This window comes from Pectinophora gossypiella, chromosome 8 (genome assembly GCF_024362695.1).
Source record: "Pectinophora gossypiella chromosome 8, ilPecGoss1.1, whole genome shotgun sequence".
NCBI lineage: Eukaryota > Metazoa > Arthropoda > Insecta > Lepidoptera > Gelechiidae > Pectinophora > Pectinophora gossypiella.
The window spans coordinates 1,863,806-1,995,397 of NC_065411.1; the positions used below are offsets into that span (position 1 = coordinate 1,863,806).

General features: G+C 38.5%; 2 protein-coding genes and 1 non-coding gene across 5 annotated transcripts; 1 reads left to right on the forward strand and 2 right to left on the reverse strand.

Moving 5' to 3' along the window:
* Nucleotides 1–2,037: 2,037 nt before the first annotated feature.
* Nucleotides 2,038–4,107, forward strand: LOC126368963 (uncharacterized). The gene is made up of 2 exons (XM_050013230.1): nucleotides 2,038–3,101; nucleotides 3,458–4,107. The coding sequence occupies exons 1-2, from the start codon at nucleotides 2,166–2,168 to the stop codon at nucleotides 3,461–3,463; spliced, it is 942 nt and encodes a 313-aa protein (XP_049869187.1). The 5' UTR covers nucleotides 2,038–2,165; the 3' UTR covers nucleotides 3,464–4,107.
* Nucleotides 4,108–48,060: 43,953 nt separating this feature from the next.
* LOC126369013 (guanine nucleotide-binding protein subunit gamma-e) lies at nucleotides 48,061–115,032 on the reverse strand. Of its 3 annotated transcripts, none has more exons than XM_050013300.1 (4): nucleotides 114,959–115,032; nucleotides 113,406–113,464; nucleotides 90,066–90,190; nucleotides 48,061–50,328 (listed from the first exon to the last, which is right to left on the reverse strand). In XM_050013300.1, the coding sequence occupies exons 3-4, from the start codon at nucleotides 90,176–90,178 to the stop codon at nucleotides 50,223–50,225; spliced, it is 219 nt and encodes a 72-aa protein (XP_049869257.1). In that variant the 5' UTR covers nucleotides 90,179–90,190; nucleotides 113,406–113,464; nucleotides 114,959–115,032; the 3' UTR covers nucleotides 48,061–50,222. The 3 variants fall into 3 exon arrangements, with proteins under 3 accessions (XP_049869257.1, XP_049869258.1, XP_049869256.1); XM_050013301.1 differs by lacking the exon at nucleotides 114,959–115,032 and adding an exon at nucleotides 114,665–114,899; XM_050013299.1 differs by lacking the exon at nucleotides 114,959–115,032 and adding an exon at nucleotides 114,478–114,899.
* Nucleotides 115,033–121,530: 6,498 nt separating this feature from the next.
* Trnae-uuc (transfer RNA glutamic acid (anticodon UUC)) lies at nucleotides 121,531–121,602 on the reverse strand. The gene has a single exon. It is a non-coding gene; the product is annotated as a tRNA-Glu (tRNA).
* Between the last annotated feature and the right edge of the window lie 9,990 nt (nucleotides 121,603–131,592).

Below are 131,592 nucleotides of genomic sequence, written 5' to 3' on the forward strand. Positions count from 1 at the left end.
AGTATTGAAAATGGGAATCCACCGACAAGAGCGCAGCTCTTAAATAAAGAGAGAGATGGATGTATGAATGTTCAGGGTTCATCATCATCAGCCCATTAACGTCCCCACTGCTGGGGCACGGGCCTTCCCTATGGATAGATAGGGAGATCGGGCCTTAAACCATCACGCGGGCCCAGTGCGGATTGGTGGTTATTAACGACTGCTATTGCAGCCGAGACCAACGGCTTAACCTGCCTTCCGAAGCATGGAGAAGCTCGAGGTGAAAACTTTTTTTTTGTGGTCACCCATCCTATGACCGGCCTTTGCGAAAGTTGCTTAACTTCAACAATCGCAGACCGAGCGCGTTAACCGCTGCGCCACCGAGCTCCTCAGTTCAGGTTGACCCCAAATAACCTATATAACCTATCCCGATGATTGCTTATGACTTAGGCCAACCCCTAAAGGACGCACTGCGTTGTTTGTGATCTCTTCAGGTACATACCTAGCTTACCTATAAAGGCTGTATCTACGGGGCTCAGCTCACTGCCTGTTCCCTCGCCTTTTGAAGTATTATCCGCCAGCGCATGCTACCCAAGCAGGATTTGTCACAATACTATTATGCTCATTTATCTGCCTTTGAGATGATAAAGTTTTCGTTAATCTTTTGTTAACTAAAATATTAACATAAGCTCTAGACTATATCCCAATGGGGTAGTCAGACGTACATCTATCGCAAGATGAACTAAGTACCCACACCTCACCGAGCTGACAAACATATAACTTACTTGTAATGTATAAATGAAAAAATATCACCAGAAAATTAAAAAAAAATACACATATTAATTAGCATTTCGCCGCGGTTTCTTTCGCATTAAAATTAGGGTAACGCGGTTCCCTTTTCCTAATTTATCAATGTTTAGCCTCCTACCTTAAAAATGCGAAAAGTCCCATATAAAATTTTACCACCTCTGAAAAGGTGTTGCGGGCAGATTTCAAAAAAAAAATTGGTGCACGATTTTTTTTGTTAGTCAGACATTCCGCGTACCAATTTTTAGCTTTCTACCTTGTAAATTGAGGAATGCTCCACCCCCCATTTTAGGGAAGTGAGGGGAGGGGTTAGAAAGAGACAAAAGTAGTGTATGTCACTTACCATCCCTTCAACTATCTCCATTAAAAACGTCACGTCACATCGTCGCTTCGTTTTGCCGCGAAAAACTGACAAACAATCAGACACTCAGACACATACACACACACACACATACACACACACACATTTCCATTTATAATATTAGTATGGATAAGCGTCATGATGATGATTGCAGGCATATAAACATTGGTGCTAATTCCTCTACACACCATCTAATTTTATTTTAAGTTATACCTGTCATTTTCTTATCCACCGAAATAGAAAGGGACGGGTAATCGATAAGCATAAAAAAAAAAAAAAAAAAAAACGTACGTAATGTGTGGTAACGAGCCGATATTTATTCATATAATTATATTGAGGCGAATACACTACATCCGGCCAAGTAGTTAATTCCGAAAAAGTAGTAAATGCCATCTGCGGCAAATCTACAATAAGTCACGTCAAAAAAAAAAAAGAATACACTACAAAGCCTATTGTAAAAGACAGGTTGATCAAATACTTTTTCTTAAGTTTTCATAATATTTACCTCTAACGGCGCCATATAATGCCACTCACGTATATAAGGCGTGTAAGTAATGACAAATCCAGAGATGATGAATCGGTCCTCTCTATCGCCCTATCTATCAAGAGCTCAATCCCGCGATATATGTCGTGCATGGAAGAGGGGAGCATTTGTCATGCGATCGGGAATATTAAGGTCATAACTTAAGTTGACAGGGCAGCAGTAATTGTCAGTACTATTCAGAGGTGGAGGACAGGAGTCCAAGTACATACACAAAGAGCTTATACACGTCCCACGTCGGAGGGGGTATGGAGGACTCAACCGCGCTGCTCCACTGCGGGTTGGTGGAGGTGTTTGGGCTAGTAGCCCAGGACCAACGGCTTAGCGTGCCTTCCGAAGTACGTGTGATATATGTGTGCGTATAATGTCGGTAGATGTGTGCTTAATTAGTCTCGCAATAAACGTATTGAGAACCAGACGTGTCGTTTTACTGCATATACTACAACTGGCTGACGAGGATTCGTAACGCGTGCAATTATGTCGGTGGGAAAAATTGAAACTTTTTGTGTGTCGTCAGGGAACTGGACATCGTATATGGAACGTCTGGAGATGTATTTCAAAGTAAATAAAATCGCGGCGGATATGCAATTACCAACATTAATTGCGGTTATGGGTGAAGAGGCCTACGATTTGCTAAGTAATTTATCAAGCCCCAAGAAGCCGTCGGAGTTGACTTTGGACGTCGTAACGAAACTGATGAGCGAACACTTGGAGCCAAAACCCTCATTCATGGCTGAGAGGCATAAATTTCGGCATAGAAGACAAAGAGAAGGCGAAAGTATAGCACAGTACGTCACGGAACTTAAAAAATTGGCTAAGTTTTGTGAATTCGGTACAACATTGGAAGATAATTTACGAGATCAGTTTACGTGTTGTCTTAATAGTGAGTTAATAAAACAAAGGCTTTTTGCCGAGTCGCAGTTAACATATGCAAAAGCGGTCAGTTTGGCATTATCGTTGGAATCGGCGGAGAGAGATGCAGCGATGGTGGTACGTACGGGTGCGAGCGAGACGGACGCCGGTTTAGGCGGGGGGGTAGCCAACGCTGCAGCGGGATCGGTGCATTCCGTCAGAACGGTGCCATTTCGGCCGCGTGGCGGAAAAAGATTTCCGGGTGCAGGAACAAAAGAAAATTTTACCAGGATGACGTGTAAGACGTGCGGTAAAGATAACCATACCAATCAGGAATGCCGATACAAGAATTTTGCATGCAGTAAATGTGGGCGCATCGGGCATCTAAGGCGGGTGTGCCCAGAAAAGGGCGCGCGGCCGCCCACCTCCAGCTGGAGCGGCCAGCAACGAGGGGTGCACCATGTGGAAGCGGCCCTGGACTCACACGACACCACACACGACGAAAACGAGTTTGAGGTCGATGAAGAGCTAAATCATTTGAGTTTAAACGGTTACAAACCGGTAAGCATTGCAATGTACATAGATAATAATAGAATTCCTATGGAGATTGATACAGGGTCGGCAGTTTCTTGTATTGGTGTAGAAACCTATAATAAATATTTCAAACATAGGCAGATTGAACCTTTTAATCTGGTGCTAAAATTTTATGATGGTAGCAATATTGTACCCTTAGGGGTTATAAAACCAGAAGTTAAATATCATAATACCGTGAAGCATTTAGAATTGTTTGTAATTAAAGGAGCAACGACTACATTACTAGGAAGACAGTGGCTAACGGAACTTGGCATACAGATACCCCTGTTTCACAATAAATGTGTTGGACAGGATAATAATATATTGTTGGAATTGTTCGGCAGGTATAAGGATCTATTTAATGGCGGTTTGGGGCGGTTCACGGGCGGAAAAGCGACATTGCGAGTGCGGGACGGAGCGGAGCCTGTATTTTGTCGCGCGCGACCTTTGCCTTACGCCCTCAAGGAGAGGGTGGACGCGGAACTCGACCAGATGCTCCGGGACAAGGTCATCGAGCCGGTGGACACCTCGGAGTGGGCTACGCCCTTGGTACCGGTACGTAAAGCTGACGGGGGTTTGAGGTTATGCGCGGATTATAAAGTGACGTTGAACCCGGCCTTACTGGTTGATAGATTTCCCTTGCCGAAAATAGACGACCTTTTAGTGAATTTAAACGGAGCTCAAGTTTTCTCAAAGATTGATCTGTCGCAGGCATATAATCAGATAGAATTAGACGACTCGAAAAAGTTTACAGTTATTAATACACATCGGGGATTATTCCGCTATAACCGGTTAGTGTATGGCCTTTCCTCGAGCCCGGGAATTTTTCAACGTATTATGTCCACTTTATTAGGCGATATACCACAAGTCGAAGTATTTTTAGATGATATAATAATAGGGACGGTAGATGAAAAAACACACATATTGGTATTAGAAAAGGTTTTACAAAGGTTGCATAACCAAGGAATAAAATTAAAGAAAAACAAATGTTACTTCTTTGAAAATCTATACGTCTTAATGAGAACATTAATTTATCCATAGATACGTTCTTACTGCATTACCGAAACACGCCCCATTGTACTACAGGGGAGAGTCCAGCGTCGCTAATGTTAGGTCGGCAGTTAAGGACTAAATTGGATGTAATGCGACCGGACTGTGAAGATAGGGTGAGGAAGGTTCAACAGAAACAGTCAGGGAACCATGGCATTCAGCGAGAATTGCACCTGGGAGATGATGTTTGGCTACGCCAATACCAGGGCGAATCTCGTTGGCTGCCGGGGCGAGTTACACAGCGGACTAGCACAACTGATTATCGAGTGACAGATCAATTAGGTAGAGAGTCCCATAAACACATAGATCAGTTAAGGCGGCGTTCAAGTACGTTAGTTTACCCATCAAAACCCCCAGCTTTGCAATTACCAAGGGTGGATGATGTTCCGATGGTGGGAGCCACGTCTCCGAAGACACCGTTGCGTGAAGCTATATCACCTAACGGTAGGATTAATTCACCCGCTGCTGCAGAACACTATGGCACTCCGGTGCAGACACCTAATACTCCAACGAGTCCAAGTAGTCCCAGATCGCCCACTCCAATCGTCGAACCGTCCCAACCAAGGCCTATTAGAAATTGTAGACTGATTAAGCCACCTAGGTATAAGTTTTAGAATTTAGAAACAGCCTTGTGACACTACTTATTCCAAATAAAATGCAAATAAATAATAACAGTGATACAAATGTTTTATTGTACGTGTTAATATTGGTGTACTTACATTCAGATATGAGTTGCCTTGGTAATATTACTTAAAGATATTAGTATTGCTTACTTATTATGTATTTTTTTGCATTTATGTAGAGGAAGAGGTAGGGTAACTTGGTGATTAATCGAACTTGTCGCTGAAGATTGTTTACTTAGAAATAAGATGCTTACTGATGTACATACTTTTTATTTTAAGAAGAGAGTATTGTGATATATGTGTGCGTATAATGTCGGTAGATGTGTGCTTAATTAGTCTCGCAATAAACGTATTGAGAACCAGACGTGTCGTTTTACTGCATATACTACAGTACGGAATCATTTTATTTTTCGGACAATCAGGTGATTCAAGCCTGCAATGTCCTTCCTTACCAAACAAAGAACAGTCTCACAACGTGATTTCAACGATGTCCCCATCGGGAATCGAACCCGGACCTCCAGATCGTGAGCCCAACGCTCTGACCACTACACCACGGAGGCCTAGTACGGCTTTGAAATAGACAACTCTGGGCGCCATCCCAATCGCGTCAGACAGTGTACTGCGGGGCGGAAGGTAATAGGGAAACCACTGCCCTATTTTTCCCTTAAAAGTAGCATGGAGAATGCTCCACTGACAAGAGCGTGCCTCATAAATTAGTGATGTGATGAACTTAAGCTCACGAGTATATGGGCATTTCTACGGGAAGGGCCGATTGAGTGATTCCAGTGAAAAACGTACCTGTAGCATCTAATTACGTACTTGGAAAAAATACTCACGTATTTATAGGACTCTTGGCTTCGTGGAGAGTAATTTAGAAGACCGTAAAGTTTTATAAAAGCGTCAAAAAAAAATCCCGAAGTTTGAAAACGGGCAGAATTTGGCTTAAAATGACGTGAAGCCATTCCAGAATTGACTCGTTATTGCTTCATAACTTCTAAACTACTAGTTTCCAAAACATAATTCCAACGTTCACAGAACAAGGAATAGTTAATAAAGCTAAATACGTAATTGTGTTTATTGTGAACCTTTTAGTTTTAGTACAATAACATATTTTAATTTTGAAGCCAGCATGTGTCTCAATTCGGTGAAATTAAGTTTTGTCAACTTACATCACTAACTACGCGAAGTACTATCATCACTACCCGGTTCCCGTGGAGAGCCAGGTGCGCCCGAGTGCCCGAGATGTGTGGATGGGCGGACTGCTGCATAGAGGAGAGTTTTTCGAAGGGTCGAAGTCGTTCGTTTTTTTTGGGGTAGGGTCAATTCTAAAATCGGTGGAAGATATTAATTTTGTTTATGAAGTATTTAATAATATATGTGCTAAATTAATTAAGTATTTAGGTGATATTTGACTGTATGTTTTGTATTATTTGATTTAATTGATAACTTTACTAGATAATTGATGAAATGTGATATTTTCTCAATTCGATGGGTCTCAATTCCCTAGAAAATGGGGCACCGAATTGAGAATTACTTGCACCGAATTGAGATTTGATAATGTTTACATAACAAATGGCATCACGCCTGTTACCCCGAAGGAGTAGGTTAGGGAGAGGGTTAGTTTATTATTATTCTGAGAACATTATTAGTATTAGATGTAATAATTTAATCAAAATTTAAAGCGAATAAAGCAGTTGGCCAGAACGTATTTGCCGGAGGGATGGCTCCAGTGGAAAGTCATTCCTCACACGAGACAAGACTTCTTAGGCCCAAACTTGGACCCGCTTGTTCTGAACACAATTAGATTTGCTCTCTCGAGAGTCGAGCTTGCAAGAGCATATTGCCCAGAATGTACATCCCTCCCGGAGAAGACCTACCGGGATATGAAAATTAAAATACTGGGATGTCCCTTTTGTGTAGGTCTCATAATTGGCACACCTTAAATCAGTTCAAGGATCAGAGGATCAGATGTTCTAAATAAGCTGATAGTGGCTTCACTCGCTGAATTAAAACCACTGCTTTTAAGCCGTACGGATGCGTCTAAGGAGCTAGCAGATAGTGAAGATACAGACTATCTACAGTTCGGTCCTCATCATCGAAGTCAAAGAAATTGTCCAGGGTCGATAAATTAGAACAGAAATTTAGTGAGATGAAGGACATGCTTTCCAACATCTTAAAGAGGCTCGATAATACTTCAGACGATGAATGTCGTTCGCACGAAGGATGTCTTGAGGAGGATACAACGAAATCATTCACCTGAAAAGCTATTTATTACCTGAAGAAGATGTAGAAGATTTTGATTTCGCTTCCATGACTAAGGAACAAGATCCTTGAGGGAATCAAGTGCTTGAGGTTGGGTAAACTAGCATAAAAGCAGATGCGTTATTCGTCTTTCACGTCTTTTGAGTTAACCCTTGCTTAAAGAAGTTTAACTCGTCAAACGCCACAGCTGATTTTTTGATAAAGCAGGAAACCAGTTTCGGGACGACTTTACACGGCTTGTTATTGCAACTAGAAACGCTTGGCAATACTGTGAAGGAACTTTGAACCAAACATCCTACTCTGAAACAGGATCTTAAGGATACATTTTTGGGATCAAACTCAGGTTTCAAAAATAAATCGGATGATGTCCTACAATATGTATGCGGTCGCAAGGTAGAAGCTATTGAGTAGAGAAAAAATGCTATCTTGCCACAAGATGAATACCATGCTACATTAAAATAGATATAAAGTTATAAAGACAGGTCACAGAAAATTCTTGACAATAGTACATCAACACAGAAAACTTCAGTTTACTTGCTTACCTTTCGGCCTATCGACTGCACCGCTCACATTTGCAAGGGTATAAGGGTTCAAAATTCAAAAATATTTATTTTTCAAAATTGGCTTACAAAGTTAGCGCTTTTTGAACGTCAAACATAATTAAATTACATATTATGTAACTAGCTGTAAAACTACTACCACATCGGAATCTGTAACGCTGAGGGAAAGACGTGGCCAGAAAACCTCTTAGCACAGGGCCCTAGTCCTACTGTTTCATGTTTTCCTTTCTTTTCTTTTAATCCAGTTTGTATTACATAATTTATAGACTTAAATACAATGGTATTCCAATTACAGTCGGTGGAAGGAAAGTGAAACATAAAGAGTTTATGTGACTTTATCACAGAAACAGTGTTTTATGAGCTCCCTGACAGAAGCAGGCCTGTCCACATACGCAGCACCCGATCACGAGTTGACGCGAAAGCCAGCCATCGCTCCCTTCGCACATTTTTGAGGGAAAGGTGCGACCCGACTTCCGGACGCCACCGCGTACACGAACATTTCGAGGCGAGCATGCATGGTTTTCCCTTAGCTGTGCAGCGATCCAGTATAAGGGGATAAGAGTGATAGTTTACCTCGACAATTTCCTCTTAGCCAATCAACAGAAAGACCAGTTAGAGGAAGACACCTTATACGTGGTAAATTATCTGGAAAAGCTTGGATGGAAAATAAACAGAAATAAATCTCTGAACCCACCAACCCATTGTCTAGACTACTTGGGGATAATGTGGAACACAGAGAAAAACAGAACATTTATACCGGACAGCAGAATAGACAACTTAACAAGTATCCTTATGGAAGTATTGAAATCAGGAACTTGGAATTGGGTCACAGGAAAAAGTCTTGTAGGGAAATTGGGCTTTGCATCTTTCACGGTCCCTCTAGGAAGATTACATATCAGATGTCTTCAACGTGCAGCCATTTGTCTTCCTCAACACCAGAAAACACGGAAATTTCTAATACCGACAAAAGCTCTACAGGAATGTTCTTGGTGGTTGGAACACCTTAACAAAAGTCGAACAATTTTCACATATCAGGGCACAGTATTCATCACAACAGATGCTTCAGACAACAGATGGGGTGCTCATGTCAACGAGTCTCTAATCAGCGGAGTTTGGGAGAAGAGCCAAACCTTGTGGCATATAAATCGCAAAGAGCTGTATGCAGTATACCGAGCATTTCAGATGACGTTACCCCAACTACGAGAACGACGAGTTCAGTCCGACAACAAAACGGTTGTGTCCTATATAAGGAATCAGGGGGAAACAAGATCCAGTCTCTTAACAGACCTAGTAGCAAAACTTCTGGAACTTGCTCAAAGGAACAGAATATACATTTTTGCTTAATACATTCTAGGTGTTTTCAACGAGATTGCCGACAGCCTCTCGCGGCAGAAATCTCTAGCGGACTGGCATCTGTCGGATCGAGTGACGAACTTTCTATTCAAAAAGCGGGGAATTCTTCAGATAGACCTTTTCGCAACTTCTCATTCGAAAATAGTTCCGATTTGTGTGGCCTGAGATGTGAGGGACAAAGGTGCTATTTTCATAGATGCATTCAGCAAAACATGGGACTTCGACCTAGCTTGGGTATTTTCTCCACCAGCGTTGATACGCATGTCAAAGGGAAGTGAGGAAGGTGTAATCTCACATGGTCAAGCCTAGGCAAGACATGAAATATATCATTTTATTCCCTTCGTGGGGAAAAGTTTCCTATTTTTTACGATATTCATTTGTTTGTCTTTCGTCATCTTAATACATCTTTCATACACATATCCGTCCTCACGCAATCCAATCCACACCTTTTTCGGTCGTCTCCTACCCCCTATGTCCATGCACATTCATACTCACCACATACCATCTAATATGACTTCCATTCCTCTTCATCAGATGCCCATACCACATCATTATTGGTCATTCATTGCATTATTTCTATAATAACTGACAGCATTTCTAAATTCGCTGGCTTGTTTCTCAATTCCGTGATTCATTTTCTCAATTCGCTGAGCCGCTTCTCAATTCGATGTTTCATTTTCTCAAATCGATGGTTGCCCAATTCGGTGATTAACTTTTCTCATAAACCACTTCACCAAATCTGGTCCCAATTGCATCATTAGATTCAAGATGGAATAAAGTTCAATATTTGTTATTAAAATATTCATAAAAGCCTAATTTCAATTTCGGCACCGAATTGAGAAAAAATAGACCCTTCCGTAGAAATGCCCATATCCCAATTGGGGACGTCAGAGGTACCAACATTCATCGCAAGAACACTTATATGTGCACCAATAAAAAAAAAAATACGGGTAACTTGGACCCAGGTTGTTAGTAACAACGTTTTCTTACTCACTAATATTAGTATTACATAGTTGCACAATACACATATACAATAAAATTGAAATAAAAATATGACAATGAGTTATTAATTTATTTTCAGTGCAGTTTTCACTTACACGCGCGATAAGCTTAAAACTAAGCTAAGCTAGGTAAGCTTTAAGCGATAAGGCCGCCATTTATCATGTACTTCGTTAAGAGTCTTTTTGTAATTATTTCTTTTTATTTTGGTGCAATAAAGTGTATTTGTATTGTGTATTGTATTGTATTGTATTGTATTGTATTGTATTGTATTGTATTGTATTGTATTGTAGTGTATTGTATTGTATTGTATTGTATTGTATTGTATTGTAACACGGTTGGCTCGACCATTATAATAATGGTCACTAATACCGTCAATAATTGACGGCGATACGGCTCACCACTTATCACGTTGGACTAAAAGAAGGCTCAATGAGGAGTGGTTAGTTCATCTTGCGATGGATTTAGGTAATTCTGACTACCCCAATTGTGATATAGACGTGAGCTTATGTTTACATAACGTATGTTGGAGTGATAAACACCACGGAATCTTCTAGAACATAAGAAATCATAAAGCTCTATTTACACACGCGCGATTAAGTTTACTAGTCAATAAACCATTAACAGGCAAGGTAGCGTAAAGAAGCGTTATATTTTACGACAGAAGCGTAAAAATTACGCAGTCTCGTGTTAAGGTGATTACGCACGAGTCATTAGCCCAAGAAAATAGCTCAAGTGTGAATATGGCCTAATAAAATTCAACAAGAAAATGGTAGGATCGAAGTTTGAAAGGTGTAACTCACGCTCGTTGTCTTCTATTGGGGTGGGCAGAGCCACAGTCATATTAATTCGAAGACAACTTGTAGGCTCTTTTGTTGGATACTAAGTCCATCATCTATAATAATATATTTTGATTATTATTAATTTATATTAATTAATTAACGACCTCCAAGGTCCAAAGTTTGAGGGTTGGGCCGGAGGTCTTGAGTTCGATTCCCGGTGGGGACATATCACAAAAATTTCTTCGTGGTCCCTAGTTTGGTTAAACCGTTACTGATGTAATTAAGTAGTCGTTACATGACTCATGTCAGGGGCCTTTGGCGGCTCAATAGTACCCCTGACACGATAGAAGATCTATTTTGTTATGTAAATAATACTATCTCGTATCGTCGATCTGGAGGTCCGGGTTCGATTCCCGATGGGGACATTGTCGAAATCACTTTGTGAGACTTTCCTTTGTTTGGTAAGGACGTTTTAGGCTTGAATCACCTGATTGTCCGAATAAGTAAGATGATTCCGTGTTTCGGAGGGCACGTTAAGTCGTTGGTCTCGGCTGTTAGTCGTGAAAACAACTCCACCAACCCGCATTGGAGCAGCGTGGTGGAGTATGCTCCATACCCCCTCCCATTGATTGGGAGGGGGGGGGGGGGGCGTGTGCCCAGAAGTGGGACGTATATAGGCTGTTTATGTATGTATGTACTATCGTAAGATGAACCAAGTACCTGACGTGAGTAAATGACGATTCAAAGTGTAACTATGTTACCTACTGAATAAAGATATATATGGATTTGATTTTGAATTGGGTGTAGACAATGTATAAGTCTATTTTTACGACACTTCTAAGGTGATAAGCAGCTGAACGTATTTTATGCTATTTTTACTCCAAGTCCATCAGGCGACGCTCCAAGCCCTTAGATAATAAAACACAATTTTTATGACTTGTCTAACACGGAGCGTAATGTAAAAGTACGTGAACCGAGTATCTGATGTTACATAATTTATTGGGAATTGGTATAAAACTGCCGCTTGCGCGGGAATCTACCTATTTGTTACGAGGGAACATGATCATAATCGTCCTGTCCTTATCGCACTCGGTGGAGTCGGCACATCTTGTATTCCTCTTCCTTTCCTTTCTATCAGTAGTCATCTCAGTACTTACACCTTTCGCCCACAAATCCTTATTCACACAATAATACTTTAAAACATCATCATCAGCCGTACCATGCCCACTGCTGGGCATAGGCCTCCCCCAAGGATCTCCACGACGATCGGTCCTGCGCTGCCCGCATCCAGCGGCTTCCCGCGACCTTCACCAGATCGTTGGTCCACCTTGTAGCGGGCCTACCCACTGAGCGTCGTCCGACACGTGGTCGCCATTCTAGAACCTTTCCGCCCCAGCGGCCATCGGTTCTCCTCGCTATGTGTCCTGCCCACTGCCACTTCAGCTTGGCAATTCTCCGATCTATGTCGGTGACTTTAGTTCTCCTGCGGATCTCCTCATTTCTGATTCGATCGAGCAGGGAAATACCGAGCATAGCTCCTCCATTGCCCGCTAAACGTCTCACTGCCGTAGGTCATTACTGGCAACACTTTAAATACACTTTGTATATTAATACATTTCATTCTGATCTTTTTAACCCACTGCTCCAAAAGAGATGTTTTTAAACGAGAAAACCTTTTTTTTTCATACGTTTTAACACAAGCATTATCCCGTTTTTCACAGGGTCCGCTTACCTAACCTGACGATTTGACAGGTCCGGTTTTTTTACAAAAGCGGCTACCTGTCTGACCTTTCAACCCGCGAAGGGAAAACCAGCCCAATACAGGTTGAGTTACATACCTCCGGAAAAGCATTTTTCGGGAATGTGGATCTCCTCAGGATACTTCACCGCTCGTAATCATGTATGATCCAAACATGAATTCCGTTAATATCCGTCATATTTCATATTTTATCGTTACAACTGTCAATCCATAGAGGCAGCCAATCATCTCGCGACACCAAACACTTCAGGACCCCAATACCGACTCTGCCGGCGCTTCATCCGCTTTTGTACAGAATCAACTCGGGTATCATTTTCCTATATAGTAATAGGTAATAGAAGCTATATCCAGCAAAAAAAACCGCCACTTAAAATTTGAAATCCCCATGTCTATGAAAGTCATTTTTATACTTACTTGGGTATACTTAACCCCTGCCTACTCCATCAGGAATACAGGCGTGATGCCATTATGTCTTATAATGTCGTTAAATACCTGTGTTACTTGAAAGAAACCGTTTCTAAACAAAAAATAAATATTTTTTATTTTGACGATTTTTAAAAAAAAAACGGCATCTCAAACCGTTATATGAGTTATGTCAAAAAATCATAAATAATTAGTACGATAACCATCTGTCAGGATATTACGGTTTTTTTTGCCGTTTTCGAGATAATCGGATTTTTCATAGTAGCTCCATACAAATTTTTCATAAAAAAATTATAATTCATCCGCTTTTGCACAGAATCAACTCGGGTATCATTTTCCTATATAGTAATAGGTAATAGAAGCTATATCCAGCAAAAAAACCACCACTTAAAATTTTAAATCCCTATGTCTATGAAAGCCATTTTTCGATCCATAGTGCGGCGTGGTTGACGATTTCCCTCAATCAGCGCTTATCGCTATCGACCTGACATGGGGTCGAATAATTCTTTCAAATATTTTTCCTCTCAGACGACGCCCTGAGCCGAGGTTCGCGCCCAACTTCAGGCCTGTTGTGTCTTAAACGTTGTACCGGGTTAGAGCCTTCAGCGCTCCCCATTTGTCCGGCTAAGTAGTTAATGCCACCTGCGGTAAATCTACAATAAGTCACAAGTAGCCAATTCTCCGTGGTCACCTATAACTCACTCCAAAACTCCCTCATTACAAAGTGCGAACTAGTTAAATGTTGTTCTTAGTTAAAGCTGACTACATTTCTTGCTAATTACCAGCTTCTGTTAGTTTTTACATTTCGCGCACAAGACAAAGTTCAGATTGAATTTAACTTGTAATTAAGTTGGGACGAATACTTGTATACTACTTGTTTTGGGGGATGCATATATACTCAGGGAAGACCTCAACGGTTGCAGAGCCGGAGATGGGAGCCACGGCCACGGCAGGACAGACGAGGTGAGTCACAGGGACTTTGACCTGGAACCTGACAGAGGGCAGCAGTAACTGTCAGTACTATTTAAGAAATAGACTACTCTGGGCACCATCACACTCGCGTCAGACAGAATACTGCAGAGCGGAAGGCAAGACAGACCACTGCCCTATTTTTCCCTAAAAAAGTAGCATGGAAAATGCTGCACCGACAAGAGCGTGGCTCTTAAATTGATGATGATGATAACTTTGACACCAGGGTTAACGAGGTCCTTAACCCTGGTGTCAAAGTTGATACTGTTGAGTCAAGACCATGTTACGACTCCAAACTTACTAAGTTATTAGTATCATGTTACTTTCAGATAAACAGTTAATCAGCCTGCAATTTTCTAACTAAACTAGGGATTACTAAGTGATTTTTGTGATTATGTCCCCACCGGGATTCGAACTCGGAACCTTCTCTCACTGATAAATCTATCTCAATAGAAATTCGCTATTAAGCCAAGGCCCCAGGGCTCATTTAACTACTACAAATTAAAAAGTAAACAGGATCATATTACTTTCGGACAATCGTGTGAACAGTCTGTAATGTCTTCCAACGCAGAGATAACAAAGTGATTTTTGTAATTATGTCTCCACCGGGATTCGAATCCGGAACCTTCTCTCATTGATAAATATTTTGATAATCACTCGCTACTCGCTAGCACTAAGTAAAGCTTTCAATACGAAGTCACGATACAGATAAACAAAAACCGCTAACTCAGTCGACAAAAGCTAAGATTTATGGTTCTAACTTACTTAGTCCCTGTCAGTTGGCGGCTTAATATTGTTATATACTTAATAGTAATGTTAATCAGTTAAAGAAAGAGAAGATTAAATACACATGCTAATGACATCGTAATGAAAACTTTGAGGAATGAATCAGTCTGTCTTTCTTCTTCTTCTATCGTGTGGGTTGAGAGGTGGATTACCAACCCCATCAACCCTGCTGTCAGGGTTACTATTGAGCCGCCAAACGCCCCTGACATGGCTCATGTAACGACTACTTACTTAAGTACATCAGTAAGTAAGTAGTCACCGGGACCAACAGCTTGACGTGCCGGCCGAAGCACGGATCATCTTACTTTCGGATAATCAGGTGATCAGCCTTAACGTCCTTACCAAACTAGGGATCACAAAGTGATTTTTGAATGTCCCCATTGGGATTTGAACCTGGGACCTCCGGATCGTGAGCCCAACGCTCAAACCACTGGACTGCAGAGGCCGTTTGTGCTGTAACGAACAGGGACTGCGGACATTTTGTTTCCCGGAAACAATGAATTGAGTAAAATATCCGTTGTGGCCTCTATTTACGTAGAAGCATTGCTGATATTGCCACAAAGGCACGAGCCACAGTATGATTTATTGTGGGAACACCCAGCAGTGCAATATGAAGACAGTTGGCGGCAAGCCATCTGATCTGCTCTCGCGAGATTAGAATGTTAATGTGTGTTGTTTGTCGGGCACAGGACCGGATTATGGCGCTTGGATTTTTTTTTAAACAGACAGAGAAGAAACTTGAGGCAAGAGGGAACCACTTCATTTTCCCTAAAAAAGTAGCATGGAGAATGTTACTCTGACAAGAGCGTGACTCTTAAATTAGTGATGTGAAATAAATTTTGATCGGTAAGTCTTCTCCCCACAACAATTCGTATTGGGCGGATTTACTCCCTTTGGGTCTTACTTTAGTTTTAATGGCCGTTAGCCGCTAAGGAGTAAAGGAAAACAAAAATCGACGTTACGTATTTTTTCTGTAGTCAAAATCAAATAAAATAAAAAATGTTTTTATTATCAGAAATAATAATTATATAAAAAGATATAATATAAAAAAGAAGGCATATGGTTGAGATAGGGTACAATAGTTATTAAGTTTTACAAAATGAACAGAGGTTCCCAAACTAGGCAGAGCCTATACCTTGGGAAACCGTGGACAATGGGATGCAAGTCTTGTAAGATTGACGCAAAATTTGCCAACAATAATAATAACCAGAAAAGACCCAGACCCAGAGAAGGTCGAGAAGTACTTACGATGATCAAATTGGAGATGTCCTTAGAAAAGGTTCAATACGATCTTTTCTGAACCGGCGTGCGTGTATGAAGCGATTGATGAATGTGGAGGAAGCAAGAGAAGTGTGTCAGGATCGAAGCAAATGGAATTCTATAGTCTCTGCTTACCCCGGTGGGAAATAGGCGTGAGTTTATGTATGTATGTAATAAAAACCATACATAACATACATACATAAACTCACGCCCGTAATCCCTAATGGGGTGGGCAGAGCCACAAGTAATCAAAGACAACTTGCAGCCACTGTTGATACGAAGTCCAAAGATGGATATGATGAACCTTATGGTGATAAGGGATCAGCCTATCGCCCATAACATTAGTCCATCATGTTAGAGGACATAATCCCTCTGTCGGTTTTTACGACATGCCCGGGAAGAGAAGCAGCTGAACGTGTTCTATGTTTTTTATATGCTCCCAGAACAGCATAGAAGCAAAACAGCATAGAAAAAAAAAAAGAATAATAAAAACCACAGGAAACTTAAAATATAAATATAAAATTAAATAAGAATGGGTTACATCTAAGTATTGGAGTGTGGCTATGTACTCGTAAGTTGTGTGTATGTGAGGGTGCTAATGAATATATGTGAGAGTGAGTGTGTGTATCAGCCTCCATGGTCTAGTGGTTAGAGCGTCAAGCTCACGATCTGGAGGTTCGGGTTCGATTCCCGATGGGGACATGGTCGAAATCACTTTGTGAGACTGTCCTTTGTTTGGTAAGGACTTTTCAGGCTTGAATCACCTGATTGTCCGAAAAAAATAATAATTCCGTGCTTCGGAGGGCACGTTAAGCCATTGGTCCCGGCTATTAGCCGTAAAATACCCCCACCAACCCGCAGTGGAGCAGCGTGGTGGAGTATGCTCGATATCCCCTCCGGTTGATTGAGGTGAGGCCTGTGCCCAGCAGTGGGACGTATATAGGCTGTTTATGACGAGTGTGTGTATCGTATCGACCACGGCTAAAACTTTAATAATCTTAATCCAAAGTCTCCTAATTACCTCTCTGTACTTGAAGCAAGTTATGCAACATTTTGGGAGTATCATATTTTAGATATTAAGTTTTGTATTGTCCCAGGATTGGTAGATAAAAGACAAGTTTGCATGAACTTGGCACACATTTGTAATGCCATCCACATTTCATCATTGTCTTGCAAGAAAGCAGCTTTGACTTTGGCTTCCAAATGATCCATACTAATATTATAAATGGTAAGTTGTATGAGTGTATGCAATAATTTTAACAACTACATATGAAAATCCGCGATCAAAATATTCGACGGAAAACGAATATTTTTACCATCATCCTCCTAGCATTATCCCGTTTTTTTACAGAGTCCGCTTACCTAACCTGAAGATTCGACAGGTCTGATTATTTTTACACTAGCGACTGCATACTTAACCTTTCAATCCGCGAAGGGAAAACCAGCCCAATACAGTTTAATGTCACATACTTACCTCCGAAAATGCATTTCTCGGGAATGTGGGTTTTCTCACGATGGATTTTTTCACTGCTGCAAACATGAATTCGAAAACAAATTCGACAATCATTGGTTTAGGCGTGTGCTGTATTCGAACCTACGACCTCAAAGTGAGAGGCAAGCGTTCTACCAACTGGGCTATCCTGGGTTTATGACGAATACTTTTACCATGTCAGCAAAACAAACAAGAGTACAATCTGTCTTTAAATATTCCTTCCCATTCCTCAATTTTCTACTCCAAGTCTTTTACGGTGCATGCTGTCCGTTTGTGGAATTCTCTGCCTGAAAGCATTAGGAGAGCTTCGTCATTGGAAGTCAAGGCGCATTTCCTTACTTCTATTTCCTCTTCATCTTCTTTTCTTCCATAGTATATGTAGTAGTTTAAGTATTAACATAAACTGCCTATATACGTCCCACTGCTGGGCACAGGCCTCCCTTCAATTAACCGGAGGGGGTATGCATGTCGTGCATGGAAGAGGGGAGCATTTGTCGTGCGATCGGGAATATTCAGAGGTGGAGGACAGGATTCCTAGTACATACATACACAAAGAGCCTATACACGTCCCACATCGGAGGGGGTATGGAGGATTCCACCACGCTGCTCCACTGCGGGTTGGTGGAGGTAAGTATTGATTGATTATTTGTTATAACAATTATAATTATGTGTATTATTGTTATGTAGTCGAAAGTGTATTTATATTTTATTTATTTTTATACGTACAAGTATTCCCATGCTGCACTATCCCGCTATATTACATAATATTAAATATCTCCTGTACTTAAAGGTTGCCTGGACGAGATTGCTACTTAGAAATAAGGCCGCCTATTGTACGGTCACGAGCATTAATATGTATATACTTTGGTACCATGTCACATTAACTTTGTTGACAAATTGAACTCTAAGTCTCACTAAATGTCAAATATGTTAGTGCGACAGAGTCCTAAAGTGGGTACATTATATTGCTCATGACTGTACTCATTCTATTTATCTTTTGTTTTGTATTTTGTTTTTTCCTGTTTGTGCAATAAAGTATTTGTTATGTTATGTTATGTTAAGAGTATAACATAGCATAACGCCTGTAATCTCGAAAGGGTAGTCAGAGGTATATGGTAAACTCACTTATCGCCAGTTAAGTTTATGTCCCACATAATAAACCGGGCACAAATCCTTGAAAGGACTTTGTGATAACAGTTTTATCTATGACCCAAACATGAATTTAAACTCAAAGTCCAATTCAGTTCACCTGCTAGGAACTGTTATGGAGAGAGGACTAGAAAATATATAATACCAAGGTTATGTAATAATATTCCATTTCTCTTAGAACAAAATAAAATTATATTTACTGGTAGTCTTAAGAAAAAACTGAAGTAATATATGTTGGAATAAATAATGACTGTAGTTAAGTTTAGTAGGTAAAGTGTGTAGTATAAGTCAATTTATAGGATTTTAGTGGGTGGAGGGTAGTTGTTGTAAATGCTGTACTTAAACAAAAATAGGGAATGAGCGCGACGCCAACAAACTACGGTTGTAGTTTGGCGATAGTATTAAAATGTTATGATTACCTAAATGATAAAAATGTCTGGTATTGAATGTGTTCCTCTAGTTATTAAATAACTTGTAATGTACCCTCATTGATTTAAAAGATGTGTTGCTGTTGCAGTTTCTTGTCATTTCTTCTCCTCAGCCGTAACACCTTGCGAAATGACGTAAATTCAAAAATGTTACATTGACCTTCAACAAGTTTATCCATGATAATTACGTTGAATAAATGATTCTGATTCTGATTCTGATGTATATGTATGTAATTTTGTTTATAAATAAATTAAAAAAAAGTGGTTTAGAGCCCGGGATTCGAACCAGGAACATTGCTACGTAAGTCACACGTTTTCCGAACAGCGCTGTGACGGATGCTTCTTTTTTAATGCGGAGGGTTGGTTCCTCATATACATATCCGTTGTAGGTAGATAAAAGTTTGCGTACCCTAAACTTTACACTCGCTTAAAAATTCACGAAGCGTGCGCAAATTTTTGAACCGTTAACACTTTTTTGATCTTTTGTCGTTAATAAAAGGGCCCTTAATACATTTATCTAAAATTCTACCCTTGAGCAAGTGATTTTCGGCAACCCTTTATTGTCCGGGCCGATAATCTTGGATTAAAAAAACATCTAAGTAATTTAGAATATCTGCTCCATAAACTTCATAATTTGACCAGTGAACTTTATCATTGCGTTTTCGCTTCGTTACCTTTTAGTACATTGTAATGTAATGGCAGCTGTGGTCCAGTGGTTGAGCGTTGGACTCAAGATCCGGAGGCCCCGGGTTCGAATCCCGGTGGGGGCATACCAGAAAAATCACTTTGTAATCCCTAATTTGGTTAGGACATTACAGGCTGATCACCTGATTGTCCGAAAGTAAGATGATCCGTGCTTCGGAAGGCACGTTATGCTACTATTTGCTGATGTAATTAAGTGAGTAATCGTTACATGAGCCATGTCAGGGGCCTTTAGCGACTCAATTATAACCCTGACACCAGGGTTGATGAGGTTGGTATTCCACCTCACAACCCACACGATAAGAAGAAATACATGGTCATGAGAGAAAAGAATATTACAACATGAGCTCACAACATACATACATAAACTCACGCCCGTAATCCCTAATGGGGTGGGCAGAGCCACAAGCAATCAAAGACAACTTGCAGCCACTGTTGATACGATGTCGTAAGCTGGATATGATGAACCTTATGGTGATAAGGGATCAGCCTATCGCCCATAACATTAGCCCATCATGTTAGAGGACGCAATCCCTCTGTCGGTTTTTACGACATGCCCGGGAAGACAAGCAGCTGAACGTTTTCTATGTTTTTTATTTGTTCCCAGAACAGCATAGAAGCGATTATTCTACAAGATGAACTAAATACCCACGCCTCATTAAGCTTTCAGACCAACGTGATAGGTGAGCCGTATCTCCGTCTATAATCGGCAAGCCAACTGTGTTAGTAAAAACTGCACATAACATACATAACATAAACAGCCTATATACGTCCCACTGCTGGGCACAGGCCTCCCCTTAATCAACCGGAGGGGGTAGGGGGTATGGAGCATATTCCACCACGCTGCTCCAATGCGGGTTGGTGGAGGTGTTTTTACGGCTAATAGCCGGGACCAACGGCTTAACGTGCCCTCCGAAGCACGGAATCATCTTACTTTTTCGGACAATCAGGTGATTCAAGCCTGAAAAGTCCTTACCAAACAAAGGACAGTCTCACAAAGTGATTTCGACAATGTCCCCATCGGGAATCGAACCCGGACCTCCAGATCGTGAGCCTAACGCTCTAACCACTAGACCACGGAGGCTGAAAAAATGAAATTATCTACGACATCACATTAAAAACCTCAAAAATGACAGTATTTCTCCACTATTTAATGGATGTTATTATACTAAAATATGTTTTTCGTGATGAAAATTCATAATAAAAATTTGTTAAATTAGAAAGTTCACTTTGATTTACAAGTTACCTTAGACTTACAATACTACCCAATTTGGGCGCGTAATACCAGATAGATGCCACCCGAATTTTTCAAAGGATTACAACCAACGGTCGTTTGTGTCTGGATATTTCTGTCACTATGAAACTAATAAAGACAGTTTAAAGTAGAGTTTGTAAAAGGGAGTTAAAACCCGATATTAGTTGTGGGTGTAATAAAACTTTCAACCGGAAGAGCGGGGGTTTTCCAAGTCGGAACTCATTTTCTTCTATCGCTTTATTGCGTCGCGGTTTTTTATTTTTAGGGTTCAGTAGTTAAGATTTGGAAGTAGAAAATTAAGTGAGGACATATGTAATACTGGTAAGAAAAAAAAATCGTCACTGCCGTCTGGGAACCAACATTAGTCAGCCAATGAGGGACTCCCTAGAATTATCCCGTTTTTCACAGGGCCCGCTTACAGGCTACGTTCCCCAAAAAAAAAATGGCGTTGTACAGATTTAACGTGACAATAACCCATTTTCTCATTGCTCGGTTACGTAATTATTAAATAATTGTTGCTTGATATTTAGATCAGATCATAAACATCATAAACTGCCTATATGCGTCCCACTGCTGGGCACAGGCCTCCCCTCAATCAACCGGAGGGGGTAGATCAGATATAATTATGTTGCTATCTATATTGCTTTTCTTTATTTTGATCACAATAACAATGGGTTGAGGAGCTCGGTGACGCAGCGGTAAACGCGCTCGGTCTGCGATTGTTGAAGTTAAGCAACTTTCGCAAAGGCCGGTTATAGGATGGGTGACCACAAAAAAAAGTTTTCATCTCGAGCTCCTCCGTGCTTCGGATGGCACGTTAAGCCGTTGGTCCCGGCTGCATTAGCAGTCGTTAATAACCACCAATCCGCACTGGGCCAGCGTGGTGGTTTAAGGTCCGATCTCCCTGTCCATCCATAGGGAAGGCCCGTGCCCCAGCAGTGGGGACGCTAATGGGCTGGTGATGATGATGATGATGAATAATGGGTGGAAGATTTTTTGTACCTAGGTGTAAGAACAAGCGTCATTATTTATACCTAAAACAAATATATAAGATCAATATGTTTGTTATTTAAGGTGAAACGAATTAAGTATTTTAATATTTTTTTAGGAAACGTAGTTTATTGAAAACATTTTTTTAGAACACCTGTTCCGAAGATTTTCATGCAGTTATTTTTCCTTAATTATACACAAGAAGCTGCGAGTCACGGTCGAGAAACCTCAAGAAAACAAACTTTACTAACCTTGGTATAATGTTTCATAGCTTCGTTGTGGGTTACGTTCGGAGTCGTATTTTTACCGACAGAACAGAGACCTGCGTACAAATACTTTAGTGAACACAACGGTAAGCATACAAAACACGTAAATACATTAAATCACGTAAAGATCCTTAACATGGTAATTAAAACACATAATAACGGGTTCTTACCGCGTTTAAATGGGGATATGAGACTCCCGATATTTCGACACTGTTGCAAGTGCCATGATCACGGGATGACAATGATCATGATCATGGCACTTGCAACAGTATCGAAATATCGGGAGTCTCATATCCCCATTTAAACGCGGTAAGAACCCGTTATATGTGTTTTAATTATGATAATAACCGCGTAAACTTAAAACAACATGGTAATTGCTAGAATTGATTTTTTTCTACACTACTTTTGGGTACAAGAAATATTTTTAACGTGCCTTTACAACGTTGTTTTGTTTAGGCAGAAATAGATTAAATATCCCGAACCCATTTCTCTCAACAGCGACACACTTGCCCAAATTTTTATTTTCCGTAAAGTCTAGAGTTCAGACAGGCGAGATTAGGAAAGTTTCCACTCGCTGATTTAAACTTGTTGCAACTTGTACCAGTCAGTTTGTACACCAGTGATACTCGCAAGCTGAACAGATTTTACAAACATGAAAAGAAACATCATCCCCGTCGAACCGTGGTCAAAGAATAACAAATAATACTACGCATAGAACGGCCACTCTCCGCTCTCCACCAGCGGCTAAGCTAGGTTTACCTCGGTCTTACTTTAGTCTTCAATCGTATGGCGTCAGACGTCACACACACACACACACACACACACAACCAACACACACACACACACACACACACACACACACAGATGCGCTTGTACTATAACGTCAATGTGTGTCGTCTGTGTAAAACGAGGTATTTTTATGAAGTGTCCGGGGTGTGCCGTGGTAGCCCGATTGGAAGAACACTCTACTCTCATTATCAGATTACGATTGAAGACTAAAGTATGTCCGAGGAGGGGTGAGGTAAACCTAGCCAGCCGCTGGTGGGGAGCGGAAAGTTGCCGTTCTATACGTAGTATTATTCTATGACGATAGTATCGATAGTTTCAATACTATTAGCTATATTATTGCTTCTGATTGTTGCAAGGAATAATCTTTCTAGATTAGCATTTTAAAACCGCGATAAGCGATAAGGCCGCCTTTGCCCACCTTAGAATAAGTTTACCCTGTAAATGTTTTGTGAATTTGTGTGCAATAAAGAGTTTTATTATTATTATTATTAAAACATGTCCAAAAAAAATGTTTTTTTTTTCTTTTTTTTTGTTTTATTTGCCAGTCGTTGAGACTCTTGGTAACATCACTACACCACGCGAAAGATATAAATAGGATACAAAAGGGTACTCAGCTTAGTGATGTGACAAAGCGGCTTTTGTGCAGGTAAGTAGGTTATATGAGTCGCCGATTCAGACTTGATTTATCATTGTTCCTGCTTCTTCAGCATGACTAATGTTTGAAATTGTCAAGCGTACATAAGCTTCCGTACTAAAATTTACGCCGAAGTTAAAACACTTGGTAATACCGGCCTCCAAACGCATTGAACGGCCACCGTGGACTGGTGGTTGAGCGTTAGGCTCACGATCCGGAGGTCCCGGGTTCGAATCCCAGTAGAAAAATATCTCAAAAATTACTTCGTGATCCCTAGTTGGTTAGGACATTACAGGCTGATCACCTGATTGTCCGAAAGTAAGATGATCCGTGCTTCGGAAGGCACGTTAGGCCGGTGGCCCCGGTTACTACTTACTAATGTAAGTAAGTAGTCGTTACATGAGTCATATCAGGGGCCTTTGGCGGCTCAATAGTAACCCTGACACCAAGTTTGATGAGGTTGGTAATCCACCTCACAACCCACACGAGAGAAGACCCCATTGAAGCAACATGGTGAAGTACGCTCCATACCTTCGCATTATTTTGATGATAGGCTTTTTCCCTGTAATTATTCAAAACGTTGAGGAACAAACGTATTACGTTTAATTCATATGATTAATATTCACGGCAGTAAAACGAATTAGGCAGTAGAGACGGAACGCATGAGGTGTGGCAAATTATCGGTGAAATGAGTGTGGGTCTTTAGTGACTCTCACGGTCCTCTGGCTATCAGTTGGTTGGCTCCGGTTGACCGAGGAATCGACCCTTGTGCTCAGCAGTGGCTATAAGCTATTTATGTTTTGTATATTTTGACACCGTAGGATAGGTTTGTCATTGACAGAACGTCAAGAGTCCAGGCTCAAGGTCTGCCAAAGAGCGATTGAGTGTAGTGTGTTAGGTGTCAAACGAATTGATTGAGTCCGAAACACAACACTGCGTTCAAAAACGGGAATCGCTGATGTGGAACGAAAAGCCACACAAACTCAAATGGGATTGGGCTGGACATGTTTGTCGCATGCACCCTGAGCGGTGGGCACGGATTATCACGCATTGGGTGCCTCATGAGGAGTACAGGCGTCGTGGCAGACCTCGAAAGAGATGGCGTGACGACTTGGACGCTTGCCGGAGGGACTGGCCGGAATTCGCACAGGACTGCGAAAAATGGAAGGAGGGGGAGGCCTTTGCCCAGCAGTGGGATCTTGTAGGCTAGATTAAATGAGATTAGATTAGATATTTTGACATCTCGTTTTCATGATTTTTTATTGCACTCGTGCTTAGAGAAACTCACAAAGAGAAGATTAAATCGAAACACAATATGACTTGGACGGGACTTGAACCCGAAGCTCTTGTCAAGCCGGGACTAGCGTGTTAACTAACACACCACCAATGACCCGTTAAGCTGTTGGTCCCGGCTGTTAGTGACCGACCTACTGTGGAACAGCGTGGTGGAGTATGCTCCATAACCTCTCATATTGATTGAGGGGAGGCCTGTGCCCAGCAGTGGGACGTATATAGGCTGTACATATAAGTTAAGATGAATTACTTTGATGCGGCCTTTTTAGATACCCTGTTCGCATTAAGAACCCTTTATATAGCGTACGGCAAGCTTCACTACCTAACTATTCTCTAGAAACATACCTTTTCATTTTATCTACATAATACCTACAGTTTCACTATAACCATACGTTATCCTGAAAGCGGAAATATTTCGAATCAACCTGAATGGTACGTGCTTTCATTATCCGACTAAAATGAGTTAACACCGGCAAAGCCGTAGTGCTCAAACCTGGCCAAAATCCAACGATTTACCTTCGCAATGAGGTAGGGACACAGTTACAGCGTTTAATTTAAATAAATGTTTACACCTCCTAATTTTATTTTAAGTTATACTTGTCATTTACTTATCCGCCGAAAAGGAAAGGGTCCGATGATTGACAAGTGTTAATTTTAAAATTAATGAATAACTCGGGCGAATATTATTTAAAAATGGATTAACAGCCACATATTAATTTATTTTTGCACATTAAGTAAAATATAAGATGCAACACTAGACGTGTTGTTAGAAGTAGTTGTTCTAGAACACGAGATTAGGTACTAATATTCACTAATGTGTCTGGAAATCTCGGCCTCAGCAGGTTAAAATTCCATACAAAACTGATAAGGCTGATAAGAATCTATCTCTGCTTTCTACTTCACCATACCCAACCGCCATCGCCCACACTCCAAACTCACATTTATCTTCCTAGACAATTTTAAAATCACCTGAGAATGGCTGGATTGAGTGTTACGACGTGAATCGTAGTTTCCAGTTCTCGGGCCAAGATAAATCTACTACTCTAGACCCTGTCTGGGACCACTTGAAATTAAGACGCAATATATCTTCACAAGATTCCGCGATACTTTTGGTTTTGTAGAATTGGAGAAGAGCGGATGAAGGATAATAGAATTGCGAAAGCGGTATATAAAGCGAAAGTTGATGGCAGGGCTGACAGAGGAAGACCTAGAAGGACTTACTTAGGAAGCAAGAAAACAACAACTACAAACTACTTATATAGGGGACTTCTTCTCATAAGGAAGGCCTTTGATAGACTGTAATGGAAAATACTATACCGACAAGAGCGTGGCTCTTAAATTGATGATGACTCTGAAATGGCGTGCGTGTATGAAGCTATTGATGAATGTGGAGGAAGCAAGAGAAGTGTGTCAGGATCGAAACCAATGGAATTCTATAGTATCTGCTTACCCCAGTGGGAAATAGGCGTATGTTTATGTATGTATGTTGTAGAATTAGGATAAAAAATTCTTAAACGTTGTACCGGGTGAGAGCCTTCAGCGTTCCCCATTTGTCCGGCCAAGTAGTTAATGCCATCTGCGGCAAATCTATAATAAGTCACGAAAAAAAAAAGATGAAGGGATCAAACAACAGATTTGCACTCTTCGCGATCTTTTGTAGTTTCGGTAGCTTGCTCATATGCAGAGAGTGTTTAGTTTTCGGTCAACCGAGGGTCACCGAGGTCACCGAGGATCGCCAGGTCTCTTTGGGCCGTTATCCATGCGTACACCAAATCAGAACTCTTCGGGACGGGTGCTCTAAAGGTCTTCTAAGGACATGACCGATTCGCCGCTATGACCGTGTGCGGATGTCAGCTTTCACAGTATTCTGTCCAGTCAATCTCCAGCGCTCTGTGTTTTATAAGTTTAGGCTAGAAGATCTTTATTATTATCATGTCATAAGCAAGTCTTAAATAACTAGCTGATTATATAACCGAATATCCTTAATCTAATACAGCTACGGCTTCTGTATTATGTTCCTTATCAAATTACTATACTATAGTTGCCCTAATTTGGTTATTAATGCTATTATACACCACGTTGTTCTACTTAGGATGTTTCTTGGTAACCATAGCAACGTGGTTGATATTTCTCACATCGTTGGATTTGCTCATTTAGTAATACCTATCTAAACTTAACACACACTTCCGAGAAATAGGCTACTTTCTAACTAGTCAAAACCGTTACTTTTTACTAAACGTCTAAACACGAAGCTACTATGGAATTTGTATGAAAAAGCACATTGTGGCGTCATAGAAAAACGTGATATAATGTCGGACTTATTATTATGTTTTTCTTAATTTAATAAATTTAATAAATTTCATAAATAAGTTAAATAGAAAATAGAAAATGTTTTTCGTTAGTTTTAGATCTGTCTTTATTTAGTAAATCAGAATTTCATAATTTATCTAGAACCTAGTACACGACCCCATTGCGTTTCTTAGGTATTTGACCTAACCTGTATTGAGCTGGTTTTCCCTTCGTTTGGAAGGTCAGAAAGGCAAACGCTTCTCCAAAATCCGGACCTGTCAAATCTTCAGGGTATGTAAGGGGACCCCGTGAAAACAGGATAACGGCTAGGAAGATGACCTGTTATTTTGTGATCAATATAGTAAAATGAAAGGGTGATTTTCTCTCCTGTCCCTTATGTGGTGTCTTTTACGCTTGACTAAAATACGGACCGAATGTCCACCTAAAACAAACTTTAAACCCATATTACAAGCAAAACCCGACCAGAATCCGTCGGGCAACTTAAATCCGGGAACAATATTCATCCAACGAAGTGGTTGAGCAGAATAAATGAAATAAATGCCGGTATCCCGTATCGCGGTCCTGGACATTATTCAAACCAATCCCGGGATTTTGCGGGATCCGACGAATCTTCTTACATTGCTGCTGAATTGTTTTTTTATGGAAGAAAAAGTGCACGTTTTGGGGTGAAAAATTTGGATCACGTGCTAAACTGTGGCCTTGGGTTTCATGAAATGTTTTATGGTGGTTTAAATGTAATATTTTAACGTTTTTTTTTTGGGCAAGAGAACTCTAAACCGGCGAGAATGAAGTTTTTGATGAAAGTGGAAGAAGCGAAAGTGTTTCAGGATCATAGTAAGTGGAATTCCGTGATCGCTGTCTACCTCAGCGGAAAACAGGCGTGATATTATGTATGTATATATGGTCATCATCATCAGCCCATAAACGTCCCCACTGCTGGGGCACGGGCCTTCCCTATGGATGAATAGGGAGATCGGGCCTTAAACCACCACGCGGATTGATGGTTATTAACGACTGCTAATGCAGCCGAGACCAACGGCTTAACGTGCCTTCCGAAGCACGGAGGAGCTCGAGATGATTTTTTTTTTGTGGTCACCCATCCTATGACCGGCCTTTGCGACAGTAGCTTAACTTCAACAATCGCAGACCGAGCACGTTTACCGCTGCGCCACCGAGCTCCTCAGTATATATTATGGTATTCTTTATCAATAATATATTTTTGGTATTTAGATATAATGATCTAATTGATTTACTTTTTATTGCACTCATGATTAATGATAAATACCAAAATTGGACTTATCTCTAAAAGAGATCTCATCCAGTTAACCACGCAAGAGCATTTAAGTCTTTTACTAACCCTTGTAAGAGTAATTGTTTGAATAAAATGTATTTTTATCGTCATGTATATTATATAATATCAATAGTAGGTACATATTATAATGGAGAGACTCTTTCAATAACATTATTAAATTATTATTTTTTAAAACCCCGACCAAAAAAAGAACTCAATTATTACAAAAGGTTAAAAATGTTTAATCCTATAAAAACCAAAAAATAACTTATCCCACATAATGCTTGCAAGCAAACTGAGCGTGGCACATTCCTATCACACTTAAGAAACGACCTGATAACCTTGAAGACCTGAACCGATTTCTACCAAATATAGCTAAGAACACTCTCGACTGATATACCTTTCAAACAAAAAAAGTCGCATTAAAATCGGATCATCCGTTTGGGAGATACGATGCCACAGACAGACACATACACATTTACACAGACACGTCAAACTTATAACACTCCGTCGTTTTTCGTCGGGGGTTAAAAAATGCTTTGTAAAAAAAAGTATATCACAATTTACCATCTAAGTAAATAGTTTTTTTCATAATGTACCTATAGCTTTTGATATTTATCCCAAATTTTGTTGACTTATAAGAGCATCACCAATTCAATTATCTAGTTATCAATCGAGGGCTTTCATTACTCAAAGTTTCTTAGTAGTGAATTGATTATTCCGCTTCCACGAATTTTGTCCGGATGAATTATGAATTGCTCGTACAATATTCGGACGATATCTTAATTTCGTTAACAATAACCTTGGGTTGTTTGGTCAGATTGCCAGTCGAATCTGAAATAGACCTTTTATTTGACTTATTGTAGATTTGCCGCAGACGGCATTAACTACTTACATCAGCAAGTAGTAACCAGGACCAACGGCTTAACGTGCCTTCCGAAGCACGGATCATCTTACTTTTTAGCCAATCAGGTGATCAGCCTGTAATGTCCTAACCAAACTAGGGATCACAAAGTGATTTTTGTGAAACGTCCCCACCGGGATTCGAACCCGGGACCTCCGGATCGTGAGCCCAACGCTGCCACCACGACCACGACCACCACAGACCACGAAGGCCGTTGCTACCTATATTGCTTGTTTGTTTTGATCAGAATAATAATGGGTGGAAGATCCTGGGTGTAATAACAAGGGTCATCATTTATACCCAAAAACAAAGACAAAAGTTGCTTATGTATGTATGTATTAACTCTAAATCATGGCCTGAATCATTCCCCTCAGTATTAGTTACAGTGTCACATCAGGGTATGAACATCAATGGATTGAACAGTATGGTGCGGTGGTAGGTGATCAGCTCATCGCCACAGATTACTAAATAGCTGGTGATGTAATGTAGAAAGGACACTAACCACAAGTCATGTAGAAAGGACACTATCTCTCTTTGCTTTGTGACATCATCATCATCATCATCATTAGCCCATGAACGTTACGTAACCCCACTGCTGGGGCACGGGCCTTTCCTATGGGATGGGTAGGGAGATCGGGCCTTAAACCATCACGCGGCCCAGTGCGGATTGATGGTTATTAACTACTGCTAATGCAGCTAGGACCAACGGCTTAACGTGCCTTCCGAAGCACGGAGGAGCTCGAGATGAAAAATTTGTGACATACCAGTTCTATATTTTATGTTCGTTCCAAGGCAGTATTACGAAAGTATAAAATATTCATTCGTAATGCTTATAGGCTTGAATGATTCATTTTCGATCGGATGTGACATAAGGGTAAGAATAGGATCACTGAAAAGTCGCAACTAGTAGGATCTAGACGGGTCCATAAATTGGAACTCGCGAAAACAAAAAACGTATTACTTTCTTTTTGGCCCGTTTTCTCAGAAAATGGACTAGATTTTATTCATTTTATTCTTTTATTTAGTACGTATCTTATTCAGCTTAAGTTGTCAGCATCAATTGGAATGAAAATGGCCCTAGCAAGTAAATAAATAGCTTGAATTCGATCAGCATTCGTCTTACTAAACGGATTTGAGCAAAGCCCAATAGCAAGGGCTTTGATTAGCGGATTACATTAAGATTTTGTATAACTTCGTCGAATGGTTATAAGGTATTAACCAATGTAACTGAGGGATAGAATATTCATCAGGGAATTATATTCTGACTTGAAATTGTTCGTACATATTACTGTTTTATAGGGCTTTATTCTTCATTTCTTACGTTATCGCGTTTTACGAGGTCCGTTTATCTAAAGATTTGACAGTCCCGGTCACAGAAACGACTGCTTTCTGAGCTTTCAACCCGCGAAGGATCAAATCAGCACAATACCAGGCGTGATATTCATTTATGCAAACATGGCTTCGAAAAAAAAACACTTCAATCACACTATAAATTGCCCAAAATCCAGCTCATTCGTTCTCGTGATGGATTGGTTCAAACATCGAAGCTCTGTGTTGTGGTCGATTGATATCACTGCTGTCGCTAAACGTGGTTGGTGCAATCGGCCCTAATGTACGCTCAAACTGTTTACTTGATGAATTGCTATGATATATTATTTTATTTTCGTTTATTTGGGTAACAATCAGACGTGTTTTATAACAGATTTAAATAAGTACATGTAAGTAGCTTAACAACAAATCAGTTTCCACAGACAATTCGTGCAACCTCCATGGAATTATACAATTTGTAATATAAAAACTAAACAGAGTTATTTTAAAGTTTATCCGTTAGTATCGTAAAAAACAATTCCAAAATAATTACCAATTTATTTATTTATTTATTTATTTAAATTATATTATTATTTATTTATTTTAATTATTATTTTTTATTTTAATTATTATTATTTATTTTAATTATATATTATTTTTTGAATTTGATTTTCATTGTAGATTGTATTGGGATGTCTTATGTGTCAGATACAATCTACGACCGTAATCATTCTTGGGGTGTGCTGAGCCACAAGTCGTCAGAAGACAATTTACAAACGTCCTGTTTGTCAAAGTAGGTAATGAAGTCCTAAAAACACCGGTTCCCCATTTGTCCGGCCATTTAGTTACGTTAATGTAAGTCACGTCAGAAAATAATAATAAAGGTGACAGTTTACCAGCCTATCGCATATAATGAATAGTAATATTCGAAGACACAATGTTTTCAATTTAAGACCTGTAAAAATATATTTTACCACGAATATTTCTAGTGAGTACCCACCACGTCGGGAACCCAGAATTTAGATTTATTTTCAAAACTTGCGTAAAATTCAATTTTACAAACTTTCGTATATTCAATACTCCGAGGTAATAATGCAAATGAAAAACAAAGAATAGCAGGTGAAAAGTTTTCTTGAATGAAGAAAATTTTTCCTTACACATTTAGGGCTCCGTATCGAGACGAGATTTTCGTTACAAATCCTGCGTGGCTCCTCTGTCCGTTCATCTTACAGATCACGGAAACAAGGGAGATATGCCCTCGGCACCAAATTACGTCCGTATGTGCGTCTGAAGCGGCGGCACTAAACATTTTCTGTCTGGACTGCTACATCGATTTACCCGCCGTTCATTGCGTACTAACACAAGCGTTACTTCTGGTTCCGCAATACAAAAGAAGCAATGAATGATGAGGAAAGTTTTGTAACACGATCGTGACCTTGTAGAATATTATGACTGTGCATATTTCGTCCTACCAGGTCTGCTCACGCGGCATCTCTCTATTATAAGAACTCTGTGGTTCTATTTGTCTGTCCTGTCATAAATTTTAATTGCTACACCTTTTGAACCATAAAAGGGGACTGGCAATAATTTTCACAGAATTTACAGATATTCTAGCAAACAAGTTCAGAATTAATTGGGATCTCCCAACATAAAACGAATTTTATGTTTTTCATTGACGGGACTTATTGGCCGAAATAGATTTTTGATTTACTTAATTTAAAGATAATAATATACAAAGTGTTAGTGACGTCGTAACAAATACTGAGGGGAATGATCCAGACCATGATTCCGAGTTAATATCAAGTGAAATTTTCCGTCGCAAAATTCATGATGTTCTTTTTGTGCTTTTTTAAATTATTTTAAATTCTATACTTTTGCGATGGAAAATACCACTTGATATTAACTCAGAATAATGAGCTGTACAAGTCAATACAAGTAGCCATTCAAGTAGAATAGGGTTTTAGAGACATCGAAACAAACACTGAGGGGGATGATTCAGGCCATGATTCTGAGTTGATATCAAGTGGATTTTTCTGTCGAAAAAATCATAAAGAATTTAGTGTTTTTTAAAATTTTAATTACTTTTGCGACGGAAAATTCCACTTGATATCAACTTAGAATCATTTCCTGAATCATCCCTCAAAGTTTTCGTTACGATGTTACTAACACCCTGTATTTATTAATACATAATAAAAAATGTCCAATCAAACGATATTGTGTATTACTTACATTGCAAATGAAACAAAATCAATAATTAAAACAAAGACTGATCAAATTTCAAACAGAATGAAATAAAACACGTATTTTTGTAAAATATTTACATCCTAGAAGGACTTACATTGACCAAATTGGAGATGTCCTTAGAAAAGGTTTAGTACGATCTACTCTGAACCGGCGTGCGTGTATGAAGCGATTAATGAATGTGAAAGAAGCAAGAGAAGTGTGTCAGGATCGAATCAAATGGAATTCTATAGTCTCTGCTTACCCCGGGAAATGGGCGTGAGTTTATCTACGTGTATGTATGTATGTATTTACATCATATTACTACTAATATGCCTATGTAAATACTTCTATCATGTGGCTTCGTAGAACCCTTGCGAATCCGACTTGCACTTGGCTCTTTATTTTTAAAGAACAACTAAGAACTTGTAAAGCAAACTTCTGAGTAGCTAGTTGACTTGAAGGCTGAGTTTTACATCAAAGTTTTGAACATAAATTATTTTTACAATGCAGTGTTCATACTTAGACAAAGATGAATGACGGTAAAACAAATAGAGTTTGTAACTCCAACTCTAGCTAGTTATGGCGAAGAAGACTAAGAGGATTTGTCGCTATTAAGTACATAGATAAACTCACGCCTACTTCCCACCGGGGTAAGCACTAAGGAATTCCATTTGCTTCGATCCTGACATACCTTTCTTTCATCGTCCACGTTTATCAAAGCTTTCTTACACGCGCACTCGCTTAGAGTAGACTGTACTAAACATTTTTTAAGGACATCCCCAACGCCTTACCTAACAGGGTCCACGTAACACCAGCGTCGTGGTTCACGCTGCGACTTGTGCTGAGTGAGACCCAGAGGGACATCCACCACCAACTTATGGTCGTCTTGCTTTTGTAATTGTTTTGTGGCAATTGGATATGATGTTATTGTCTTGTTTTTGTGTGTGGCGCCCTTTTATAATAAACTATTTCTATTCTATTTGGTCAGTATAGGTACGTCCATCTAAGTCTTCATCTACAAGCCGTATCAAGCTTCGCTTTAAGACACTCATCTGCCTTCATTTTTGAATTATTTAAACACGCAATAAGACAAAAGAGACATAATACTTTTTTATAAAACCTTAAAAAAAAACACCAGGCGCAGGGCTTTTTCTTATCGTATGGGTTGTGAGGTGGAACACCAGCCTCATCAACTCTGGTGTCAGGTTTATGATTGCGCCGCCATAGGCCCCTGACATGGCCCACGTAACGATAACTTACTTACATCAGTAAATAATAACCGGGACCAACGGATTAACGTGCCTTCCGAAGCACGGATCGTCTTACGTTCGGACAATCGGGTGATCAGCCTGTGATATCCTAACCAAACTAGGGTTTACAAAGTGATTTTTGTTATATCTGCCCTCCGGGTTTCGAACCACGCATCACTGTTTAAAAATAGTAAGTAAACCAATTTCTAAAACAAGATAATATAATGAAGCGATGGCATGCCAGGACAAACCCAAGACGGTTTATTGGTATGTCTGCATTATTCCATTTATATGTACATTTTTTTTTGTTAAAAAAAAAACCCGGGGCTTTCGGATCGTGAATCCAACGCTCAATCACTGGATCACTGAGGCCGTTAGGCGCAGGGTTGAGAGTCGCCATCGGCGCATATACTTACGTATAAGCGTATATAAGATTCGTAATTCAAACGTAATGAAAGGTAACTTTCCATCAAAAAAGTAAAAATATATTTCAAATTCATCTTTTTAGGTACACAAAATTAAAACCTCGCCCAAGGGTAGGACCGCCAGAAAGGGTGGTTTTGAAGGATTTATATTATTATATCGATAAAAAACGCACATTCGTCTTACACAATCAGACTTGGAATAAAGTATTGTAAAGTATGAAGTGCCAACAATGGCCTGAAATACATAAATCAAGTGAGTCGTTTCACCACGACCGACGTTGGTTACACCGTAGCATAGAATAAAGAATAATACAACATTTTGTAGGAACCCATTTCCTACATGACTTTTATTGGCAACGGATACATTTTGTATTTAGCCGCTTATACATCATGAATCGAGTTGAACTGACTTCATAATCGTATAGGGGTATCTTATAATAATAATCTAATAAAACGCTTTTTGCACACAAAACATGAAATTATAAAATATAAAAGACATTACATTGGTGCTAATTATAGTACACACCATTTAATTTTATTTTAAGTTATACTTGCATTTTCTTATCCGCCGAAAAGGAAAAGGACGGGTAAAAAATACATTGGCCAATAGAATTAAGTTCACCTATTTGATTTTCCCGGGTTATTCATTCAAGCATTCTTTTTAAAATTAACAGCGGTCAATCATCCATCCCTTTCAGTTTCGGCGGATAATAAAATACAGGTATAACTTAAAATAAAATCAGATCGTGTCAACAGGAATTAGCACCAACGACATTATATTATAATAATAATAAAATTGGAATATATATACTTACATTTTGTCTTCAATAGGTTGCACTTCACTATTTCCACTTTCACACAGTTCATACAGTAATCGAGGAATCTTCACTCTCCAAAGGCAAAAGTCAGACTGCCGTCCCGTGCGGGCACGACGCACCACCTAGCCTCGGTGGTGGGGGTAAAAGCGTAGCCCAGTTAGTAGAACTCTTGCCTCTCACTTTGAGGTCGCAGGTTTGAATCCGGCACAGGCTGAACCAATGATTGTCGAATTTGTTTTCGAATTCATACCATCTGTTATGTGTAGTGTCAAACTATCTTGGCAAAAAGGTGTCGAGCTCATTTAGCTTAGTTTATTTATGACAAAAATAATAATTTCGATCACCGAATGGTGTTCTAACACCTTCCCTACTAATAAATAACTTTAATCTCATCAATCTTTTCGCATATTTTTTTTTACTTATTGTAGATTTGCCGCAGATGGCATTAACTACTTGGTCGGAGAAATGGGGAGCGCTGAAAGCTCTCACCCGGTAAACTTTTTTCGCATCACGTCGGTGTGTAACACAGCCAATGTGTGACGCTGCGTTGCGCCCGATAGGCCCCATCGCAGACGGGTGCGGCGGCGTGAAAAATGATAATGCTCCACCGAATCCCACTACTGCCACTCAGTTTTATTTTTGAATTTTATTTCCTTCGCGACGGATGATCGAGTGTCGAATCGCGTTCCGCGTGTCGGATTGAGATGCTTCTAGGTAAAGTACCTCGCTATATATCCTTCCTAGCCGATTTCGGCTTCAGCGATACTTCAACTCGCCTATTGGATATTTGATTGGGTCGAAGATAAATTATAAAATGCTAATCTAGAAATAGAAGCCAGTCTAAGATGAGCAAAAAACAATCATAATTTACTTTACGACTTATTTTTGAATTGTATTTATGAATTAATTAACATGAGTACGACGTTTAACAGCCTCCGTGGTCTAGTGGTTAGAGCGTTAGGCTCACGATCTGGAGGTCCGGGTTCGATTCCCGATGGGGACATTGTCGAAATCACTTTGTGAGACTGTCCTTTGTTTGGTAAGGACTTTTCAGGCTTGAATCACCTGATTGTCCGAAAAAGTAAGATGATTCCGTGCTTCGGAGGGCACGTTAAGCCGTTGGTCCCGGCTATTAGCCGTAAAAACACCTCCACCAACCCGCACTGGGGCAGCGTGGTGGAGTATGCTCCATACCCCCTCCGGTTGATTGAGGGGAGGCCTGTGCCCAGCAGTGGGACGTATATAGGCAGTTTATGTACGTACGATGTTTGACCGCTTTTATTGGTGATGTCACAGAATAGTATTTCCATACAAACTCCAAAAAAAACTTTCGTTTTGACGTTTCGAAAAAAGTATCTCATTTGACTATGTTGTCAAGTAGTCTATTGTCAGGACTGCTCTAAAATAGTTAAGAGTAAAAATAAATTAAAAAAAAATCTGCGCAGACCCGTTCCATATTTAAAGTTGTAAGAAAGAATGTCTTTCTAAAAAATCAAAACCCCATTATTTAACTATTGTGTCTGGAAATCTTGGCCTTTAGGGCTAACATGGTGCAACGTGATAAAATTTTGTCACGATTATTTTAACGCTTCTGACGATAAAATTATGTCGTTTTGTCGATTGGTGCTAATCATCATCATCATCAGCCCATTAACGTCCCCACTGCTGGGGCACGGGCCTTCCCTATGAATGGATAGGGAGATCGGGCCTTAAACCATCACGCGGGCCCAGTGCGGATTGATGGTTATTAACGACTGCTAATGCAGCCGGGACCAACGGCTTAACGTGCCTTCCAAAGCACGGAGGAGCTCGAGATGAAAACTTTTTTTTTTGTGGTCACCCATCCTATGACCGGCCTTTGCGAAAGTTGCTTTACTTCAACAATCGCAGACCGAGCGCGTTAACCGCTGCGCCACCGAGCTCTTGCATGTTAGGAAAAAATACAAAATAAAATTTAAAGACAAAGCCCTGCTGGTTAGGTAATCTGACCCTGTGAAAGCAGGATGATAGTAGAGAGATGAATTATTATTTTTCAAAAATTGAGTAACGCGCCGTAACGTGTTAAAAATTGAATGGCGTACGATTTGAGATTTAGGTACTGAAACTTTGTAGCTTTAGAATTTATTTAATTTAATAAAATTTATTGAATCGATCGATAACTTTATTACGTTGCGCCGCTAGGGAGGTTAAACACGATGAAATAGTTACAAAATGAGATACTTAATGCCGGGAATAGGTCACCCATTATTGATTTTAGAAGTCCAAGCGAGTTAAATAATTTATCTTCTTTGCTCAGTCTGCTATTCTTGCTTTAATAAGTTGCCCCAATTCGGTTTAACATAATTGACAACCAATGAAGTTAAGCTTTTATCACAGAATACGTAATATTAGTATTTTATCCAATCTAAATGCTTTCAGAAAATGCCGACTCGAATGACTGTTTCATTCTTTTTATTAGACTGGTAATCTGGGTGTGTAGTCGTTTCAGACCGCGAGTGGTTTGGATCGAACCACGGTTTGAATCGCCGGGGATTTTTTTTGTAACGGCTTTTTTTTTTTGACGTGACTTATTGTAGATTTGCCGCAGATGGCATTAACTACTTGGCCGGACAAATGGGGAGCGCTGAAGGCTCTCACCCGGTACAACGTTTAAGACAACAGGCCTGAGGGTGCCCAGTTGGGCGCGAACCTCGGCTCAGGGCGTCGTCTGAGAGGAAAAATATTTGAGAGAATTAATCGACCCTAGTGGGTCGATAGCGATAAGCGCTGAATGAGGGAAATCGTCGACCACGCCGGCGGGGTCGGTATCGGGGTCCTGAAGTGTTTGGTGTCGCGAGCTGATTGGCTGCCTCTATGGCTAGAGTTTTTGTAACGGCACACACCAGACACTTCATACAAAACACCTCTTTTTACACAGACACCACACATTGACGTTATTGTACACGCGCATCTGTGTGTGTGACGCCTGACGCCCATGCGATTGAAGACTAAAGTAAGACCGAGGGTGGAGGGCGGTGAGGTAAACCTAGCTCAGCCGCTGGTGTGGAGCGGAGAGTTGCCGTTCTATTCTAGTATTATTCCTTATTCTATGGTAATAGGTCGAATCGCAAGGAGTTCATTGGCGCAGCGGTTAAAGCGCTCGGTCTGCGATTGTTGAAGTTAAGCAACTTTCGCAAAGGCCAGTCATAAGATGGGTGACCACAAAAAAAGTTTTCATCTCGAGCTCCTCCATGCTTCGGAAGGCACGTTAAGCCGGTTGTCCCGGCTGCATTAGCAGTCGTTAATAACCATTAATCCGCACTGGGCCCGTGTGGTGGTTTTCTCCCTATCCATCCATAGGGAAGGCCCGTGCCCCAGGAGTGGGGACGTTAATGGGCTGGTGATGCTGATGACGAGGTCGATTCGCAGTGGGTTCGGATAGCGAAAATGCTCCTCATGATATCCTTCTTATGGCTTTAATGGCAAGTGTAGCTGTTGTCTTCTTAACAGCCTCTGTGATCCAGTGGTTGAGTGATGGGTTCGGGGTCTGGAAGTCCCGCGTTTGAATCCCGAATATCAGGTGTAGCTTGTCATTTCCAATTTCGTAACTCCTGACTTAAGAATTTGCTCCAACTTTGCAGACTTTAAGAATAAACTCAATGGTATTACAATATAACAAAATGGATCGTGATTTAGCTCTTAATTTAAGCAATTTATTCTGAGATTCCTTTCACAAATCGTTCCATGACAAATAATTCTAAAGCTACAGAGTTTCAATACCTAAATCTCAAATCGTACGCCATTCAATTTTTAACACATTCCGGCGCGTTACTCAATTTTTGAAAAATAATAATTCATCTCCCTACTATTATCCTGTTTTCACAGGGTCAGCTTAACATAACATAACAAATACTTTATTGCATAAAAAAGGAAAAAAACAAAATACAAAACAAAAGAGAAATAGAATGAGTACAATAGGCTTACCTAACTTGCAGGGTTAACATGCGCAAATGATAAAATTATCGATCGATTCAATAAATTTCGTCCAAATCGATAAGTTTGTTTTTCCCCTAACATGCGTGCCACATGATTTTGTTCAGTCCCCGATACCGACCCCGCCGGCGTGGTCGACGATTTCCCTCATTCAGCGCTTATCGCTATCGACCCACTAGGGTCGATTAATTCTTTCAAATATTTTTCCTCTCAGACGACGCCCTGAGCCGAGGTTCGCGCCCAACTGGGCACCCTCAGGCCTGTTGTCTTAAACGTTGTACCGGGTGAGAGCCTTCAGCGCTCCCCACTTGTCCGGCCAAGTAATTAATGCCATCTGCGACAAATCTACAATAAATCACGTCAGCAAAAAAAAAATGATTTTATTTGTATTTTGACAGAATGACATGACTTATTTGGGTTCACATAATAGCACCAATCGACAAAACGACATATGGTCGGAATCGATAAAATGACCGTGACAGTTTTATCACGCCCTACAGAAGACTTGCAAAGTCCGGTTTTTACAAAAAAACTGTCGGTCTGACCTTCCAACCCGCGAAAGGAAAACCAGCTCAATACAGATTGTATTGCTTACCATCGAAACGCATATCAAGGAAATGGATTTCCTCACAGTGTTTTCTCTTACCATTGAGCACGTAATATTCATTTATGATCCAAGACGGCCTCCGTGGTCTAGTGGTTGAGCGTTGGGCTCACGACCCGGAGGCCCCGGGTTCGAATTCCGGTGGGGACATATCACAAAAATCACTTTTCAATTCAATTCAAAACAATTTATTTCGGATAATACGTATACATCCATAATTTGTTAGTAACAATGCACTTACTTACTAGGTTAGTTAACAATCAAATTAAATATTAAATATTAAAGTGTTAGTAACAATGAAACTTAACTTAATTTTGTGATCTCTAGTTTGCTTAGGACATTACTGGCTGATCACCTGATTGTCCGAAAGTAAGATGATCCGTGCTTCGGAAGGCACGTTAAGCCGTTGGTCCCGGTTACTACTTACGGATGTAAGTATGTAGTTGTCACATGGGCAATGTCAGGGGCCTTTGGCGCTTCAGTAGTTGTTTATTTATAGAGTTGATGAGGTTGGTAATCTACCTCACAACCCACACGATAGAAGAAGATCCAAACATGAATTTGAAAACAATGTCGGGTTTAAGCACGTGCTGGATTCGAACTTGCGATCTCACAGTGATAGTCAACCGTTCTTCCAATTAGACTTACCACAGCTTCGTGGCACCATACTCCTTAGTACCTAGTACGGTCACGTGCATTAATATGTATACACTTTGGTACAAGGTCACATTAACTTTTTTGACAAATTGAACTGGACGTCTCACTAAATGTCAAATTATGTTAGTGCGACAGTCCTAAAGTGGGTACATTATATTGCTCATGACTGTACCACACTAAAAAATTATCCCTTATTCGCTTTAGTGAAATGAAATGGAAATCGATTACGGGGTAAGTGGATTGATAAGTGGTACTTTGGCTTGGGGAAAATCATAAATGCATTTTATGTCATTAATAATAAATGTTTAACGTCACATGGCTTTGTTCGAAGTAGGTCAAGTTCCCAAGAGAATCACAAATTCTATGATGATCTGTGGAACTGTAGATTAAAAATAAGAAGTGAATTATTATTTAAAACATCACTTGATGAACTAAGTCCCTACACCTTTCTGTTAGACCAATGTAATAGGTCGCGAGCCGTATCACTGTCTGTTATGGTCGAGCCAACTGGGTTAGTGAAAACTGCACTAAGAATCATCATCCCCCTATCATTATCCCGTTTTTCACAGGATCCGCTTACCCAACCTGAAGATTTGACAGGTCCGGTTTTTTACACAAGCGACTGCCAGTCTGACCTTTCAACCCGCGAAGGGAAAACCAGCCCAGTACAGATTAAGTCTCATACCTCTGAAAATGCATTTCTCGGGAATGTGGGTTTCCTCACGATGTTTTCTTTCACCGCTGAGCACGTGATAATCATTTGTCATCGAAACATGAATTCGAAATTGTTTTCGGCAATCATTCGTTTTGACCTGTGCTGGTTTCGAATCTGCGACCTCAAAGTGAGAGGCAAGCGTTCTACCAACTGGGCTTTCCGGCTCGGCCCACTGCACTAAAAATAAAAACAAAAAAGAAGTATATGATATAAATAGCATATATATACGTCCCACTGATGGGCACAAATCTTACCTCAATCAATCGGAGGGGGTATGCAGTCTACTCCACCACGCTGCTCCAGTGCGGGTTGCTGGAGGTGTTTTACGGCCATTAGCCGGAACTAACGGCTTCCCTATCACAGGATAGGGAGCATGCTTAAGCCGTTCCCTGTGAATCTGTATTCATCTTACCATCAGGTGACTCAAGCCTGCAATGTCCTTACCAAACAAAGGACAGTCTCACAAGGTGTTTTCGACAATGTCCCCATGGGGAATTGAACCCGCACCTCTAGGTCGTGAGCCCAATTCTCTCTCTCTCCATTAGAGGAGGCTGTTTAGTTATAAACCCATAATAATTATAAAGTAAATATAAATTAATAATAAAATCAACAGGTTCTGAACACCCTGAAAGTCCACTGCCGACAGGTTTTGATGGAGAGAGCAACTTTCAAGGGACTCATTTTTTATTTTCTTCATTGCAATGAAAATTTACATCCTTGAGGAAGCTATAAGTTGAGTTCGTCTCAGGTGCAAGCATAAATTACAATAACCGGAGTATTATGCTTTTCTGCTAAATTGCGAGTATAGCTAAAGCGATACATTATAATGCATTTTGCTTCTTCCATCATGTGGGATGTGAGGTGGATTACCAACCTCATCAACCCTGGTGTCAGGGTTACTATTGAGCCGCCAAAGGCCTTTGACATGGCTCATGTAACTACTGACTACTTACTTACATCAGTAAGTAGTAACCGGGACCAACGGCTTAACGTGCCTTCCGAAGCACGGATCATCTTACTTTCGGACAATCTGGCGATCAGCCAGTAATGTCCTAAGCAAACTAGGGACCACAAAGTAATTTTTGTGATATTGTATGGGACATACCTAATAGTTTACCATTTATGGTCAGTCACATCTCTAGCGCGAGCAAGCCAACGCGTCTCAATGTTTGGATCTTGTAATTTAATTAATATCCTAAGTAATACAGTTCATTCAATTATTTGTGTGGGGTTTTATTAAAATTACCAGCGCTCCCTACAGATATGTCCCCATTGGGATTCGAACCCGGGACCTCAGGATCGTGAGACCAGCGCTCAACCACTGGACCACGGAGGTCATTAAGCGATATATTATAATGCATTTTGCTGTTCGAATAAAACACCTGGCCATATCATAAAAGAAAGTTCTACCTACTAGTTTATAAAATATAAATCGTTTAATTTTGTGATTAAGTTTAAAAAGCTATCAATTACTTTTAAGCACTTTTTTTATTCTGGGGATACTATCGTTTTCAGTTTTAATAAGTTAAAATATGAATACCTTTCTATTTTCCCTTTTACTAAACTTATATTCTTAATTTTTCGTCTTTGGGTCCGTTCCAAAAGGTATGGAAATAAACTTTCAACTCTCTTATTTATGATCCTGGGTTTGAAGGAAATTCAAACGAAACTTGAGAGTAGAGATTCTTATATGGTCATGTGGATTTTTCTATTTCTAAAATCTTTATGACATGATTTTCAGCATTATTGTTGAGTGGATGATTAAATTTCAAACATTGTGTTTGCTTTGCTTTATTAATATATGTGATTTGTAATTCTTCACTTGTGATTTCTTAATTATTTTCTCTTACGTAATTATCTTTCTCGTCATTTTGTTATGTTCCATTTATAAAGGCTGATGGAATTCAGCAAAAATCGCAATCTTCGAACAAAATCTTTTCACGTCTCCTAAAAATCGTATTTCTATTAGAAGACAAAACATTTTACTCCTTATTCCGGGGAAACACGAAACGAATGCAGTTTCGTAATTCCGTGAAAACACTCAGATGCAGTTCGGATGTCGTAAAACTGGATAGAACTGGATACAACTGGATCCCTGCGGATGGCGCTGGCTCTAAGCGGTATGCATCCGTGCAACACCGGATTTTGGGATTAGCAAATGGCCCGGCTGTGGAACAGCCTTTCAAAGCCCCAAATTGGAACCTTGGGATAGTTTAATATTCTTGGATTTCCGGGTCTATTTAGTTCTAAAAGCAATTTTGTATATCTGTCGTAGTTTTACCTGCAGTTGGTTTGGTTTCTTTTGCAGTTAGTATACGTATATATTTTGTGATCTTGGTTTTCTTACTTATCGAATACTATTAGGAGTATAATATTTACTTACAAGTGTGCTACTTTTGGTCAAAGATATCATACTAAACTGGGTATGTGTATGTGTTTAAAGCCATTCGAGAAATTTTCCTTTTTATAGTTTTATCATCATCTCCTAGCGTTATATCTCTGTTCTAAGCGCGCTTACCTAACGGAAGCATTTGACAGGTCCGATTTCTTATAGAAGCGAATGCCTGCCTGACCTTGTGACCAAAGGGAAAATCAGACCCAACAGATTAAGTCAAATACCTCTGAAACACAATACATTTCTCGGGAATGTGGAATTTTCACGTTTTCCTAAAAAGGTTTGGTTTTTTTTTTAAATTTAATTTTCAAGACTTTTTTATTATGACTTTAATGGTTAAATAACAACATTACAACATTTTGAAAGCCTTTGGGATTTTCGTAAATGTTGTAAGGTAGTAGTCGTTACATGAGCCATGTCAGGGGCCTTTGGCGGCTTAATAGTAACCCTAACACCAGGGTTGATGGGGTTGGTAATCCACCTCATAACCCACACGACAGAAGAAGCTTTAAAAGATTCCCAAACCAGTCCATGAAGAGATAAACAGTATCTGCTATCTCGTGTCCACCAAACTGAACCGTCGAAATGGAAGACCATTACTCTAGCGATTAATATGGATTACTTGAAATTGAATCAATTTGTCTTGCCTTGTCCTACTATTGTATTTTAATTGGTTGAAGACATTCAATTATCTACTGTTCTGATGTTCTTTAGGACTTTGGTAGAGATTTAGAGATTTATTAATTACAATGAGACAATTGCTAAGAGTTTTTAATGGAATGTTCTTTTATCGTGTGGGTTGTGAGGTGGATTACCGACCCCATCAATCCTGGTGTCAGGGTTACTATTGAGCCGCCAAAGGCCCCTGGCATGGCTCATGTAACGACTACTTACTTACATCGGTAAGTAGTAACCGGGACCAACGGCTTAACGTGCTCTCCGAAGTACGGATCATCTTACTTTCGGACAATCAGGTGATCAGCCTGTAATGTCCTGATCAAACTAGGGATCACAAAGTGACTTTTGTGATATATCCCCACCGGGAATCGAGCCCAGGACCTCCGGATCATAAGCCCAATGCTCAACCACTGGACCACGGAGGTCGTCGGTTTACTGGATTGGCCGAAGTGAGAATGTTTTTTTGGATTTGCTTTTGCTGGTTTATTATGATACACATATTTGGAGACAGATAAAACAAAATGGCGGCGAGGATGTGCTGCTGCCAAACATAAACTCACGCCTATTTTCCCCCGGAGTAAGCAGAGACTATGGGATTTCATTTGCTTCGATCCTGACGTACTTTTCTTGTTTTCACCACATTCATCAATCGTTTCATGCACGCACGCTAGTTCAGAGTAAATCGTACTAAATATGTATTTCCAAGGATGTCCCCAGTTGATATAAAAATTATAACAGATAGACGCTACTATTAGGACATATCCATAATGAGTGTCTGTGTAATATGCAATTATTTATTATTATTATTATTACATTTATTTCAGATTGTACTCCATATTATTGTTAGTAAGAAGAAAGGCGCTTGTAAACTATGTTAGTAAAGTAACACTAGGTAATATCTATTTTTCGTAGGCACCAGAATTAGGCATAATAAGTACCTTAACGATAAGGCAGTCAACCCTCTCGGTTAACGCGCTCAGGTATATGTTGTCGCTGCCCCGCACCCTGCGCCTCAGGAAGAAGATCCGCTTGCGCACTATGGTCTCAAAACTATCCGTGCGTGCCTCAGCAAACATGCCAGATGCGCTGCAAAAGCGCGGCAGCCCCAACATTACCCTGAACGTGTTATTGTATTGCAATGTTACGATAAAAAAAAAACTTAATCTTAATCTTAAGAATTTGATAAAAAAAGGATACCTGAAGGAGTCATGAGCAATTTCATGTACCCACTTTAGAACCCTGTCGCACTATTATATTAAATTTGACATTTAATGAGACTCACGGTTTAATTTGTCAAAAAAGGTTAATGTGACATGGTTTCAAAGTGTATACATATTAGTACTCGTGACCGTATAATACACAGACTCTTTGCCAGCTATGTTCAAGTCCCATTAATTAGGGGACAAGCATTTTACTACTAACTAGGAACAAATTCCACGTAACATAACAACATGGAATCCACGTGATATAAATTATCATGATACATCATCATCATCTCCGTAGAATTATTCCGTTTTTCACAAGGTCCGCTTACCTAACTTGAAGATTTGACGGGTCCGGTTTTTTACAGAAACGACTGCCTACAGAAGCCTGTCTGACGAAGGGAAAACCAGCCGAATACAGGTTAAGTCACAAAACTCCGAAAATGCATTTCTCGAAATTGTGAGTTTCCTCACGATGTTTTCCTTCAAGCACGTGATAATAATTAATGATCCAAACATGAAAAAAATAACTGCACATTTTTTTGAAAAAGTGGTCACCTTTATTCGCATAGTTAGATTTAGGGTCTGTTCATATCTAACGGAAAATGCGTCGACCTTATCATCCGACAGCTAATACGCGACGCAATATCAGTCAGAAATGAATAAGCCCTTATGCCTAAAAGAGGTTATAAGCACTCTTTTCGAGGCGATATAACCATAAATAAACTTGTATAAATACTGACTTGCCTTATCTAAGGATTCTCCGTAATCCATGTAAAGCCGTTAATCCATTGCAATATAATTGTGGTCATTAAGCCATGTAACAGGTGTTTGGTGTGGTACTAATAGTGTTCTGCAGCGTAATGGCTACATGGCAGGCATAACTCACGCTTTAATCCCTATTGGGTTGAGCAGAAATTCAGGTGACCTGAGAGAACTTGTAAGCGCACTTAGTATAAGTTAAAGTCCTAAAAGGTGACGTATTTCGGACTTTTACTGTAACATATAACAGTTATTTGCATTGCGCACTTACTTTTATATGCGCAAATGTCAAATTGCAATATTGCTTTCTTAGATGAATTGCTTCGATGTGGCCATTATAACCCCCCAGTCGCACTCACTCTCTACACCGGCTACAGAATCGTAAGACCAAAGGGCGTATTGCTAGTCAATGAAACAAATCCAATAAAACCACATTATTTTACAGATTTTCATTTATTTCAGTGATTACTGATTACATAATAACATACGATACCTTAGCCTATTGATTCTAAAAAAATCATTTCCAATATCACCTTATCTAGTTATTAAATTTCGGATTAATCCTTTAAAAATTACTGTTTAAGTTTTATTTCTTACCTTAAATTTAAATTAAATTACAGAAAATGGATAAACCACTGCGATTTTCAATCTAAAACGCTATAATTGTTATTACGTTAAAAACAATGTTTTATCCAAAATCTGTTTCTTGAAAAATTTAAAAGAGCATACGACTGTTACCTTTACAAGCAAGGAATTCAAGTTTTCTTTGGTTTCGTTCAACTTAAATATTTAAATGAATAAATTATATTGTATAACAGAATATAAAACTTAAATAAAATTTAAGTGCACACTTCAGAATAGCTTTACTTTAAAGAAAATAAAACGTTGGATAAAAACTCTGCCATCGTTAAACTCCGTAGAGATCTTATTTTACCTTAAAGTCATTTTAAATAAACAATTACATCGCATTTTTAAATCTAAGGTTAATCTCTGAATTGCATTTTTTATTATATAGATTAACAAACAACTTTGATTCTTGTTTCTTATTTTAATTTCTAATTCTACTCGTTACTTGCTAGCCCTAATTTATAAGTACTATTAGTGGCTAAGAAAAGGATAGATAGATGTGGAACTTATATGCAGAAGAGAGATGACAGGGAAATAAGATGACAGTAGATTAAACTTACGAAAAGTACGTATAAGGAATTGACATAGGTTTTTCGTTTTCTGTTAACATTTTTACATTACATTATGTCCCGCATGCGTTATCAAATGCGGAAAAAGCGATGCGACCTATTTATTATAAATTCGTCATACTGATATTTACTAGACTCTGTGCCCATTATTTTCTAGTTGTAAAGACTAGAGCCGCATTCGATGATTCCCGCATAAGGCAATGCATGCGGGTAGTTATGTAATCTAAAAAAGTAAAAGTACTTACTATTTGGTGCGTCAGTGAGAGATAATGACAGTTATCTAAATGTCAAATATTTTGGCTTAAGCAATAGCTGAAGTGATATTTGGACAAGGTTTTATTTTAGCGCTTCTTATCTGTTGATGTTGAGATATACGTCAGTGAGGTGATGGGTGAGACTTGTGGCCTGTCACCAAATGTCAAATTTTATGTGACGTGATAATAGAGACGTATTATTAGTCGATCCGGATTGAATGAGAAGATAACGTTCGAATACTTGCGTTTATGTGCAAAGCGGATGCTATAAAATACTTTAATGTAAATGTATTTTGAATTTAAAAAGTATGGAATTTATTGTCGGTAGTAGCATTTATTTAGTACTTTTTTTTTACTAATGAGTGAGTGACCCGTGAAAGCGACTAAAATAACCAGAAATACTCACAGCCAGTATGATTCATCATTTTCATGTCTAGATATGGTAAACTGGGAAGGTAATTTATATTTTAGTTTTTAAATTTTAAGGTTAGTTTTATTTTTTTAATCTATAATTAGGTATCTACAGTGCGTAAGTTTAAACATTTTTTCTATTTTTATGAAAATTAGGATTAAACGCAATCCTTTTAGAGGGATCGTTAGATTTATAGAGCTACAAGAGTAAGAGTACTAAACCAATTCGTAATTTATATATATCGCGTATATTATTTAGTTATTACATTTACCACTGAAGCGGTGGTAATTACGAATATATTTCAGTATATATAAATTACGAAAAGCTTTGAAGTTTCAAGCCCAGAAACCTTAGATATAAATTTAGAAGAAGTTTATTTTGGAAACTACTATAGTTTGCTTTAATAAGTAAACTCGAACGACTTAGGTAGAATTTTTCAATTTAATTTTGAATTATACTAAGCTAATCAAGTGCTAGATTTAAAATTGTAGTTGATAGTCGATTTTTTTTATTATCTAAATGTCTTTATGGCGAAGAAAATTTTGCAAAGAATGGAATGATTTTGTTTGGTTTAAATAAATAAATGGATCCGTGTGCTGTGTAGGTAAATGATAGAATTTGCGGGACGTATTTTTATTAAAAAATTTTTTTATTAATAATACTGTTGTCATTAATTTTATACATGTTTTAACAAGAGATAGGAAATTTTATTCAAAACAGAATTGATTCGTTGATGATTTGTTTTTTCTTTTTTTTTGAATTATTTTGTAAAAGTTTTTAATAAAAATACACCCCGCACCAGTAGAAGAGATTGGAGTATAGAAGATAGACGCTAAGAGATATTTATAAAAAGCTTTTAACTATTATAATGGCACTGCGGAATGTACCCCATGTTTATAAAAAAGTATCCTAATCCTCAGCTTAACATTATTTTGGTTTCGAATGAGATTATGTCGCAATAATTTTAAACCTAGCTTTACAGTCCAACTACATTTAACGCCATCTTTAATTCGAATATCTACTCTCCCTTTATTGCCAATAATTTACCATAATTTCTCTAAATTCCGTGATTCAGCAAATATATGTTAAGTTGTGATCTGCGATTACCCTATAGTTTTATATTTAACATTATTATTAAGACTTTTAAATGTAAAGATTCGCGAGCTCAATGAATCTTTACATTTAATTCTCGCAATTTATTTTCTAGGCGATGGCAAAGTTTTTACAACTCTATTTTAAATAACTTTAGAAGCGAATAAAGTTTGGACTTCATTGGCTTGTAGAAGAATCCAAAGTGTATCCATACAAAATATTGGAAGAGGAAGTTGCTTTGCTTTTGTATGGACCCACTTGGGTTCTCAATACATTTTTTTTTAATTAACATGTCAAGCTATTCTCAAGTTGCACTTTTTAAACTAAAATAAACTTAAATAGTGGTTGTTAACATACGTCGTCCATTTTATTTATTTTTTCCTTTAAACCCTTTACCGCGTTCTATTTACTTGCCAGTTACCCTACAGATAGACTCATGACCGAACATTCTATTCTAGAAATACAAAATTTAACGTATTTACAACCCTTTTTAAAAATCTTTTCAACAAAAACATTCATAAGTACATCCTTGCGTCGCGCACAGTCAAAATGTACAAACTTCATAGAGGACTAGACGTTTTTTTGGAACGAAAACTAACGTAACTTAGGGAAATGAAGCGATGTTTTGGTTTTGCTACGATTTGAACCGAGGCTACACTATTTATCTCATATTGTCTGGCAGTTGTTTCAAAACTCCTTCGAGACGAACCTTACTCCTTGAGCAATCCTGTCGATGATGGCGGGAACCAGACCGCGCGTCCCATAATTTTAGAATTTGGTGATATTTTTTACTTTTTTTTTACTTATGGTTAATAGATTACATGATTACGCATTTGCCTTTCTCGGCCCATGGGTTATTTTTCTTGTCTGGGGCGTGTATGAGAGGGTCGTTCTTTTCGTTCTCCTCCACATATTCCCTCATCCTGAAACAAGATAGAGACATAATATTATTATTAGGAAAAATAACAGATAGTATTATTTTAGTTAGTCCATAGTTTAGTTTTATCCATCTTAGGACTTCGTATCAACAGTGGCTGCAAGTTGTCTTTGATTAATTGTGGCTCTGCCCACCCCATTTGGGATTACGGGCGTGAGTTTATGTATGTATGTATTATTTTAGTTCGAATGTTGATCTAGAATCGAGGGCTTCGTATTGGCGCTTTTTCGTCGGTGTTATTGTATTTATTATTGGCACATGAATGTCTTATCTAAAAACTCTTCGGTCGTGAAATAAAAAAAACTTGATAGTAGGTATATGTGTATGAGCTTCTGTAAAAACCGTGTCAAATCTTCAGGTTAAGTCAGCGGACCCTGAGAAAAACGAGATAATGCCAAAGAAATGATGATATGTGTATGAGCCGTGGTAGCCCAGTTGGACGCAGGTTCGAATCCAGCACAGGCCTAAACCAATAACTGTCGAATTTGTTTTCGAATTCATGTTTGGATCATAAATGATTATCACGTGCTCAGCGGCGAAGGAAAACATCGCAAGGAAATCCAAATTCCCCCGGCTTTTCTTGCAGTTTCTTTTCCCCGGCTATACAGGTTGTGAGAAGCTGCAGTAGTTATAGGCGGATGAGATGTTCGTTATGTAAAAATTGACGTTTCAAAGTGTAACTATGTTACCTATTGAATAAAGATATTTTTGAATTTGAATTACCTAACTTTTAGGCAGATAAGATCAGAGTACAAGAAAGAACAATTTGAAAAAAAAAGTACACAGTGTACGGTCACGAGCATTAATATGTATACACTTTGGTACCATGTCACATTAACTTTTTTGACAAATTGAACTGTAAGTCTCACTAAATGTCATATTATGTTAGTGCGACAGAGTCCTAAAGTGGGTACATTATATTGCTTATGACTGTACCTACTACGTAAATATTTTTTAAAACAGGTACATTCCCGCTTAAGAAACGGCACTTCACTATATGGGATGTATGCAACGCAATAAAAAGTACCATCTTCAATATTAACCCCACTTACCTTCAATCACTATCAGATTATCGGCCGATTTCAGCCAATCTCTGCAATTCTTAGCAAGCTTCGTTAAGTTTCTCAAATGGTAATAATTAATAATGAAAGCTAAATTAAATTAGCACGCCTACAAACTTTCTTACGGGTAGTAATTGGCAAAATGTATTGTCGGAAATTAGGCTTGCGCGTATAAATTGTTGATCGGTTAATTTCGTAAAAGTTCGTGCAAGTCCGTACAACTTCGGCTATGAATGGGGGTTCGAAAGTTTCCTTTGTGTATATTTCAATAAAGACTTTTTTATAAACGTGTTAAATGATGCATTTAGTTCAAAACGACGCGAAGGAAAAGCGTATGTGAGTATAAGTTATCTCGTAAAATAAAGTTCTGTTCAACATAAATATAGCAAGTAGGTATACATAATATACAAGGTGGCCTAGAAGTTCAGAAAATGAAAAATTACATAGAAGGGCTCATTGTCTACCAGAAACACTCCCATGTATATTCAGCGAATATTTACGGTTTAGGAGATATGACCTTTAATCGTTTCATGCGGAAAGCCACGGGAGCTCCGTGGTTCCTTCGCAATGAAAATCTGCACATTGACTTAGGTCTGCCAACCATTGCCCAATAGCTGAAATTAGCTTCCAAACGTTTTTTCGATTCTGCTCCGCACCACCCAAATCCCCTGGTAGTTGCGGCTTCCGAATACATTCCGCTTAGGGACGGTACTGAAAAGTATCGGCGTCCGAAAGACGTAATTTACGATCCCGACGACCCTATTACTCTAGCCATAGAGGCAGCCAATCAGGTCGCGACACCAAACACTTCAGGACCCCGATACCGACCCCGCCGGCGTGGTCGACGATTTTTCTCATTCAGTGCTTATCGCTATCGACCCACTAGGGTCGATTAATTCTCTCAAATATTTTTCCTCTCAGACGACGCCCTGAGCCGAGGTTCGCGCCCAACTGGGCACCCTCAGGCCTGTTGTCTTAAACGTTGTATCGGGTGAGAGCCTTCAGCGCTCTCCATTTGTCCGGCCAAGTAGTTAATGCCATCTGCGGCAAATCTACAATATGTCACGGCAAAAAAAGGAGATATGACCCATTTCGTGTCTCTTTCTTGATTTTCTACCTTACTTCAGAAATCATCATTTTGTCGCTATTTCTGGATCCTAAGCCTCCGGATCCTAAGCCCAACGCTCAACCACTGGACCACGGAGGCCGTACTTGTAGTGGTAGAGTTTTTATCTGAAAATTCGAAGAGCCCTCGAGGGAACCTTAAATACGTTTAAAGTCGGTCGAGGACCAAAGTGTATTGACTTTGATAGACAGTCGCACAGGGATTACCTAAATCAAGATTTATTGGGTCTACCTATACAGGGTGTTTGTGACAACATTGACTAACTTCCTGTATAAAAATATTTAAACTTTTCATGTCTATACAAGGGATAGTGACAACGTGACGAAAACTTTGAGAAATGATTCAGACCATGATTCTGTGTTGATATCAAGTGGAATTATCCGTCGAAAAATTCATGATTTTTTGTGCTTTTTTAAATTATTTAAAATTCTATACTTTTGCGATCGAAAATTCCACTTGATATTAACTCAGAATAATGAGCTGAATCATTCCCCTTACTTTTAGTTACAATGTACACTTACACCCATATTTTTTTTAGTTTTATTGCACCACAAGAAACCAAATAGCAATAATAAATAGAAAAGAAATCTGGTTAAGTCATCCGTGGATTAATAACTGTTTAAAGAGGAAAGATTTAGTTTTGGCATTGAGGATTCGTTCTGGGCGCATTCCATTAAATAAGTTTGCTCATTTAATGCGAAAAGTTGATTCGCCAAACTGTTTGGAATGTGGCGTGGTAGAAGATGTATCCATATTTTGATGGAGTGTACTCGAAATGAATCCGCGAGGTTCAATTTGTACAATACTTTTGATGATTTAAGATTATGTTGGAGGATGTAACATTGCTTTGGCAAACCCATTATCGAAAAAGGCCAAAGCACTTTATAAATTGGTCAATATAGGCGTAAACTTAAGATAAGTAATGTAATTTGTTTTTAGTACTCATTTTTGTTGCCTTTTAGAGCGACATAGTTTCTGTTTGTGACTAAGCTCTTAAATAAAGATTTAAAAAAAAATCTGGTTACTTATTCCGCTAACAAGTAAACTTTATGAAAGTACTTACGTTAATATAAATACAAAACTACTTGACAATTTGTACTAAGAACAATTTAAGTAATCAAACTATATCTTCAACAAACTTAACTCGTTTGAATAGAGTATGAGTTTAATTAATAATGGGCTATAGCAAACATTACAATTATAACTTTAATAGTGTGTTCAGTAAGATCAACTTAGTTTTATAAGTAAACTGATCTCAACCGCAGAATAGGCTAGTTTCTAACTAGTCAAATAAGTTTACTTACTTACATGAGTAAGTAATAGTAAGTAAGTAAGTAAAATGTAATTTTTCACCAACAAAAACCAAACAAAATATTTGTTTTTTTTTTTCAGTAACCAGGACTAGCGGCTTAACGTGCCATCCGAAGCACGGATCACCTTACTTTAGGATATCAAGTGATCAGCCTGCAATGTCCTAACCAAACTAGGGAACGCAAAGTGATTCTACTAATTCAGAGCTCATAGTAATAGGGTAGTTTTCAAGTAGTCAAATCAGTTACTTTTTACTAAAAGTCAAAATACGAATTTACTATGGAATTTGTATGAAAAAGCAATCTGTGACGTCATAGAAAAACGTAAAAAAATGTCCCACTTATTATTATTCCATTTATATTTCTTAAAATTCATAAATAGGTTAAATAGAAAACGTCTTTTCTCACCTTAAGATCTGTCTTTATTTAGTAATCAGAATTTAATAATTTATCTTTGACCTAGGAAACTACCCATCATCATCAGTCCATTAACGTCCCCACTGCTGGGGCGCGGGCCTTCCCTATGGATGGATAGGGAGATCGGGCCTTAAACCATTACGCGGGCCCAGTGCGGATTGATGGTTATTAACGACTGCTAATGCAGCCGGGACCAACGGCTTAACGTGCCTTCCGAAGCACGGAGGAGCTCGAGATGAAAACTTTTTTTTTTGTGGTCACCCATCCTATGACCGGCCTTTGCGAAGGTTGCTTTACTTCAAGAATCGCAGACCGAGCGCGTTAACCGCTGCGCCACCGAGCTCCTCGGAAACTACCCAAATCATATTAATCATATTGATTGAGATGTTTGCCGAGGATAATAATGAAAATAAAAGCACTGAATAGGTGGGCTGATCACCTATCGCCACACGGCTCATCGTAACACAAGGGGGACTTTTCGGGCTACGTTCTCCGAAAAACTTAAAGATGGCGCTGTACAGATTTAACGTTGATAATTATCTATTTTCTCATTGCTTGGGTACATAATTATTCAAAAATGTAATGTTATGGCTGAGGTATACATACATACATACATAAATAGCCTATATACGTCCCACTGCTGGGCACAGGCCTCCTCTCAATCAACCGGAGAGGGTATGGAGCATACTCCGCCACGCTGCTCCAATGCGGGTTGGTGAAGGTGTTTTTACGGCTAATAGCCGGGACCAACGGCTTAACGTGCCCTCCGAAGCACGGAATCAACTTACTTTTTCGGACAATCAGGTGATTCAAGCCTGAAAATTCCTTACCAAACAAAGGACAGTCTCACAAAGTGATTTCGACAATGTCCCCATCGGGAATCGAACCCGGACCTCCAGATCGTTAGCCTAACGCTCTTACCGCTAGACCACGGAGGCTGTACATATAAAAATAATTGTTGCTTGGTATTTGCATCACATTTTGTATAGAATTATGTTGCTTGCCAATTATGTTGCTTTAACAGCCTCCGTGGTCTAGTGGTTAGAGCGTTAGGCACACGATCTGGAGGTCCGGGTTCGATTCCCGATGGGGACATTGTCGAAACTTTGTGAGACTCTCCTTTGTTTCGGAAGAACATAGCAGGCTTAAATCACCTGATTGGCTGAAAAAGTAAGATGATTCCGTGATTCGGAGGGTACGTTAAGCTGTTGGCCCCGGCTATTAGCCGTAAAAACACCTCCACCAACTCGCAGTGGAGCAGCGTGGTGGAGTATGCTCTATATCCCCTCGGTTGATTGAGGGGAGGCCTGTGCCCAGCACGTAATAGGCTGTTTATGTATGTATGATAATTACATCACGTTATGTATAGAATTATGTTGCTTGAATATAGATTGTTTCTCTATAATTTGATCAGAATAATATTTAGCCTGAGGGTGCGCAGTTGGGCGCGAACCTCGGCTCAAACGAAGGTGAGGTGAGTGAACAGGCACGTTCTGGGCTAGCTCGCACCATCTTAGGGCAAACCCATCAAAGGTAAAAAAAAGAAGGCAACAATGAACAACACCATCTATTTTTTTGGATGCAAGTTTTCTTCAGATCTTAGATCTGGCCATCCCCCTATAGATTACGGGCGTGAGTCTATGTATGCAGTACTGGCTAAACTATCAAAACATCCACCAGTACAGACCAAAACAGACCATCTCATACTGTAATACTCCAATCATAAACCAACTCTCATAGCGTTTTATGTACACTTAAGCCTTTATTGGCAAGAGCAGACTTATGGTCTGAAGCAGCTCCAATTTACATCTTTATCTGGTAATTACTACTAAATTGAATTGCTACATTTTCGATTGAGCTATTAATTAGTTTTGTTTTGAGGAGCTCGGTGGCGCAGCGGTAAACGCGCTCAGTCTGCAATTGTTGAAGTTAAGTAATTTTCGCAAAGGCCGGTCATAGGATGGGTGACCACAAAAAAAAGTTTTCATCTCGAGCTCCTCCGTGCTTCGGAAGGCACGTTAAGCCGTTGGTCCCGGCTGCATTAGCAGTCGTTAATAACCATCAATCCGCACTGGGCCCGCGTGATGGTTTAAGGCCCGATCTCCCTATCCATCCATAGGGAAGGCCCGTGCCCCAGCAGTGGGGACGTTAATGGGCTAATGATTATGATGATTAATTGGTGCCCTCAAATTGTTGTACGGTCACGAGCATTAATATGTATACACTTTGGTAGCTACATTAACTTTTTTGACAAATTGAACTGTAAGTCTCACTAAATGTACTTATTTTATGTAGGTTGTTCTTTTAATTATTTATTTTGTTAGAATGCACTAACCCGCTATTATTATACTTGTACAAAATTTTCCTGTACCCAAAGGTTGCCTGGAAGAATTTGCTGCATGATCAATAAGGCCGCCTGTTGTGCTTTTCTGTATATGTTGTCCTTATCTCTGTATTTTGTGTCCATTGTGCTCAATAAAGTATTTTATCTATCTATCTATCTAAATGTCAAATATGTTAGTGCGACAGAGTCCTAAAGTGGGTACATTATATTGCTCATGACTGTACAGGTTTAATGAGAGACTTTCCAGGTCATATTGCCCAAAAATATTATAGATGGCGTTGTCCAGATTTAACGTGATAATTCCCTTTTTGCTCATCACTCGGGTACGCAATGTCATGGCAGAAGCATATATAAAAATAATTATTGCTTGACATTTGGATCACATTATGTATTCTTATGAATCCAGAGGGACATTTTTTTTTTTAAAAAAAAGGCAAATAAATCGCTAACAAATATAATTTTAAAAATACACAAGCATTAAATTTACACACCCAAGTAAAATAGAAAAACAGAAAAATATGCATAAAGTACGATACGTAATCCAAAAGACGTCCGCACGCGCTGACAGGCGAAGGCAAAGTGAGCCTGAGCGGCGGGGCGTGCCGGCTTTTATATTAACGGTCAGCCTTGTCTCCTACAGTAAGTATAGAATTATGTTGCTACCTATATTGCTTCTCTTTATTTTGATCAGAATAATCATCATCAATAATCATCAGGTAGACGATGTGTGATATTATAATCTGATCCCTTTATGTTTGACAGTCGTTACGACAACGGAGCGAAACGGCTACGGCCGAGTGCATGTCTTGGCTTACCTTTCGATTTCATATCGAATTAGGTTCGCATTTCAAACACTGACCAAACTGTCCTTGATTGGGTTCAGTCCTTAATTAATATTGGGTATGAACAGATACTTCAACAACTCGAGGGTAGACCACTTCGAGAATTTGTTACGATAATTTATATAACTCAAGGTAGTCACTTGTGGTAGCCCAGTTTGTAGAACGCTTCACTCTTAGAGGTCGCAGGTTCAAATCCCAGCACAGACCTCGGTGTCAGGCTTATTATTGAGCCGCCAAAGGCCCCTGACATGGCTCATGTAACGACTACTTACTTACATCATTAAACAGTAACCGGGACCAACGGCTTAACGTGCCTTCCGAAGCACGGATCATCTTACTTTTAAACAATCAGGTCATCAGCCTGTTATTGTCCTAATCAAACTAGGGATCACAAAGTGATTTTTGGGACATATCCGGGATTTGAACCCGACACCTCCGGATCTTGAGCCCAATGCTCGAACCACTGTACCACGGAGGCTGTTACTATTTATTGATAAGCAACAGAAGTTATACACCTTAACCAAGTTGCAGGTGATTTTATGAATAAAGACGGTGTCAGTGACTAAAATATATATAGAAAACTTAAAGTATCATTATCTTACAGGGGCCGCTTACCCAACCTGAAGATTTGACAGGTCCGGTTTTTTAGAGAAGCAACTGCCTGTCTGACCTTGCAACCCGCGAAGGGAAAACCAGCTCTAAACAGGTTAAGTCACATAACTTCGAAAATGCATTTCTCGGGAATGTGGGTTTCTCACGATGTTTTACTTCATCGCTGAGCACGTGATATCATTTATGATCCAAACATGAACTCGAAAACAAATTCGACAATCATTGGTTTAGTGTGACCTCAAAGTGAGAGGCAAGAGTTCCACGGCAGTTTGGCGAGATTATGTTCATATAAAAATGTGCCTCTTAATGAATAAATTAATAAATATGGGTTTGACATATCACATTTTCAGTCTCGTCAATCCCACACATCCCTTGGTTCTGTCATATTATCTGTCATAGTTAATGCTATCTGAGGCAAACTCAGTCTGGACCGTAAAAAAGCTATTCAGACAACAACACAAAACTAAAATGACGGTTGAACCATAACGACCTCCGCGGTCTAATGGTTGAGCGCTGGGCTCACGATCCGGAGGTCCCGGGTTCGATTCCCAGTAGGGACATATCACAAAAATAAGTTTGTGCTCCCTAGTTTGGTTAGAACATTACTGATCACCAGATTGTCCGAAAATAAGATGATCCGTGCTTCGGAAGGCACGTTAAGCCGTTAGTCCCGGTTACTACTTACTGATGTAAGTAAGTAGTCGTTACATGAGCCATGTCGGGGGGCTTTCGCGGTAGAAACCCTGACATCAAGGTTGACGAGGTTGGTACTGCATCTCACAATCCACACGGTAGAAAAAGAAGTTGAAACTGCAAAATTAGATTAAGCTGAGAGATACTTCATCCTTTTTTCCACAACAAAACAGTACAACCCAACCACCTACAAAATTACGAACAGGAGCTATTGAAACACAATTCGGTGTCGAATATTGATCGACAATTTAATCCCAAATTGAAACATTTTCGACGAAACAGATTGGAAAATCCCGATATTAATTCATCGTGGGTTTTGGGTATGGCAATTAATATTAGTTGCTCCACATGAGGCTATGGGAATGACGAACCTAACCGGTTGATTGATTTCGAAATTGAAATTTTATTGCGGCTATTTTTTAAAGCCATTTTGATGGCGATCGCTTGTACGGACAAAGTAAAAAGAAAAATCTACTCAAAATATCTTCTTCTATCGTGTGGGTTGTGAGGTGGATTACCAACCTCATCAACCCTGGGGTTACCATTGCGCCGCCAAAGGCCCCTGACATGACTCATGTAATGACTACGTACTTACATCAGTGAGTACTCAAAATATGCTAGCGGTGACATATGAGTAGAACAGTCAGCTACGTATAGAGGGGACAACTCCTCCCCGCACCTATTCGAGTCTGGAGCGAACTTGATTTCCCTCATCTTTCCGTTGGGGACTTTAGTCTAATTAAGCTTTAAGCCGTTTAAGCGAAAGGGAGCGCGCGCGAACTATGTTTCTCCCTTGCACGCACGGGGAGTGTCCGGGCGTTGGTTAAAAGACCTCCTCGTATAATTAAACCGCAAAATAATTAGACCGCAAAACCTAAGGTCTTGGGTTCGATTCTCGGTCGGGTGTTGGGAACAGTTTTTATTCAATTGACTCCAATCTGTCTTATGACTTATCTTCAGGCTACTACGCTCTTTGGTGGCAAGTTGTTTTTACTTAGCCCATAAACGTTTCATACATACATATACAAACTCGCACCTATTTCCCACCGGGATAACAAGAGACTATGGAATTCCATTTGTCGATCCCGACACACTTCTCTTGCTTCCTCCACATTCATCAATCGTTTCATACACGCACGCTGGTTCAAATTAGATCTTACTGAACCTTTTCTAAGGACATCTCCAATTTGGTCGATGTACGTCCTTCTAGGTCTTAATCAATTAATTAATATTAAACGCGCATTTTCCACGATTTTTTTGTCTCGGATAATTTTGAAGCATCCCAATAAAATGTTATCTGCAATAAACTCGATTTTCTTATTATTACCGGCAGCATTATGTCCAAAACTGTCTAGGTGATTACATTTTATTTTGCCATTAAACCCAAAAGGGCCATTTGAATTTTACTGCCGCTCTAAAGAGGTTATCATTATGACTACAAATCAATAAAGTGACAAGGATCGTTAAAATATACGCTTGTAAGAAAATTGTAAAGATGCAAAAATATATTACTTAACTGAAAATGTAAGCATCATCACACAGCCTATATACATTCCACTGCTGGGACGCATATAGGCCGTTTATGTTATGTTATGTAAGCGTCATTATGGCCGGTCACTCCGTCAAGTGAGAAATATTGACGGAAAAAACCTAAGTTACTTTCAAGAAAACGGAGAGTACTTATTGCGAATTCGCTGAGCTCAGTGACTGAACTTTTGCTCTTTGATTGACATCTATCACAAATGAACTAAGAGCCCAGCGAATTATTTGTAAATAGTGGTGAAATTATGAGCCATTAGTCGTCATAATTATAAAATTTATGTTTTTGTAGGTGTTTTTTGGTTTACAGAAATGACGTCATGTAACCAGGAGGTTTTAAGTGCAACCAGTTAATTTATTACTTTGCAAGAAACTGATTGGAATTATGCAGCTTATCGTAACTTTGACTACCCCAAATTGGGATATATTGTCAGTGTATATTATGTAGGTGATATAAGAAAAAGTAACAAAAAACCTTGAAGAATTTACTTATTTGGCACATAACACAACTCTTTCAGCGACAAACAAAAATGAACGCATTCGGTGGGTATCCGTTTCCTGGAAATACTCAAACATGGCACATATTTTATCCTAAGTGCAAAAACAAATGTTACAATTCGTATTCCTGTCCAACCCAAATCAAACGGTACGAAAACATAATAACATAAATCATAATATTTATCCCTGCTGCCATATACTACGCTTTCATAAGCATAATCCCTTTAGTGATATTGTATTGAGTCGCAAGTCATCATCGCAGAAAATCAGCGATAGCTCGGTTCGGAGAACTCCTGACTTCTCAGTGACATCATAGTGTCACAGGTTCAAATTTTTCAAATTCAAATTCAAAAATATATCATTATTCAGTAGGTAACATAGTTACACTTTGAATCGTCATATTTTACATACTGCAGCTTCTCACAACCTGTATTACCGGGGAAAAGAAGCTGCAAGAAAAACCTCGGCACAGGGCCCTAACGTTCTTTAAAAAAAATCAACAAAATATTATTATACAAGTGAGTAATTTAGCTGCCCAATGACAGTTCTCAGACAGTGAATCCCGTGCATTCATATCTTCTAAATAATCACTAACCTTATAATAACCTTTTTTGCAAAGTTTCTGTTTAACTAGGTATATTATAATAAGTTATATAGCATGAAAAAAACACAATTTCATTTTACGCAAACGGTTGATAAATAATTCAACAGGTTCTACCGAACAATATTATACAAATCTGAGAAAAGGTATTATTGTTTTGATAAATATGAAATATACACTGTTTTGACTGGTATATATAATATTCTCTTCTCGGAATGTATTTATTATTTTATTTATAAATAAGTGTGTTTTTTTGAAAAACAACATTTGGATGTGTTAATTTACAATAGACTATCTTGTTTTCAATTCAGGCAAATAAATTATAGACTCAATTTTTACACGGAATCAAATAAATTAAAAGAAAGAGAAGTTTTAGGTAAAGGCTTAGGTTTCATCATCATCATTCATCACCTTTCATCATTTCATTAATCATCAAGAAAAAAAATACGTAAGACATGGTTGTATGGGCATAGTTCCCTTTGCCTTACCCTTCGGGGAAAACCAAAACAAAAAAAAATCTCTATAGGTGACTGTATTGAAAATGAACATCATTTAAGTGCCTACCAACTACATAGCAATGTATCTATGGTCGATAACTTTCCAATTAATTAAATAAACACTTTTGCCTATTAAATTACATTTCCCTACGGATATGCCTCCATAAAGTAAATTGAATTGCACATATATTTGCTAAGTGCTTTCCAACTGTTATCTACTTAGCAATATTGGCAAACTGATAAACGTAATAATGAAATGATACTGGAAGCTTGTTTTGAGGAACAAAAGTATTAAAAAAACGGCTTTGCCACAAAAACAACACTTTATCATTGACTAGCGACCCGCCCCGGCTTCGCTCGGATGCAATGCTGAGGTAAAAATGAAATTATTTACGACGTCACATTAAAAATCTCAAAAATAACAGTATTTCTCCACCACTTAATAGATGTTATTAAACATATAAACCTTTCTCTTGAATCACTCTATCTATTAAAAAAAACCGCATCAAAATCCGTTGCGTAGTTTTAAAGATTTAAGCGTACATAGGGATACTCGTATAGGGAGAGAAAAAGCGACTTAAAGCGACTTTAATTTATAATAATGTAGTGATGTATATTACTATATTATGTTTTGCACAATATACACTTTTTTTTTTAAGAAAATATAGTTTTAACGAGTTACATAAACATACATCATAACATAGCTTCACGTATCCCCGGAAGGGTAGGCAGAGCTCTATAGAGAGCTCTATACACCCACTCTTCGCCAGCTAAGTTTAAGTCTTATGTAATAAGGGCGAGTAAATTGCCATTAATCGGGCACAAATCCTGGTAATCACGTGATATAATTTATCTATGATCCAACCATTAATCCACATTCATAAATTCGAATTTGTGTCAAAATATTTTCAAAGTATTTTATCTATCTATCTATCTAAGGTAAATTATATAATTCCTTTAATCATTATAATTTTAGCTATGTCAGGTGAGCCATGTCGGGGCCTTTGGCGGCTCAGTAATGACCCAGACGCCAGGGTTGATGTGGTTGCTATTCCACCTCACAACCCACATGATAAGAAGAAGAAGAGTTGACATTCATTGCCACTATGAAGTTTATTAAACGACCGGATACGTTGCACATTGATATTTTTTGTTTATATTCAAATTAATTTATTTCGTAAAAGTTATGTTATTACATTATATTACATATTAATATGTTCAGACACTTAAACCAAAAATATTCGTCACGGTAAACTATTACCTATACAATCAGGTGTATAGTATGCGGACCTTCTAATTGTGGGAAAACAAATCAAATAAAAAAAAAACAAAATGAAATCAATCTAACAATCAATCAAATCAATCAATCTATATTTATTCAATTTTAATATTCAATTATAACTTTTTTATTAATAGTCAATAAGAAAAGTAATAACAATGATTTACGTACTAAAGTGATAATACCCAGCAGTAACCGATATAAAGACCACACTCCATACTAGAGTGGCCATAAATTACTGGAGAAGCGATATTGCGCACATACCCGACAGTTTTATGGTTCATAAAGTAAGTGTTTTTAAGAGAAAAACGACGAATAACATTTTAAATTAAATAATTTTAAAGGTGCTAAGTCGTTATAAAAAAGAAACAAAATTAAAACTGTCTATGTTTCCCTTCGGTTTGGAAGGTAAGACATGCAGTCGCTGTAGGGAAAACCGGACTTGTCAGATCTTCAGGTTTAGTGCTGTTCGTAATAAAAAAGGTTATAATGAGGTGCTTTTTTTTGACGTAACTTATTGTAGATTTACCGCAGATGGCATTAACTACTTGGCCGGACAAATGGGGAGCGCTGAAGGCTCTCACCCGGTACAACGTTTAAGACAACAGGCCTAAGGGTGCCCAGTTGGGCGCGAACCTCGACTCAGGGCGTCGTCTGAGAGGAAAAATATTTGAAAGAATTAATCGACTCTAGCGGGTCGATAGCGATAAGCGCTGATTGAGGGAAATTGTCGAGCACGCCGTCGGGGTTCCGGGTCCTGAAGTGTTTGGTGTCGCGAGCTGGTTGGCTGCCTCTATGGCTAAAGTAATAGAATAGAATAGAAAAAGTTTATTATAAAAGGACGCCACACACAAAAAAAGACAACAACATCATATCAAATTTCCACTAAAACAATTACAAAAAAGCAAGACGGATGTTTGTCGAAATGACCATAAGGTGGTGGTGGACGTCCTGAGATAAAAGGGCCTAACTCAGCACAAGTCGCGGCGTGAACCACGACGCTGATATTATGTGGACCCTGTTGGGTGGCGCACGAACATCGTATTCCATAAACATGTGTTAATGTAATCGGGTCGACGGGATCGTATATTAGGTTCAAAGCCGTAATGGTTGAGGGAAGTAAAGTGGATTCATTCGGAGATCACAGGTTTGATCAGATTATGTGTATTCCTAACCCAACAAGAACATTTTCGTTTAAAATGTCGCCAAGACGAGATTATATTGTTCGCAATATCAAAAAGTGAGGAGCTCGGTGGCGCAGCGGTTAACGCGCTCGGTCTGCGATTGTTGAAGTAAAGCAACTTTCGCAAAGACCGGTCATAGGATGGGTGCCCACAAAAAAAAAAAGTTTTCATCTCGAGCTCCTCCGTGCTTCGGAAGGCACGTTAAGCCGTTGGTCACGGCTGCCTTAACAGTCGTTAATAACCATCAATCCGCACTGGGCCCGCGTGATGGTTTAAGGCCCGATCTCCCTGTCCATCCATAGGGAAGGCACGTGCCCCAGCAGTGGGGACGTTAATGGGCTGATGATGATGATGAATGTCAAAAAGTTATCAGTTCTCATGTAGAGCCAAACTCTACACTTGAGAAAAGAACTGTATCACAGAATGACAATGTCAACAAGGCCACATATTTTAACCTGGACAGAAACTAGTTTATCAATTGTGAGATTTTGTAAACGAAAAACACATCCAAATTATATTTTGCAAACGTGGTTTTCACTATTAAAAATATGTAATTCTACAAACGAAATTCATCTTGTTCCGAAAATGAACATAACGTACAAATACGTTTATATCCCAAATGGGGTGGTTAGAGGTACATCCATCGCTAGATGAACTAAGTACCCGCACCTCAACGTGTTAGGTGGTGAGCCGTGTCTCTGCCTATGATGGTCGAGCCAACTGTGTTAGTGAAAACTGCAGTTAAGATAAATTAATTAATCATTGGTGGAAGTACGGTCCCGGGATTAGAACCGGCGCTCTCCGTTTGAGAAACAAGCCGGTGCACCACAGAACAAAAGTGTCATTTTTTCCGAAATAACCCATCCCCCCTCCTTCACCCTCTCAGGTCTCCCTACCTCCGGTTGATAGAGGGGAGGCCTGTGCCCAGCAGTGGGACTTCATCATCATCATCACCAGCCCATTAACGTCCCCACTGCTGGGGCACGGGCCTTCCCTATGAATGGATAGGGAGATCGGGCCTTAAACCACCACGCGGGCCCAGTGCGGATTGGTGGTTGTTAACGACTGCTAATGCAGCCGGGACCAACGGCTTAACACTTTCAAGGACAGAACGTCTATAGACGTTCCGATTCCAAGGTGTCATACTACCTATTATGAACCACCAATGACCCATGGTCTCTGTCCGTGAAAGGGTTAACGTGCCTTCCGAAGCACGGAGGAGCTCGAGATGAAAACTTTTTTTTTTGTGGTCACCCATCCTATGACCGGCCTCTGCGAAAGTTGCTTTACTTCAACAATTGCAAACCGAGCGCGTTTACCGCTGCGCCACCGAGCTCCTCGAGTGGGACTTATATAGGCTATTTATGTTTTTAAATTATTCAAAAGATATACACTGCAGTTTAACAAAAAATATGTTTAGCCATACTACAAAACAGTTTGTTGGCGAGCTTAAACACTTAATACAAATTAAGCAGCTTATCCATGCGTCTATATATCTCATCATCATCAATTTAAGAGCCACGCTCTTGTCTATGTAGATTTGCGCATATAAAAGTAACTGCGCAATGCAAACAAAAGTCAAATAGCGATATTGCTTTCTTAGATGAATTGCTTCGATGTTGGACTATAACAGACTTATTTACTTTTTGCATTCATTTCTAAGGTGAAATGTTCGTAATTTCGGTGTCAAAACCACTTACAGATCTGCCTAGGCCAATAGGGATTATAGTATTGCATTCGTTGAATATTTATTTATTTCGTTGTATGTTTATGTCCTTTGTATATGTTGTTGTGCAATAAAGTATTATTGATTGATTGATTTACACCACAATAGTTACCTATGCATAAATTCAGAGTTCAGCAAGCACGGTGTTTCACACACAAGTTCTGAACCAAATCAATAGCACTCGTAGCTATGAGTACAGTTGTGTGTTCAACAAAGCCGTCGGATTTCAACGTGAGCACGTACAGGTGTCTCGTCACGTAGATTTCTACGTACAAGTACCTCTAGGAGTTACTCAATGGAGTAGTCAGAGGTACATCCATCTGTTATACCTGCCATGTTCTTACTCGCGGAAAAGGAAAGGGACGGATACACAGCTGACAGCTGTTAAATTTTAAAATTAATGAGTGAACGAATGTGGACTTTTCAGGCTTGAATCACCTGATTGTCCGAAAAATTAAGATGATTCCGTGCTTCGGAGGGCACGTTAAGTCGTTGGTCCCTGCTATTAGCCGTAAAAACACCTCCACCAACCCGCAGTGGAGCACCGTGGTGGAGTGGAGTATGCTCCATACCCCCTCCGGTTGATTGAGGGGAGGCCTGTGCCCAGCAGTGGGACGTATATAGGCAGTTTATGTTTATGTTTTATGAGTGAACGAATGAATAATCCGGGCGAATGAAATAGGCATCTCTCTGATGTGGAACTCTACAAGCCTATATACAATTATGGGAGGGTTTTTTAAAATTTCTGCCTAAAATTAACGCGAGTTACATTATATTGTATGCATGTATGCCTTTTCCTTTTCGGCGGATAAGGAAATGACAGGTATAACTTATAATAAAATTAAATGGTGTGTCCTAGTACGGCTTTGAAATAGACTTCTCTGGGCGCCATCCTACTTGCGTCAGACAGAATACTGCGGGGCGGAAGGCAAGAGGGAAACCATTGCCCTATTTTTCCCTAAAAAAGTAGCATGAAGAGTTAGGAGAATGCTACACCGACAAGAGCGTGGCTCTTAAATTAGTGATGATGTACTGGAATAAACAGCATCATCAAATTAAAATAACGTGTTAATATACCTACCTATCACTGAAAACTGTCGGCAACTTCGAGCAATAAAACCGCGCGGATAAAACAATTTCTTTTAGCGGAAAGACTTAAAATTTTACGGACACCGTATCGCTAATCCGCCGCATCGGGTATTGTCACGCACTCCCGTTATGCTTCCCTTCCTTCCCTATTCCTCCTTGTGGGAGTTGGGGAAGGATGGGGCGAACCATTTCGCTGAATTACAAAATCAGAAGACAGAACGATTACCAAGCAAGGATTATAGTTTATTACTTAACATTGTTTGGATGTTATTATGTTGAACGTTGGGCTCACAACTCCGGATCCCGGTGGAGACATACCACAAAAATTCACTTTGTGATCCCTAGTTTGGTTAGAACAACAGGCTGACCACCTAACTGTCCAAATAGTAAGATAATCCGTGCTTCGGAAGGCACGTTAAGCCGTTGGTCTTGGTAACTACTTACTGATGTAAGTAAGTAGTCGTTACATGAGCCATGTCAATAATAACCCTGACACCAGGGTTGATGAGGTTGGTAATTCACCTCACAGCCCACACGATAGAAGAAGTGCAATTTATAAAAGCAAGTTATGTACAGTCATGAGCAATATAATGTACCACTTTAGGACTCTGTCGCACTAACATATTTGACATTTAGTGAGACTTACAGTTCAATTTGTCAAAAAAGTTAATGTGACATGGTACCAAAGTGTATACATATTAAAGCTCGTGACCGTACATAATTATATTTTTACGCAGACAGGCGGTTGCTTCTGTAAAAAATCGGACCGGTCACACTTCAGGTTAGGTAAGCGGACCCTGAGAAAAATCGGGATAATACTAGGGAGATGATGATGAATCATATTATGTACCATTAAAGCCATACCAGATGATCTTAGAAAAGGTTCAGTAAGATCTACTATGAACCGGAGTGCGTGTATGAAACGATTGACGAATGTGGAGGAAGCAAGAGAAGTGTGCCAGGATCGAAGCAAATGGAATACCATAGTCTCTGCTTACCCCGGTGGGAAATAGGCGTGAGTTTATGAATGTTTGTGTAATTTATTAAACTCGAGTGAAAGCGTAGTATTATTCCTTATCCTATGGTAAAGGGAAGGATATTTTGGGAAGCGTTTCAAGTGCAGTTTAGTATTTTGTTGGTTATTTTTGTCTTTCACGACCGTCCAATTTATACAGATGTTATTTTTATTACTTCTTGAGACTTAGAAGAGTCAGGAACTGGTATTAACGTAACCTAAAAACATAAGCTCAGGAGTACATTCCCAAGTTAGGTAGTCAGATGTATCTCAAGACGATAAATATGAATCGCAAGATGAATTGAGTACCCACACCTCACTGAGCTTTTTTTTAGAGCAGTGGGGTTAAAAATACCAAATTGAAACAATTCTCCTAAAGAAGAAATATTGCTATTTCTCATTTTTTGGACATTGCGCTCTGATTTTTATATGCGAAAATGTCAAATAGGCTAGTTTCCAACTAGTAAATTCAGTTACCTACTTTTTACTAGACGTAATCAATTCAATCAATTACTTACTATGGGTTTTGTATGACAAGGCACACTGTGACATCGTAGAAAAACGTGATAAAATGACCGACTTATTATTACGTTTCAGGTGAATTGATTCAAAAAAATTGGGACCTGTGTTTTAGATGCTTTTATTTATTATGTGTCATTTCTGTTTAGATCCCATTTCCTGAGCATGTGTTATGTAAATACGGAAGTAAATAAAAAAACCTACGTCATATTTGTACCGACTTCAAAAAAGGAGAAGGTTCTCAATTCGACCGTATATTTTTTATGTTTTTCTCCTTACTAAATATTTATGAAAATTTATTCTACTCTATAACAGATTGGCAGACAGAAAGTCTAGGTTTCATGTGCTTTTGGCAACATTAAAGCATTACTATTGAGGTCAGATATTACAAACTGTCTACGGCATATAACAATTTATAACCATAAGGGAAGCAAAATGAGTTCCGTCGTAGAGGGCACTCGCATGATGCTTATAATACCGGTTACCCATCCTCCCATGACCATTACTGTCCCGGGCACCCTATGAATAATTATGGGGACAACGTTGCTCAACCAAGAATTGGGTCATCCCTATAATGTATGTTGAGTGATTTTTGTGAGTTAGGTAACTCCGGGGGTTTGTAAGCTGTGGGTACACTGGGGCGGTAACCGAGTGGATTTTTTATTTTTATTTTATTTTATTTGGGACAACAACAGTCTTTATATCTATTTGTACAATGTATGATTTCGATCGATCGATCGATCCTAGTAAAGTTACATACCTATGCCAAAGGAAAAAAAAGAAGAGACAGTGTGTGTGTGTGTGTGTGTGTTTATGTCAATACAATTTATGTCAGTACCACACAATAGTCCGTATCATTTTATAATTTAAAAATGTCTTAATATGATAGTAAATAGAAACATAATTCAGTTAAGTATCACCGAACCGTGCATTATATGTATGGACTAATCTCGTAAATACAGAATTTTGTCCGTAATTAGTAGAGTGTAGGGGAACATGGAACATGGATTTCCTACTTAACTCATGTTATTTTTAGGGTTCCGAACCTCAAAAGGAAAAACAGAACCCTTGTATTTGAAAACTGCGTTCATTAAAGTACCTAGCATCGACGTATTTCATAAAGTCCAATATTAAAAGCATAACACAACATAGCACCATGCCTGTAGTAGTATCTATATGCACTCACTCCTCGCCAGCTATGTTTAAGTCCCATATAACAGGAGGCGAGCCTATTACCATTAACCGGGCACAAATCTTGGAAAGTGCGTGATATAATTTATCTGTGATCCAAACATAAACTCAAACTCGTAAAGTCGAGTTCAGGGGTTTGGAGGCAATATTCTTTATTTTCACCACTTACTCGTAATATTACGTTTAAAATGTTTAATCTGTTGCTTCTGGATAAGTCCGAACAAAACCGAACAATGTTAAATCGTTTTTTTTCGGGTCCCTGCGATACAGGCTTATGCTTAGTGCAGGGTCCGCTGTTTTATCTGTCTATATGTAGATTTTCTGAAACTGCCTCATAAAACCAGTTTTTTGTAGCAGATTACTTCTGTAAATCTCTTTTTTTGAAATAAATATTTTTTCTATTTCTATTTCTATTACGGAATTCGAGCTCGTAATATTACGAGTAAATGGTGCAAATAAAGAATATTGAATACCTACTTAACCAGGCGTTCTCCGAACATCTGTCGCGGGCATATAAGTAAGACTGTCGCCTTTTCACGCTTCAGTCACTGAACCGATTTAGATATAATTTGGTAAGGAATCTTGGGAAGAACAAAGGATAGTTTTTATCCCAGAATTAACTCCGTAAGGGCAAACCCCGGACACTTCATACGAACAACCTCGTTTTACACAGACACTACACATTGACATTATCGTAAACGCGCATCTGTGTGTGTGACGTCTGGCACCATACGATTTAAGTCCAAACTATGTCCGAGGGAGAGGGGGGTGAGGTAAACCTAGCTCAGCCGCTGGTGGGGAGAGAGTTGCCGTTCTATCTATCTATCTATATTAGCCATAATTCATATCCAATTTTGGACGTAGGCTTCTTCCATGTTTTTCCACTTTCGACGATCTTGGGCTATCGACCTCCAGCCATATCCGTGCCGGACGAAGCGAGCCGTACGATATCGTCCTTCCATCTCATTGGTGGTCTTCCTATCGGTCTTGTGAATGCTATGCTATGCCGTTCTATACGTAGTATTAGTTAGTTAGTTAGTTAGTGGGCTCTGTTTTCCGCATTTAGACTCTAAGATGGCCCATTATGCGTGTAATTGTTGACTACGTAAGCCAACCTAACTCCTTCCAGAATCTCAGAAGCCTCCTGGGGTTTTCACAGGCTTCGCGGAGCGACCCCATTCCTTTGAGGATTTTTGCCCGTTGTGCTGACACTCCCGTGCATTCCAGGATTACATGGGGGGCAGTTTCTTCTGCGTCCAGACAGCCTCTGCAAAGTGGGCTGTCCGTTATCCCTAAATTAAATAGGTGCGTATACGTAGTATTATTCCCTTTTCCATGCTAAGGGGATGATAAATAGATAGAAAAGACATACCGCGCGCTACGAGCAGTAATCCCATGTAGTTCTTTATTTTTCAGCTTTTATACGATTATAATCCAGATTTAATCCAAAGAGTGACAAAATGGCTTTGACTCCTTGTCCAACTCGAAACGGTTCTATAGAGAAGTTATGACATAGCAGTGACATGGAGCGTATTGCCAGAATGGACAGACAGACAATAACCCACAGCGATATGTATACCAATACTGTCGCGAGTAGGGCGAGGGTGGTGTTAGGGCTACCTACTGAATATAAAAGGAAATATTTAGAAATTTTAAAGTTATATATATACGTGGATGAATATAACTTGAAATGACAGGTATAACTTTAAATAAAATTAGGATGTGTCCGCAGGAATCAGGGCCAATAATGTACATAGAGATATATAATCAAATTTTATTTAAAGTTAACGCGGTTATTATCATAACTAAAGCACATAATAACGGGTTCTTACTGCGTTTAAATGGGGATATGAGAAATTATGGATCTACCTACTCCACTCCAATCTCATCAGTCATCCCGTGATCATGGCACTTGTAACAGTGTCGAAATATCGGGAGTCTCATATCCCCATTTAAACGCGGTAAGAACCCGTTATTATGTGCTTTAATTATTTATTTAAAGTTATACCTGTCATTTTCTTATCCGCCGAAAAGAAAAGAGACGGACGATTGACAACTGTTAATTTTAAAATTAAAATGAATAAATAAACCGGGCGAATAAAATAGGCATCTCGCTCATGTGACCCGTTTGACGTATGCTGTCTATCTTTATTCTGTCTGGTTATTAGATAATATACAATTTTGGATGGATTTTTTAAATTTCAAACTGTAATAATTATTATTATAAGTAATTAAATTAACTTAAATGTCCCCCGGTATTGACACAAGTTGGCAACCCTATCGCCCCCCCAAAATCCCCTTTCTTGTCACTTACCAAGGGGCGTCCCCACTTTGTTTTTAGGTCAGTTATTCTGGGTAAGTAGCTTGCGATATGTTGATGACATTTTATTCTTATTTTATTTTGGGATGGTGGGGTAAGACTTTTTTATGACCCCTTTATGGACGAGTGGGAATGTGTGAGTGCAAGAACGTATGGGGGATGTTATTCTTGTAGGTATCGTATTAAGGTGCGGGAAAATTAGGATCCTTCCGCGACGTACGCACTGTCACAATTTTCAGTTTTAAGTATACATAAACTGCCTATATACGTCCCACTGCTGGGCACAGGCCTCCCCTCAATCAACCGGAGGGGGTATGGAGCATACTCCACCACGCTGCTCCAGTGCGGGTTGGTGGAGGTGTTTTTACGGCTAATAGCCGGGACCAACGGCTTAACGTGCCCTCCGAAGCACGGAATCATCTTCTTTTGCGGACAACCAGGTGATTCAAGCCTGAAAAGTCCTTACCAAACAAAGGACAGTCTCACAAAGTGATTTCGACAATGTCCCCATCGGGAATCGAACCCGTGAGCCTAACGCTCTAACCACTTGACCATGGAGGCTATTAAAAGTTTTAAGTATATGGAATCATAATTTCTATCTCAGAATATACAAGGTCGATTTTCGTTTTTTCAAAGATGCCATCTGGTGACATTACGCGTCCGAATTATATTTTATGACGTCATCAAACATTTTCAAATAAACGAATCAAAAATAGACTTTTATGTTCTATAATAAAATATGACAGTGCGTAGGTACTATGTGGAAGGATTTTGGTCTGCTTTCAGCTTTAAGTGAATATTCCGAATTTGTATAGATTTTTATTCGATAAATGCGATTATCGGACGTATATGACCTAATATGAAATGAGCTGGTTGGAAGGTCTGACAAGAAATCCTCAGGTTAGTTAAGCGGACTCTGTGTCAACGGTACTTATATAAATTAATTACAAACAAATTCACAAGCATTAGCTGGACTAATAAATTCATAAATTATTTAGTATTCGCTACAGTAAGAAGCTAAATATTAATAAAAAATCAAACATAGACAAATTCGAAGTATAAAATCTACTGAACGCCTAGCTTTTTTATCTTAGCAAATGACCGTATTTGATTAATTGCGTATAAACTAGATACTGAAATAAAACTATAAATGTTGATACAAGTTGTCGATAAGTCTACCACTTCAGACATTTCTGTGTACAGTTATTACTACAGACTAGGTATATAACTGTCTACTCCAATAGCGCGACCGAATGATGGTTACAAAAAAAAGGCATCACTTCGCAATTTCATTACGTTAATATTCCATGATCTATTTTCATTAGCTCACTGTAAACCACTCGCAAAGTTACCTACTAATTGGCATTCATTTTCTATCTCATCGTATTCACGGAATAATAAACTTTTCAACGAATACTCTTCACAGAATTCTATCTCAACGAATAAATTGTTACAGCTCAAGAATTTAAATCCTCTATTGAAAAATCGATTCCATTGAAAGCGAAGAGAACTTTAATGAATAGAGTTCTTGGTGAGGCAAACATGAACGGCACTTTCATTAGTTAATTCGTTTGGTAATGGAATAGAAATTAATCATTCATTTAGGTAGTAAGTAAATTACATAATTTATTGAATATATTATTATTATTGTATGTCTTTTTCATATCTCGGGCCTATGGAGGCCCGGACTTTTGGAAGGCGTGCGTGGGGCCGAATTATTATTATTTATTTTTATTATTTGTATTTCTCGTGTATGTAGATAAATCACCCGGGGTGAGAGGACTGTTTTTAAAAAGACAATTTAATTGAATTTAAAACTATTTATTTAGAATAAGACACACGTATTGTCTAAAAGAAGTTCAGCTTAAGACTACCTTAAAAACTAATGGGAAGGGACCAAGCGTCTGATCTCATCACGGCTTATCTTATGCAACGTAGCGCATTCTCTAGGCAGTCTAGACGCTTCATGAGCTTATCTTGGTGAATGTGCAACGTGGCGCATTCTCCAGGTAGTCTGGACGCTTAACTCCTCCCTCCATAACTTCGAAATTCTCAGGGGATGATTTTTGAGACTGAGAATTTCGACGTCTTCTTAAAGTTATGAAGATACCGATAAAAATTGTTAAAACTAAGATTATATATAAAAATAGAGTTCCTATACTAATGCTATTTATATTTACCGCACTTACACTTTTATCACTTTCACTTAGCACAACACTGTCAGCTTTTTTTAGGGCGTACGACAACACTTGGAGATGTCGCAGGTCGACCTCATCCAAGTTGATAGGCTTCCAGGGCGATGCTGCTGCTGAAGTTGGGATTTCCGGAAAATTTATAAGAGGTAACTTGGGATATAGTATTGGAGATGCTTCGGAACTATGATGCCTCAGTGTGACGTCATCGATTTTTAGTTCGCAGTTATCATCGATCACAGCCAGGTAAGTACCTCTGATGTAGATTCTGCTCATCTCACTTCCACAGCGTGTCTTCAAAAGGATGTTGGCTTTAGAGTAGAGAATCCATCGATTAGGTTGTATGGGCTCTACTTTAATTGTCTTCACTTCCACCAGGATAGGATAACAGGTGGTAATATTCATAGTAAACTTCATTAAGTCCGCCACACAGGTATCCTCCATGGATCTTGGGGGAATGTGTTCTTCGTAGCAAATAAAGAAGCCTCTCTCCAACTCTTTGCAGCGTTTGGTGAGTGAGAATGTGTTCGAACCATTCGCAATAAGGTAAGGTTGTTTTGGGATAATTAGGACGGATTGATTTAGGTTGTTTGTAATAGGTAGAGGAAAGACGTGATAATAATCGTATATTCCCTTTTTGACCAAGGGAACTTCGATGATAAAGACTATCTGATTTTCTTTGATATATGCCTTAATCTCTACACACTGCTCTATTTTAATTAAATTTACATAATTTACGGGATATGCAAGGCTCTCTTTACGTTCAATTTTTCCTAAAACAGTTACAAATTCGTCAGTGTCTAATATTGACTGGTGGAGAGTTCCCATTTTGCTAAATGCTATTGCTGTTTCTATTTCATCCAATCTGATATACAACATTTGGAAGTTATGTAAAAATAAATTGTAAATATGAATTAATCTATTGTTTGTAAAATTTGTCATTGACTCATTCAGTATTTTTCTAATGTCCCAAATTTCCCTATCCAATTGGATGAAATTATTTTTTGTTACATTGCTGTTATTCGTAAATGTCCCCAACATTTCAGTGACCAGACTCATTTTCTTTAATTCTGAAATTTGTCGAGTTTTGAGTTCATTTAACATTTTATCATACTTCACAGCATCCTCATTGTCCAAGTTGCCAGTTATTACTTTTATAAGTGACCCTAAAGGGTTTAGTAGTCCACGTTTTATTCTTTTTGATGGATTTAATTGTCTGAGTTTAGTGAAAGTTATGTGTTTTAGGTGATCAGTTTGACTTTTGACATTCGCGAGTTCGAAATTAAAAACATTCTTGCCAAAATGGTTTAGGACGTGTTTGTTGAGGTTCGCATAGCGGTTGAAATTAAACTCTATATCATCGTATACTAAACTTAAATCTAGATTCTTAATTATTATCCACTTATCGTAACTTATAATAGCAGTTCCCTCTTTTACAGGAAGTATCCCGGGATTGTGTTCAATCCGTTGTAGCTTGGCCTCCTCCTGGCTCTGGCTCAACTGGACCACCAGCAGGAGCACGACCCTGTGGAGGACGACGAATGTCCTTAATAGGTACATTGGTATTACGGTTCCTAACATCGACAGGTACTACATTCCTACTTATCTCTCCAACCACTTCTGCTTTTTGAAACCGGGGCTTATCTTTACCGGGGACACCGTAAAATGAAAAGTATTTTATCAGAGCTCTTACTACTTCCGGTGTAGAGCGATTAGGAATTTCGAAAGCCTGTCCTAGTTTACTAAACGCATCAATGATGGTCAGGAAGTATTTCCCTTCTATTGAGAACAAATCCATAAACAATTCTTGGAAAGGTTTTGTCTGCGTCTGTGTCAACTGCAATTCAGGTTTGTATGGTTTGCGGTCGTACTTCATTGCTTTACAAATTTCACACGCGTTTATCACGCTACTGACTGTTATGTTCATATTGTTCCAGTAGTATACGCGTTTCAGCTTCATGAGAGTTTCGTTGATTCCTCGATGACATGTCTTACTCTCGTGGTATTTTAAAACAATTTGTCGTTGCTCTTCTTCGTCCTCTACATGTATAACTCTTTTAGTGCATTCAAATAGTTTGACTGTCCCTTTTCTAAAAAGTTTTATAGCCGCTTGTGTAAACTGTTTACGGTGAATTTCATTTTCAAAATATATGAAATGCTTAGTTTTCGGTTTTACATATTCTTTTAGGAATTGAGTGACCAAATCTGGCCTATTTGTTGGTAAATGTGCTTCTAATATCTTTTGATTGTTACTAGAGATATTCTTTACAGCCGTTTCGTTTCTGTTCCATGTATAAATTAACATCTGATTAGGTTTAGAGTCTATGGCTTCGTTTAGAATAGGTATGCCATTTGTGTCCATGTCTGGTGCCGAATGAACAGTTTGTGATAGAGACATGTTACTCATCGTTCCTTCTGGTATTGTAATGGTGCTTTCAGAAGGCGATAATATAGGGTACTCAGTTTCTAACTCATGCTTTGTTGTTTCTTCTTTCTCTCCACTGCTTATTGATATTACTTCGTCTTTCCGATTTGGTTGCGCGTTACTTAACCTTTCAATTTCAGAAACCACATCATCCAAGTAAGAATGTAATCGTCTTTCAGATTCGTCTACATTCACCTGCATGGATTCAGTATCGTCTTTACCTAAAGCATTTAGCCTTATATGGGATAACGCGTCCGCGTTGATATTTTGCTTGCCATTCTTGTATGTCACTATTGCGCTCGGCATACGCACGTCTTTACCGAAATCTACGAAATTAATAATCGCCTCTCCATCTTTCAGGTCCGCAGGAATCGTCACGCGTGTTTCAGTACGTGGTTGAAGCTGCACTTCGTATGGTGGGTTATATATTATTGGTATTTCTACATTTTTCGTTCGGAGAACTTGATTCTGCATATCGATTGTGGCGCCTAGTTGTTTTAGAAGGTCGGAACCGATCAAGCCATCGTAGCGATTATCGACGTCATAAACATAAAACTTATGTTGTAACATGCTCTTAAAAGTTTTCAGAAGGGGTATGACGATGACTTCGTCGTGTCTGCTACGAGCGTGAGTGCTTACAACCTCGAAGGGTTCGAAGAACTTATAGTTGGCGAAGAACTCGTCAACTTTCCTTGGGCTGATAAACGATCGAGTGCTTCCCGTGTCTATCATAAAACGAGCATTTATCTCAGGTAAGTTGATGTGTGGTAATTTTAATAAGCTATCACAATTAAGATTTACTATCTCGGGTTGTTGGGTGCGGCCGGCTCGTGAAAATCCGGGGTAGTTTTTGGTTGTTTCCGAGCTGGTCGGCTCTTCATACAGATCGTAATATGCTTCATAATCTCCTTCATTTGGATGACAGTAAGTTTCCGCAAGTTCGTAGTTATAGAAAAGGTTATTATTACCTTCAGGTTCATCTAACATGTACTGTCTTGTTGCTGTTCGCATAGAGACATCAGTGTCCAATGGTTTGGAGTTGTTTACAGGGGGTCTGTATCCCTGAGGCTGGGGTGGAATCCCGAACCGATACTGATTGGGAATCCCGAATTTGAAACCCTGTGTGTTTTGATTGAGGTTGGGTCTAAAACCTTGAGGTTGGGGAATACCGAATTTAAATTGAGGGTTTGGTTTAAAATTATTTTGGTTTTGGGTCAGGTTTGGCTTATAGCCCATCTGCTGTGGAATCCCAAATTTAAATTGAGGATTTCCAGGTAATGGCATCCGGAACTGTTGTAAAGCACTTGGTCGAAAGACAGGTGTATTTTGTGGAATATTAAATTTAAAATTCTGGGGTTGAACATTTTGAGAATTTTGTGGTTGTACATTATGTGTTGAAGTTAACTGTTTGTGTTTAGAGTTATATTGGTGCTGGAAATTCACCTCTTCAGTTACGATGCCTAACGCATTTTCGAGAGTGGAGCAACCTTTTAGGCGAACAATACGTATTAGGTTTTCCGGAAGGTTATATAGAAAAACATTGAGCGCGCTGTTATTGTAAATGATCATTTTGGCTGCTTTTACGCCTTCGTCGGTCAACCGGTTTACTTTAGCAAATAAGGCGCTGCGAACATGTTGAATGCGGTTACAGAACTCATTGTAGGACTCCCCCGACTTTATTTTCATGCTCTCGAGTTCAATACTAATGCACTCCTCTGAGCGTGGGTCACCGAAATGCTGAAGTAACACAGATTTCAATGCATCCCAGGACGTAATGTCTTGTCTCTCACTGATAAGGGTAGCTGCTCTATCTACAAGCCTACTACTTATACAATGGAAAAGGTATGTGCTCTGAGCAAGGTTACCCTGTATCGTGTAACTATCTAGTACATATTGAGCTTTAGATAAGAATAAATTAAGCTGTTCAGGTTGACCACTAAACTTCGGTATCAAACACAGCATTTCTTTGGGAACTAACGTTACTTGAGCCATATTTATAGTTTTATAACGAAACACACACAAAATAAAATAAATGTAACAAACAAAAGTAATAAAAATACTTAAAAGTTCACTTATCACCTATTTTAGTGCGATATGTGAAAATCAGATATTCTTTATCTCAGTGAAGTTAACCGAAACAAACTATATAGAGCTATAGAGTTCACTTATTAATAATTGAGCCCGCAACTAACAGGAATAGATAAGCATAAGAAGTGGAATGCGAATTAGTCACTCACAATCTGCTCACTGCCATATCCTCCACGATAAAGCTGCACTGAACTTCGTAGAATTATGTGTCTCTCGTATTATGTGAAAACGATTTTCACTCTGTCCACTCACTCACTTGTGTTTAACTTATTTATTTGGTTCGTGGATATCTGCGACTTTTTTGACCCGACGACCGATTTTCTAGTCCTCAGGTGCAGCCTTAATGCAAATATCCTACCGGCTGCGCCAGATAAATCACCCGGGGTGAGAGGACTGTTTTTAAAAAGACAATTTAATTGAATTTAAAACTATTTATTTAGAATAAGACACACGTATTGTCTAAAAGAAGTTCAGCTTAAGACTACCTTAAAAACTAATGGGAAGGGACCAAGCGTCTGATCTCATCACGGCTTATCTTATGCAACGTAGCGCATTCTCTAGGCAGTCTAGACGCTTCATGAGCTTATCTTGGTGAATGTGCAACGTGGCGCATTCTCCAGGTAGTCTGGACGCTTAACTATGTTGTTTTTATTATGTGTTTTGTTTGATTGCAAGTTGTGTGTTACTCCGTGTTTTAAATTATACAGGGTGTTAGTGACATCGTAACAAAAACTTTGAGGGGTGATTGAGGCCATGATTCTGAGATGATATCAAGTGGAATTTTCCGTCGCAAAAGTATGGAATTGAAAATAATTAAAAAAAACACAAAAAATTTCAGGAATATTCAGACTGAAAATTCCACTTGATATCAACTCAGAATCATGGTCTGAACCATCCCCCTCAGTATTCGTTACGGTGTCACTAACACCCATACCTACTTATATGGCTACCGTATGTACTTGTCCGGGGTGTAAGTGTCATCATAACGAATACTGAGAGGGATGATTCAGCTGATTATTCTGAGTTAATATCAAGTGGAATTTTCCATCGCAAAAGTATAGAATTGAAAATAATATTTTAAAAAAACTTAAAAAAAATCATGAATTTTGCGACGGAAAATTCCACTTGATTTTAACTCAGAATCATGGTCTGAATCAACCCCCTCAGTATTCGTTACGATGTCACTAACACCCAGTATATTTGTTTTGTATTTGTTACTGTGGTGTCCCTTTATAATAAACGTTTCTTTCTTTCTTTCTTATAACGCGTGACTTTCGTCGTAGTATCACGGGTTCGAATCCTGCCTCGGACTCTAAAGCATTGAATTCGACTTTATGAGTTTGAATTCACGTTTAGATCATGGATAATTGATATCGCGTGCTTCTCAGGATTTGTGCCCGGTTAATGGCAATAGGCTCACCCTTATTACATGGGACTTAAACACAGCTGGCAAGGAGTGGATGTATATACATACACCTCTGCCGGGGTAGGCAGAGAGATATAGGCGTGATATAGTTAAATACATACATAAACGTCTATTTCTCAACCGTCGTAAGCAGAGACTATGGAATTCCATTTGCTTCGATCCTGACACACTTCTCTAGCTTCCTCCACATTCACTAATCGTTTCATATACACACGCAATCTAAACCTTTTCTAAGGACATCTCCAATTCGGTCAATGTACGTCTATGATATAGTTAGCATTTTAAAAATACATAACATAACAAATAAATCATCATTATCTCCCAAGCATTATCCCGTTTTTTTCACAGGCTTCGCTTACCTAACCCGTAAATTTGACAGGTCCGGTTTTCCAACGAACATAACAAATATATACATGAGTATATTTGTATTATATACATGCACGTGTGAAAAAAGAGAAAAAACAATTTTAAAGGTTTTGTGAAACACAGATTCATTGTTTCAATGAAGAGACAATACAGAGTTTATGGTAAAACAATGGTGAAAGAGCGAGGATGTAGGGATGTTAATTTGTAAAAATAATCAACGATTAATCAAGTTTTGACCGTATTCATGCGTGATAAAAGAGTATTTTATTTTTCATATTCGGGCTAAAAACAGTTAATAATTATTATATTATGTATAATAATGAGGAGCTCGGTGGCGCAGCGGTAAACGCGCTCGGTCTGCGATTGTTGAAGTTAAGCAACTTTCGCAAAGGCCGGTCATAGGATGGGTGGCCACAAAAAAAAGTTTTCATCTCGTGCTCCTCCGTGCTTCGGAAGGCACGTTAAGCCGTTGGTCCCTGCTGCAATAGCAGTCGTTAATAACTCATCAATCCGCACTGGGCACCCGCGTGATGGTTTAATGCCCGATCTCCCTATCCATCCATAGGGAAGGCCCGTGCCCCAGCAGTGGGGACGTTAATGGGCTGATGATGATGATATGTGTAACTGAGGAGTTACATTTTTTGTGAAACCAATTAAATAGCTTTTCAAGCTAATCTAAATGGTACAACAAGAATATAAAACTTTAAGCATGGGTGCGTGCGTAGATGTATGTTGTGAATACATAATGTATGCTGTACCGACGTCGTTCAAACAGATGGTGGTTTGCACAGTAGAAAAATTATCACTCATGAAAGTCACAGTGCCCCCCCTTCCCCGTGGACCGTGGTGGTGGTGGTGTGGTCCATGTGGACCCCGTTTGCGAAGCCTGCTATTATGTGGACCTCGCTGGGTGAGGCACGAACGTCGTGTTCCATAAATATGCGTTAATATTCGTAAATAGAATTTAGGTGTACATGGACAAATATAATCACAAAAATGTATACATAATACTTAATTTTAGTATTACTTATAATAGTAATTATTAATAATGTAGGTAACCTAATATAAATAAAAACGAAGTATTTTATGTTTCCACTCACGGAGAGAAGTTGTCCTAACCACAGTCGAATTTTATATCATTCTACAAGTAATTTGTGAGACTCCCCAAAATTGACCTCCCTACACCTCACAGAGGTCACCAGTAGGTACCTCTGAGAGGGGATCCTTTCGAGAATTTAATAATCAGTTCGAAGTTTCTCTTTTGATGTTGTCGACTGGAGATTTTAATCTATTAGACCCCTGTTCGATTTTGTAAAACGTATTTACGGGATTTACATGGTATAATCAATCCTATGACAAGCCGCTATTGCTAGCCCTTTGGTGACGTAAGTGTTACCACTGTGTTACCATTAAATTGGTATCTCCAACATTACAAGGACGTAAATTTTATTATTGAAAATTAAGTGAATTACTGGCTAATAGTTCAAAATTTGCTTGCAAAGTAAATATAAAAACGTTGGTTGTGGCAACGCAGGGTGGGATGACGTCAGCTGGGTTTCCTTATACCATGGGATTTATTACAATGCTATTGTAAAGGGGTTAGCGTAAAGTGAATTTATAATAATATCAAGTACTTTATAAGGGGAACCCCCTATCTACTTCATAACCCACACGATACTACTACTATCGTGTGGGTTGTGACGTGGATTACCAACCTCATCAACCCTGTTGGTATTTCACTCTCAACCCACACGATATAATTTTGTTTGTTATTTTATTTGTTTTTTCAGGGAGATCGGCCGGATACTCAAAGTCAGAGGGGGTGACCCTAGGTCTGTGTCTTACCTGGTCCAACGCCTGTCAGTGGCTGTGCGACGGGGCAATGCCGCTAGTGTAATAGGTTCGTTTAGACCAGGTCAGATTCAGAACACTTAAACGCCTAGTTGAACGTGACGAAGTTACGTATGTTTCTGATTATGCAACAGATTGTATTATTATAAAAAAAATGTGATCTGTTATTTGTAAACAGAAAATTATTTGTAAGCTCGAAAATGGTATCAACACTTTTTGGTTAAATTGTGGGCTTAAGAGCAATTATCCTTTTGTTATTTCCTTTATAGAGGCAATTAATTTATTAATAGTATTTGTGTTTATCCTGGTTCGTGTACGTAATTTGTTTGGATTTATCGTATTTTATTCGTTTTATAACTTTGTTTATTTATTATTGGGAGCAAATAAACAAATAAAGATTACAACACAATGGGCTTAGCAATCAGAACACAAATCGCAGAAAATTTTGATATGATGTTTAACGCTTTCACGGTCAGACATCATGGGTCATTGATGGTTCGTAATAGGTTTGACACCTTGGAATCGGAACGTCATTACACGTTCTGTCCTTGTAAGTGTTAAGGTAGATAAACCTGTATGTTGACAAGAAGACAGCGTGTAGCCCAAGCACCATCTGGGTGGTATACGCTTCGAATTCCACAATAGTTAAGTGTAATTGTGTGTGTGTGTGTGCGTGTATGTGTGCATAGAAAATACTTATAAATATTAAAATATTTTGTCTTTTGATGTGATGTCATTGTAATGCATATAATATAATCTGTGTCTGTGGTGTCCTAAATAATAAATGTTTCTTTCCATCTTTCTTTCTTTCTTTTCTTACTTCTAAAGCTTGCAAGATAATAGTGAGGGGGACACACAGACAGCAGTAGGTCATTCTATTGCAAATAAACTGCGATTGCAATCAGTAGCTAGATGCGTGCGCGCCGATCACTTGTTACGAAGATAAATGACGTAGCTCATTTGCAATTTAATTTTTGTTATTTTGTATTGAATTGCTTTTGCGGCGTAATAGTAATTGTGCGTAAAAAAAACTGGCCACGTGCTAGTCGGACTCGCGCGCGAAGGGTTCCGTACCCTTGACTAGGTAGTGTCATATGATCTGTGGACTAGGTAAACAAATCTCGTTTAAAACACATAATAACGGGTTCTTACCGCGTTTAAAGCAGAGATATGTGACTCTCGTATCCCTGCTTTAAAGCGGTAAGAACCCGTTATTATATGTTTTAATTATGATAATAACCGCGTAAACTTAAGGCAATGTATAAATCACGTTTGTATGGGAGCCCTTAAATATTAAAGTATAATTTATTTGTTTTAAAGAGGTATAACTAAATATTCTGTAAATATTTCAAGCGTCTACCTTTGCAGTTATCAATTTCGAGCCAAAACGACCAAAAATATCACGTTTGCAGTATGGGAGCCCTTTTTAATATTAATTTAATTCTGTTTTTTTTTTTAGTATTTACTGTTATAGAGGCAATAAAAACACGTCATCTGTGAAAATTTCAACTATCTGTCTGTCACGGTTAATGAGATACGGACAAACGAACGGACGGACATTGGAGTCTTGGTAAACAAGTCCCGTTTTTCACCTTTTGTGTACGGAACCCTAAAAATGGAACGTTTGCATTGAATGAAAAAAAAAACAACATTAAATTATTGGAATTAGTGGTGCCGTGGTAGCTCAGTTGGAAGAACGCTTGACCCTCACTGTAAAGTCGCAGGTTCAAATCCAACACGGGCCTAAGCTTATGATTTTAGAATTCGTTTTTGGAATTTATATTTGGATCATAAAACTTATTATCACGTGGAAAATATCTTAAGGAAATCCACATGCTCGAGAAATGCGTTTCGGAGGTATGTGACCTAACCTGTATTGGTCTGGTTTTCCCTACGCGGGTTGGAAGGTCAAGCAGGTGTCAGTTCCATTTGTATAGAATTCAATTTACGTTTATCGGATGTATATGACCTAATTTATAATGGGCTGCTTGGAAAGTCAGACAAGCAGTCGCTTCTGGAAAGAATTACGGGCCTGGCACCGTAAGCATGTGACTCTTTCTCGCCGAGACAGAGATCGTCTGTCTCTTTCTGTGCAGTACTCTGAGAGAGTGACGGGTGAAGTGTGTCGAGGCGAGAAAAAGTCGCGCGCTTACGGTGCTAAGCCCGTAGACCTGTCAAATCTTCAGGTTAGGTAAGCTGACCCTGTAAAAACGGGATAACGCTAGAGAGAATCATCATTATCAGATGATGAAATTAGTAGAAATCCGTGATCTCTGCCTGTCCCAGCTAAGAGTTCTTGGAAGAAATTCCTACTACAAATATTAACTAGACTGAAGCCAGAGAAGTAGGTATGTCAGGATTGAAGCATATGGAATTCCATAGTCTTAGCTTACCCTGGTGGGAAAAAGGCGTGAATTTATGTACGTATGAGAGTAATAAGCTATCATGGGTTCACGTGTACCCATGACACATACCCAAAGAGGGTAAATTAAAGATGCAATCTTGTTTAATTAATTACCCAATTCCAAAAGCCCGCAAAAGCCATATTTCATTGATAAGTTGATAAATCTGAGTGCGTGGAAATCCATCCTTTGGTTTCAGTAACAAATAGATTATATATTTAGGGATTTCTATATAAGTACATACGGGGTTTTAGTAACATCGTAACGAATACTAAGGGGGATGATTCGGACGACACTGAGTTCATATCATGTGGATTTTTCCGTCGCAAAATTAATGTATTTTTTGTGTTTTTAATGAATTGTTCTCAATTCTATAGTTTTGCGATGGAAAATTTCCCTTAATATTAACTCAGAATAATGAGCTGAATCACTCCCTTCGGTATTGGTTACGATGTCAATTACATCAAATACAATTACGTACAGGTAGCAACACAAGTGCGTATGGGTGTTATTGACACCGTAACAAATACTGAGGGGGATGACTCAGCTCATTATTCTGAGTTAATATCAAGTGAAATTTTCTTTTTTTTAGTAAGTAAAAACTTACACATTTAGCTTGACCGTTATAGACGGCAACACGGCTCACTATCTATCACGTTGGTCTAACAGAAAGCTCGGTGAAGTGTGAGTACTTAGTTCATCTTCTTTTTTTAGTAAGTGATGATTTACACATGTGGCTTGACCATTATAGACTAGCTATCCCGCTCACTACCTATCACGTTGGTCTAACAGAAAGCTCGGTGATGTGTGAGTACTTAGTTCATCTTGCGATGGATGTAGATAGTATCCTGACTACCCCGATTAGGAAACCGTGAGCTTATGTTGTAACAGTCAATAAACATATAAAAACTACCGAGCATACTAAAGACAGGTCGTAAAAAAGAACTGTTATTTACATAATATTTTAAAGGAAAAAGCAAATAGCAATCAGCACTACACTCTAACTAACCTAATTACACGCCTGTCATTCATTCGTTCACTCTTTCAATCGTTCTGTCCTTGTTCTATCGGTTCTTGACTTTGCCTTCGTTCAACACAATAATGTTTCTACACATAGATTTACTACTACCGTAGATTGAACATCAGCGCTCAAAAAATGGGACGCTAAGTTACTGTTATTGTAGCGACGTTGACAATACTTTACCTCAGTGCGCGATTAGGCGCCGAACTGGCAACACGGAAATGCGTGGTAAAAACTTGCAAAAATAGAAGCTCAAAGCGAAAAAAGAAGGATGGAACATCGTATTTCTAATAAGTAATGACATTGTGCATGTTATCATAGTATGATCATTTTAACCCACCAAAATTGTTATTTACTTTAAAATAGACTAAAACAAGTACTCCCGGTCAATCCGAGTCGCCGTATAACCCGACCGCGTTACAAAGCACCACGCGCTAATTATAGCGCACGCGCGATGCGTACTTTAATAATTTGACACTGTGTACGAATGTATAGCTAAACAAACCCTAAGTTTTCGCCGCATTTTTGTATCAAGCGCTGTATCTACGGTTGTGGTTAATCAATGTTTCTACACAGCAACGATGGATTTGAAGCAAACGTGTTTGGATAATGTTTAACCATATTATCAAAATAGCTTGTGATGTATGGAATCTATGTTATAAATAGTAAATGTTGCTATACATAAATTATTATCGCACGATTGTGGTTTCTATTGAGGTAGGCTTAGTTGCTGGATTACAAATCGACTTTTGGCGTGTTTTTTGTAACGTTACGTTTTGTTATTATAATCATGTGTTAGACTATAATCTCTCTCTCTATTTAAGAGCTGCGCTCTTGTCGGTGGAGTAACCGCCATTCCTCTCTTCTTCCCGCCAAAACCTTCACCTCCCGATACGACACGACCTGCACCTTCTCTTTTATTTGTTTCATAAATGTTATCCTAGGTCTACCCCTTCCTCTCTTCCCTTCAAATTTTCCTTCTATAATGTTTGTTATAAATGAATCGTGTCGTATCAGGTGGCCAATCATATTTCCTCTCCGGTTCTCTATAGTCTTCAATACAGACTAGACTATAATAAAAAAGATAATTTATTGGAAAAATATTCAGACACAAAGCGAAATAAAGAGCAAAATAGGCGACCTCGTTGCTAAGTGGCAATCAATTATCTGTACTAATATTATAAAGAGATAAAGTTTGATGGTGAGTTTGTTTGTAGGAAGTAATCTCTGGAACTGCGGAACCGAATTTGAAAATTCTTTTGCCAGAAGGAAGCTACGTTATGAGTGATATACATTAATTTATTACTTTAGTAAGTTATAAAATGTATATTATTTTACTAAATAGGCATGTAATGTAGTTATACAAAGTGATGTAGTCACTCTGTTTCGTTTAGTAAACAATAACAAAAGATTTGCTAAATATCCTTTTCAGTTTAGGATAAATATCCTAATACATACATAAACTCATGCCTAATTCATACCGGGGTAAGCAGAGACTATGGAATTCCATTTGCTCCGATTCTAACTTCCTTTTTTTGCTTCATCCACATTCATCAATCGTTTTATACACCCACGCCGGTTCAGAGTAGATCGTACTAAACCTTTTCTAAGGAGATCTCCAATTACACTTATGTAAATAGAGAAATAATAGCTTAAATACCTGCTATTTCTGGGCACAGACATCCTCTCAGTTAATTTTATCTAAATATGTCGTAAATAATTGCAAAATCGATATAACGTACCCTATACTGCAACCCAAGTGAGCGCCATTTTGAAAAATGACATTCTGATTTTCTTTAAAAAAAACCTCGATTTTATTCAATTAATTTCATTCCAGGTAAAAATTTAGATCAATTTTTTTTACCTGTATTAAAACTAGTGTGTCTTTAGCGAGATTTTGTTATCAAAAATCACATCCGAATGTGATTTAAAGTAAAAGTAAAAAAAAAGTCATCACCAGCCCATTAACCCATTAAAGTCCCCACTGCTGGGGTACGGGCCTTCCCTATGGATGGATAGGGAGATCGGCCCTTAAACCACCACGCGGGCCCAGTGCGGATTGGTGGTAATTAACGACTGCTAATGCAGCCGGGACCAACTGCTTAATGTGCCCTCCGAAGCACGGAGGAGTTCGAGATGAAAACTTTTTTTTTAAAGTAAAAAATATTTATTTACCATATAAATAAAATTAACTCAAGTGAATAGCCTGCACTTAGGTTTCCCCTGTATCGCAGTAGCCTTATGATAAAACATTTTTTTCATAAAAGATTAAGAATACGAAGTGCGGTGGAGACTGAGGTATGTACAGTCATGAGCAATAATATAATGTACCCACTTTAGGACTCTGTCGTACTAACATATTTGACATTTAGTGAGACTTACAGTTCAATTTGTCAAAAAAGTTAATGTGACAGGGTACCCAAGTGTATACATATTAATGCTCGTGTCCGTACATTGTTCAAAAAGCGCTTAAAAGATGTTTACTATACGAGTAAGGCAAGGATAAATACATTACCACTGCCTAAAATTAGGTAAAGTGTACGAAACATTAGGGTAAATGATCGGAATAAATCAATATTAATGGGTTCTTGATGGATAAATGAGGAGTATGAAAGTAAATTGTGATTTAATCTGTGATTGGTTTCTTTCGTGTGTTCGGTTACAAAGAAAATATAGAGGAAAAGGTTTTAGATACACCTACACGGATTTAGGTATTTTTTATCCTCAACATCTTTACTTAAGCAATATAATATTATGTATAATTAATGATACCTATATATATAATTATATAGTAATTAATTATTTCTAATCGTTAGCTTTTTCGGTCTATCGTATGTACCAAATAAATCGTAAAAAATGAGTTAGAACTACAAATGTGTTACAATGAGTAAACTTCAGACGAATACTTCAAAATTTCTTATAGGTATATTAATAGTAATGCCGGTACTCATAGGGATAGATAGAGCCACTCATCAGCAGAAAGTAACTTGTAATCATACTTCAAAATATGGGTGGTAACTGAGCATATAGCCTACATAGGTCCCACTGGGCATAGACGTCCCCTAAAGCAACCATAAATAATACAATAAAAAATCGTTTTTCCAATTCAATTGAGCAATATTGCCCGGGTTACCACTAAATAAGTTTAAGTAGGTTTAGGTTAATCGTATATTTTTCAGATCGGATAATTTTTGATAATCAAAATCGTCTTGTTATAGTGACAACCTCGTAAGCGTATTTTTGTATAATCACATTCTGATGTGATTTTTTTTAACAAATAAACATTGAAACACACACGCTTTATACTTGGCTTGGAACTAGTGTGTCTGATGTGAGGTTTTGTTAACAAAAATCACATTTAACTTTGATTTTACAAAAAGGCGCTTACGAGGTTTTCACTTTAAGGTGACGATTTGGATTGTCAACAATTATTCGAGACACACGATGAATACTTGGCTTGACACTAGTGTGTCTATTGCGAGGTACTGTTAACAAAAATCACATCCGACTTTGATTTTACAAAAAGAAGCTTACGAGGTTTTCACTAAACGAGAAAAATACTTGTATCGGGACATTATTAAAATATTTTACTAATAACGTACGGGAATGAAAGTACAAAAACGCATATATGCTATTGATTAATCAGATATCACAAACCACTGTAATCATAACACTACTCCAAAATAGGAATGTCTATGAAAGAAATAGATCATGTAACGATACATGAGATCACAATAGCACTCGGTAGATTATGAAATGTATTGTATGAATCATTATACCGTCATGAGCGTTAAAACCGCTTGCCAATGGATACTCAGCAAACACTACATCACGAAACATGTACCAAAAGCATTTCAAAGGTCAACTTTTACAAAATGAAGCGACACATGGACCTTTTATAAAGCAGTATAGTACTGAAACCACAAAAAAAACCAGATCCACGCTTACGCTTACAAGCAACAATCTCCCCCATTCCTTAACGAAAAAGCACCAATATCGTTTGCACTTAACCACTCCCGTAACCTATTCACTTCACGATGACGTCACTACACGGTTTTTTTAATTATAAATAAATAATGTTTTACTCACGCGGCGATGCTTTTAGATAGTGGCCAGCGTTCCATAGACGCTTGATACTTCATGTTTTCAATCTGCTTTTTCAGTGCCTCTTTGTCCATGGCTGCCAGAATACTGGGGTCCATTGCGCGCAGAATCTGTGGTATAAAACACACACACATTGGTCAGTAACTGTATACGCGTGTCGGTAGTAAGGGACGGGCGAAGCGTACTGGCTGGCGCGAGAGTGTTAAGGAAACAATAATTTTATAAGGAAGTATTCGTGAAGTAATCCATTGTTCTTTATATTCCAGGCTACGTTAACCAGAAAAAAATAGATGGCGTTGTACATATATGGGTCGTTCTTCTTTTTTATCGACAATAAAAAGACATTTTCTCGATTTATCGGATTTAACATCTTTAAAATTATAAGGGCAATAATTATTTTAAAACATCATATAAATATGTGTCTGTAGAGGACTATTTCGTGGTTCTCTTTATCTTGGTAACATACTTTTCTTTGCAGGCGCATTCCAAAAAATATTGTGACAGAGTGGCCCTTTTCATCGGAGACAGCATTTCAATTTACCACTCTGTCACAGAATTTTGTGAAAAACGATCAAGCTACGTTAATAACTAATTGAGGAACCGATTAGTATTTTGCTTGTATTTTGAGTATAATAAGATAACTATATTTTTGGACAATCAAAACATGAAATAAAATTCTAAAACATAACTTATCAGAAGCAGGACGAAGGACAGATCATTGTCGATAAAAAAGAAGAACGACCCAAATAACGTGATAATAACCTTTTTTCTTGTTGTTCGGGTACATAATTATTCAAAAAATATGATGTAATATTTGATATTTGGATCAGATCTTGTATAGAAACATGTCCTACATTACCTATATTACTTATCTTTATTTTGATCAGAAAAATAATGGGTGGAAGATGTGTTGTGCCTGGGTGTTATAACAAGGGTCGTCATTTATATCCCAAAAACAAAGAAAATATGGTGTATGTTTGTTATCCATGGAATTCGAAGATTTTTAAACGAAGGCAACTCTGTCAACGCCTATTTTTTTTTTTTGGGGCACGAAGCCTGGATAGTCTTTCTTTGATATTGGAAAATAGTAGAATTTACTTCAAGGCCGAAAAGATAGAAATAAAAATGATTTATTCAGAAAATAAGTTCTGTTACACTATTATAATCGTTTAAATTATTTCATATCTATCAATATTTTGATCTACATTTTGTTATAATACCTAATTAAGTTTTACTTAAGGACATGTTTCATGAAATTCAATGTGTTTAGTAAAGAAAATGAAAAATATATATAATCATTCATTTTACATACCCTAAATAGAGTATATTATACGTCCCACTGCTGAGCACAGGCTTCCCCTCAATCAACCGGGGGGTATCAACATTAATTTTATAAAACAAAAATAAGTTACAGGAACTGTCAAAAATAAAACAACCCACTAAAAAGCCCTAAAATAAAAACACAAAATCACTTTCAAATTCCGAACGCTTTTCGTTCGCAAGCGTTCGAGCTACCGTCTCTTTCACACAATGAGGGGAGACTTCTGTCAGAGTGTGCGTGCGTTTCTTAGTGTGCGTGCATGCGCGCGCAGTACATTTCTCAGTTTCTATGACAACCCCTTTAGGCACACTAAAGTTAGCAGGCACAAGTTGGTGAAAGCCCTATCTGTTGCATTTTGAACTTTACGCCGTGAAATTGTGGGTGCAAATGGTTTGTAAGTGAAGTGCAAAATTAAAATTATTAAGGTGTAACGCCCGGTAGTCGGCATTGTGTATCGTTTACTCGCTTGTTTTTACGATTATGCAGTCCGTTAATATTAATATGTCGATATTGACCAATTAGTTGGGTATAGGTAAGTAGGTAGGTAGGAATAATTGACTCTCACTGTCAGGTTGCAGGTTCGCAAGCTTTAAACCGATCTTCGAATGCATGTCTGGATAATAAATTAATTAAAACGGGTTTAACGGTGGAGGAAAATATGGTAAGGAAACCCACATACCCGAGAAATGCGTTTCGGAGTTATGTGATTCTACCTGTATTGGGCTGGTGTTACCTTCGCGGGTGGGTAGGTCCCGACCGGATCTATCAAATCTTCAGGTTAGGTAAGCAGACCAAATGAAAACGGGATAACACTAAGAAAATGATTACGTTAACGTAAATTTCACGCCTGTAATACTTTGTGGGGTAGGTAGTGCTGCAAGTCATCAGAGTGTGGCATAAAATCTTAAAGCATAAGTATGTGTGTGTGGTTTAGATTTCAGCGTTAAGTTCTCATCATCCATCTACGATAAGTTAGGTAAACAAAAAAGCACCCTGAGGTTGCCTGGCAGAAATGCTGCTTAGCAATAAGGCCGCTTATTGTGCTTATTTTATATGTTTGTAATGTCCTGAGTACCTATATGTTTTTGTGCAATAAATAATTATTGGTTGATTAATTGATTGTGAAATTAATGCGTGAAATACATTTTCCAATGCGATGGAGTCATGTAAATTAAAAAAAAACTAAATTCAAAAATATTTAATTTTCAAATTTGGCTTACTTAGCGCTTTTTGAACGTCAAAAATTAAATCACGTATTATGTAACTGGCTGTAAAAATATTACCACATCGGAACCTGTATCGCTGAGGGAAAGATGTGGCCAGAAAACCTCCCCAGCACAGGGCTCCCGGCCGGCACAGCCCTACTCTTACTGTTTCATGTTTTCTTTCTGTTTTTTTTAGAAGAAAAAGTGTACTAGGATCCATTAATGAAGCCATGCAATGCCAAGGATTTTCTTGCAGCTTCTTTTCCTGGCTATACAAGTTACAAGAAGCCGGAGTAGTTTTTAGGCGGATGAGGCGCTCTTTATGTAAAAAAATGACGATTCAAATTCAAATTCAAAAATATCTTTATTCAGTTGGTAACATAGTTACACTTTGAATCGTCAATTTTTACATAACGAACGTCTCATCCGCCTAAAACTACTGCAGCTTCTCACAACCTGTATAGCCGGGGAAAAGAAGCTGCAAGAAAAATCTCGGCGGCACAGGGCCCTAGACTTTCTTTAAAAAAAATAAAAATAAACACACAACATACAACAAAATAAAACTGTGTTACCTATTAAATGTAAGATATTTTCGAATTTGGAATTGAATGGATCCAGGTTGACGGACCGCACTTCACCTAAACGAAATAACAAGTAATCTTTAAGGCTTTATCTACAATCAAACCTAGTTTTACAGAACAAACGCGGTTCCCCGACCTTTCGTCGCATTGTTTTCCATATTTTTAGGGTTCCGTACCTCAAAAGGAAAAACGGAACCCTTATGTGATCACTTTGTTGGGCGTCCGTCTGTCTGTCAACACCGTTTTTCTCAGGAACTCGTGGAGGTATCAAGTTGAAGTTAACATTTAATAACTAAGTATCAGTCTCATCATCAATTTAAGAGCCACACTCTTGTCGGTGTAGCATTTTCCATTCCAGTCTATCAAAGGCCAATTCCTTGACTTCCCAGTAAGACTCGACGAAAGTATCAGTAGTCTATAAAAAATCAACACAATACAAAGACCGTTTTTTTTATAAAGGCCTTATTCTCACAAAAAATACCTATGGGGTACTTTCCTATATGTATCCTAGAATCATGAAAACCAAGAAGAAAGGTCTTAAGCACCTAAAGAAAAAGGTCCAAATAAAATAATTTGTTGTTCCATCATAAAAAGTTTTTGATGTTACAAACTTATTTGCAATTGGTAAACTAATCGCGACCTATGTCGATGTATCGAGGCTTTGTTAATTGTTGTTAATTTACAGCAGTTTCAACGGAACCCGGTACGCGAGTCAGACTCGCACTTAACCGGCTTTTTATCTTCAAAAAGCAAAAACATAGTGCCATTGTTTATGAGAAAATAATCTACCGCTATTGTTCTTTTAATTAAGTTTTTTTCTTAGTCTTTGTAGTTTTAAGACTTGGTGAAATGTAAAGTGGTTTTTAGGGTGAAAGTGTATGAAAATATTTTATGTACAGGGTGTGACTTTCGTAAGCCAACGTGCACGTCAAAACCCTATGTCCTATCTTTTTTCCTTGATGAATATTTGCCGCAAATGACATTAACTACTTGGCCGGACAAATGGGGAGCGCTGAGGGCTCTCACCCGGTACCCAACAATACTTAAGACAACGGATCGACCTTCGCGCCCTTTCAAGTTACGCTGAAAGGATTAAACATATTTGAAAGAATTAATCGACTATAGTCGATCAATAGCAAAAGCCATACTCTATCTCTACTCAACACTTTGAACGAGAAAGCATTGCCTACTGGACTGTCCTGGGTCCAATTCCCGGTGGGGACATATCACAAAAATTACTTTGTGGTCCCTAGTTTGGTTAGGACATTATAGGCTGATCACCTGATTGTTCGAAAGTAAGATGATCCATGCTTTAGAAGGCACGTTAAGCCCCGGTTATCACTTACTGATGTAAGTAAGTAGTCGTTACATGAGCCATGTTAGGGGCCTTTGGCGGGTCAATAGTAACCCTGACACCAGGGTTAATGAGGTTGGTATTCGACCTCACAACCCACACGATAGAAGAAGAAGACTGGACTATGGGCGAATAAATAACATATATTATGAGCGCCTTTTTGAAAAATTACATTCTTTTTTACATTGCATCACAGATATATATTTTTTAAAGAACGTCTAGGGCCCTGTGCCGAGGTTTTTCTTGCAGCTTCTTTTCCCCGGCTATACAGGTTGTGAGAAGCTGCAGTAGTATTATGCGGATGAGACGTTCGTTATGTAAAAATTGACGACTCAAAGGGTAACTATGTTACCTACTGAATAAAGATATTTTTGAATTTGATAAAATAAGCGCAATTCCTGCCGGGCAACTTTAGGAATTCTTTACGGTTTCGTATAAATGGTGGCTGCAAGTTGTCTTTGATTACTTGTTGAGTTTATGCATGTATGTTAAATGTTACGACAGAGAAATGAGGTTGTGAATTTCACGTGATTTTTCGTTACAGCCTGTGTAGTGTAGAAATTATACACCGTATGCGGGACCCACTAATTAAACTTGTATTCAAGTTGGAGTGTTTTAATATAGCGAACCATTTGCGTATAGTGTTACAAGGTCGTAACAACGTTAATAATTTTATGTACTTACTTATATCATGAACGGTCATATTTCATGGAATAGAATATCATTCGTTGGCCAAATCATGATGTAGATTAGTCAGATCAATGAACACGAAACGGTTAACGATATGAGCAACAAAATGCATGATTACTTCACGATACGGCGCAACGTTGGCCATCATAATATCGTGAAATTAGTAACATTATCCACCGGTAGTGGCGCTGGTGTTGATTATATTTAAAACTTGATTGATATTGTAATCGATGAATCAATGTAATAGTACAATTTTTCATAGCGATCAGGTAAATAATTTTGAACCTAAGGAATTAATCTATTAGACTATTCGCATTTTTATTACACCACACAACATGGACACCGTCTACATTAACGATATGGTCAAACGCTGATTGAAATATCATTAAACGTTGACGTTCCAAAAACATGCTCAACTTAAGATGGCTATTTCATGAAATGGTGACACGACCACTGAATGGTGAATGAATGGGTGAATTCACTGGGTGGTGAATGGTGGTGGTAGTTTCATGAAACGACATGAAAAATCATGGTCGACCATTTGGTCGAACTCATCATGAAATGATCAATTCTAAGATCTGGCCACGACATATGTACACAAAACAGTTATTTATAGATAAGTAAATATGTCAGTAGAAGATCATCATCTCCATAGGATTTTTGCAGATGCGACTTCCTGTCTGATCTTCCAACTAAAGCAAACCAACCTAATAGATGTTAGGTCTCAAACCTCCGAAACGCATTTCTCCGGAATGTGGGTTTCCTCACGGGTGTTTTCTTTCACCGCTGAGCACTTTATAATAATAATTTATATAATTAAAATTTGGATTCGAAAATCAAAACGGATAACGGTTATGGATTATGGATTATAGTAGGTTTTTTCAGGCTTTAATCACCTGATTGTCCGAAAAAGTAAGATGATTCCGTGCTTCGGAGGGCGCGTTAAGCCGTTGGTCCCGGCTATTAGCCGTAAAAACACCTCCACCAACCCGCATTGGAGCAGCGTGGTGGAGTATGCTCCATACCCCCTTCGGTTGATTGAGGGTAGGCCTGTGCTCAGCAGTAGGACATATATAGGCTATTTATGGTATGTTATGTATGTTATACCCAAAAACAATGATAAAAGATGCATAAGTATGTCTTTTATATCCATAAAATTAGAAGGTTACAGGAAGATAAATCTGTACAACCCCATCTATATTATTTTTGGGGGACGTAGCCTGAAAAGTTCCTCATTTTAACCGTACACAAAGTAAATATGCACATACAAACTGCAAAATACAAAAACACTACAATTACTTTCAAATATTCACATCAGTTAGTAATTTAATGCCTATTTGCATTTCATGTGAAAATAGCAGTTTTCTCAACATCGATAAGTTAATCTAAAACAATTATAAAGTAAAATAAATTATAATCTATTGTTCATGCTTGGGATGAGAACATTTTATACTGATAACTACTTATAATGGATTTCTTTGTAATATGTAAGGAGGTATATAATTTCCATGTTAACAACTGTATAATATTGTTTATTATCTACATTAATACTATACAGAGAAGAAGTTTTTCGATCTACACTTAGGGTGGTATTAATAAATGAATCTCAACTGAGACTGCCCTCAACATCATGCTCAAGTCTCTGTTTTTATATGAGAACTGTCACATTGACATGATCTTGAGTGCAGTCTCGAAGCTGAGAGTAGTTTATTAATACCACCCTTAGAGTTGCCATCTCTAAAATTTGGAAAACAGGACAAGATGCGTGAAAACCCCGGATTTTAGAGTCCGAAAGCCGGACATGTCAACAAGATCTTTTAAACATATTCAATGTAATAAAAACAGTTGAAAATGTCATAAATCACCTTTTTTATTCATTCATTATTTTAACAAAACAGAATAATACTACAATTTGTTACAAATTATTTATATAAATCAGTTTTTTATTTCTTGAAATAAGAAAACAAAACCTTATTCAAATATTAAACAAAGACATATAAATATACTTGGTTCGTAGGTTGATCGTGGTGTGCGTGCGAGCATAGTGCGTCTCAAATTTTTATTTATTTTAAAACCCGGTTTACAAATGAAACCTTCCCCGGACGCTCCCCGGATGCCCTCTAAACTAGGACAAATCCGGGGAAATCCGGACGGACGGCAACCCTATCTACACTGAACCGGCGTGCGTGTATGAAACATTTATAAATATAGAGGAAGCAAGAAGTGTATCAGGATCGAAGCAAATGGAATTACCATGGTCTCCGCTTACTCCGGAGGGAAATAGGCGTGAGTTAATGTGTGTGTGAAGTGCTTCATCATCTCCCCAGCATTACCCCGTTCTTCACAAGGTCCGTTTACCTAACCTAAAGATTTGACGAGATTGTTTTTACATTGTTTTAAGTTTACGCGGTTATTGTCATTATCATCAGTCATCCCGTGGCACTTGCAACAGTGTCGAAATATCGGGAGTTTCATATCTCCATTTAAACGCGGTAAGAACCCGTTACTATGTGCTTTAATTATTGAGATTGTTTTTTACAGAAATTACTGTTAATCTTGAATCTAACAGCCTCCGTGGTCTAGTGGTTAGAACGTTAGGCTTACGAACTGGAGGTCCGGGTTCGCTTCCCGATGGGGACATTGTCTAAATCACTTTGTGAGACTGTCCTTTGTTTGGTAAGGACTTTTCAGGCTTGAATCACCTGATTGTCCGAAAAAAAAGATAATTCCGTGCTTCGGAGGGCACGTTAAGCCGTTGGTCCCGGCTATTAGCCGTAAAATACCTCCACCAACCCGCAGTGGAGCAGCGTGGTGGAGTATGCTCCATACCCGCTCTGGTTGATTGAAGGGAGACCTGTGCCCAGCAGTGGGACGTAGGCTGTTTATGTTATTTTATGACTGCTAATCTGACCCGAAAGAAAAAAACAGTCCAATGCAGAAAACTGCAAAGTACAAAATTATCATAAAAATAAGCAATCATCATCTCCCTAGCATTATACCTGAAGATTTGACAGGTCCGGTTTTTTTACAGAAGCGACTGTTTGTCCGACCTTCCAACCCGTGAAGGGAAAGCCAGCCCAATACGAGTTAGGTCACATACCTCCGAAAATGCATTTCTCGGGAATGTGGGTTTCCTCACAATGGTTTCGTTCACCGCAGAGCACGTGCTAATCATTTATAATCCAAACATGAATTAGAAAACAAATTCGACAATCATTGGTTAAAAAAATAAGCAATATACAGAGTGTTAGTGACATCGAAATGAAAACTTTGAAGGATGATTCCGGCCATGATTTTGAGTTGATATTAAATGGAATTTTCCGCCGCAGAAGTATGGAATGGAAAATAATTAAAGAAAACACAAAAAGTTCATGTATTTTCCAATAGGAAGTTCCACTTGATATCAACTCAGAATCATGGTCTGAATTATTCCTCAAAGTTTTCATTACGATGTCACTATGTCACTTCCACCCTGTTTGAAATATCTTTTAAAATTACAGCTGCCTTATTCAATGTGAAACTTAATGTGACACTCCATAGCTAATCTGACAAAACACTGGCAACGAAAGTGTTACCGGCAGCCAATTGTTACGTTAACGCATTATGGCGGCCATTTTGTCGAATCAATTTGAAGAAATGAGAAGAAATGAAATATACAATAAAGTAATTTGCCGTAAAAACGAACGGGCGTAACAAAATAGGTATCAGAATTAGGTTCCAGGGAAAAGGGAAAAATACAAAACGTTAAAGGAAAATGGGAAGGAATATATTCACGGAGACGATAAAATAAAAGCCCGGGGCTAAAGGAAATAATTAAACTTACTAATAAAGGAATCGTTTTTGAAACTGAATCAATAATTTAAAAGATATTTTGAGGAAGGTGAGCTGTAAACGCGTTTTAATGTTCATACTTAAGGACAGATTTATTTGTATTCGTTTCTATGAAGTAATCGAGTAATTTGTTTCTTCACTGGAGATGTTAAAAAAAACAGGTGGTTATTGATTGGGGTAACAGATATACTAGTTCCTATGACTTATATTTTAGTATTGTTTATTGGCTCATCATCATCACCAGCCCATTAACGTCCCCACTGTTGGGGTACGGGCCTTCCCTATGGATGGATAGGGAGATCGGGCCTCAAACCATCACGCGGGCCCAGTGCGGATTGATGGTTATTAACGACTGCTAATGCAGCCGGGACCAACGGCTTAACGTGCCTTCCGAAGCACGGAGGAGCTCGAGATGAAAACTTTATTTTTTGTGGTCACCCATCCTATGACCGGCCTTTGCGAAAGTTGCTTAACTTCAACAATCGCAGACCGAGCGCGTTAATCGCTGCGCCACCGAGCTCCTCGGCTATTATTTATTGGCTAATAATAATAATATTTTTTTATTAAAATCACACCTCTTTTTCTGTTACAACTTGTCAAATAGCCGTAACATTCAAAACATTGATGATTCTTTTTTGTAAATTAGTTATACGTTGAAAATTACTTATACGTATACATTATGTTCAGCCCCTTTCATCTTGTCTATAGGCTTAGAATATTGTAGTGTATTGTTGTAATTGGCTATGATAAAGTTGGCGTTACTTTGTGGATAAACACCTAAAAAAAGTATAAGTAATTAATGCCATTTGCGGCAAATCTACAAGTCACGTCAAGAAAAAGTAAGAGAAGGACGTACTAAAGGTAACCTTCTTTTTAATTCTTATTCTTACATACTTACACGTAGACAGATAACAGACACATTTTCTGGCAAGCAAAACATTACATAAACAGCCTATATACGTCCCACTGCAGGGCACAGGCCTCCCCTCAATCAACCGGAGGGGATATGGAGCATACTCCACCACGCTGCTCCACTGCGGGTTGGTGGAGGTGTTTTTACGGCTAATAGCCGGGACCAACGGCTTAACGTGCCCTCCGAAGCACGGAATCATCTTACTTTTTCGGACAATCAGGTGATTCAAGCCTGAAAAGTCCTTACCAAACAAAGGACAGTCTCACAAAGTGATTTCGACAATGTCCCCATCGGGAATCGAACCCGGACCTCCAGATCGTGAGCCTAACGCTCTAACCACTAGACCACGGAGGCTGTTAAGCAAAACATTACCTTAACCCAATTCTTATACTTTAACGTGTATCTAAAAGCCTTCAGACAGAACGACAAGCTTTGCAGGTGAGTTTGGCTGAAGTCCAACAGGGTCGGTATTTGGACCTCTAGTCTGTTGCAAAACATGCATCGGGTATAAAGCCAAAATCTGCGAGAACGGAGGAAAATTTAATGAGAAAATTCTTGAGACGGAAATAGGGTGAATGAAATGACAAACCATTTTGTCGTTTTGTTAAGTAGGAACGAAACTTCAGTTTCACAGAAAGGGTATTAATTAAATGTAATTAATAAATAATGTAATGGGCTAAATATATGAGAAAAATCTTGTACTTACATATATAATAAACGGGACAAAGAAGACAGCTCACGACTACAATATTCCCAATTGGGACGTGTACTAAATTCAAGATAAATTATGAAACTCTTATGACTAAATAAACACAGTTCTAAAACTAACGAAAAACATTTACTTTTTTCTATTTCACTTATGAATTTTAATCAGGAAAAAAGTAATAATAAGTCCAACATTTTATCACGTTTTTCTATGACGTCACAGTATGCTTTTTCATACAAATTCCATAATAATTTCGTGTTTTGACGTTTGGTAAAAAGTAACTGATTTGATTAGATGGAAATTTGCCTATTGGGGTGTCATCCATGCATCGCTATTTAGCGATCGCTAATTAGCGATGCATGGATGACACCATAGTTCATTTGAACTAGATAAAGAAAAAATATGAAGGTCATGGATTTATATCCATCTTATTTATGTCGTAGAACTTCATAGTAGGTACAAAGTGTGGCTCTACTTAATCATCATCACCCTAGCGTTACCTCTATTCTCATGGGGTCCTTTTACTACCCAGCAGATTTGACAGGTCCGGTATTTTACAGAAGCCACTGCCGGTGACCTTTCAACCCGCGAAGGGAAATTCAGCCCAATACAGGTTAGGTCATATCTATGAAAAGCATTTCTCGGGAATGCGGGTTTCCTCACGATGCTTTCGTCCACCGCTGAGCACGTGATAAATATTTAATATTCAAAGGTTTATTCGAAAACAAGTTCGAAAATCATTGGTATAGGATTCGATACCGCGACCTCAAAGTATGGCTCTACCTAATATACTTAAAGGTGAATTTAGTGGTTAATAGCCAGAGCGGGGACTAGGTTACTCTCTCTCTCTCTCTCTCTCTCTCTCTCTATTTAAGAGCTGCGCTCTTGTCGGTGGAGTAACCGCCATTCCCCTCTTCTTCCCGCCAAAACCTTCACCTCCCGATACGACACGACCTGCACCTTCTCTTTTATTTGTTTCATAAATGTTATCCTAGGTCTACCCCTTCCTCTCTTCCCTTCAATTTTTCCTTCTATAATGTTTGTTATAAATGAATCGTGTCGTATCAGGTGGCCAATCATATTTCCTCTCCGGTTCTCTATAGTCTTCAATATGGTTCTCTTTTCTTCACTAGGTTACTAGCTCAAGAAAATTTATCCATCATGATTAAGAGGTCATAATTCTATCATAGAAATAGTTTATAAATATGGCAAGAGTCCAAATTCTACAGATAACGTCAATAAATCCTGTGAAAGAAGAAAATTACACAATTTTAAATCAGATTTAAGGACAATTATGTTTGGCAATCGAATTGGGAGTTTAATTACAAACAGTTTGTTAGCAAGCGGGAAGCTGTTCATCTTCAGAATCTTTGACTCTTTATAAATGATGGACGGTAGCGATAGCGATAGCATTTAGAACGGACCCGGTGGGGACAGACCTAGGTTAGAAACCCGGTAGGGACATATCTAAAAAATCACTTTGTAATTGTTTGGTTGGAAAAGTGCAGGTAATTAGCACCAAATTGCCCGAAAGCAAGATAATCCTATTTAAGGTAAGTTTTTAGGTGTTAGGTGCAATGGCAGGTACCTTGGTTCAATAGTAGCGACCTCATCAACCCTGACACCAGGTTGATGAGGTCGATTATTGACCAGACAACCCACACGAGAGAAGAGGAGTATCAGAGAAGTTCTTCCGTGTCTATTCCGTGTTCATAGAGCATGTTAATCAGTTGGTATTGGCTATTGACTATTTACCGAATCAAGTAAATTAGGACCCTGACGCCAGAGTTGGTGAGATCCCACAACCCCACACGAGTGAAGGATCATAGAAATGAAGAATCAACAATATTTGTTCCACAATATGACACATACATACATAAACTCACGCCTATTTCCCACCGGGGTAAGCAGAGACTATAGAATTCCATTTGATTCGATCCTGACACACTTCTCTTGCTTCCTCCACATTCATCAATCGCTTCATACACGCACGCCGGTTCAGAGTAGATCCTATTAAACCTTTTCTAAGGACATCTCCAATTTGCTCAATGTAAGTCCTTCTCGGTCTTCCTCTGCCAGCCCATCAACTTTCGCTTTATACCGCTTTTGCAATTCTATTATCATAAAACCACAATATGAACATGAAATATACGCTCTCGCAACCGCTGTTTCTACCACAAACAAACCAGCCTCTAGGCAACCCAGCTCTTAATTGAAAATAATTGTATGCAATGGGCAGCGAGGCGCTACAAATTGAATTTTACTGTCATCTCGACACCATTCACTCTGGATTAGCTCTTGAGGACGAGATACTATGTAAAACCTTTTTTTTTTGACGTGACAAATTGTAGATTTTCTGCAAATGGCATTAACTACTTGGCCGGAAGCGCTGAGGGATCTTGCCCGGTACAAAATGTAAAACAACAGGCCTGAGCTGTTCAGTGTCGTTTGAGAGAATATTTGAAAAAATAATCGACCTTAGCGGGTCGATAGCAATAAGCGCTGAATTAGGGAAATTGTCGACCACACCGGCGAGATCGGTATCGGGGTTCTACTGTATAAAAACGTCCCTCTTTTCTTAGTATAATGTCAGAGATAAGTAAATGCATTTTTCTTGCATTATAAAGACTGTACTTATTTAAATTTTAATTTTTTTTTTGACGTCAATTTTATGTGCTCCGGACCCCTGGACCAATATGAAGCGCTGAAAGTTTTTACATAGCAATATTTTTTAACTATAAAGATATATTGTTTTAATTATAATATAAATGTGTGCGACCCTAGACGATTGGCAGGACCCCTAGGTGAGTCTTTCGTTGACTTATGCGTTAGGAACTTCAAGATCTTCAAAAAGTACAGTGTTGTACTTCTTAAAGTTCAGAATCTATTGTCCAAATATACAGGGTGGCCCAGACGTTCACGTTCAAAATGGAAAATTAGATAGGGGGCTCATTGCCTACCTTCTGGTAGGGAAACACTCCCATGTATGTTCAGCATTTTTTGTACGGCTTAGGAGATATGATCCTATTTCAGAAATCAATATTTTGTCGCTATTTTTTTTCTTAATAATTCTATTATTTTACTTATAAGGGTTTACTTTTAAGGGTTCCGTTTTCCCTTTTGAACCTAAGCAAAATATGACGAAAGTTAATAATTAATACACCACGGGGAGGAGCTCGGTGGCGCAGCGGTAAACGCGCTCGGTTTGCGATTGTTGAAGTAAAACAACTTTCGCAGAGGCCGGTCATAGGATGGGTGACCACAAAAAAAAAAGTTTTCATCTCGAGCTCCTCCGTGCCTCGGAAGGCACGTTAAGCCGTTGGTCCCGGCTGCATTAGCAGTCGTTAATAACCACCAATCCGCACTGGGCCCGCGTGGTGGTTTAAGGCCCGATCTCCCTATCCATCCATAGGGAAGGCCCGTGCCCCAGCAGTGGGGACGTTAATGGGCTGATGATGATGATGACACCACGGGGCATCTAGCATGTATTCTCGAAGGGGAAGACAAAGTGTATAGATACACACCCACTCCTCGGAAGCTATGTTTAAGTCCCATGTACTAGAGGGCGAGCTCAATGCAAGTCTTCTTCTTCTATCGTGTGGGTTGTGAGGTGGAGTATCAACCTCATCAACCCTGGTGTCAGGGTTACTATAGAACCGCCAAAGGCCCCTGACATGGCTCATGCAACGACTACTTACTTACATCAGTAAGTAGTATAACATAAACTGCCTATATACGTCCCACTGCTGGGCACAGGCCTCCCCTCAATCAACCGGAGGGGGTATGGAGCATACTCCACCACGCTGCTCCACTGCGGGTTGGTGGAGGTGTTTTTACGGCTAATAGCCGGGACCAACGGCTTAACGTGCCCTCCGAAGCACGGAATCATCTTACTTTTTCGGACAATCAGGCGATTCAAGTCTGAAAAGTCCTTACCAAACAAAGGACAGTCTCACAAAGTGATTTCGACAATGTCCCCATCGGGAATCGAACCCGGACCTCCAGATCGTGAACCTAACGCTCTAACCACTAGACCACGGAGGCTGTTAAGCAGTAAGTAGTAACCGGGACCAACGGCTTAACGTGCCTTCCGAAGCACGGATCATCTTACTTTCGGACAATCAGGTGATCAGCCTGTAATGTCCTAACCAAACTAGGGACCACAAAGTATTTTTTGTGATATGTCCCCACCGGGAATCGAACCGAGGACCTCCGGATCATGAGCCCAACGCTCAACCACTGGACCACGGAGGTCGTTAATGCAAGTCAATAATTCATAATAAAAAGTATATTATACATCGTAAAAGAACACAATGACTGATCCAGCCACTTATACTGAAAGACAGTAAACAGCTTACTGAACATTTCTATAATAAATTGATTTATACCATCATCTTTCATGTTACTCTGTTCAGGAGATCAGGCCGGGAGCTGCGAATCAATTGTGGATGCGGCTTGTTTACACCAAAAGTATTTTTCGCATCTAAGTATGGTCTTCTAAAAAGCATCGTCCTAACATTGGAAATAATGCCATAAGAACTATTACAGACTGACTGCATTTGAACTTCTTGCTAGCTATAAAACTAAAGATTTTTTTCTTCTTTTTTTCTTCTTGCACCAATCAGGTCCGGGGACCATCATCAACCGGGAATTGTCTTTGGGTGCTCTGCCATAGTGCATACAGGAATAATCGCCGGTTGGTGTCACACCACATTTAGATAAAACTGTTAAGGAGCCTCTACGTGGTAGCTTCGGTGCCACGCACGCCTTCCAAAAGTCTGGGACTCCACAGACCCGAATAATGGAAATGACGTACTTTCAATAATAGTCAAAGGATATAGCCTTCCACATTTCCCTCAAAACGCCGTAAAATATTTTTTTCTTTTAATAAAATAGGCTACTTGACAACCTAATCAAATGAGGTACATTTTACGAAATATCAAAACGAAAGTTTTCTTTGGAGTTGTACGGAAATACTGTCCTATGACGTCATCAATAAAAGCGGTCAAACGTCGTACAAATGTACTTAATTCATAAATAAAATTCGAAGATTTTTGATCATCTTTGACTGGCTTCTATTTCTAGATTATAGCATTTTATAATTAATCTTTGACCCAGTCAAATACCCTATTGCCTCCTCCATGTTTCCTTTTGAAGGTTTCAGATTAAAGGCTCTGACGTCGGTACAGTGGATCCGGTATGTGTGTAATCCCTGAAAATATTGCGCTGCAGTCGTATCTGGTATCTACTACAAATATACTGAGTGCTGGTCGTATGTCACTCAATTCACAAAAAAGTGAGCTTTGAGCTCACGATCCAGAGGTCCTGGCTTCGAATCCCGTTGGGGATATAACACAAAAATCACTTTGTGATTCATAGTTTGATAAGAACACAAAACGGACGCAAGAGAACAAACAACAGGACGGAAGAGGCGAACCATATGAACTGTAACCTGGAAAAATAATAATAATAAAAAAAAAATCTTATCTTATCTTACCTGACAGAGGGCAGTAGTAACTGTCAGTACTATTCAGAGGCGGAGGACAGGAATGCTAGTACGGCTTTGAAATAAACTATTCTCTAATAGGCTATTAGACTACTCTGGGCGCCATCATACTTGCTGACGCAAGTACTGCGGGGCGGAATGCAAGAAGGAAACCACTGCCCTATTTTCCCTAAAAAGTAGCTTGGAGAATGCTACACCGACAAGAGCGTGTCTCGTAAATTAGTGATGAGTTTGATAAGGACATTGCTACAATTTGTTTATGCAAGTTTGTATCTCTGCTCTTACAAGAATAGAAATGTCAATGTGGTATGTCGCGGCTGTCGTGAGTCAAGTTGAAGTCACAGAGATCAATTGGGTCGATTAATAGTTCTATTAGTCCAATTTAGTTCTGGTTTCTCAGATTTTACATTTTGTTGGCTCGACCACAGACCACTGTGGTCGAGCCGAGCGATACGGCCCACCACCTATCACGTCGGTCTAACAGAATCCTCGGTGAGGTGTGGGTAGTTAGTTCTTCTTTGATAGATGTACCTTTGGAAACCTGAATTAGGATAGTACTTGTGAGTTTACGTTATGTAACATTTTGATTCTCAAGTTTTTGTGTAAGTAAAGTATGTAACAATCTCATTCTATTGCCGTTCAATTTCGGTCGGTTTGCAGTGTCGATGCAATTATGCCTTAAAACTCAATCTAAGTTTTAATTAGAAATGAAACTACGATGATTCAAATTAAGCTATTAAGTAACTTGAGTTAGTATGTAGTCGTCATATGAGCCAAATCAAAGAGCCGTCGGTGGCTCAATAGTACATCTTGCGATGAATGTACAGTCGTGAGCAATATCATGTAACCACTTTAGAACCCTGTCGCACTATCATAATTATTTGAAATTAATGAGACTTACGGTTTAATTTGTCAAAAAAGTTAAAGTGACATGGTTTTATAGTGTATACATATTAGTACTCGTGACCGTACCTCTGACATCAACAATTGGCAATACTCGTATCATGTACCCACTTTAGAACCCTGTCGCACTATTATATTTGAAATTTAATGAGACTTATGATTTAATTTGTCAAAAAAGTTAAAGTGACATGGTTTCAAAGTGTATACATATTAGTACTCGTGACCGTACCTCTGACATCAACAATTGGCAATACTCGTATCATGTATCCACTTTAGAACCCCGTCGCACTATCATGTTTGAAATTTAAAGAGACTTACGATTTAATTTGTCAAAAAAGTTAAAATTACATGGTTTTAAAATGTATACATATTAGTACTCGTGACCGTACCTCTGACATAAACAATTGGGATATAGTCGTGAGATTATGTTATGTTGTTTTTAGCCAAAATCCGTATATTTGGTGGCTCATGTCATGAGCAATATCATGTACCCACTTTAGAACCTTGTCGCAGTATCATATTTGAAATTTAAAGACACTTACAGTTTAATTTGTCAAAAAAGTTAAAGTGACATGGTTTTAAAGTGTATACATATTAGTACTCGTGACCGTACCTCTGACGTCAACAATTAGGATATAGTCGTGAGATTATGTTATGTTGTTTTTTAGCCAAAAGCCGTATATTATATGTAGCCAGAGCCAGCTTGTGATCTGATAATGGCCAAGATCGTGATTAACATCCCGACTCTGGGTCAAGTGCGCGACGTGAATCAATTACGTGCGGTTTGACCACGAATGATACGAACTAATACATAGTTCATTTATTTAAGCCTCCGTGGTCTAGTCGTTAGAGCGTTAGGCTCACGATCTGGAGGTCCGGGTTCGATTCCCGATGAGGACATTGTCGAAATCACTTTTAAACAAATAATAAAACGTACACGTGATTGAGGTAACTTAAAGCTAGAAGTTTAAAAATAACTGGATAAAAAACTATATAAAGTAAAATTATAGGAAATTGAATGAAGTTATATAATACTTACTGGTAATTTTATATTTAATGTTGGCGACGTTTTCGTGGAAGATGTCGATGTTATTTGTACATGCTTCGTTATACGTTAGCATACAACGGTTTAATGGAGAATGGAGAGTATTTGCCACATAATAAGTGACCTCTAGGCTAAGTAAATTAAATTCAACTTTTTTGGGGTTATGTATACGTTTCTACAATAAAATACCAGACAGTAATTTGAATTTTGAATGTTAGAAAATAAATTTAATTAAAACACATAATAACGGGTTCTTACCGCGTTTAAAGCAGGGATATGAGACTCCCGATATTTCGGCACTGTCAAATTATGGATCTATCTACTCCACTCTAATCTCATCAGTCATCCCGTGATCGTGGCACTTTCAACAGTGTCGAAATATCGGGAGTCTCATATCTCTGCTTTAAAGGCGGTAAGAACCCGTTACTATGTGTTTTAATTATGATAATAACCGTGTAAACTTAAAACAATGTATAAATCAATTTAAAGCTCATGGAAAGGTTATTTTATTTAAAAAAGGTTTAATTTTCATAAAAAAAAAATCATACAAAGGTTGCGTTTTCATACAAATTCCATAGTAATTACGGGTTTTGACGTTTAGTAAAAAGTAACTGATTTGACTAGTTGGAAACTTGCCTATTTCTGTTCGTTAGTCTCGCCAAAACTGGAGAACGGCTGAACCGATTTGGCTAATTTTAGTCTTCAAGTATTCATGGAAGCCCAGGGAAGGTTCACACCATGATTCAATACGGAAAAGGGTGATACCTAGGTTCAAAAAAATATCTTTATTCAGTAGGTAACATAGTTACACTTTGAATCGTCAATTTTACATAACGAACGTCTCATCCGCCTAAAACTACTGCAGCTTCTCACAACCTGTATAGCCGGGGAAAAGAAGCTGCAAGAAAAACCTCGGCACAGGGCCCTAGACGTTCTTTAAAAAAATAAAAATAAACATAAAATATTGGTATACAATTGAGTAATTTAGCTGCCTAATATCAGTTCTCAGACAGTTAATCCCATGCATTCATATCTTCTAAATAATCACTAACTTTATAATAACCTTTTTTGTAAAGTTTTTGTTTAACTACTGTCTTAAAACAGTTGAAAGGCAAATTCTGAATGTCAATGGGAATCTTATTGTAAAAACGTATACATTGCCCCTTAAAAGATTTAGTAATCTTATGTAATCGACTGACTTGTAAAGCAAGTTTATTTTTATTCCTGGTATTAACAATGTCGCCGGGTCATCTAGTAACTTAATAATAAATAAATAAAGAAGTGAACAAATGTACGCGTGTGAATGTATGTGTGTGGCGTGAGTTTATGTATGTATGTATGTGAACAAATGTAAAAGTCCGTAGTTGTAGCGGTCGCCGGGTACATGACCAGAAGCTTTAGAGATAGATAACTCATGATGGCGCACGAAACACATTGACAGCCAGAATAAGAAGACCCCTGACCGTGTAAATAGACACTTAAGTTTTTAACATCGCCGAGGACATTCCTAGGATGGCCGTATAGCGACCGAAATGTTTTACTTTTTCAAAAGCTTATTATGTTTGCGTTGAAAGCTTATTAAGAAAGCCTGGTATTAAATGTGTTCCTCTAGGTATTAAATTACTTATAATGTATACCTGGTCTACACGGATTTAAAAGATGTGTTGCTGTTGCAGTTTCTTGTCATTTCTTCTCTTCAGCCTTAACGCCTTGGGAAATGACGTAGATTCAAAAATGTTTCATAGGTCAAAGATAAATTATGAAATTAAGATTACTAAATTAAGACAGATCTAAAAGTGACAAACACGTTTCTTCTTCTATTTCGAACTTATTTATGAATTTTAATAACGAAAAATGTAATAATATGTGCGACATTCTATCACGTTTCTCTATGACGTCACAGGTTGCTTTTTCATACAAATTCCATAGTAATTTTGTGTTTTGACGTTTAGTAATATGTTACCGGGTGAGAGCCCTCAACGCTCTCCATTTGTCCGACCAAGTAGTTAATGCTATCTCCGGCATATCTACAATAAATCACGTTAAAAAAACGACGTTTAGTAAAAAGTAACTGATTTGACTACTTGCTAATTACCCTATTACCATAGAATAAGGAATAATTATTATTACTATTACGTTGAATTAATGATTCTGATTTCTGATTTTATTTACTTAGTATACACAACAGCGGCCTTAGTCAAGTTGTAAATGATTCTGGCAATCGAGAATAACCGTCGTCTAATGGTCAAACCAATTGTGTTAGTAAAAATTGCACAATTAGGCACGAAAGATAAATTAATGTTATTTATTTACGTTTCAGTAGTTATTTATTATTATTTTATTTATTATTATTATTAAGCCTTAAGTAACACTAGTATAGATGCAATTTCCTGCAAAATGATGAAACTAAAACTAATTTATTTATAAAAATCTAAAAACAACGCTAATTAAAAAGAGTTATTATTCTGTAGACGAATTTTTAAATGATAAGTTTTAATTTTAATACACACTTCCTCTCTTCCTTTCAACGTTGCTGTGCCCTACAGGGTCCATGTTATAGTTCCTATGCCTATGTAACACCCCATTATACTACATGGAATGCAATAAATAATTGCGAATTGCAAATTGCATAAGCAATTTGACTGCAGGATCAGAGTCTCACTAAGACATGGTTAACACGTTCACAGTCCCCATACAAAGTTTTTTTTCGACCCGGTAAGTCCAACTTAGATAATGTCGAATTCGTATGTTATTATATGTAACTACAACGTATAAGAAGTTTCATTTCCGAAAAATAATTTTTCCTTTCAGTTTTCAGCAGTTTTTCCCGTGACCCACATGTGGGGGCACGGACTTATGAGGAGGAAATAATGTGACCCCACGGACTTGGGAGTAAATTTTTTATTTTACTTTGCGAGTACTTCAGCAATTATTATAATTCCCACACTTATCTGAGACTCGAAACAGTTGTTGTTTTGATTCCGATATAGTACGTTCACTTTTGCGCATAAAATGTCTATTTTACCAGATAGGGATATCCAGAGGATTCTGGAGGATAGTGACGCTGAAAGCATCATATCAGATATTGAAACTGTTGTATGAAAATGAAGATATTGAAGATAAATTATAAAGTCGCGGAATTTTGATATAAATAAATATATTTTTTTAATAAAATAACGTTTTTGTTTTACTCTGTAGAAAATAATTCATATTTCCCGCACGAAAAACAAAATGTGGATTGTTTTTTTTTCATCCTATGACTTCATCCTTTGCTGATAAGTCCAGTAAATTACATAAACGTACTCCTAAGTCCAAGCCTGAAAACGTAGTTCGAAGTTATATGAACCCCGTGACCCACACGTGGGGGCACGGACTTGCCATCATATTTTGTGGTGCCCCCACGTTGGGGGCACTGGACTGGCAACGTGTTAATTATTTATGCATGTAAGCGTGTATGTAAGTATTAATTTATGTATTTATAAGTGTTTTAATGTATTTTTAGCTCTTAAACTTGTGACGAAACGCCTATCTGCCCTCTCTTAGTTTTTAAGTTTACTTATCTCTTTCTCGGTCTGCTGGAACTGCTGGAAGAGATTTCTACTAGAAATAAGTTGTTGCTGTCTTGTGTTAGTCTAATAGTTTTTTGTCCTGTTCTTTGTACAATAAACTGTTAAATAAATAAATAATCCGGTACACACACAGGATCACAGTGACTTTTTCTCAGTTTATTCCTAATAGAAGGTTCTAGCAGTTAGACAAGGACAATGATACGTCGGAACTAGGAGAGGTTAGGAATGTTAAAAAGGCCACATAGAAGCAATTCATCTAATTCAAATTATTTATTTTCAGATTAATATCCATAATTATAAGTACATTAGATTAGATAAATTAAAATTAAATGAAATTATATAAAATCAAATAAAATTAAAATTATCAATGTTCTAATAAATAAAATAAAATTAATATTATTAATAAAAATGAAATGAAATACATGAAATAAAATACATTGGTGCCCATTCGTCTAAAAAAGCAATATTGCAATTTGACATTTGCGGATATAAAAGTAAGTGTGCAATGCAAACAAACGTCAAACTGCAACATTGATTTTTTAGGTGAATTGCTTTGATGTGGCCTTTTTAACCCTCCAGTTAGTTAGGCTGATGTCACAGCTCATGATAACCTGGTTTCACGTTACTAGATTGACTCTGCCGTACTCTAGCATTTTGTAAGTCAAGCACGTGTTTACCGTCGTTTTGGTCAAATGAACAGACATACACGTATTGCAGTAAGATGTTAGTTTTAATGTACATTTATAACGTACTTTATGGGAGCTTAGTTTGTGCTATGGTTTTATGTTTATGTGATCGGTTTTTCGGATCTGGCTTCTGATGCTATTAAAAACTTGTTTATGGGATGAATGAGTCGTTAATTTCGCTATTGAATATGTTGTGGAGATACGGTATGGTAAGATATTTTCAAAAAACCGTATCTCCACAAGTCAAATCCTGAGTTATTTCTGTTTGTGTGATCCCGGAATGATTGCAAAGAAAGATAAAAACTTAAAGGTGGTCGTATTTAAAACTATTCGTATTAATTTGAAAAAAAAAAAGAAAAGAAAATGATGGAATTTCAGGCCACGTTCCCAATAAAAAATATAAATGGCGATGTACAACTTCTACTATACGTACACTATAAATGGGCAATCTACCCGGTATTTTGGGAAAATACCCAATAAAAAATCGGGTAGATTGATGAGCAAGGGGTGTAAAAAAATGGGTATACTTAAACGAGAATTTACCCGAAATATCGGGTACCTACGGTATCTAGACTAACTAATTATCAGTACTGTTCAGAAGCAGAGGACAGGAGTCCTAATACGGCTTTGAAATAGTCTACTCTGGGCGCCATTCCACTCGCGTCAGACAGAGTACTGCGGGGCGGAAGGCAACAGGGAAATCACTGTTCTATTTTTCCCTAAAAAAGTAGTATGGAGAATGCTACACCGACAAGAGCGTAGCTCTTAAATTAATAAGTGATGGTATCCAACCCATGTCATAACGTGCACACAATGAAAATAAAAACAAGCATAACAGGTTTTTTAATCTATGCAGATTATGCCTATCTAATTTTAAAACAAATAAACAAACAGCTGAATTAAAAGATAATAGTAGACAAAGAGGTATGTCAACTACAAAAGCTGCCGTCCTGGCGTTAATCTCGAAAAGGGCAGATAATCTCGAAATTAAGATAACAGACTCAAATGGACTCACCTAATTCACTCCTTGTCTTAAACTGAAGCAGAGCAGACCCCTTCTGCTAATTCAGGAAACTGTGAAATAAAAGGCATATTTTAGACCTTTAAAATGAACTTTTACGAGATAAATTAACACCCTGGTTTTAATTGCTGGTTGAAGTGGAATCCGCGATAGCCTTAGGGGTTAAAAAAGCCACATAGGAACATTTCATCTAAAAAGCAATCTTGCAATTTCACATTGGCGCATGTACAGGGTTTTAGTGGTATCGTAACGAAAACCTTGAGGTACGATTCAGACCATGATTCTGAGTTGATATCAAATGGAATTTTCTGTCGCAATAGTATCAAACTGAAATTAATTAAAAAAAAAAAAAACACTAACCGACTGAAAATTCGAGACACCACTACGGAATATAGTCACGACTTTATTATTTTTAATTTGATACTGGCAGTTATTTTATTTTGTTTTATTCTTTTTCGGAGAGGAATGTTTCCCGCCTTTTTGAGCTTCGATCTATTGCGGTAGTTAGCGGAGGTGAAACATTGATTTGAGAAATATACTTAATATTGTTCAAGAAATTCCTAGTTTAATTACAAAAAGCACAAATTAATTATACGTGTGAGCAGAGTAATTTTTTCGTTATCACCATAATATGTAATAGAGGAAAAATGTATATTTATAAAAAAAAACATTGAAAGAATACATTCTCTTCCTCTGTTTTTTTAACCGTTACAAGGGCCATGACAGGGGCTTATGGCGATTCAATAATAACCCTGTAATCCGCCTCACAACCCACACGGTAGAAAGAACACATTAAATAGTTACTTTTTACCCAAGTGAATAAAATTTGAGCACCCTTAAACGTTCAAAGTGAAAATTGTAAAAATCTGACTCGGACGGAACTTGAACCTGCAGCTCTTGTGAAGCCGGGACGAGCATGTTTACCATTATACTACCAGGTCCTCATCAACTTTCTGAGTTTTCCTTAGCACGGGTGAGTGTTATAAAAACAAAAAATACCCTAAAACTTTGTCGTATCTAGTTGGAACGATATACATCAACAAACAAATGTATAAAATTACCTTACCTGTGTACGGAGTCCTTTAAAAATAACAACCCGGGGAGACAATAACCAAAATTAAATTTCCTCACGCACCAAATTACAAAGAGCATGGAAGCCAAAGATAATAACCTCCTCAAAATATTAACCTATTTGTTCGAGAGACGTACCACAGTCGCCGCGAAAGTAATTAAATTACGTCTAATTCGATTACCCCAATAATACGTCGCCTGTCCTCACTTCACGCACACACACATACACACAGAAACCAACCACATAGCAACACTCACGCACTTAAAATATTGCGTGTACCGCCACAATTTGGGACGTACAATATTTGGCTGCAAGCTTACATGCTTCAAATTAAAAAAAGATAAAAGAAAACAAAGAAAGGACGCGGATAATACGCTCGAGTTTGATTTTAAAAATAAAAATCGCGTTTAAAAATTCGATTTTCGAACGTCAAAGTTTGACAGGAGTTTAGTTTTTAAATAAACTTTTTTCGTACCGTATTCCGAGGCACAAGCGTCGCGTGTTGAGCCTAATGAAAAACCAACCGCCTATCTTGAGTGCTAGTCCCACTATAATACAAACCTAGTATGGCTTCTACGCTCTAGTTGAGTAAGAATGTATCATGCAATCAGGTATTAGTCTGCTACAAAAATTAAAATGAAGTGAGTCCGTTAGTTCTTTATGTTGCATGCGTTTAATAGAATATTACGGTTGTTTTTATGCTTAAAAATATCCATTTAGCACTTCAAATACAAGAAGGTATATTTGACAGCTGTGCGTGATTTTACTTTCACATATTTGCGTGCTATTCCTTCAATAAGATTTATTGACGGAATATCAATTAGTTACCAATTCGCGAATGGATTTACTGCTTACCTGCAAATTAGTAGGTACTTAATTTTTTTTTTACATTATGAATATATATTACATCCGTTACCTATTAGCACACCTGATTTTTTTATAAGAAACGAATAAGAAAACAAAAACGAAATAAAGAAAAAAAACAGAAATACAAGTTACCCAATATTCAAAGTCACCCTTGCTTCCGGAGCGTAAAACTCGATTTTCGACAACCCTTCGCGCGACATCTTTATTGCAGTAATGAAGATGGTCTGTAAAATAATGTCTAAAGTGCGGCGCCACGAAATAAGTCCTGCGGATTTTAATGGAACTAATTGACAAGTCATAATGATTCTATAATGATTCCGACATAGCTCGGAGAATTGCAAAGCTGAAGTGGCAGTGGGCAGGACACATAGCGAGGAGAACCGATGGCCGATGGGGCGGAAAGGTTCTGGAGTGGCGACCACGTGTCGGAAGACGCTCAGTGGGTAGGCCCGCTACAAGGTGGACCGACGATCTGGTGAAGGTCGCGGGAAGCCGCTGGATGCGGGCAGCGCAGGACCGATCGTCGTGGAGATCCTTGGGGGTGGCCTATGCCCAGCAGTGGGCGTCATACGGCTGATGATGATGAATGATTCTATGCAGATACTGCGACACCAGCGCCGTGGCCACGGAATCTTTTGTGGCGTTGACTCTTTGTGACAATGAGGGACTTTCTTGGCTACGTTCCCTAAAAATAATATAGATGGCGCTGTCGATACTTACCGTGTAAAATTACCTATTTTCTCAATACTCGGGTACATAATTATTCAAAAATACAATGTAATGGCTGCGAAGCATATATAAAAATGATTGGTGCTTGGTATTTGGAACACATTATGTAAAGAATTATGTTGCTACCTACATTGTTTCTATTTATTTTCATCAGTATAATAATGGTGGTAAGTAGATGTAATTATGCCTGTGTGTAATAAAAAGGGTCATCATTTTATACCTAAAAGCAAAGATAAAAGATGAATATGTTTGTTATCCGTGAAATTAGATGGTTAAACGAAGGACATGGTCATGGTCATGGTCATGGTCAGTGGTCATGGTCGATGGTCATTTATTTACAGCGCCATCTATATTGTTTTTGAGGAACGTAGTCTGGAAAGGACCTCATCCACATTAAGATTTTGACAGCTTCTAACTTTGTCTATCTTACAAACATCTTACCTCAGTGTGACTTAGACAACTGATCGATCGACAAAGCATTAGGTACAATGAGCAATATAATGTACCCATTTTAGGACTCTGTCGCGCTAACATATTTGACATTTAGTGAGACTTACAGTTCAATTTGTCAAAAAAGTTAATATGACATGGTACCAAAGTGTATACATAAATTAATGCTCGTGACAGTACACATGTTAGTTACTAACTGACACCTTTTATAATCACTCTATTGACGTGTTGAAGTCATCAACACTTGTTTAGAGTATCTAACCTCTCTTGTTTTTTTTACTGATGTAAGAACGGGTTACATCACTAAAAGAAATAATATCAACACCATTATACTTTTTGCACTGCAGCTTATGAGTAAGATAAAATATAATGCGGTTAAAATATTAAATTTTCTTAGGTTGTGTCTTTCACATTAGAGTAGAATAAAGATTAATACTGCATATAGAACGGTCACTCTCAGCCCCGCACTAATAATTATCGGGCGCCGAGGTAGATTTACCTCACCCCCTCTGAGTCTTACTTTAGTCTAAATCGCCGTAAGCCGCTAAGGAGTAGTTCTTTATAGATATTTCAATGTAATTTTGATTATACTTCTTTTAATGGCAGTTATCATCCTGTAAAAAGTTACACTGTAAAACTGGTAATACCTTTTAAAGATTATAATGGTGCTAATTCCTGTAAATACCATCTAATTTTATTTTAAGTTATATCTGTCATTTTCTTATCCGCCGAAAAGGAAAGGGACGGTTAATCGACAAGCATATTTATGGAACACACGTCAATTTTAAGCACAAATCTAAAACAACCGTCTAAAACATTTTACATTGGCCAATAACCCGACAGAATTAAGTTGACAGCACACGTCAAACGGTTTGTAAACCAGCGAGATAACTTTTTGATTCGCCCGGGTTATTCATTCATTTACTCATTCTTCCTAAAATTAAGAGCTGTCAATCATCCGTCCCTTTCCTTTTCGGCGGATAAGAAAATGACAGGTATAACTTAAAGTAAAATTAGGAGGTGTCTTCATGAATCGGGGCCAATATACTAGTAAATAGTAAGTGTTTTTAACCAAACATGCTTTCCATCGGATGACTGAAGAGATTGCGATCAAATGAAAAAGCATTTGGAATAAAAAGAGGTAAATCGCGAATGCAAATAGGTAATTCGTTTTAACGAGCACGCGATTTCGTTCAAGTGATTTGGTGTTCGGAAGACCATCTACATAACACGTAGAATTATGTGTTACTGAAACGCTCTGGTGCATTTAAAACTTTTCTTGTGAGTTAGTAATCCATTTTATTTAGAATTCGTTTTGTGACTAAGATTGAGAAGGCAATGTTAAAAAGCGAAGGTTGTAGGTAGGGCTGGTAGAGGAGGAGGAACGTATATTGACCAAATTGGAGATTTAGTACGATATACTTTGAACCGTGTGTGTGTATGAAACGATTGATGAATGTGGAGGAAGAAAGAGAATTGTGTCGTTCTTAAACATCTTATGCAAATGATCTCTTAGCTATAAGTTAACTGTAGGTATTTTAAAACATAATAACTATAAGCGAACTCCACTCGCGCAGACGAACCAAGGAATCTAATATTTTTTATATTCTTATGAAAAATAAACATTTTACTTACCAACTTACTTCAACTATTCATCTGCTTGTTTATGAAAATTACGGTCTATTACATGATTTACGATGTAACAGTAATAATTAACAAAATGAACAATCCGTTCTTTAATCATCAAGAATTTTCATATGCAACGTTTTCCCTTTGAGTCGTGCTTAGACAAGGGCCTCGTGCACACGGGCGACTAAGCACACATGCTAAGGACACACATACACTGGCGTTGGTCGATGCATATTGACCATTTAATACTATGAGTTAGGTGAGCTCGGGCCCATTTCCACTGTCTTACGGCACGATTTTAAAATGAAGCAAAAAAAAATAATAAAAAAAATCATTTGTCTAATTTAACGCAAGACAGAAAGGTAGTATGCATCTTATTGTAAAAGTAGCACATAAGGAAATGTTTCTTCTGATAGCTATTTTAAAAGTTTAAAGACAAGTAATGCATTATTCATCAAAATAAACTAATGTGGTGACAAAACGTGAGGACACAGTGAGTGCGGTTTATCGTAGTGAGTTTGGTGCGAGTTTAGATGGTTCCGAACATTCCCATATCAAATACATAAACAAGCGGCAAAGAAAGAGGGTAGACAGATATGTCTACATGTAGAAAATTATGGATCTACCTACCCCACTCCTATCTCATCAGTCATCCCGTGATCATGGCACTTGCAACAGTGTCAAAATATCGGGAGTCTCATATCCCTGATTTAAACGCAGTAAGAACCCGTTATTATGTGTTTTAAACGAATAGTCATGTTTAGGAGATGACCCGTGCCGTAGTAAGCAACTCAAGAGATAAATTGGCAGATTTAGTTTTTTTTTAATTCATATCAGTTATTGGGTAATATAAAAGCGAAAGATAAAAAGACTAACTGCAATATTCATCTACATACAAGTGCTAAGAGTTTCTTTTAAGACTAATGTGCTCCGCTAAGATGGGATTTTAGTTAATTATATTATCACTGAATAATCCACAGTGTAACGAAAACGCGCCCAATCTGCTGTGGAATGGAGGCAGTGGCTAGCAGGTAAACATACAAATTATTCTAGCTATCTCTGCAGGTGTAAACATGAATGCTATTCCCATGATATAGATGTAGCTAATCAATATCTACCGTAATTATATCAAACAAATAGGCCTATTAGATATAACTGAGTAATTTTAGTCGACTTAATTATAATTATTTGTGATTGAATTAGTTTGTAAATTGATTTTATAGTTTTGGTTTGTAGTTAGGTATAGAATAAAGAATATACGTTTAGAACGGACACTTTCCGCCCCGCACCAATTCGTATCGGTGCCAAGCTAAATTTACCTCACCCCCGCTGGGCTACACTGAGAAATAACTGATAAAGTATATTGTCCCCTGATGCAGCTTTGCACGTATACATACATACATAAACAGCCTATATACGTCCCACTGCTGGGCACAGGCCTCCCCTCAATCAACCGGAGGGGGGGTGTACATATATTGAGAATAATAAATAGATCTTCTTCTTAGAGAGAGGTTTTTCTTCTTTTTCTTAGAAGAGAATAAATAGATGCTCAAATTGCGGCAGCACAGTTGAGTGTTCCTAAATTATGACAGTTCTCCATGCTGTCCAGCTAAAATTCGTGATAAATTGCAATAAAATATGAAGTAACGTGGAGTGGATCCCGTCTGCAGGATGAGTTACGAAAAAGAAAAGCCATCAGTTGGAAAAACGCATCTTTAGGGAATAAATACAACACTATGATTTTGCAGTTAAACATTGCGCAAAGGCATTGGTAACATATTGTTTAGGTTATAGTGTAAAATTATAAGTACCTATAAGTAACTAAGTAAGTAAGTAACTATAAGTAACTAGGGTACTACTATACTACTACAATATGTTTGTTTAAGTACTTAAATAGTATGGGGAACTGTCAAAATTTCATCATCATAATCATCAGCCCATTAACGTCCCCACTGCTGGGGCACGGGCCTTCCCTATGGATGGATAGGGAGAACGGGCCTTAAACCATCACGCGGGCCCAGTGCGAATTGATAGTTATTAACGACTGCTAATGCAGCCGGGACCAACGGCTTAAAGTGCCTTCCGAAGCACGGAGGAACTCGATATGAAAACTTTTTTTTTGTGGTCACTCATCCTATGACCGGCATTTGCGAAAGTTGCTTAACTTCAACAATCGCAGACCGTGCGCGTTTACCGCTGCGCCACCGAGCTCCACAAAATTTAGAGAGCTGTCGAAATTTAAGAACACTCAACAGCAGCGACAGGGGGCTAACATGGCCGCATCGAAGCAATTCATCTAAAAAAGCAGTATTGCAATTTGACATTTGCACATATAAAAGTAAGTGTGCAATGAATCTTTTTTTTTTTTTTTACGTGACTTATTGTAGATTTGCCGCAGATTGCATTAACTACTTGGCCGGACAAATGGGGAGCGCTGAAGGCTCTCACCCGGTACAACGTTTAAGACAACAGGCCTGAGGGTGCCCAGTTGGGCGCGAACCTCGGCTCAGGGCGTCGTCTGAGAGGAAAAATATTTGAAAGAATTAATCGACCCTAGTGGGTCGATAGCGATAAGCGCTGAATGAGGGAGTGCAATGCAATCAAATGTCAAATAGCAATATTGTTGTCTTAGATGAATTGCTTCGATGTGGCCATTTTAACCCACCTGATGGGAGAAATGGGCAGTTTTTATCCTCAAGCCAGGAAGGCAGCGCGCGAGATCTGTATAATATCTTGCTCGCTTTTACGTGTTAGGCTGCGAACTGTAAGAACAAGATTTTTGTAAGGAACGGTCACGAGCATTAATATGTATACATTTTCGTACCATATCACATTAACTTTCTTGACAAATTGAACTGTAAGTCTCACAAAATGTCAAATATGTTAGTGCGACAGAGTCCTAAAGTGGGTACATTATATTGCTCATGACTGAACATCCAGTTTGTGCCTATGGGTTGTTCGTTATAAGTGAAAGTAAGAAACAATGGCCAGTGATTGAATTGTCATCACGCTGGGTACTTGTACGTATATGGAAAGTAAAACGACTGCGAGGCACTGCTAAATAGACCTTTGTGATTGAAAGTAGTAACTTTACGCTCCATTCAGAGAATAGGGCTGTGCGGTAAGGGAAAATTCGTTCTTAATAATAAACATGAACTAATACATACATCAACCGGAGCGTGTATGGAGCATACTCCACCACGCTGCTCCAATGCGGGTTGGTGGAGGTGTTTTTACGGCTAATAAACGGGACCAACGGCTTAACGTGCCCTCCGAAGCACGAAATCATCTTACTTTTTCGGACAATTAGGTGATTGAAGCCTGAAAAGTCCTTACCAAACAAAGGACAGTCTCACAAAGTGATTTCAACAATGTCCCCGTCGGGAATCGAACCCGGACCTCCAGATCGAAAGCCTAACGCTCTCACCACTAGACCACGGAGGCTGTTCGGTTCCCCTCCGGTTGATTGAGGGGAGGCCTGTGCCCAGCAGTGGGACGTATATAAGCTGTTTATTTTATGTTAATACATACATACATTCTACATAAACTCACGCCTATTTCCCACCGGGGTAAGCAGAGACTATGGAATTCCATTTGCTTCGATCCTGACACACTTCTCTTGCTTCTTCCACATTCATCAGTCGTTTCATAGTCATATCAGGGGCCTTTGGCGTCTGAATAGTAACCCTGCCACCAGGGTTGATGAGGTTGGTAATCCACCTCACAACCCAAACGATAGAAGAAGTCGTTTCGTACACGCACACCGGTTCAGAGTAGATCGCAATAATACTTTTCTAAGGACATCTCCAATTTGGTCAACGTACGTCCGTCTAGGTCTACGTTGCCAAACTAACATAACATTCTTATGAACTAATTGCCACATGAATACGCCATAATATCCAAGATTTTGAAATGTGGTGTTCGAGAACATGCTACGCATGAGAACAATACGTCTCCATTGTCATGGAGATTAAGGTCGCCAAGCGTCTGCTTTCCACATGCCAGGAGAGAATCCTGAGTTTCTTCGGGCACATAATGCTTTTTTTGGACGTAACTTATAATAGATTTGCCGAAGATGGCATTAACTACTTGGCCGGCCAAATGGGGAGCGCTGAAGGCTCTCACCCGGTACAAAGTTTAAGACAACAGGCCTGAGGGTGCCCAGTTGGGCGCGAACCTCGGCTCAGGGTGTCGTCTGAGAGAAAAAATATTTGAAAGAATTAGCGATAAGCGCTGATTGAGGGGAATCGTCGAATCGTGAAGTGTTTGGTGTCGCGAATATATTATAATATGGACTGCTATTTTAGGATATTTTGGCGCTTATGTAATTTTGCCTTTCCAGTGACGATATAATCAGGATCCTCAGCAGTAAGGAAACGACAAGAAAGAAAAAGAAAAGCCATATACCACAAGACCCCTCAGAGCTTCCCATTTGCAGTGCAGTCCACTACCAGCCAAGTAGTAATGCTATATCAGGAAAACCACGTAGAAAAATGACCCATGCTTCACCTAAGCTTTCTGTTAGACCAACGTGATAGGGGCTGAGCCGAATCGCCGTCTATGACGGTCGAGAAAACTGCGTCTTTAAAAATAACACAAAAATACATAAACAGTGATAGTAATTTCTAGTGTGTAGAAACACAGTAGATATCTTGCAACCACTTGTGCTTGTGGTACGAAGTCCTAAGACAGATAAAGATTTAAGTAGTTGAAAAAAGAGTGGGGTTTGTTTTTACAAAATTCGCGTTACGGCCTTTCCAACCTATTTCTTCCATTCCGTGGTCATGCCTTGTCTTTTAAGTCCTTCAAATATACATATCCCATCTTCCAAATAATATATGATTACATCTGTCACCCCTACAACACAATTGGTGCGACAATGAGCGTTCAACTGTCAAGAGCGACATGGGTGCGAGACAATAGAGCTTCTGCGTCACATGGAACCATGCCACATTAAGCTGAGGGCACATTGAAGTAGCTAGACTATTCTGCTTAGGTTCTGTTTGAGGCTCAAATAAAAAGAGTTGAATCAATGGCTGTAGTGTATTCTAGTGTATTCTTCTTTTTCCAAGAAGGGACTTTATAGGCTAAGTACGATCCTTAGAAAAAAATATACATGGCGCTGTGCAGATTTTCCTTCGTTTACCCTATTAAGTTCATGGATAACAGACATAATGCATCTTTTATCTTTCTTTTTAGATATAAATGATAACCTTTTTTATTACACGCATACACAATAGCATCATCCACTCATTATTCTGATCAAAATAAAGAGAATCAATATAGGTAGCAACATAATTCTATACATAATGTGATCCAAATATCAAGCAACAATTATTTTATACATGCTTCTTATATAGAGTTCTTATTATACTGCTGAACGTAGAACGCTATATAATTCTGAGCGTGTTACATTAACAATCCGGCTAATTGTTGACTCGTCGCATTACAAAAACGGCCTTGTTTTTGAAAAGGAGGACATTTTTTGTTACACCGTCCTTTTATTTTTCTTCAAAAACAGTGTTTCCACCTAATATATAACCCTAAACTGAACCATCTGAATAATCACTTGACAAACATAAAATATTTTATTACAACAATAACATGATATTTACAAAGGGATGAAGCTTCGACAAATAACAGATAAAGGGATGCTCTAATTTCTAAATTCAACCCAAATTCGTTCCGAACGTGCCTTCAAACTCAAATTACCCTATTTATACCTACTGTTTTCAACTTTGGGTAATTAATTAGAAACAAAATAATTGTATACAAACATTTATTCATCGCTACAGTGTGCCTTTCGCCTAACTTTTGCTAATGTGAATGTAAAATAATCATTAAATACGTACTTTGTGGTATATTTTTGCATCTAGGTATTTTATAAGTTTTATATATATGTTCTATACAGGGTTTTAGTGACACCGTTACGAATACTGAGGAGGATGATTCAGACCATGATTCTGAGTTGATATTAAGTGGAATTTCCTGTCAGAAAATTCACGAAAATATTTGTTTTTTTTTTTTTTTAATTATTTTCGACGGGGGAAACTCAGAATTATGGCCTGAATCATCCCTCATAGTTTTCGTTACGATGTCACTAACATCCTGTATAGTACATACGTAACTCTACGCTTGTTATCCATCGGATAGAACGGAACAAACGTGTTCGTAACTGTTACATAAAACATCAAAACATAAGCAGTCTCTATACGTCTCCCTTCAAACAACCGGAGGGATATGGAGCATACTCCACTACTCTGCTCCACTGCGGGTTGGTGGCGGTGTTTTATAGCTATTATCCGAGACCAACGGCTTAAAGTCGTAAGACCGAATGTTCTTTTAAAATCCAAAACCCATTGTTTAACTATTGTGTCTGGAAATCTCGGCGTGAAGAGGTTAACGCTCCAAAACACGGAATCACCTTACTTTTTCGCACGATCAAGTGATTCAAACCAAAAAAGTCCGTACCAGACAAAGGGCAGTCTCACAAAGTGATTTTGACAATGTCCCCATCGGGAATAGCACCCGGACCTCTAGATCATGAGCCAAATAGTTCAACCACTAGTCTACGGAGACTGTTACGAATATTTAAAGAAAAATTGGACCAGTCGTTCCTTTTAATAAGGATTGTTATGGATTGAATCAAATCAAATGTCTTTTGTTAATTAATAAACTTTTTATTTACTTATTATCACGATTAGCTAAAGAAGATCTTATTTATCTATTTATAATGATTTATTATTCATTATGCCAGAGAAATAAAAACCAGCCCTGACGTCATTAATCAAGCATTCATTTACACCAATAATGTAGAATATTCTAGAACATTCTAGAACCTAGACTAAATTAACCGGAATATTATACAGGAGCTGTGAAATCAATTAAGTCCAAGCAAGGCCCATGAGGCTTCCATGTTCATTAAAGTGGACATCTTGCATACAGTACTGGGCAGGCTACAGTGGGCATACTTTCCTGTTACATTATAATAAGGTCACGTCACCCCGGACACTTCACAAACAACCTCGTTTTACACAGACACCACACTTTGATGTTATCGTACACGCGCATTTGTGTGCGTGACGTTTGACGCCATACGATTGAAGACTAAACTATGTCCGAGGGGGTGAGGTAAACTCTCAGCCGCTGGGGAGCGGAGGGTTGTCGTTCTATACGTAGCGCGCACTATTATTCCTTATTTCTATGGTAAGGCTCAGTTGCAGATAAAATCCAATTGTTTAACTAGTGTGTTTGGAAATCCAAGCGTCACGAGGTTATACACCCATTGCCCTACTTTTTTACCTTTGATGGGACTTTATCCTGTTCTTACAGAGACCGCTTACCTAACCTGAGTATTTGTTAGATCCAGCTTTTTGCAGAAGCTTCTAATAAAAAGGAAAAAAATCCTATCAAAAACATTCAAAATGTAAAATGATGCCAAGACGAAATCATATCAATCGCTATAAATATCAAAAAGGTATCAGATCTCACGTAAAGCCTAGCTTCTAATTCTACAGGCCTTAACTATACAAACCTTAAGTTTACAATCTTTTCATATTAGGTAAAATGTGGCTTAGCCGTTTCGCTATCGTCACGTGAGCGTAAGTTGAAAAAACTATTTCATGTCGCCATGGGGCATAATAAAGGCATGTAACATAAATAATTGCGACCACTGTAGATGAGCCAGTACTTTATTTGCTTGAGTTTTTAATCAAGTCCTGACTACTCTTATAATAACGGCATAGTTATTTGAGGATAATATAAGGTGGCTAGTTATTATCTTATTAGCTTACAATCATTAAATCAAATTATTCTTAAAATCATTCATCAATCATTCATTCTTTAAATCATTTTAAAATTAATTACAAATGTTCCCAGGAAAAAATTCGCTATTAAAAAAATCTTCCACTTTTTATACATACTACAAAATTTACGTAAGGTCTTGAATTGTTAATTTCTAATTGTATTAATGTTTAATTTGTAATTTTGTAGAGGTAGTCTTAGATTTCTTTTGTATAAATTGGCCATCAGTTATAGATACATAAATAAAATTTACAGATTCTTTGTCTTTACACCATGCCTGAAATCCCTAGTCGGGTAGGCAGAGCAACAAGATATTATATGACCTTCTTAGGTTGCTAAATGACATATTCAAACTTTTTAAAAATATACTATGTTTAAAGAAATTAGATAAATAGATACTGCCTCCGTGGTCCAGTGGTTGAGCGTTGGGCTCACGACCCGCAGGTCCCGGGTTCGAATCCCGGTGGGGACATATCACAAAAATAACTTTGTGATCCCTAGTTTGATAAAGATATTATAGCCTGATCATTATCACCTGATTGTCCAAAAAGTAAGATTACCTATCAGTGTTTCGGAAGGCACGCTAAGCCGTTGGTCCTGATTACTTCTTACTGAAAGTAAGTAGTCGTTACATGAGCTATGTCAGGGGCTCAATAATAACCCTGACACCAGGGTTGATGAGGTTGGTAATTCACCTCACAACCCACACGATAGAAGAAAATAAATAGATTTGATGTCACTAACATATTAAGTCACTGTGGTCCTGTCTGTGGATCATCGGCTGGTTTCTCAGACGGGAAGTACCGGTTCAACCATCAGTACCCGGCAAGGTGTGGGTACTTAGTTCATCTTACGATGGTTTACCTCTGACTACCCCAATTGGGATATAGTCGTGTCGTATAGTCTTGCTTCGCCAGCTCGAACAGTATTCTGAGTGTGTTAGCAGACCGCTGGGACTCCCCGCTGCTGCGGCGCTGGGTGCAGCTGCACGCTGCTGTGGCCAGAGATGCGCGAGTGTATTAGCTTTAAGATGTTTAAGTTATTTGTAACATTATATAACCCGTGTCGGTCGTGGTACACCTCGTCAGTTCATCTAGGTAGATCAGGAACAAAACTTTTTGTTGGTAGACAACAATAAACAAAAACAAAATAAAAACGCAAAAACGTATGATTGGTGGTTCAAAAATCTAAGTTATAAATTTAAAATTGATGTGTGTATAAAAAGGTATCTTTTATTTCTTTCTCATTTTATTGTAGTTTTGTATTATGTGTTACTAACATATATGAATGAAGTCCGAAATAAATAATTTGAATAGTAGTGTATCACTAACATCATTTCTTAGACCTTTGCAGTGTTGAATTTTTGCTACTTCAATCTCCTCCGTTACAATATATCAGATTTTTGCTACTTCCATCTCCTCCGTAACAGAATAACTTTAGGATCATAAACTAGTTTTATAGCAAATATATCATTCATTGCACCGTTAGCATATAAATCATGAGCTGACTCATCAATCGAATGCAACGTCGAGCCACTGAGCAAAGCAAATGCATAATAAAATCGATTCGTGCACACAAAAGGAATATTTACCCGCGTATGAACTTTGCGTACATTGGTAAGCGAATGCTCGTGTCGTGTGAAAAAAAAAACATCTATATATATTATTATAATGGTCGAGCATTATAGAAGGCGATACGGCTCGCCACCTATCACATTGGTTTAACAGAAAGCTCTGTGAAGCGTAAAAAAACTTTATTCACACAATCATTTACCAATGTTATAATGAGATCTGCCCAGAAAGCAATCACAGATGCTTATGTTGGGCATAATCTCGCCGCTTCCCAATTTGTTACTTATGATAATCTAGTAATCTAGATTGAGAGATAAAGTTATTGAGAAAAAAATTAAATTAAAAGCTGTAATAAAAAATATAGGTGATAACAGATGTGATGTGTGTGCGTGCGCGTGTGCGCGTGCGTGCGTGTGTATGTGTGTGTGTGTGTGTGTGTGTGTGTGTGTGCGTGTGTGTGTGTGCATGAGTGTGTGTGATTGTTGGTGTGCATGAGTCTGGGTGTGTGTATTTAAAGTAAGTATGGGTACTTAGTTCACCTTGCGATGGATGTACCTTTGATTCCCAATTGTATTTTTCATTTCTTCACTTTAGCCTTAACAGCTTGCGAAATAACAAGGTAGATTCAAAAAATCTTAAATTCAACTGCAAGAAGCTTCAATAACCATGATAATTACGTACGTTGAATAAATGATTCTGATTTCCAATATCAGAGTTATTGCATCGGCGCGTTCATTCGGCCGAAGCACACTACATCGTGGTGTGTGGATCAAAGCAAAGTATACTTTGGTTGCACCACTATGTGTCCTAAGCTTTGACGCTTCTGTGGCTTTTTGCTGAATCCGTTTGCAAAGTGTCGAGGAAATTGGTTTCGAAGAGTTTTGGTGCACATTTTCTGAGTTTTAATCTTATATTCGTCATGGATAAAAAGACATAACATAAACTGCCTATATACGTCCCACTGCTGGGCACAGGCCTCCCCTCAAGTATGCTCCATACCTCGAGTATGGAGCATTCTCCTAAAAAAGAAGATTAAAAAAATCCTTTTTAATTAAATCAAACGTATTTTAACAAATACAGAACATAAACATTTACACATAACATAAGAGAAACCCACATAAGGAAACCCACATTCCCGAAAAATTGCATTTTCGGAGGTTGCGACCTAACCTGTATTGGGCTGGTTCCCTTCGCGGGTCGGGACGTCAGACAGGCAGTCGCTTCTGTAAAACCGGACCTGTCAAATCTTCTAGTTAGGTAAGCAGACCCTGTGAAAAACGAGATCATGCTAGGGGGATGATGATAACAGAACAGAAGGGCGGCCTGACCATAGCCACCCCCGGACACTTCATACATGAAAACCCGTTTTACACAACCACTAGACATTGACGTTGAAGTAAGACCCAGAGGGGGTGAAGTAGGCGCCTAATACGAATTGATTCGGGGCGGAGAATCACCGTTCTATACTTACGTAGTATTATTTTTTGTGATTGTATGCCGCAAAAATCTAAGTACTTAGGTGTAAGTGAGCCTAGCTGCTCTTATACAAATTATTTATGATAAGCAGTGAAATAATTGAGTGTTTTACTATCACCATGTGTATGAAATAAATCGTCATCATCAGCCCATTAACGTCCCCACTGCTAGGGCACGGGCCTTCCCTACGGACGGATAGGGAGAACGGGCCTTAAACCACCACGCGGACCCAGTGCGGATTGATGGTTATTAACGACTGCTAATGCAGCCGGGACCAACGGCTTAACGTGCCTTCCGAAGCACGGAGGAGCTCGAGATGAAATTTTTTTTTGTGGTCACCCATCCTATGACCGGCCTTTGCGAAAGTTGCTTAACTTCAACAATCGCAGACCGAGCGCGTTCACCGCTGCGCCACCGAGCTCCTCAAATGAAATAAATAGTTTTATTTTATTTTACAACAAACTTCCATACAGAATTATTTTCAATCATCCAGAGCAATAACTCTACAAGATACTCTTTACTTGTCCTTTAAAGTTACAAAGACCAAAATAATATTCTCAAGTCGTTTAAAATTGACTATTACAACCATAAAGTGACATTAAAAATGGATATTACACAAATTGAGTCTCATCATCATTATTGGTTCCATTAAATATCACTTAGCGTGGACAGATGTCAGGACTGCGATATGATGCGTTTTCAAATTACACTAGACAGCGGTAATTTATATCGACGCGACAGTTAAATTGTAAATCGACGTATTATACTGACTAAACGTCACTGACATGGTTTAAAGGGGTTATTTATCCACAGCGAATAACCAACCTTAGGAACCTGGTATCGAGGTACCTTTTAAAGTACCTTTTGACACAAATTTTAACGGACACTTTAGTAACATTTTATAACTTTTTGGTAATATTGGCGATGACAAAATCATACCATATAGATTTTCGCCATTTTGGCGTTGCTTGCTGCGTGAGCGTCCACGGAACTAATATTTGACACATTCTTGTAGAAATCGATAAAATATTGCGACAATTTTATTTTAAGTTATACCCGTCATTTTCCTATCCAACGAAAAGGAAACGGACGGGAGATTGACAATTGTTAATTTTAAAATAAATGAACAACCCGGGCGATTATATAAAATTTTGCGAGGGTTTGCCCGTCGATTACCCGTCCCTTTCCTTTTTGATGAATAATAAAAGGACAGGTATAACTTAAAATGAAAATAGACAGGAATCAGCACCAATATTGTCATTTCTAATAATATGTTACCTTAATAGTAGTTGGAGGAGCTCGGTGGCGCAGCGGTAAACACGCTCGGTCTGCGATTGATGAAGTTAAGCAACTATCGCAAAGGCCGGTCATAGGATGGGTGACCACAAAAAAAAAGTTTTCATCTCGAGCTCCTCCGTGCTTCGGAAGGCACGTTAAGCCGTTGGTCCCGGCTGCATTAGCAGTCGTTAATAACCATCAATCCGCACTGGGCCCGCGTGATGGTTTAAGGCCCGATCTCCCTATCCATCCATAGGGAAGGCCCGTGCCCCAGCAGTGGGGACGTTAATGGGATGGTGATGATGATGATGATGAATAGTAGGCATGTAGATAGTTAAAGACACAAAGTAAGTGTTCAAGACGACACGATGGCACATCCAAACAACACGGCGGCCATTTGCATTAAATGACTAGTACTCAAAACACCCGAAAGAAGCACTTTGAATCGGCACAAAAACATCAGTAATTTTTTTTAGAAAATGAGATCCAGCGTACTTGTATTATACATGTTAATGGGGTGAGGCAAATCAAGCTCGTTCCAAGCTCATATTGATGCGGAGCTGAGAGCATTCTTCCCACATTAACTTATCTAGCCTGAGGTGTCTCACTGCTGTGCAAAGGCCTCCCTCAATTTCTTCCAAGACTTCCCTCCAGTGCTTCCTCCTGCCAGCTTTCCAGGAAAGTGTCCAAGTCGTCGCGCCATCTCCGCATCAGTCCATTCTTGCCATACGTAGTATTACTGTTTCCCTTTGGCCGTTTAGGAAATTTAGTTTCCAGTTACTAACAACACATACTCGTTATTCATTCTCGTACGATATCAGTTCTGTAGGAAAACGTTTTTATTTACCTTCGGGTTTTGTACTAGGAAATATTTGATGAATTACGACCGAAATCCAACCAATCCAACAACCTGGAAAAATCAATGGTCGTGGTTTCTAATGGTTTTTCTTCGCGGGTTGGAAGGTCAGACAGACAGTTGTTTCTTTAAAAAACCGGTCCTGTCAAATCTTCAGGTTAGGTAAGCGGACCCTGTGAAAACGGGACAATGCTAGGGAGATGATGACCTGGAAAAATCAATCAAATACTCGTAATATCGGAAAGCAGTAACGCTATAAAGCCATTGACTTCAACGGTAAATAATTACGAGTGTTTATGGAAACAATTGGACGTTCATTCGAACTGGATACAACAGATCATACTTGCAAATGAACCTGATAATGAGTATGTAACAATCAGATAAACCAGCAAATGTACTGTGACGATTATTTGAATAATTTTTTATTGACTCTCGCATATGGTTTTGATG

Coding starts and splice junctions, on each gene's coding strand:
- LOC126368963 (XM_050013230.1), top strand. CDS start 2,166: ATGTCGGTGGGAAAAATTGAAACTTTTTGTGTGTCGTCAGGGAACTGG.
- LOC126369013 (XM_050013300.1), bottom strand. CDS start 90,178: ATGGACCCCAGTATTCTGGCAGCCATGGACAAAGAGGCACTGAAAAAG. Junction 50,329..90,065: donor CTATCTAAAAGCATCGCCGC/GTGAGTAAAACA, acceptor ATCTTGTTTCAG/GATGAGGGAATATGTGGAGG.